Genomic DNA, 144179 nt, shown 5'->3' on the forward strand with positions numbered 1-144179 from the left:
AAAGACAGTTCAATAGCTAAAGCAAAAGCCAAATGTGCAAGCAAAGCAAAACAAGGAATTCATTCCCCACTTCCCATGGGCAGGCAGGTGTTCAGCCATCTCCAGGAAAGCAGGGCTCCATTGCGCGTAACAGTTACTTGGAAAGACAAACGCCATCACTCTGAACATCCCCTCCTTCCTTCCTCTTTCCCCAGCTTTATATGCTGAGCATGACGTCATATGGTATGGAATATCCCTCTGGTCAGTTGGCGTCAGCTGTCCCGGCTGTGTCCCCTCCCAACTCCTTGTGCACCCCCAGCCTACTCGCTGGTGGGGTGGTGTGAGGTGCAGAAAAGGCCTTGGCTCTGTGTAAGCACTGCTCAGCAGTCACTAAAACATCCCTGGGTTATCAACACTGTTTGCAGCACCAATCCAAAACACAGCCCCATACCAGCTACTATGAAGAAAATTAACTCTGTCCCAGCCAAAACCAGCACACCTCTCTTATCAGATTGCCAAGTTAAAAAAAAAAAAAAAGAAAAAAGAAAAAAGAGAGAGAGAAAAAAGAAACATGAGAACTTCTCTTCCAGTTGTCAAGGCAATGGGACAGCTCAGTGGGAAAATCAGCATTAGGGATGGAGTCAGAATAGGAACCAGCTCTCTGGAGTGAAATTTGCTCTAAGACTTTTCTTTGAGCAGCACCTTCTGCAGCCTATCTTAGAAGGTCACTGAGAAGCAAATTACATTCTCTGCCTTGCCTGTTTTTGGCACAATCTGTGTTTTCTGAATTTCTTTCCCACAGGATGCAAGGCTGAGAACTCTGAAAAGAAATGCCGCAGAAGAGTGAAGGCTACTCCTCCAGTCCTAGATTTGCAAAAGGTTTAATTTCATTTCTCTACTTAAATAGGCAACCGCTTGAATGGCCTGTACTGCCTCTGCCCTCTTATCAATATTGATATATATTGAATACAGCAGGACTTGCCAGTTCAAAACCAGCCCTAGCAATACTCTGCTGTCTTACATTCATTCTTGAGATGGACATATTGGTGGAATACAGGACTTCTAGATTTAAATGAGCTGTTTCTGCCATGCTCCCAGGTTCTGCACCTTTCAGAGCCCTTCCCGGGTCCTCCCTCTGCCTCCTCAGCCTCTCACTGGGCTTTCTGTATGACTTCAGGAGAAGAAGGTCTTTCTGGTCCATCCTTCCTTCAATATAGCCAGAGCTGTTTGTTTCTCCACCAGGAACAGCCCATCACCTTCACATCATCTCAGACTTTGCAGAGGAGCAGGTTTAAAAAAGAGCAGAACAGGACTCCCAATGCTTATTGCAGTATTCAAACACCTCTTTGGTATTTTGCAATAGAAGGAACAGGGATTCTCCTTCCCTCCTCACATCTTCCCCAGGCTTTTCTTGGGTAAGCCAACTCTTTGTGGCCTGGCTGCTCTTTCCTTGCCTGTGTGGTCTTCCTGTTCCTCAGTTTCCTGGGGGAGGTGCTCTTTGATGATTTTTTCCTTGCTCTGAAGGTTTTGTAGGTCTGCCCAGTCGTTCCTGAGGACCTGAGCTGCTGCCTGCTGCACAGTAGGATGCTTGTCTTCCTGCAGTAAGTGGAGGGCTGAAATGACATGGGAAGATGCATCAATGACTGTAAAAACCCAGGTCAGAACGGTCATGCCTTCCCTGGCTTCACAAGCAGAGCAACACTTGAGAATGCTTGAAAGCCTTCCCCAGGTTCGGTCTCATACCCAGGCTGAGGTTTGGGACAGAGCGCCAGAGAGAAGAGGCAGCGTACGACAGCAGAAAGTGGTGACATCCTTCCCCAGTCAAGGAGACAATGTAAAGGAGGACGGGCAATTTTAACCTACATATCCTCAGAAGACCCATACCCTGCTCTGTCAGCTGGGACATCTGGCCCTTGATACTCTTCTTTGTGAAGAAGGACGCCCATCAAAGCCACCATAGCCCTGATGACAGCCTGGTTGAGCTGAAGTTTGCTCCAACTGAACTTCGCTGAACTCAGCATCCCCCAGACACAAGCTGCCTCTTCCCAAAGAGAATGAATTCCCTTCTTCCTCTGGAGAAAAAGGGCTTGCTTGAGAGGAGAGGGAATATTTCTCTCCTTTAGTGCCTGCAACCCTTCTGACTGAAAGGCCACTGGGAATCAGCTGTTTCTCAGCAGGCGTTCTCCAGGCCCAGCTCATGGGAGAGGTAGAAAGCTGGAATCCACACACACAGCATTCCCATACTCTTTAGCAGCACCTACCTTCCAGCTCCAGACATTTTCGTAGACAAGATGCTTCTTTCCAAAGCACTTCTGACATGCCATCTTAACACAGAAAGGCAGGTGAACTCCAGCATTGCAGCTACTGCTGAAGGACCAACAGAAGCAGCAACTCGCACCGCTTCTTCACAGTCCAGCCAGTTTCTGACAACATTTCTGACAACATAGCAGAACAAAGAGTAAATTTTGTCACAAAACTCGGCTTACTCCATTCGAGGGAAGGAGCGTTTTTCCCAGTCTTGGAAGTCAAGATTTACAACTTTTGACTATATTTTCACAACTGCATCAAAAGAAGAAGGGAAAAGGTCCCTAAGTAAAGTATGTACCAGTGAGAGTATCTGGTGCTACTACCCATTTTATGGAGCAGATCTTCCCTGGCACCCGTGTTCAAGCTTGTTAACAGAGAGTTAAAGAAGAGCTGAAAGCACTGCCTGATCCTGGCAAACACTGTTAACCTGCAAAATAGGGACTCAAACTCATCATAATATTTTCTCTTTCTGGATGTAAGACAAGACTTTCTAAAAGATGTATTGTCTGCCCATACAAATAGAAAAAGGCAAAGGTTGCCCACAGTCAAGTTTAAGCAGTGTTACTTTTTGGCATAGTGGGATTTAAATATGTCCAAGTTAAAGATCTTGTGCTACAAAGTACGAAGGTCAAGGCTGTGTTTATCTTTGCCAGGTGACTCAAGATTCTGTTCTTTCTTTTTCCCTGCCTTCTATTCAAAGCCTAGCCTACGTGTCAGCTGGCTACCGTGCCCTAATAGCATCATTCAATCCACAAGATAGGAGAAGGAAATTAAAAGTCATTAGTGTTTTATGATTTGGGTTTTTTTGTTTGCTTCTTTTTTTGCTTTCTCGTCTGAACAGTTCTGTGGGGTCACTGAATGAACATAAACAGCATCTTCCTACTGTCTTTAATATAGATGCATTGCAAATTATGGTCTCTGCCTATAGGACTAAAAGTGTTTTGTCCTTGCTTTAATGAATATGCCTTAATTACAGAGACTGCTGTACTATGTCAAACAGGACTTGTCACAGGATAACGTAAGCTCCCACAGGACTGGCCAAAAAATCTGAACAAAGTAGGTAAATGTGAATTTCACCCAAGAATGAGGACAAAGGCATTTCTTAAGTGATTCACAATTTATGTTTGTGCTAGACTATGGTTCCCAGGGTTACGTGGCTCAGGCACTAATGTCCTGTGAAGGAGGACGATGTACAGAGCAATGGAGGTCCACTGGCCAGCAACAGAGAAGAGGAAGCAGTTTGGGATCAGCCTCCAGCCGTCCTTTCCATCTTCTTGCACCTTGTCCCCACTGCTGGGGCATAGCTTTTTGCACAATGCTGGTGTATGGGGCAAAGGAGGTTACAGGCAGCAGTGTATGGCTGCCTATTACTAGGGTGGAGGAGCTCGCTCCAGCTCTGGGCCTTGGACAGCTGAGGGAGCTTGTCCTGAGAAAGCAGCTCTGCAGCCATGGTTGACCCAGCTCACATTTGGTGTGGAACTGCAGCTACTATTGTGGCATTGGAAATGCTTTTTTTTCTTGAAGATAGCAGCAATTTTACTTCACGCTGTTAAGCCTGCCGCTATAGGTATCCATTTGTCTGAAACTCTGGCAGGCCCATGACCTTTGCCACACGGAAATCCCTCTCAGCTCTTAAATTATCCTCGCGCTGCTGTTTACATTTGCATTTCTCATTTCCTAAGGAGGGGTGCCAGTACAGGAATCACAAAGCAAATAACCCGTCAGTGCACCTGTCAGTGTCTCGCCTTACCCCGCAGCGATGGCTTCCTCCCCCGCGGTGCGGGGCCCTGCCCGCCGAGGGAGGGCCGAGCACTTTGCGCGGGCTTTTCCCCGGCGGTAGCTCCCACGCTCCGCCGCCAGGGGGCGCCGCCGCCCCTCAGAACGCGCCGAGAGGCGGGGAGGGGCGGGGGCTCCCGTTGCCTTGGCGACCGGCGGCCGTTGGCGTCGCGGTGGCGCCGCGGCGGGTGGGGTGCGCGGTAGGCTCCGACTGACTGACTGACTGACTGACTGACTGACCGACCGACCGCCGCCCGCAGCCGAGCCGGGGGTGGCGGGTCCTCCGGGGCAGGGCCGGGTTTGGGGTGGCTGATGCGGAGCACAAACAATGTGTGGGTGCTGCACGGTACGGGTGGTGACTGGGTGCCGGCGGCGGGGGATTGCGGTGGTGACCGTTTAGGCCTTGAGGGCACGGGGTGGGGGCGCAGGTGCCCAGGGCCATGAGGGGGACTTGCACGTGGGTGGTGGCAGGGCGAGGGGAGATACTTCAAAGCTTGTTTTTGGGAACTCTTTGGTGGTGGATGCTCAGAGGTGGCGGGGGACAGTATGGAGTGGCCTAGGCACAGAGTGACAGTACCGGTGGGGTCTAGTGGCTGCAGACAGGGAGGCCATGGTCACTGTGAAGGGTGGCCCAGCTTTGTCCACTGAGGTGCCCAGTGATGAAGAGGGTAGTGGGGAGTACATGCAAGGGACATGCAGGAAGGGATTGAGGGCAGAGGGAACTGTTAGCCTGCTTCGGAGATCGGGAAGAGGTTATGGTGTGGCTGCAGAGTGCTGAGGTAATTATTGATAGGGGAGCGGAGGCTACTGATAATGCAGGTGCTTGAGGGACAGGGGTAACAGTGTGCATGCAAGTGCTGGTGTGGGTATGGTGGCACTGATGAAGTGATTGAGCTCATGTGAGCGGTGAGCTGCCATACAGGTGGTTCCTGTGATGAGTGTCTGGACAGTCACAGTAGTTGGGTCACAGTGTCTTGGACCTGCGTGCTTCTTCACCCGGGGCTGGAGTTCCAAAAAAAAATCCAAACCCCAAACCCAACAAACCCAAACCTTTTCAAAATACTGCTGCTCAAAATTTTTCAGTTTGTATCCAGTTTTAAGCAAGGGGATTTGATTATCCATTTAATGGAAGGGACAGGAATAATTAAAAAAAAAAAAAAGTTAGAGATTGCTGCAGTGATCTTCTATTTCTGAGGAAAATCAGTAAAATAAATGCTCAAGTGAAAGTGGAATCAATACCACCTCAGTTAATTCTGCAGTAGAGAAAGATGACAGATTCTTTTTTATACTTAAAAAATGTATTGTGCGTGTGGGCTGAAAATTTCAAAGGGGTCTAGGGGAGCAAAGTACCTAACTTCCTGTCTCAGTGAGATTTTTTTTCTTAATTCACTTGGTCTTTTTTTTTTTTTTAAATCTCAATCTTCCGAAAGTCATGTGTTTAGGATTTTTAAAAGTTTCGTGAGAAATATTGTGTTGCATTGGCATCTGCAAAGGTTGTGTGTGAATATTAAGGACTTAATATGGCTTCGGGCTCAAGTGGATGCTCAGGTACAAAAGGATTTTTTCTTGGATGGTAAATGTCAGTAAGGTTTTACGGCAGTCATGTGATGATACTGTGACACAGGCATGATTGTATCGAAGTTCCACAGTAGAATATTTTACTAATGTGTAGTAACTGTTAAATGACTAAAAAAAAAAAACAAAACAAAAAACCCCAAAACCAAACCCAACACTTTGATCTGGGACACTTCAGAAGTCCAAGATATTGCTGATGGGAGTCAGAATTTTGCAGATTTCTGTGAGTGAGATTAGCTGTATCTGTGACTTAAGTAATCAGGTAGTGCAAAGACGGTGATTGACAGCTCTAGCCAATTGTCCCTGTGAGTGTTAACTTTTCTTCAGCAGCAAATAGACAAAATCTGCACAAACAGGTTTCCAACACTGGGAGTAAAAATCTTCTGGATAAGACATTATGAAAAAGATATTCCAAGGTCTAAGGAGCTGCGTGGTGACATAGACTCCAAGGTATGTTTACCCTTTCTTTCACTTACCTTGTAGAGCTGCCACACAGTGAGCATTCCTTTTACATGCCTTTCTGCAATACGCGGCACACTGCCTGCCCTCAGCACCCTCACTTGTTTCATCAGCAGGCATCAACTACTCATTTAGGGTAGAAAGTTATTTTGTATACAGAAAGCTGACATTGTCTTGCTTCAGGGTATGGTGAGTGCAGCGAGAAGGCATGCACCAGCATATGGATTAGAGTGCATCTGTCAATAGTTGGTTTAACTTCATTCCCTTGATTTTACATCGATTTGGCAGGCTTGCTATGCGGCTTTCCACTGATTTATTTTTTTTTCCCCATTTCCTTGTGCTCGTTTTAATAGGAAAAGTATCCAGCCTTCTGTATTTAGTCACAGAACAAGTTGTTATCAATTTTAGCTCTTAGCTAGAGTGATAATTGTTAGAATTCAGAACTTAAATTCAGAAAAGCGGTTTAATATGAAAACAGGTTATATACAATGTTTCTACTCATGCAGTAATAAAAACTCCCTATGTTATATGAACTAATCTGGCCTTGGCATTGGATTATGTGACTGCTAAAAGTGAGGAATCTTCATAAGTGCCCTTTTTTGTGACTTTTTTTTATTTTATATAATACGTGCTACCAGTTCCATTACAGAACTATTCATTGTCAGTTGAATTCTGAGGTTGGTAGTTGTGACAGCACGCCCAGGGAATACTGTTGACATGCATATCCCTTCAGAGAGTGGTTTTGTTCCAGCTCTGACAATGAAAACTGGTATCAGAGTTGCAGTGAAAGAGAAATATTCATAGTGCTAGGAGAACAGAAGGCGAGGGAGAGAGATGCATATTAACAAGTGGACTTGATAAAACAAGCCTGATAAAGAAACAAAGGACTGGAAAAGGAACAACTGCTTGTTTGATTTGCATGAATGTAAAATACAGCCTGCAACAAGGGATGCAATAAGTAACTAGTGATAGAGGTCACTGTTCAGGAATGTATCCTTACTCAGGACAACACTTCAGGATGTCCCAAAAATGTCCCAAAACCATGGACCTGACTGCTGCCCTGGGCAGGATTACTGTTGTCAACAAAACACCTTGTTTTGTGTATTTCAGAACTGTTAAGAACTTGTCACAAGTGACAAAGGCTGGTGAACATACAACATTTTGTAAATCATTCCTTTCTCTCCCCCCCGCCCTTCTTTTCTGCTTGCCATTTCCTACCTCTAGATCTAACTTCTAGCACAAGTACAACAAAAAGCATGGAAGGAAAGAAGAAAGAGGAGAAACCAGAAGAGCAACTTACAGATCCTGAATCAGCTTTCCTAGAAGCCTTACTAGAATTTCAGTAGGTTTAATATACTTAGCTTTTTACTCATATAGAATGCGTGAATGGATAAAGCAGATAACAAAGACAACCAATTCAGACCCTCAGCTGATTGACTGTGGCAATTGTGTACTGTTCTTTTGTGTTCTTGTCTGGGTTTTCAAGGCTATTTTGGAAATACACACTTTTTAAACTATAAGAAAGCATTTAAGTGGGTCAGAAATAATTTTATGCAGTTAGGTTATAACTTGGGAAAAGGAGTTTTATTAAAAACAAAAAACCCACGCTTTTGTCTGTTAGTAGCAAGCTTTTGATCAGTGTACTCTAAAGCAGCAAGATCACATTTGACTGTATTTTTTAGGATTCCTTGATGTGCACAGAGGTATGTAGTCACCAGCCAGAACTTCAAGACCTACAGTATGCTCCCTTGGTGCAGCTGAGAGTGGAGCACAGAGGAGAGTGTTTTATTTTGAAAATAATGGAAGGATAACTTAAAGGTCTCTTAAAATCAAGCAGCAAAAAATAAGAGCTAAGGGGGGAATATCTGAAGTAGTTACCAATTTATTTGATCTCCAATCTCTTGACTAGATGATGGAAAGGAGAAAAATTAAGCTCTGTGACTTTTATCAAAGAGACAGAGATAGAAAGGGAAAAACCTGAAGAGCATCCAATATCCAACAATTATCAGCACTTAGGGAGCAAGGACTACTGCCTTGGTATAGAAATGAACAGCAGGGTAAGCAAACTGAAGAGCAGCCACATATAGTTCTGGTGACATCTATAGGAGTTTACAGGACTTATGTGGGATTTTCTGTTTCATTTTACAAAGAACAGAGTACTAAGTTTCCGTAGTAAACCAGACCAGATTTAGCTGAATCATATCACAAATAAATACGATCCAAAAAGTCAACGAACCAGCCTATTTATTAGGCTAAGAAGAAATAAGCAAACTCTATTACTAAACTGAGGAAAAAAAACAACCCAGCGCTTTCTGACAAAATTATTGTTATGTATATTTAAATATCCAAGGAAATGACTGACTGAAGAGTCTTCCTCTGAAATGTGTGCTGTACTAACACAAGATATTTAGTTTCTACAGCAACAGTAGGGGGAAAAGGGAAGAAAAGTATTTTTCTTTCTGTCTTTATGTTTCTACCTCTCCTCTCTTTCCCTCTTGCTCTCTCTTTCCCTCCCTCTCTTCACTTCTGTAATCTATAACTTCTCTGTACCACTTGAGTGAACAAAGCAGCAAATCGTACAAGTGAGTATCTGTCACATTCTGGTTTAGGATTTATCAAGCATGTAATATTTATTTAACTTCCATGCCTGCTTTTTCTTCTGTACATTGAAGAATGGTAACTGTTCATAGCGAGTTTGTTATTTTGCATTTTCAGTACAGTTTTCTGTTTCAGGATTGGTTGGGAACAACAATCCATGCCATTAATTACTTGCCCTAGTAACATCCTATAGATGACTGATAAAACTGTCATGGTACTGGAGAAGAGTGTTGTTTCTAGATGATTAAATCATCTAGATGAAACCTAGTATGCAGAGCTGAGAAAAATTGTACCAAAAGAATCATCAATCTAGCTGTTTTATAGCTTCTTGAATCTGACAAATACCACAGAAAAATAATCTAAAGAGGAAAGTTCAAAAATATAGGAAATATTTATTCTACTCATATAATATTTTTTTTTACATTAATGAAGTGATGGATATAAACTGCCACTTCATGGAAAACCTTAAAGTAGCAGAAATCAAGACCATCATCAGTATTCAACATACAGATATGGGTTAAAATGGCAGGTAATTTAGGAGGTCACACTGTGTGGCCAAGCTGTCACCTCTGTCTAGTAAGTGATATATTTTTTGCTGTAGCTATCACCACCATACCCCCGCATCTCTGGTCTAGTCTCTCTAACTGATGTCCTTGTACTTAGTGGAAAACCTGAAGAATACTTTGGAGCACACGGACACCAGAGGATGCAAACCGAGTAACCTGTAGTTTGCATGACTGAGTGATCCAAACTTAGCCAGGAAAAATTATCTTCTTTTAAAACAACTTAATACAATAGGGAGGGGCAAAAAAAACCTCAAAAGAAAACTGAAGGAACAAAAGCTGTTGAAACAGTAAAAGACATTGTGATAATTGTAATACTTGCCTCTATTGTGTCATATGGTGAATGAATTCTGGGAACAGAGGGAAAAATTACAGACAATTTTGCAAATAGACACCATTTGCAATCCAATGTTTCTCATTCTAGAAGAGAGAACGGCAGAAAAAAAATACTTATTTTACAGCTGTGGCAAAGTAGTCTATGAAAATTGTCAAAGAAGTGAGCTAGTTCTTTGACAAAAATGTCTAAACATACTTAGAGGATACTGCTCGGACTGCAGTCCCTATTCCTTTAGTGCTTCTTAAAGGCTAACAAGTTCTTGGTGTACAAATGCAGTTTATGAAGCTCAACAAACCACATTTTCAGATGAATCAAATCCCATTTAATTCTCCAGTTTGGGATTCATCTGACCTATGTCTGAGTTGCCTAGGCTTCCTTATAATGAGTGGTGAGTAATAAATATTTCTGGAGCACAAATAATCTTGTCCTAAAAGAGGCCTGTGCAATAGCGAGTGGTGAGTAATAAATATTTCTGGAGCACAAATAATCTTGTCCTAAAAGAGGCCTGTGCAATAGGTCAGCTAAACCACATCCAGAAAGAATAAACCAGCTTAATCTTCTTTAGTGGTTACAAAGGAACAGTATAATCAGGGGGTCTTTCTCAGTAGGAGTATGAGACCCAAACTAACATGAAGGTCCATATGTATATGGGAAATAATTTCTGTATATGTAGTAAGCAGACAGTAGTATCTGCCTAAATTAGTCAAGCAGGATACAAAACTAAACATTTCAGTACATTTCCAATCAGCTTAAATAACATCTCTCTCTCTTCTGTTTTTGTAAGAATGTCTCTTTCTTTGCTCTTTCTCCACAGAATTGAGACAAAAGAAGCAGCAATTGATCGGGTTTTGTTTGATCTGAAACAAGTGGAAAAGAAGAACAAAGAATATCATGAAAGAGTGAGTGACTATGCATCCTTCTCTCAACACGTTTTATATGTGGTATTTTAACTCACAGATTCAAGTTTGTTCTTTTAATCTTACTACTACATTCACTACAACTAGTAATTGCAGTGAAATTCTTACAGTCAATGAAACTAGAGTTGGTGAGTCACTTTATATGCTTAAAAGTTAGTGTTAACTGAATTAAACGTGACATAAAGCATAAATGTCCTAAATATAGCCACGCAAAAAAGGAGCTGCAGGAGTAGAACATAGCAGAATAGGACACAGCAGTAAGGTAAAGTGAGTTCAGCAAAGGTGTTTTCCAATGCACACAAGATCCTCATTAACCACGTGAGTATTTAATCTTACTCCGCAGCAAACATAGGACAGTGAGCCCCCTTTCAGTAGGTAACTTTACTGCAGTATATTCAGATGTGCCTTTTCAAACAACCCTGCAAATATTCCTCAATATTTCAGAGCACAAAGAATAAACAGTATTAACTTCATTTTTGTCAGTAGTACTAGCAGATCTGACCAAGTATTCAGATTTGCTGACCTTTGATTCACTTCTGAGGTAATGGCATTGCACAGGTTTCTATGAGAGTTTAGTTATTCTTACAAACTTTGTTACAATGAAAAGTGAACAAAGAAGAAAGAACATCATACAATTGTCTAGGTGCAATTTTTAGCACTACTCGATGAAGGCTCACTTTCTTGCGGATTAAGAGTTGTGTTGGGTCATTTTTAGAACAAGGTCATGTAACTACTGATCGCACCTGAGTGACACTTTAAAGAACCATACGTATGAACTGTATATAAAGAATTGTATATAAAGAACCGTAATATGACATCTGATAACTGAGAGCAGAGCAGTAAACTTTGAAAGCGTGTATATATATATAGTTACCTAATAAAATGAATTCAAATCGCTCAAAAATCCTTAAAGTAGATCATGTTATTAAACAATGTTGCAGCCTGCACTTCCTATAGCATTGAAACAATGTCTCTGTGTCCTTCCCATGCCCAATACTTGCCCTGCTTTTGTAAGTATCCATCTGTTTAGCTTTCCTTGGTGTTCTTTCAGTCTTGAAGCCTGGATTATGTTTCATTTGTGGTCTTAACTATCAGTGGAAGTGGCATGTTGGCTCTTCTCTCTGCAGACATCTGAAGTCTCTTACGGTTATTCCCCTAGTTTGCTGCTGGTCTCTCAGGGACTCCTTTGTATTTTAGACTGTGCAAGGTACTTCAGGGCATGCTTGAAGTGCAGTTTGTTCAATTTAGCAATTTTTTGACAGTTCTTTGGGCTCCCTTCTTTGTTTCCTGCTTAACATTTCTGAGTGGTTTAGATCCTTTTAGAAATGAGAGATGTTTGAGACTTTCTCTATCGCATAGTTACTGTTACAGTTTGGCTGATATGGTTATTTGCTCCCTTATGGTATCCTTTGGGAGCAAACATACACAATCAGTAATTTCAAATAATTTGAGTGTCACTTGAGAGGGTCAGGGCAAGGGGATATAATCACAGTTGTGGAATCAGTAGGTATAATTAATTCCAGCTCTGACAAGAATCTTTTTTTGTGGTTACATGCAAGTGACCTGATTGTCTGACATTTCTACCTGAAGGTGGTAAATTGTCATGAAGAATCTTGAAGCAAAGTAAATAACTCCTACAAATAAATATTATTAAATCAACCAACAGGAACTTTCTTTCCAGGCAACAGAGGACTATTCATGTGCTGCACCAATAAGGTATAGCAGACGTTTGTCTTTCATTTCCTTGTTATGGTCTTGAAGTTACTGAGAAACTTCTGAGATACAAACTCTCCCTTCTGCTCCATCCTTTTCGAATATGAAAAATAGCTGTTTAGCTGAGTGGTTTTGCAGTGCATCCTGGTACTAAGTCAGATTTTACTTTTCTTCAATACTTAGGTTTGTAACTTTGAAAACTAATTTAAATATGTTTTAATACATGCCTTTTCTTCTGTTGTTCTTTCATAGAATGACCTTCTGAAGGAAGAACAGCAGGCACGCATCAGGCAGATACTAAGACAAATAGAAGAAGAGGAGAAAGAACAAGATAAAAAGGAGGTTGTAACTAGGGATGATGTGGAAGAGTCACTGAAAGCAATATGGCAGTATGTTAAGGACAAAGAACAACTTCTGAAAGGTACATTGTGAGTTGTGGAAGTGTGGTTTGCAGTTTACACAGTTAGGATTGAGTACTTTTTTGTGCATTTTAAATAGAGATTCAACTTCCTTGTTGCATAAAAAGCATAAAGCTTTTCCTCCCCAAAGTTAAGCTCTCTAAACGTGGTATGAGATTGTGGAGGGCTTATAAGTAAATCCGTTAATTAAGTTGAGTTAAAATTCACAACAAATGAGTCTTCTATAGAAACAGACCCCATATATTAGAATCTGTTTTGTTCCTTCCAAGCGATGTATATTACTGTGCAAGTACAGAGACTTCATATTTTCCATTAAGTTGAAACTCATGAAAGCTCTATGCACTGGTTCCACTGGAAGACAAAAAAAATTATTGATGGCAGTAATAATGAGCGGTTTTGATTGTTGAAAGTTCTGGCTGCCATCCCTGCGATTCTCAGTAGGAGTGAAGTCACGTGTGTCTTTGGTTACAAGATTTCAGTGAGAACTGTTGTGTCTCCTTGGCAGAGTAAGATCAAGCTGTTTTCAGCAATGATGGTGGCCCTTGACACTACATAAGGCCATCATGTTGTATTGTAGTGTAGAAGAATCGCCCTTCTTTCTCCAATCCCAGTGAAAGTGCCTTTATTAAAGAATATGATGAAGTTGTAAGAAATATGAACTATCACTTCAAGAAATTGGTAATGAACTTGTCTTCTGACATTCTTACTTTAATAGATCTGCACTCCCAGATCGAAGAAACTGAGCAAAGACTTTCAGTAAAGCAGAGTGAGAGGGATTATTGGTTAGAGTACAAAAATGTAGGAAGTAAAGCACAGGCCAAGAGGATTATGAATCTGGAAAAAGAGATCAAGGAAGTCAAAGATGACCTTCAAACGGCTACAGGTCAGTTTACAGCTCATGTAATGCATGTCTTATAAACTCTTTCTGTATTAGTTCTTGGAATTAATTAAATTATGAATTTAGTTTGTCAAGTTATAGTAACTTATATCAACTTTTGCAAGACAGTGCACCTAGAGTGCATAATCCTATAAAATGGAAGAACTCTCTATCTCCATAAAAGTCCCTTTATTAAATCATTTTATGAAGTTGCAGAAATTATGAACACTCAAAGAAACTGACAACCTGTCTTCCGATGATTTTCTCATAAAATATAGGCAACTCATATTTTAAAAATGTTATTGTGAAGCACAGCGATTTTCTAAAAATAAGTCTATGTGTATTTAGGTCACCTACACTCCCTTAGGAGTCATACTTGAAAATGTTGACTCCGCTCTTGTTGCTTCTTATCATGCTACAAGCACTTCACATGTTGAAGACTCCTTTGACAGGAAAGTAGTATGAGCTCATTCTTGGAACAGTCTCTTGAATTTATCGTACTGGTTTAAATGCAGAACTAGAGGGAGCTGTTCAGCCAGTGGTCTGAACTTTGCCTCCTAGTTACATAGCCTCGTGTACGAGGCCCTGCAAAATTGCCAGTACAGACACAAACAAATACTGGGAACTGTTTCAATACTGACACAACAGTAGAATTAATCTGAGAGCTTATGTATTGTGGTGCTGAGTGCTTTACAAAGATTTCTTTACTACTGCATTATTTTAAAATCATTTAAATATTTTGCTCTTACATAACCCATGCTTCTGATGGGAGAAGGATGTCCTGGTTTTCTTCCTTTATGTCCCTCTCAGTATGCATGACCACAGCCGAGCAGCTGGTAGTAACAGGCAGTGACACTGCTCTAAGGATCTCTGTATATTCTGTGCCAACCATTACCAGGCATCAACTACTGTGGATAAGAGCCAGCCAGCTATCTTTTTGTCTCTTGAAACATATTTTATCTTGATTAAGATCTGCACTATGCTTTCTACATTGCCACATAGCTTATCAGATATCGATCTCTATATTCTGGAGAGGTTGATATTTTTCATTATGTGTTTTCCATATTCTTAGTCAATTTAAAACTTTGCTATACAGCTGCTGAAATATGAAATATAAAAGCCCATTCTCTTTTTCATAGAATGGCAGAATGAGCCAGTAGGAACGTGCAGTCTGTCCTCCTGCATGTCACAGGGTACAGAGCCAAAAATTTGTGATCGAACAGAAGTGTATTTTATAAAAAGATTGTTACAGAGGTACATGTAACAGTTGCCTGATTAACATACTGCAAAATGATGCTGCCACTACTGGATATTAGGATACTATTTTACTCAACTTCCTAAAATCTAACTTATAAAGTGGCTGGGGATTACAGTCTTCTAGCTTACAAAAACAAAGAATCCAAACCAAAAACCAGAACTAACAAGCTTCCAGAGTGATGTGGCAGCAAATTGGGCTTGTTCAGTCCTTGAACGTATAACAGGCTTAGGGAATAAGCATAGGTGAAGAGATTTCTGTCTCTGTAGGTACCACTGAAGGGCTCGACATTGGCACAGTTCATGTGGTCTGGAGATGACATTTTAAACAAAATTGCTGGAAGGGAGAGGAAACAAAAGAGAACTATACACTTACGAGAAGTGTAGGGAAAACAGTGTTGTAGTGAGAGAGTTAGGGAAAATAGCCTCCTTAGAAACAGTAAATATGTCTGAAAAGTTCCTCCTTTTCTTCATTCTCCCAGTACAACTCAGGTTGTTTAGCTGTCTGAAAGAATGAAAAGATTAATTAATTATAGTATATAAGTACTTCCATTTCATTCTGCCAAGACTAGATGGTGGATTGATTAAGGCAGGCCAGCTCCCACAGTGTTAAGAACTACTGCACAACTAATGGACCTTTCATATTTGCCTACCTTTGACTTCACAGTGGGTCCATGACTAGATACTCATTTACAGCCAGATCAGCAGTAGGCTGTCTGCAACACAAGTGCAGAACTAGGCTGAATTTCAAGCCTCTGGAACAAGTATGAAGTGCCTTCCTTCAAAGAAAATTACTACAATCTCATTCATTCCTTCAAAAGGAGGAAATACCAGGCAGCAGTGGGCTATTTAGAATAGCACAAAAACAACTGAAAGAAACGATTAAATGATTAAATAGTAAATGATGAGAACTTGAAGCCAAACAAATTCAGTTTGACGTAAGACACACTTTCTAAATAATGACCACAAGTAACAATGAAAGCAAATCATTGAGGCAATTGCCATGTTCTTCTTTTTGCCCTGTTGTCAAATTGGAACCCCCTGGAAGGCTTAGATAAGACAGAAAATTTATTAGGCTTTGTATAATAACTGTCTGAAAAAAATACCATGTGCATAAGATGATCTAGTATGCTTCTATGCCTAAAAATAAGTTTCCCAAGCAAATCTCTCACATAACTCCAGGAGCTCTGCTATTGGTAGAGACAAAATTTAGTGTTAAGATACCAATATTTTAGCAGAGAATTGCTCAGTTCACTGCTCAGTTAGCAGAGAATTGCTCAGCTGTTGCAGTTGCCACCAGAAATGTGTAAGCCACTTCAGATTTCTAGTTCTGTAGTTAATGCTACTGTCCTTTGGGTTTCGGAGGACAATTTCTATGAGGAAGAATGTTTGAATCCTTTTCTGTGAAGCATCTGTGCATGTGATGCTGGCTGATAAGTTCCAGTTTAGGAACAACATACCAATTATCTATTTGTTGTCAGGAGAAATTGATGTCAAATACTGATTTCTGATTTTCTTTTTTTTGTTTTGAAGAATATTACAGAAATGCTTTGAAAGCATTGAAAGAAGACAATGACAGACTGGTTGAGAGGCATATGGAGTTAAGTAAGGAACAGGCCCCTGAGGTATTCCGTCTGCCTTTTTAAAAAGTGCTAACTGCATCATGGTTAGGATTCATGTACTCTGCATTAATAATTATTTTAACTAGAATTAAGACATGGAAATTTTCTAACAAATTGAGAGTAAATCCTCTTACTAAACATGGTATTGGTTATTGTTATACACACATGTACTTTTTTTTTTTTACCATCAGATTAACAATGAGTAGATGTGAGGGCATTTTACAAATGAAGTATGGGAAACTGGGGCACCACACACTGATATGACTGGTTCAAGAACATGTCACTTTTGCTATGACATTGCATAGACTTCAAAAAACAATAACACACTAAGAGATTGTCTGCATGGAAATATGCATCAATTGGGAAAAAAAAAGTTTTGTACTTGTAAAGTACAACATTTTTAAAATGTCAAAATAGTGCAGCCTACAGTAAAATTTAGGCTTATTGATATACAGAATTTTTGTCATCTCTGCCAGCTCTAATTTGCAAACATGATTTACAAAGTATTTATGGTGATGACTTTTTACACTCACAAAATGCAAAGCATACTTCAGTACAAACCACTGGTTGGGCCCAGTAGGTATTTAAACTCCTTACCTTCAGTGCTGGGATTTTCAGTCATGTGAAAACATAATCCAAAGGACTGTTTTTATTGTGATCTACACAGTCATCTTTCCTCCCAGTTGTTCCTTTCAACTTACTGACATCAATAATTACATTGTAGCCTTGGCTCATTAGCATAGACCTCTACATGTTTAAGTCACTTGTCATAGATCAGTACTGCCTCATTTGTAATATTGCCTGGATTTTTTAATAATTAAAGGTTTGATTTCCTGAAAACAGGAAGATTTGAGCAGTAGTGGGAACATAGCAGAACTTGTTAGACAAAAATGTTGTAATTTAATATGGGAATTTACAAAATACTGGTAAATTGCTTGACATATAAACTGCACTAGGCTGGATGATGGAGAAGAAACAGCTGGCCTTGTGGACTAAATCCCCGTGTAATCCCTCAAGGAATGCTACAGTCTGTTGTGTGGATGTTTCTTAATTATTTCCCGCTAAACAGCAGAAGGTTCTTCTTTATAGTGTGCAGCGCTGTCAAAGTCCTGCTTTGAGATGAGATGATCTTAAATTGTGTTTTCTCAGAAAGCTGTAAGATACTTAGACAAAAGCAGTCGCAGAGAAATTCAAGAGAATGAATGGCTAAAAGAAGAGGTAAGAGGATCACTTGCGTGCAGTTTATCATGGCAGTTCAGGTTTGAAATACAATGGCCTACAGACGTAACTGTTTCCAATGATGGGCATCTGAAGACTTTCATAGGAAAAGGAGAGTGATTGTCCTGTAATTAACATGTAATCCTGAGTAGCAAACAGTGTATGTGATGAATAAAGGTGAATATCTACTTTCACAAATGAAGGACCCATTTTCCTGCCCGAGCACTTATGTGGATGAATACAACATTCCATACAATTAAGTATTTATATCTTGTGAGATCGGGATACTAAATAATGCAAAAGTTCAACCATGTAAGTATCTGAATAGTGTAGTTTGGATTTGTGTTAAAATTCTAGTGCTGCCATATTGAAAGAAAATGGATATGGATATTGGAAACATTTTTGGAGAAAGGGCTTGAGACAGCTTTAAATGGGAGATAATAAAGAAACCCTGGAGATTAGTACACTGAAGAGAGGAAAATCAAAATCGTATATAGCTGTAATTGATTACTTGATAGCTTTTATACTGTTCTTTAATGGCAATATAGAGCTATATATTAGATAGTTGTAGCTTTTGTCAAGAAAAAACTTTTGTGAGCCAAATTTGGGAAACTGATTTTTCTATGGTTAAAGTTTGATTGTATCTGTTCCAATCAATACAGATTCTTTGTTGTGATCAAATCTAAGCAAGAGATTTGGAGGGAGGAAGTATCCTTCCCACCTTTACAACCTCACAGTTTAGAACTGAGGAACACCCTTTGGGAAATTAATAAATGAACTTATTATTTTTTCACTGCCAAATCAACAAATCTGGCAGAGGTTTCTCCGGTTTACTTACTAGTTTAAGATACTTGCCAGTATGCAGGGATACAGCTTTCCTTCTTCCCCTTAATGAGCTCTGAGCTTACATCTTTAACTTTCCAGGGAGGGTGTCCAAACCACAGCTTCTGAGGCAATGAGATAGGGGTCAACAGAAGGGAATTAATGTTTTAATCTATATAGAAACCAGGAGCTCAAATCTATACATCCTATCACTGAATGAATATGAATTCACTTCCCTTCTCCCTGAACACTTAATGAATTTTATACACGTTAGGCAGTGTCAACAGGAGAGATCCAATTTGGAGTACTCTTATGTCCTGACAGACCCTCTCCTGAGAGTTGAGGGATGTGGGTTTCTTTCCTCTCAACTAGAAGTTTCCTATGTTATGAATTAGTTTCCTATGTTACTAGTTTCCTATGTTATGAATTAGTGCTTTGAATTATTGTGGAAAACAAAATTATTATCACTAACTTCTCCAGTCCTCTGAATTCACCCATTCATTTTCTCTGCTTTTCTTATACAGATGAAATATTTTCTTACAGGCTTGTGTTTACATGTAGCTGACAGACTCTTCCAGTATTTTCTTGTGGGGAGATAAACCAAAAATATCACTTTTGTCCCAGTTCAGAACTAATCATTTTTTTCCAGTTTGGCCACTGAACTGAAAAATGACTTACCAAATCAGCCCTCAACTAGTTACCTCCAAATTTGAACAGATTTAGAGACTCCAGTCACATTTTTCCATGGTTACTGTGTCACACTGAGATGGTGCAAAGCTGCGTCACTTCATTGTGCCAAGCCACATCCTGTTACTGGTTAATGTCCTGTCATTTTCACCTTTTTTTAATCCCTGGGAGAAATGGGAACTAGATTTTAACTGCAAATTTGGATGATTATGGCTGGATTAATTTGGCTTTGGTGAGAACAGATGCATTCAGATCACAGGTACTGTTTTTAAAGGTGTGCATATGACTAAGATTTCTGGGAAGGTATCCATCCCACAGCATGTTCCACTTCCCAGTGAAGGGGTAAGAACTTGCTTGTACTTCAGGACAAGTGAGAGGAATTGTGGGACCTGAATAACTGGTGTCCTTTGGTTAATAGAACTTCATGGAGATATGGGGCAATTACCAGACCAAAAGAAAGTAGAACCTGGGATTTAGCCAATGTCATGGCTCACTTGGACTGAAAGCTTCACTAATTCTGGGTAAGAAGGGTTTGTGTGTAGGCAGGAATTGGAAAAGCAACACTTGCTGAGCAAGAGTCTGAATTTAACTCTACAAAGAAGGTTTTTCCCTCTCAAAGCTCTGATGTGAAAGCAAAAAAAGAAAAATCCAGAGCTTCTGTCTCCCAGACCTGTTTGGCTACATGAGAAGGTTCTGCTATCAGGGTTGCATAGCCCAAATGTGTGGCTGTGATTGACAGAGTTGTGCCAGTAAAGGGTTCTAAAAAAGGTGTGAAAGAACCAGTGAGACCTTCCCTTTGCCTGAAAATGTGTCACTAGGTTTCTCCACCAAATGTGCAGTCTGGTTGATAGAGCTGCATTCTTTCTAGGTGTGTGCTATTAAGATAGTTACTATTAAAGCTTTCCAAAATGAGTATATTCTTTTTTATTATTATTATTTTATTTAATTGTCAAAAGGTTCAGGTATATCAAAAGGAAGTAAGTGATTTGAAAGCCTCTATTCAGCTTCTGGAAGAAGAAAATATTGGTTTAGTGACAAAACTGATTGATGGCAGACTTCAGAATCTGAGAGTGCCCAGGTAAAATGATGCCTTTACAGACTCAAAAGTGATTTAATTTTTTTAAAAAGATAATGCCTTTTCCTGCCTCTAGAGCTATTTGGGCTCTTCCACAGCAAAGCCAAGGTAGTTTCCCAGTTGAGGGGAGGCAGGATTTGACTAAGTATGTGTGGGACTTGTGTCTCTGAAGGATAACGGTGACACTGTAACCCTCTAAATACCAAAACTCAGGGAAGAAACTGGGTTCTTTAATAATCTATTAAGACCTAGCAACACTCACTTTCTTTTAGTGGGCATACCACTGGGGCTTGGAAATAGTTTCTTTCTCTTGTAATTGTCTCAGACCCAGCTTCTCAGACCAAGTGCTGAGTAATAGATTTTTCCTTTACTGTTGGCAAAACGTTTAAGGATGTGAAGATTAATATGCAAATATATGGCGTTTTGCAATCTCAAGTGAAACAGATGACCTGGTACTGAGTAAGGAAGAGGCCTTGGGATAGGTCTGTCTATAGAGGTGTCTGTTTCTTTTATTTTGAAATTATTTAACTTGTTCCCTAGAGAAAGATTAATTTAGCTGCAAAATGTCAACACTAATGGTATTAAAAGCACAATGTAACAATGGGAATGATTCATCTTCCTTTCCCAGTCCTGGCTTAGTGATTTCAGCCATATTGCATAAAAAAGTTCCAAGTCTTAAGAAGTGACCATTTTTCTCTCCTCTCCAAACTTTGGACTGCTTTTAAGAGAGAGCTGCCAGCTGTGGTTTAAGTCTCGGACCGACTGGAGACTATAACATTTGTTTTCTTTTAGTCTCATGGACATAGCTGAATTTAGGCACTAAGAATAAAAATGAACAACGTATTAGCCACTAAGCTACCTGGCTGCCTCCATTGCATTTTTAAAACATTGCACTATTCTGCATTTGTGGTTAGGCAGTAAATGGCTTTCAGAAAGGGTGCCCTCCCTCCCACACCCCACACAGGACAATTGCACAGGACAATTCAGAGAGAAAATTCAGATCTCTAATATGAGGTTTTTTTTTTTAATTTCATAGGCATTTGTTTCTTACCCAGAGAGCTGGCTTGCAAGATGAATTTCCTAAGGATGAAATGAAAGAAGTAGAATATAGAGAGTACCCAGGTAATGCACAGGCCAGCAGCTTATAAGAACTGATAAGTCACTGAATATTTAAATACTTTTTATTTCTTAAGTTTTTTATCAAACCGCCTGTTTTACATGGTGAATACTTAATTTCCCACTTAATTGCAGCCACCACAGCAATGATAGACTGTAGTTTGCATTAAGAAGATAAAACCACAATCTGCCTGTAATACAGTTTTAAAATTGATATTGGTGTTTAGATTGAATGTATTTACTCATATAGAGCTAGCCTGGAATGTGGTTAATAGGCTCGGCCATCTTTCATAAAGATATGATTCATATCTTAATCAGTTCTTTACTGATCCATATCATCATAATTTCATTCTGTCTTGTCCCTGAGAGGACACTCTTCAACTGTACACTGGCTTTCACCTGAAGTTTACAATCATTCAGCTCAGAGAGATACACTGGAGTTAAATTGTAAATAAATCCCTAGCAAGAGCCGATGAAGCTGCATGGAGCTGAGCCTGAACGGAAAATCTTGGTAAGCAGTACTGAAGTTTGGGCTGAATCTCCATCTGTTCTGGTAGGTGTGTCCAGGAAGTGGATATACCATTAGGCAAGAAGGACTGTATGAGTGTGCTTATCCATTCAGTGTGGTTTGTATGGATTCCTTAGTATCACATGTTGCATTCATTCACTTTACATGAGTAGAAGAAAGAGGGGAAAAAAAGGACAAAACTAAATCGAAGAGGTAAGTTCCAAAAATGGAAGCCATACAGTTACGAATGCTTGAACAAGTCTGTTGAAGTTCCGATCAGTTCCAGCCATAGGTTGGCCTTTCTGGAACCTTCAGGCAACAGCAAACATGTTGACTAAGACTTCTGAATTAGAAATATGTGTACTTTGAACAGTTCAGCTCTATTACCTTTGCTAGACCTTTGCAATAATTACTGGGATGAGTAGGGTTTTTTTTCAATAAGCTGAGGTCAAGTCACTGTCCCAGGCAAACATATAATTAGGCAGTCCATGTCCAGAATTGTCTATCATCCTGAGAATTAGTCAACTGCAAATGTGAGCTCTTCAGAGGAGTTATAAGTAGACTAGCTGTGTTTTAGGAACTTGTATGTATGTACACATAGAGATACACACATCGATACAGAAAAAGTTTATACTTGTTTTTGCTGCCTTTCCTTTTTTTTTTTTTTTTAACTATTCAGGGCTATATAGGATTTCAGTTGAACTGATAAAAGCTTATTTTTTTTCCCTTGCCCCATCCCACAGGGATTACTTCTAACTTCCAATCTATTTCTGTTCCTGTTCTTGATCAGAAATTGTGAGCAGAAATAAACATAAAAATATCAGGGAGCAAAATCAACATTTGGCTTGGATTGCCAATTAAAAATCCTCCCAAGCTGTTCTTTACATCTCACTGGCCAACCCACATTAAAGACTGCAGGCAATGCATGTACCAAGGACTAATTCTGATCTTCATAAAGCTTAACAATTACATACACATCATTGTTCTTCTCTTTAAAAAGCACATACAGATGGAGATGAAAGCCTCAGAAGTGCCACAGTCCCCTGCCAGAAAAAAACCACCTTTTGGAAGATTCAGTCTAAAACAGAGAACGAGAAGCCTCAAGACAGTGATGAGGAGCTGTGGGAAAAGTTATTCACTCCAACTCTTGATAGCTTGTTGCATGAAGATGAAAAAGATTTCCAGGTATGAGTTAAAGTAATCGGGTCTTTCACTGACACAAACATATTTCAGTATGGAACATGAGCTACTGCCAGGAGCGTTCTATTCCCGGTGGTATTACAGCAGAAAAAACTCCAATGTCTTTTACCTAGTGTACAATTCAGATGTTTAATTGTAGCCATCTGGTGCTATTTGAGATGGTTAGGACACTCCCTGTCCTTCAGATGCTGGGCCAAAAGAGCAGAGGTTCTGTGTCATGGAGGCCAGCCTCATGTGGATGTTTTGGATGCCTTAGGGCATTTCTGATAGCACAAGACACATTGTTTTGGCAATTGAATGGTATCCTAGGAATCAGCATATGTGAGTGTCAGGATGAAACTCCCCCTACAAAGAATTCTGAGTGTCACCTAGTGACAGTTTTCTATGGTATTGCACAGGCTCATTTGCTTAGACGCTGGTCCTTTAGAATTTATGTTGCGTAGTAGAATTAAACGATCAACAAGTAATTTATTCCTTCAACAGAAGGCCAGGCTGAAGGTGTTCCTGGGTCCAAAATACGGGGTTTGAGAAGAAAATAAAAAGGTACAGGTTATATGTAAACAGGCAGAGTGTGTGTGGTTCTCAAAAGAAGTGGTGGTGTCTGCTTCAGGAGATCCTCGATCCTAGGTTGCAAAAAGATGTTTCCTGGGTGCCTTTGATAATACATCCTTGAGTTATGAAAACTTAAATACATTTCTAAATAAACTAATTACTCTCAGACAATACATTACATCATCGATTTCTACGGCAAATTAAAGATGATATCAATGTGGTGCAGACTGCAGGGCTTGCTGTGTGAAGATAGTTCTCCATGTTTCTTTACTCTTGAGTATTGTATTCAAACATACTCAGTAATGAGTTTAAAAAAACCCAGACAAACCCAGTAACTCCTCTTTCTCTAGAAATTTGGCATTAGTTTGATACACTGAAACTTGTGATCAGAGAAATCATCTTGTTGCCTTGATCAGAGCCCACTCCATGAAAGGACATAGGTGCTGCTGACATCTTGTACTTTATAACAACGAAGGTTTAATTGCAAACAGTGCATTGGCAACTATTATGAAAGCATTTATTAAATAGAGATGATACAAGAACTTGCGCTGTCGGATTCTTTCTTCCCTCTCCCTGGCCTTGGCTTTATGGTCCTGTTCCTGCCCTTAGGGAACCCATAGTGCACATCGGCCTTTTCTGTAACCAGTTCACTCACTAACCCAGCAGAAAAGCTTGCCTTTTTTTCTCCTCCTGAATTAGTTTTCTGTTGGATTAGTCAACCGAATTGACTCAGAGGTTTGGAGAAGACCAGAGCCAGCACAGACGTGGTGGAAGCGCATGGCTGGACTTGGACCTTTCTCTTTTGGCAGTAGTGAGCTGTTGGATTAGTTTAATTCTTCTCACAGAACTGAACTTAGGAGCAGAATTTGGTTTTGCAGAGAAAGTGTTGTTGGTGAAAACACACAGGAAAAGAGGGCAGCAGGGCTGCAGGTCCTAAGATGAGCTGGCTTGTAAACCAAGCCCATTAACACTGACATTACCAAACATAGCAATCCCAGGGCAGCATCTTTACAGTTGCTTTTAAAAGGAAAGTTGCTGGGGTTTTTTTGAAGAACGGCTGCTTTTCTATGTAATCGAAGAAAAATAATATTCTTTCTTCTTAAGGAATACTTAAAACTGGGTCCTCTGGAGACAAAGCTAATGTGTGTGGTTGGAAGAGCCATGCCTATTCATAAAGAACCAAAAGAAATGCCAAGCAGGAGCCACAAAGAAGATGGCATGATTGGTAAATCAGATGGGCACATCACAGCTCAGATGATCAAGGCCTTATCTAAAGAAAAGGTTGGTTAAAAATAGGCAAGCTGTGCTGTTAACATAGAAATGTAACATTCTCAGTTCGTTAAATATTTGCTCTGTTCTTCAAGGAGCATGTGGCACTGGGCTTTGTGGAAACTGTTTTTGAGTGCATGAGTCGTGATTTACACATACGAGTTTAATGAGAGGTATATGTGCGTGCAGATGGCTAATTGAAAGGTTCCTTTCCTCACCACTGTGAGAACTCTTGTGCGCTTTTTGGGCTTCTCAGTCCGCGTAGCTGCACATATATCTAATAAAGGATCCAAGTTAATATTTAGTTTTTGTGGTTCCCACTTGCAGACTATCAAATGTGGAATTCCCTCTTGATCAGACACTGAATGGGTAGATGCAGGCTGCTATAAAATGTAGAACTGTTACAAAATACTTATTACTTTCCTAAAGCAGAACCTAATTTATCCAAGCATAATTCAACTACTGCTAGAAATTCAATGTTTGAATGCATTTTATCTGTCTCCATAAACCCCAACTTAAATGTATTGAAATAACCAAACATTAATTGAAAAAATTAAAAAAAAATAGAGCATAAAAATCATCAAAGTCTTAATTTTTTTTTTTTTTTTTTTTTTAAGAATTGTCCAAATATGTTGTGTAACCCTGTATCTTTGGTTTGTGGCTAGTGTCGGTGAACGTGTATCTTAGTGCATTGGTTCAGTGGGGGGGGGGTTTTCCACTCTCATTGCCCATCCTGGACACCCTGCCAGGAGCACACAATGCAGTTATTCCCCACAGGCACAAGTGGGCTTCTGACCTATGCATTTCCTGTTTAGAAACTTGTGAAAGATTTGAATAATCTGATTTAAACCCTTTATGGGTTCATCAGGTGTTTGGAAAAAAACTTCAAACATTTTAAACAACCTGTATCTATGCAGTGTCTCATCTTATCCTGTACTTCAGCACAAAAAATTTTCATTTTTTCAAGCAAGCTCAGATATTCCTGCACAGCAGGTGTCTCCTCGAGTTGCAGGTGCATTGAACTGTTCTCTGGGCTCCACTTACTACAGCTCCTCAGAAACTGGGCTCACAAGGAGACATGTAAAGGTAGGAGCCTTAATCTCAGAGTAAATCTCACTTGTGTTGCCATGTAGTAAAGTTACATGAGTTTGGATGTGTCCCTGTTATAACCCAGCTGAGTTATGGCAAAGACTGAGGTGACTCTGAGCGGTAAGAGAATGGGGATCTGTACTTGCGAGGCGGTAATGTTTTCAGCACAACAGAAGCCTCCTCTTGGCTACACTGGCTTTCTTTGAGTGAACTGCGCTTCCCATGGTATGGCTTACATGAGAGAGAGATTAGTTCTGCTCAGTGATTAGCTTTTCGTTTAGTCGCAGAATTAGAATATGGCTTATGCTGAACAGCTTTTCAGTTAAAGAAAGGCCTCTCCCCACTGCTCCCCAAAGGGCATTTACATTTCCTAGCAATGTAAATGTAGGGCCCACCTCTCAGCTTCTCTTTGCTCATGCCCATAACGCGTACCAACATGTGTACGATACGTGGCAGGACAACATCAACTTGTACCTTGGAAAAAAGAAACTTTGCCTTTTTGAGTCACTGTTTAGCCTTTTACCAGAACTGCCTGTGTGGGTGAGAGGGAGTTAAAAAGAAATCTGAAACATGCTAATTACGGTTCAAGCCACAGGCAGCCTGCACAAGCCAGAAGCAACAGCCTGTAGTGAAACATATTTAGTGAAGTGTCCCAAATGCCCTTGATTTCTATAGGATTAGTATTAAGGCCAGCATGAGGCTTTTGTACTGAAAAGGCTAGGTTTTTGGCAAATGAGGCATCTGGATTTGACAATTTTGTTACTGGCAAAACCTCTCAGAAACGAGCAACATGTTGTAAGATAGAGGGCTGGTCTGTCTGCTTTCTGGTAGTAAGGCCAATGCCTCCAACTCCTCCTTAAACAACAGGAGTCAGGATTCACTACTCCAGTTAGGACAAAATTTACAGGAGTCACCCTTAAATTCCCAGCATTATGAAATACCTTTTCTTTACTGTGCTTCTGTTGCACAAGACGATAGGACACTAGTTAGGCTACAAGATGCAGAAAAACGGCCACATGTCCCCACAACTATAATGCAAGCAAAGTCTCGGTTGAGCTACAGTTAGGTATTTAACTGTCACACAACTCCTAAGAAACTTGACATTTCAGAGGAAAAAAGCCTCACAAGCGGTCACTGGAAATTCAAAGTTAAAGAAATACAAACATCACCCAAGTTGCGTGTAATTGTGTGGTAATAAAAGCCATTTTAATAGAACTGAAGTCCATGTGCTAGAACTGAGAAACATCAAATGTATAAAAATCACCATGGAGTGGGGTGGGCTGTACTGCTGGCCTGCACCAAGCGATCAAAGGAGCTGCTTACCTCAGCACACTGCTGTTAGAACCCTCGCTCAGCAATTCCCCTGTAGCATCGAGCGACTGGATTATATTGCTCTATAGTCTGGCTGTGCAAGTATGATCTCTCCCCAGCCTCAGCTGCAGGGGAACATAGGTTACTTAACTTTTGGTCTGGTTTTCAAGAGGTTTGCAGCCTCTGATCCAGCTCAGTTATATAACAAGGCAATGTTTTCACAGGTCCAGACCTGCATGTTTCGGGTAAATGAGGGTAGGAGACTTGTTCTGCAGCATTTGTTCTTGTTTGGCTGCTTTCTGAGGGAGAAGTTATTAAACGTTCTGCTTCTGTGGGTTAAAATGAGTTTGCCAGAATAAGGTCAAGGCAGAAGCTAATGGACTGAAAAGTTACACTGCAGTGACAAGGAATGAAGAACCTCATGGCATTAGAGTCTTAAGCCACTGATGTTTTGCAGCTGGATGTTCCTCTGAAAAAGACCTTCCCTCGGATTTTGAGTCCAGGGTAGGAGAAAAGATGTTTCTCTGTAATATGACACTTCAGAACTCATGTTCTGCAGACTACTGCAGACACGATGTTAGTTTAGGACAAGACGTGGAACTGAGATGCCAACAACTGTTCCCATGTGTGACCCATAGAACATCTCCACTGAGCCATGGAAACCGGATTTGACATGGTGCTGGATCTTTTCCTCACTTTTAGTGATTAAAGTGCAGCAAGAGGCTAAAATTGTATCAAATAATGCTTTTCTAGACAAATAATACTTAGACAATTGCTGTAGCTGGCGTGGGGAAGTTCAGCAGAGATCTATGCTATAAAAATAAACCCCAGACCTTAGCTCTCCTTGTATACTGCTGCTGCTGGATACCCAGAGCAATACGCTTGCATCCAGCACCTTTCAGTGGCATTATCGGCTCACACAACAGAACTTTTAAGGAAGTTGGCTGTTTGTTTCAAGGCTCTTTGATCTTTGCCTCGGGAAATTTCATCAGCAGAGAAGCAAGAAAAGAAATATGTTTTACTCAACTCATAGACTGATTTGTTATCTTGGGCAAGTCACTTCCCAGAAGTGAAATGGATATAGTATTTACTCAACCTTCAGATACGGAAGGGTGCCAAGTAGGTGGCAGCGATGTTACACCTTCAGGAGGACTGGCTCAGGGTTCTCTCCTCCTCCTCACTCATTCTCCTGCTCCAGCCAGGACACAGCGTACTGATTGGCCAAGTCCCTTCAGCCTGGAGCTGGAACACGGGAAATATCAGTAACTCACCGATTTTGCTTGTTGGGCAAATTCAGCAAAAGATGTCAAGGCTGTTTCTGCTTGCCCCTGCAGTGGGAGCCACAAAGGTCAAGTCAAAAGCTTGCCAGCAGGCCAAGGAGAAAGCTCTTAGTTTATGTACGCTCCCATTCACATTGCTTTTTCTTTTGTACTCAGCACATTTCTTCACAACCCCTTGTATTATCTTCTCAATCTTCTGCTCCCATCAGCCTTTCCTATCTTTCCCAGTATTTTTGCTACCTAATTGTCCTTTTTCTACCACAATCTTTATCTCAGTTATGTCACAGCCTTCAAGTTGCAATTCACTTATGTCGCTACAAAATCTATACCCAGCTCTGAAATCAGGCACGTTGTGTGTAATGAAAGCCTCAGGTTTCACCCTGTCCCTTCTTCTTGCCAAAGGGCTGTCTGGCAGCTGGGAGAGCCTGTAACTTACTCCAGCAGCTGGTTGAATGGACCATCTGATGTCACATAAAACCTGTGTTTAAACACTTCTTTCCCGAGGTACTGTCAGTGTTCATTGATTGCATATCACAGTTCAGTTCAGTTCATGACTTTGCAACAAAGAACAGAAACAGCAAAAGAATTTAGATTTGTCTTTGGATGAAGCTTCTACTTTTGGGCTCTTAGAAAACACATAAAGTTACTAGCTGTTCAGGGTCTTGTTCTGGCAGGAGTAATTGTCTCAAGAGGTAAATCCAGTTGTTTTAAATCCTCCCATGAATAACAGGTCAAGGGAGGTGATTCTTCCCCTCCACTCTGCTCTTGTAAGACCCCACCTGCTCTGGGGTCCCCAGGACAAGAAGGACATGGAGCTGTTGGAGCAAATCCAGAGGAGACCACAAAGAAGATGAGAGGGCTGGAGCACCTCTGCTATGAAGACAGGCTGAGAGAGTTGGGGTTGTTCAGCCTGGAGAAGAGAAGGGAGACCTTACAGCAGCCTTCCAGTACCTGAAGGGGCCTACAGGAAAGCTGGAGAGGGACTGTTTACAAGGGCATGGAGTGACAGGACAAGGGGGAATGGCCTTAAGCTGAAGGAGGGGAGATTTAGATTAGATCTGAGGAAGCAATTCTTCCCTGTGAGGGTGGTGAGGCACTGGAACAGGTTCCCCAGAGAAGCTGTGGATGCCCCATCCCTGGAAGTGTTCAAGGCCAGGTTGGATGGGGCTTTGGGCAACGTGGTCTAGTGGAGGGTGTCCCTGCCCATGGCAGGGGGGTTGGAACTAGATGGGCTTTGAGGTCCCTTCCAATCCAAACCATTCTATGAATTACGGAATTCGCTCATTAAAAGAAAATTAAAAAACATTGTGATGACTCTGACCCACCAGTTTCCTTCACAAAGCTCTAAAAGGAACAGCAGTTCTCTAACAAAGCACTACATCCTCAACTGCTCACAGGAGCAGGCAGCTTTCCTAGACAGAATTCACTCTTCTAGATTAAATGACCTTTGAACTCAATTTTGAGGAGAACCAGGTTTTCACAATCCCCCATTATTGAAAATGGCCAGTAATTCAAAAGAAACATGTCTATGAGCTGTGCTTTTTAAATTAAGCTCCGAGTGTTATTCCAGCAATACAGAAAGCAAACGTATGTATTAGAAACAAAGTAAATGGGAAAATAGTCCTCAGGAGAATTCTCAAGCCCATTTGAAGACTAAACCAAAAGCAAGGTTTATTAGCAAGGCAGAACCTGCACAGAGGTTGTATTAAAGAACATGGAGTAAGTGTGAGTGAGCACCACAGACCTGAAGAGACGACAAGGCGAGTGGCTGGTTTTATCACAGCCCAGCACACTGGACAATGCAGGAGGAGGAGGAGGAAAGGCTGCCTTCATTTTTCACACAAGATACAGCTTGTGTTTCAGAATAACTTGTATCACAGTAGTTACCGATTTAGCCAACAGGCCACAACTGTGCATCTTTTTTCCAGCTGACCCCAACAATTCACATTTTTGATGTTCTGAGTGCAAGCAGAAACTAAAAAGAAGTTGTTCTCTGGTGGCACAGCGCCCCATTGGAATTCTCAGTTGTAAAAAGGTAAAGATTTAAGTAAACTGTATATGAAACTCCCCAGACCTGGGCATGTGCATTATATGCACTGAAAGTAACGAGTTCAGGGGTTTTTTTTATTCATGCTTTTAGAAAGGAATTTTAAATGTACTGATCTGTACTCATCATTTCATGATATAACATCCTTCAGTACGAGCCTCAGGTAGCTGAGAAGAGGAAAGTTCCACTTCTATCCAATCTCCCTGATGAAAACTAGTGTCTAATTACAGATGATGTTCAAAGCTTCTCTGGTATTACCTTCTGCTGGAAGATGGGGGAAGATACCCAAATCATTTCTCTGGGGCATATTTATGCTTCTGGCTCAGTTATAAACAGTACAAGTTCGTTGCAACAAATATTTTGAAAAACTAGAAGATTGTGAACTATCATATTAAGTAAGGAATTCGGCTCTTCATCAGCCAACTCATCACAGCGGACCTAAGGCTGCCTACTGCAGCAGCACCGGGAAGATGATGTATAGATCACCTCATTCATGGACACGTGGTGCTGCACCTCCTGTAATACAATATGCACGTATGAAATACATTTGGTATTTTATTAAGTAAACAAAGCAATTACCAGTGCACATTTTAAGCAGCAAAAAGAAAAGAAGCACCTCAGACTTTCATACCGTAACAAAAGTTCTGTGGAAGCTGCATTTTATTTGAAAATCCACCCATTTTTGCGAACATACATTTTAATATTTTAAACAAAAATAGAATCTGCAGAGACAATGCAGCAAGTATGCTTAATTCATGTACAGAATTGCTTTCATATCATTGACTATCCTTCCAAAGGCCCCACTCCACCCAAAAGTTATGATGTATTTACACAAAGCACCGATCAACAGTGCTACTTTAATTCTTCGTTAACTAAATACCCACTAGACATATGCAAGGAAACTACTTCCCCTTTTTTACTTTTAAAAGGTACGTGATCATAAACATGGCACTAGCCAAATGAAAAGGCTTCCCCCCCAGCACACATCACCTCGATTTTATTTTTTATTTTTATTTTTTTTTTTACAGAAAAGAAGGAAAGTCTTAAAGTGAAAGCAATTCCTCACATTCATTTTGGAAAGGCCTTATAATGTCAAATGTAAAAATAATGACATGCCAAGCACAAAGCAATAAAGTTCCTTCCCATCGCACTAATGCTGAATTAAAAATGTAGTGCTTCTTCTAGTCAGTTAACTGTTCCCTTGCAAAATCCTAGGCACAGAATTGACTATAAGGATTAATGCATTTTACAGCTCTTCCCTAATTCCCATATATACTGAGAATTCATTAGATTCAGACCTTTAAAATATTTAGTGCTCTGTATGTCAGCTGAAAAGCATTCTGAATCAGATTCATTCTTTGTGGATAAAAATCAGACATACTGTATACATCCATACTCATTTTCATAAGGAGTGTTTTTTGATACAATATTAATGTTAAATTGATAATCATAAATAAATACAAACAATAATACATAAGGAATGTCTACTGCAAACTGAATATATCATTTTTTTTAAAAAAAAAGTTAATTTCCATTACTGCTGTGCCTACATTTGTGAGGACTGAAGAAAAGGTAACTGCAGAATTAAGAGTTAGGACTTGACCCTCCCCTGCCCGAAGTCTTGTTTCGAGTTACAGTAAAGGACTCGTCTCCATTCCGGACAGCATTTCCAAACACCAATCTCTATTTCCAGAATAAAGGCTTCTCTTCGTGTGTTACCGATTATGGATATTATTAGAAGCTGAAAGTATTGACATGTTAGTCACCAGGACAAAAAAAAAAAATAGATCTTAAGTCTTAATTCATGGCAATTCTTGGCTTTGTATTGTATATTGATGTTTTCTTATGGAGATGTCCCAGGTTCCTTCATTGGTCTTCATCATTTCACTGCATCATTTAATGGAAGAGGAGAGTTTGAGAAACTGAAGTTCATTTTTTCCTGGAAGTGGGGGTTTACTGGTGAGCACATCTTTTTGGAAACGTTCCTTTCTCTTCCATCTAACACAGTTACATAAACTGAATCTGGAAAGATTAAAAACCCTTGTGTTAACATCCAACAGAAATAGGACTTCACTATAAACCTGCGTCGTCTTCAAATATTTCCATTCTTCAAATGCCCAACCTACCCCAACATCTGAAATTTTGAACAGAAACAAAAATTTTACAAAATCGGGGCCAGAAAACAACCAAACGCCATCCGGATGTTTTTCCGACTACAGCAGCCTTTGGAACATCCCTTTGCATTAAGCTGGTCTAACCAACAATAAACCCCTCCTTATCCCTGCTATAGTGTCACCAGCAGCAGCATAACACAGACCAACATCACGAGGAAGAGAACTCAACGTCACTTTTCTCGCTGAACCAGAGGAAGCGCACAAAGGAAAGCAGAAGCCGTGTGCAATAAAGCCTACTCTTTCTTTACGCCACGTATGCTTCAATTTTTTCATGTCTTCACTCAGTGTAGTATTTAATTCCCATCTGCCCCGATTGATAAAAAGGAACAGAAGAACGTCAGCGCACGTCTGTACCAAAATTTCACCCTCACACACATGAAACCAAGTATCTCCTCCTGCATCAAGTGACCTCTTGGGCCAAGCATTCTGGTGAAGCGTGGGAGCAGACTGCCAGCAGCAGTCAGGTGTCTGCCGATAACCACGAACCCCAAACCGGTAAATACCGGGTAGCACCGGTTCCTTCTCCCCGGCTGCAGCAAAGTACCACATGTGCTGGCTCCTGCAGTTCTGCAAGGAACTATCAAACTTGATTTCCAATGGACTGAAGCAAAATGACTTCATTGGGCCTTTAAACTGCTGCAGTTAAGTATACCAAGTTTCCACGTCACTTCCACAATGCTTCCAACTCAACATGACTTGTTTCTATTTTCTTCAGAAACACTTCTAGTCACGTTAATAAAACTTGAATTAGAACTTTAATTTTGTTCTATATCACAAAAAAACCAGCATCTCCCCAGAATAATGGACAATACCTAAGTTGTTCTACAAGAAATCCTGGAGAGAGAGCTCTGCAAAGGGATCCTTTCCTGAGGCTCTGTGAGGACTCTGACTGGAAGGGCTGGATGCTGCAGACAGCTAGTAGGAAAGACGACAGAGAAAGGGAAAGAAAAAGAAAAAAGGTCTCAGAATGACAGAATATGAAAGCTGAACGTGTAATGAAAGGACAAGGGGAGGTTAAGAGGCAAACTTGGCAGAAATCAACTATTAGAGCAAGGTGTTTGGTCACATGGAAAACAGAAAGCCTCTTCAATGGTTGGTGTAATGCAGAAACAAGCTGGACACGACCCTCCAGAAAGGGAACTGTAGCTGGCATTTGCCGAATAAGCAGACAACCTCACACTGTCACAGCGGCGTTCTTCAGAAGAAGATACAAACCACGAAGCCTGACACTCCTGTGAGCAGGTTAGCGCTCTCCCTGCTTTACTGGCAAAACTATGTACTGGCAGGGAGAGACAAGGCTGGGGGTCTGGCCAAGCGTGGCAGCTCTCCAGATGCCTTCTCCAGAAGAAATAGCTCTCAGCATCTTTTCCCTCTCAAAATAGGATGTGTATAAAAAGAAGCTGGAGAGCAGACAATGAATAATTGTCAATTTGGGGCCTAGAAGGAGAACATGGGACATATTCTGGAGCTAGGAAAAAAAAAATAGATGAGAGTTTATCAGTTGCTGCCATTTTAGGTGAGAACTGAAGGCCGAGACTGATAGTCTATACTATCTATACTAACAAAAATCATCTTATAGCCACGTATTTAAAGCACCACACTACAAATTCAGCCATATAAAGCATACAATTTACAAGTAGGTAATATTGGCATTCCGGCTGCTATTGCTGGAAGAGACCAATAATCTGCTGGCTGTAACTGCAGGATTATCTGCTATTTGTCAATTTATTTATTTTTTAGCCCTTTTCCTTCTTTGTTGGTGCTTTCCCAGTTCTAAATGGTGCTTTATTCAACTCTGCCCTCCTCCCTCATAGAGCTTGCATGGTTTTGCAGTTACAAATAAAACAGTCAACATTCTCCATTTCAGATTCCATCACTGTACCAATTTACTCCTAATCGAGTCACTAATCACCAGTGCATACTTGCACTTCACACCCATCGCAAAAAACATCGTACAAAGATGTATTTCCTTTGGAAACACTGAATGCCTGCACACCTATGCATGACAGGGAACATGCTTATGGGAACTGCTTGCACAAGTGCCCAGAATGTAAATATTGCCATTGCAAATTTAAGTTTTTCACATTAATGTTTATCTCAGAAACCAGGTGGGGAGGAAGAATTCTTTTAGGATCAATACTGGGTTAGAATCTTTCTCTCTCCCCCAAAACCCCACTCCCAGTGTGGCACTCAGATCCAGTCCCCATAAACAGATCATGGAAGAGTCATGAGACAGAATGGGAAGTGCTTGAGAAGCAGTTTCAGGATGTCAGAATTCCCCTTTTAAACTCAGTTCTTCCCTTTGGAAAGCCGCAGCTCACACATCCCACCACTCTCCAGGATTTGAGCCAGACTAATGACAAAGTCCAACAGAGTCCTGACTGCAGGAAGGCACACCTGCTGCAACATGGTTTCATGAGACATTCCCCCTCTCCATGGTCAAATGGCTCAAAGTCACATATTTAAAGTCCCATTCAATTGAGCTAGTGAATCTCCAATTGGTATCAAGTCCAAAGCAATGTCCCAGTTTGAAAGCAGTGTGGAAGACCCGTAGGTTTAGAGCTCTGTCATTTGTGCATCATCAGCACGTAACCAGAAACAGACATAAAATTTCAGGAAGCCTGTTCAGGTTAAATACCAGGGGAAAAAAAACCAAAACTTGACAATGCTACTTCCTAGATACCACAGCCAAATTCAGACAAGACACAGTATCTTACAGTAAGAGAGCTATTTTAACAAGATTCCTCTAATTATTAAAAAGGAGGCCTGTAAAAAATGTGGAAAATATGGTTAGACAGTTTCCTACACAGCATCTATGCAGAATACTGTTTATATCTGAAAACCAGAGCCTACCGTAGCAGTTTCTAAGAAGCATTTAAAGCAACAGCAGCGGCCATCAGTTTTTCTTGTGCTAATGCATATTGAACCATGGATTTAGCCTCCTGACTGCCCAGCGCTCGTGTGATCTGAAATGCAATGTACCATGCTGGATCAGACCCGAAGCTTAGTCTCACCCCAACAGCAGTCGTCACTTCTTGCTGCTTCCAGAGACAAAACCTCCCCGGCGTCACAGTAAGACAGAACAACTCACCCACAAGTGAGTGCTGTGCCGATTCCCATCATTACCTAGATACTGGTTTCTCATTAAACAAGTCTGTCAAGCTGGTTTAGCATATATTTTAGGATTAATGTGCCAAAAGGAGCACCTGTATAATCCACCTTCTGGCATAAGGCTGTCCTGAACTTCATAGCCTGTTCTTCCACAGTTTCAAATAAAAAAAACTCAAACAAACCCCAAAACCAAACCACCCCCTCCACCCCCCTGAACCAACATACTACTTTGTACATTTACTTATTCTTCATCATCACCAGGCCATCGCTCCTACTACTTTTTCTGTACAGTTCAGTGCCGTTAACAACTGCAGTGGTACAATGCCAGCAATAGGCAGAGTAATTTATTCTATTTTAAATCTTCAAATTTTTACTACCTAGCTGCTTCCTCTCCTACGGCTACGTCCTTTTGGGGGCAATCAGACCAGAATATGTAACACAAAGGCACGCCATGGATTTGTCAGTATTGTACCATTTTGTATTAGCCAAAAAGATAATGGTTTTGGTGGCGGTGAACATTCAAGCACTGCTGCTGCGCATGACGACACTCAGGTCTTACAATGGGGTAGTTACTGTAGAGCATTCAGATCTGGCTTGTCTGAAGTGTTTTGCGTTTGCTGTATTGCATCGCTCTGCTACTCTTTAACCTCATCTGGACCACTGATTCAGCCCATCCCTTCCTCACACACACACACTCTCCTTCCCGACAGCTAAAATGTAATTGCACAATTCTGACCATTCTCACTGTTATGATACATACTGTTTTGCAGTGAGGAAAGCCTGCTATTTTATCATGATGAAAACTATTCTTTTCCTTTCTCAAGCGGGAAATACTGACCCTAATGCAAGATAAGAGATTTCAAAGAAAAAAGGTACACACGAGTTTCTTTTAAAACTATGAAAAATTTCTGCACCTAGAATTTCAAAGAAGCATCTGCTCTAGTTTCACTCTCGATTGTTGCAAATTACTTTGCCATTAAAAAAAACCCCAAACTACCCTTGCTTTTGATAGCAACAATTAGAAATAAAATTGCATGCATGTAAACAGAACACTTGAAAGAAGCAAAACAGGTATGTCTAGAGGTAGGAAAAGTATATTTATAAAGACAAATCCTTAAGAGTATCAAGTTAGGAACACCAGTTTAAATTATAAAGAAACCGGACAACATTGGGATGCCTACTGTACCAGCCTGTACACAAAGCAGGAGTTCCCAACATGCTACAACTCCACAATATAATTTTTTGGCAACACCTTCTTATCTGACATTATGCTTTTAAGTACCTTCAAGTTTCTTTGCCGTAGACAGCCACCAAACTCTATCAGGAGACTTGAGGTAAGTGATATAACCTGATACTTTAAACATAAATATTAAGAACAGTTTACTGTTTGGCAGTGATGACATCATAGACAAAAGTTGTGTTAGAATAATGGTATTGAGTGATCCACATGGGATGTAGGCACTTTGAATTGCATGCCTTTCAGACAATCGTTATTCATTCTTTAAGATTTGTTTACTTACCCCAAGAACACACATTTTTATTTCTTTATTTCCATTTCTGGCACAACAGGAGTATGAACTAAATCTAAACAGACAAATACGCCCTCAGAAGAACCTCAAGACTAGGCATACGGTAAATTTAGTGTAGTAATACTGTAATTGCCCTCCGTGGCTGTAAGTTAAATGCCATCTCCACTGCACACAGGGAAGAAGCTCTCGCATGCAGGCTTTGTTTCATTTCAGTTACTTTATTGATGTCAGAGGCCTAAAAACTCAAACACCTGCAAGCAACGCAGACTGTGTGTCTCAGGGAGAACCCTTCCTGGTCACACAGCAAATGCTGACTCAAAGAGTGTGTTTTCTATCAAATTAATTCTCACAGGAGCCAAACTTGTGAGATAAGCACAACAAACAGAGCTCTCCACACCTCACTTGTGACTAATTCCTCTTTCTCCTGTTACGACAGCAGCTGGGATTCTACCTAGACCAAGCCCTGCAATGTCAAATGGAGCAGAAAGTCTCACCTAGCTATTCAGACCTACCTACATCTGTTTATAACTGAATTAGGCAGGCAGGTGGATTTATTATTTTTTTAAAAGGAAAATTCAAAATAGATATTTTGGGAATTGCAGAAAAAAACCCCTCCTTAAGAATCCTTTAACTTGTTCTGTATTTAAGAAGTGTCATAAACACATTTTTTTCCCTTGAAATAGCATCAAACCCATGTGAAAGATACCGAATCACTTGTCTTAAATGACAGTGAATGTCCAAAAGCAGCTCTCAGAAGTCCAGGAGAAAGTAAATTGAAAACTGCATTTCTAGCTAAAGAAATCTAACAGCGTCCTTTCAGATAAAGTCTTTAAAAAAAAAAAAAAATCTGTTTTAGCAAAGAGAGTGGACATACCACTTGCTAGCAGCACGCAACACAGCCTCTCCTGTTAAAGCATCAGATTCAGGCATTGGAGAAAGCTTTAAAGCTCTTTTCCTTTCCAAGCTACTACTGAATTCTTTTCCCTCCACACTCCAGTCCCAAAAACACACTTACACCAACACATCCTTAAATGAATTTATACATCTGTGTTTTTAAACAGTCACCTATAAAGACTGTTTATACTCTTTACAGTAAGCTCAAAATACAGTCCTAATATATGATATTTTTCTAATAAAGTCACAACGTATAGTGTAAACTTTGACAAAGAAACATTTGACTACTAAGTAAAACCACGCTGTTAACACTGGAGTCCCAATCTGCCGGCTGAACTTGGCTCTGCCTCTACGTACAGTTTGCAAACTCAAAGTCTTAATGATCTCAATATTTTCTGAAAATCTTATGGAGGTGTTCAAGGTTGTCCATCCCCGCTCCTCCCTTTTTTTTTTTTAAATGTTTTTCCTACTGCAAAAAACTCTTTTCAGATGGCTATTGGGTTAAAAGAGTGAGTTCAGATAAAAATTTCCCAGTGACAGAATTTTGCAAAACAAACAATAATAGTCAAGTATTTAACTCCACTATTGACAAAGTCAGTTCTTCTCAATGTTCAGAGTAACCCTTCAGCGCACTCTTTTATTCTGGTACATTAGGTAACGAATCTATACGCGATATATCACGAGAAGCAGAAAAGCAGGTGATTTAAGGAACACTCCATTTAACATAACACCTTCCTTAACAGGGAAAGGCCAGTGAGATTTCTATAGCTACGGAGTATCTTCACCATGCTGTAAATATCATCTGCCGCAAAAACTTGGAGGAACGCAAAGACCTTTGGAGAACGCGACAGTTAGAACTAGGTGAACGCGCCGTGTGGCTCCTGCAGAGCGGACAGTACTAACAACCAGGTGTTGGGTTGAAGTTTCACCAAGCTTCATACCAAGTTCTTTTCAAACTCATCTGTGACCGTCACAGACTTAGAGGGTTAAACACCCTGTTTGTCCCCTGCTACATGCTGTCATCTAAGCACACAGCTTGCACTTAGAAGAGTTTACAGCTACTGCCAGGCTTGGTTACTTTATAATCTAACACTTAAGTGTAACGGGTCATAGTACAGTGCCACATGTAGCCGTAACAGTGCAATCTCACACAGCCACACTTGAAGGTAAAGCAGCAGAGAAAGTGAACTTTGGGGAAGCAGCCTGTCTTCAGCAAACAGCACAGATATTAACTATTCCCATCCTTTCCCTGAAGCATTGAGGATAACCTCAGTCATATTCCCAGAAAATCAATGCCTTAAAACGCTCTCCTCTGCTTCTGTAAAACAAACCTGTTGCTGCCAGCCTGGATATAAGAAGCCAGGAAGAAGCAATCCTCACATGAACTACCGGGCTTGTGCAATACATTTGTCCAACACAAGGAAATATTAAAATACTTTTACAGAAACCAAGCCAGCTGTAATTTGTTCCTAGCACCAATTATTCTGAATGTACCCACCTGTGCTCCCGGTACAGGGCCAAAAGGGTTTGGTGGCCTCATGACTGGCTGACTGTATATTAAAGTTGGCTGTGTCATTACTGGTATGCCTCCCATCTGTGATGGCTGAAAAAAACCAGACAACATCAAATCACACACAGCATTACTTCACTGCATATATTTAAATAAATTAAATTAGTAAATTTTGGTCATATTTGGTATATGCAATCATGTAAGTTCTTTCTACAGTTTTCTCAAAGGTTATGAGAAAAGAACGTTAAAGCCTTTTTGAGGAATACTCTAGATAACAACTGAGCTCATTTAATCTCTTGCTGCAGAGATCAGAAACACTTAGATACTTGTTTAAGCACAACCATTTGTGCTGGTCCTCTGGCACCCAAAACTGAGGTCTGACAGTATTTCCCTGTCTGCCCTCACAAGCATGAGAGCAGTTTTACAGATATCAACGCAGAGCCGACAGTTCGAGAAAAACTGAAAACTGAGAACTATACGTACAGTTAATGTTAAGTCATTATGCAATCAAAGTCTAGAGTGGTTAAGCCAAGTTAAGAGTTTAACATATATTGATGGTCTTAAAAGTCAGGTTTTATTTATTTTACGTAGACGCCCATCTCTGGCGCTGCTTTTGGCACTCCCCTCAGGCTTGGGTTGACACCCAGCAGCAGTCCTGCTGAAGCAATCTCCATTCCAAGCAGCTTTTCCCTGACTAATCCTGGTGGTACTCCTATCATACCAACCAGCTGGTTGGGCAATCGCACAGCAAACCCGTTCAAGAAACCGACCCTGATAAAAACACTCTACAAAAAAGTTAAAAATAACTGCTGGTGCAATGAAGCAGCCAAGGAATGCTGAGGTACTCACGAAATTGCAAGTCCCAGTATCTATAGCACCTACTACAGCTTTACTAAAGGTAGTTTAACCACAACAACTTTGCACAGAACATACTACAGGAGTTCATGGATAGGTAATGGGAAACATGATACTCTCCCAAAAGACCCTCAGGAACACAGTTGGTCTATCTGCAGTTCACTTATTGAGCATATACAAATTATAAACCATTACTCTAATTTGATCATATGAGGATACATTTAGCTTATTTTTGTTATACTAATCTGTGAGCCATTTAACAGAATAATTGTTCCCTCTCCTTTTATTCACCCAGCAAAGCTGTGCTACATCAAAACCATATTAATAAAGAAGAGTTAAGCCATATCATTTCAGAAATATTTTAAACTTTAAGATAGAAACAAAAATTTGAACAACTTTTCAGAGCAACGAGCAGCAAGGTCAAGTTTCTGTCAAAAGCCTTCCAGTACTGGTGTGTCACTAAGAGATTCAATTCTCAACCAACACTGCAACACATGGCATCGACCATTACAGATACCTTTTGCTGAGGCTGGGAGCAAGTATTTAAAGGAAGGTTTCTCTCCACCAGTAAAACATTCCTGTGGTGAATGTACTTGCATGACACTTATTTCTACACCAATAAAGCCCACTGAGAATTAACAGTCTTAATTTTAAAAAGTTTATGAAAAACTAAGTCAGGTAAGAAAGGGCAGACTTAATTCCAGACAAAAACTAGTCAAGTAGTTCAGAAAACCAGGACTTAATGATCTGGTGAAAAATAACCCAATAGAAGCTGAAATTCAGTCTTCAGTAAAATAGGTCAGAAAACAACTGCTACCAAACTATAAGTAATCAAATGGTATACGGCATCTGACTTCCGAGTTGCAGGAGTTCCACTCACCATCCCATAGCCCATCATTCCCGTTGGCGTCGTGGCAGGATACGCCATTACAGGTGGTGCCTGGTGCGAAAAACAGGAGTGAACTGAGAGGAGAAGAGATCAGCTGCACACTGGTAAGACATTGCCTTCTAAGGGTCAACTGCAGCATTTCGCTTATTATGAATGTAGCAAAGAATAAATAGGACTTGCAGTCTTGTGTTAAGAGTGTATCCAAATTATTTCAGATGGAATACAATACCTAGGCTGAAGGTTCTAGGCGATCTTGGCAAATCTGTAATTATGTATTTGCTTTTAACCTGTTAGGATTCTGGCTGACTAAACTAAACTGCAAATATCATTCTCTCAGCATCCTGTTTAAAGAAGAGAGTAGGAGACACAGAGAAGTGAGAGAGAACATTCAGGAAGCAGAAGCATTTTTTTTAATCTTGTGAAGAATGTACTTGTATTTCAAAATCAGAAGTAAGGGTACACAAGGATTCTTAAGAGAGAATTTTAATGACTGAAAGACCAAATTACCATTGCTTCTGCTGATATTACCGGAATTCTCTTCTCTTTAGCCAGGATGTACACACTATGGGGATTCTCCTACCATGCTTCAATCCAAATTCAACTCTAACATGAATATCCAACTTGCATTCCCTCTCACTCATCCCCTCAGTACAGTGAATTTGAACAGGCTAAAAGTCCTCTTAGTACTTTTCAGATACATTTATATTACCCTTAACCTAAGTTAACTTTTATGAAGTTCCAGTAAGAGTGCTGTCAACAGACAAAACCTGGGGTGAAGCTATGTTTTGTAAAAAACTTGGCAACACGTACATAGAAAAACAGCTGATAACTCTTAGAAAGAAGAGTATTTTAAAGAGAGTTCTTCATATCCCTACCGTATTCTTTGTTCTACATTTTCATTATGCACTTCCTAATTTAGTATTAACTCTTACAAGGATAAAAAAAGGGATTTTTTTTTCAGACTATAAATCGGTGCTTATAAATATTTAGATAACTTGCTGTCTATCCACTCCACCTCCTATTAGTCTCTCCTTTAAGAAAAAAGTCCAAGTTTCATGCTGTTGCTGTGGGGATTACTATTCACGACAAGACAAAGACCATATGCATTTCTTGGTACACAGAGATAATTGATACAGAAAAAGAGGGAAGTGACAAAATATTAATACTGGATTAATTAAAGGAGATAAATTGTAACATCAAGAATAGGACAGCTGCAAAGCTGCTTTTGAATTCAGTTCTAAGGTATCAGCTGCCTTTTCATAGGTAGTAGCCAGTGTCAGTGGCATTTCAATTGCCATCAGATCAGATTTCCCTGGTCAAGCATTATCTAGACTGTGTGCTGTTCACAAAACCGGCAAAACTATCCTGAAAATAACTTTTTTTTTGTTTTGCTTGTGTATTCACACCTACACACACAAACATGCTGACTAAATTTATTTTTGAGTGCTCAAGTATGGACCTACCATCCTTTAGTTAGAGTTATCCTGCAATAGAAACAGAATACAGGGAAAGACCAATATCACTGTTGACATAAAGGAAAAAATCCTTTGAAATGAAAGTCTGCATTCCTCAGACAGCAAGCGCAGGTTACTGCTTGCCCTTTGTAAACTGTCAGCATGGATTTTCTTTTTCCATATGAGTATTAATGACATATTGGTCTCTACCCACTAAAAAAAAAAAGTTTAAAAAAAAAATCAAGATCTACCATAAACGTGGATAAAGTGCCAAGTATCACAGAAGCCCGTGAGGTTTCATGCAGTTATTCAAACACAAACATTTTTATCTTCATTCAAAATTCACCAAGTGCATTAAAGGCAGCACAGACACACACCCCAGCTCTCTGGCAGCAAATGGTACAGTTTAAAGCAAGGAAAAATAATCTTGGTATTTCCCATGCCATCATTCGAGTCAAGAGCCTGCAGACCACCTATGAAGTTCATATATGCTAGGAAAAGCTCAATTTTTGGCACACCAAAGATTTTAAAATGAGAAATGTGTAAATAGCAAGAAGGTTATGAGATTCTGCAACAGCAGTGGTTAATATCAGCATGCCAGTCGATTGCAAAAAGGCTGTGGGTTGTTTCACTTACGTATTGTGGAAAATGCATGCCATTCTGTATTTCCCAGGGAGAACAATTACATAATGCAATAACACTGGATTAGAAGCAAATACTTACACAACAGAATATACACAGATAGCATTTTAGTTCACAAATACGTTAAATGTTTCCCCCAACACATTCTTGTAATTCAAGTCATTTACTGAGACAACATACACCTGCGATACTGTCATCATTGTGAGGTTTGTAATTGTTTTGCATAGTCCATTTATTTGGTATATGCCTTTTTTCCAAAGACAAGAAAGCCTTATTTTCAAAGGCATATTTATTTAGCAAGCAGCAGCAACAATAAATAGACCAGCAGAGGAAAACAAACTCCCGCCCCCACCCCCGATTATTTCCGTTTCAAGGTTTTCGTGTTAATAGAACAGTTTCACAGGAGGAGAAGCATCTCAACAGTTTCTCTAAGTAATAAAAGCTGTTAAATGTAATGACTTATCACAAGAAGATGTATATACAAGATATGAGTTATTAAACAGATTCAAGCACACAAGTAAACTCAAACCACCAGTCATTAAAGCAGGTGAGTAGTTACAGTTTCCTCAATATCTACACACCCTCCAGAAAGGTCCAGAAACATTTCTCCCTACGTAAATGTAATGAGTTTCTAAGGGACATGCAGCAGGGAAGAGGTGGGGGATCCAGGGAGACAAGCTGTCTCTTTCCGAATCCACAACATTGTATTATTACTCTGTGGATTCAACCTCCTCCTGTCAGTTACAGAGTCAGATGCAATAAATCCTCCAGGCGGTTTGTTACCTGATCTCTCCACGTACAGTTCGCCAGGTCATTGGTAAAAGGGTGAGTAGGATTCACATGCAAAAGTGTTCTGTTAGCATGGTGAAAGCTACTCATGTAAAGTCTTAACTTTTTTTTTTTTTGACCTGTAATTAAGGGCCCTCGCTCTACACGCTGCCCCAAAATCCTTGCCAATACTACCTGCTACAGTAGACACTATGAAGTTGATCACCAAAACTGACACGTATTAAAAACAATTGCACACATCAGGGCAGGAAAGCAATAGTTACGTACATTAAGAAACCTATAGCCCACATCACTGCACAGACACCTCTGCAAGCATCAAGAGGATTAATCTCTCGGCCCGTTCTTGCCCCCTGAACATGCTGAGTTGAAATGTACACATACGTGACGTATCAGTGCACCTGAAGAACATACTTCTCACACTTCTACTTTTCTAGATTGCAAAGTGCCCCCCCCCTTACCACTGGAATTCAGAGTTTCATGTCAGTTGAGTAAACCATGAAGGCTGCTGACTTGCCATGAGAGAGGCTGGTCAAACACTACTGACCTGGCTTATGCTAAACCTGCACGGGTCACATCACAAACTATTTACTAGAGCCACACAGCTAAGGAAAACAAATACAAGCAGTACACATCTCAAACTAACCACTTCTTCAGTTCTCTCCTACCCTTTTACTGCAACTATAGCTCACTTTCAAATTTCTCCATTATACATCAGCCTGCATCTCTTATGTTTCAGGGAACTCACTATTTTAAAATGAGTGTTTGCTTACCAACGTCGGAGCATTCCATGCAGTTGTAGGTGCAATCTTGGGTTGCCAGTTGGAACCACCTGTCAGTTTCTTTTCACCTGGCTGAGTCCAGTTTACATCACTTCAAATAAATTTTTTTAAGAGTTGTTAGAAAACATTGGGGTTTGTTTTTTTTTTGGTTTTTTTTTACAAAACTCCCTCAGGTAAACAATGTTTCCTCTTGGAAATGTGGCTTCTTTTGTTAGTGAAGAAGCTCATTTAGCAAAGGAGTTGATAAAAGGTCTCTGACAGCTTGTTTTGGCTAGGCAAAGTAAGGTAAGATGTTCCACATGAGCCACCTCACTTTATCTAATCTCAGTCAAGTTCCCCAGTATAGGTAAGTTAGTCCAGCTGACTTTCCTTGGGTCAAGATAGTTTAGTTAGGATAACTGCATACTAGATTTCTGAATGATTTCAGAGTTGGCACAGATCGTCCCGGTAAGCCTGAAATTTGCTAATCGCATTCTCAGTTTTGCTGCTATTCTAGAACACGCCCTGCTTTAAAATTCACTTCTCTAAAGGTCAACCACAAGTCAGAGGTGGTAGTTTCACAATTTTTAATACAGCCCTGCACACACTCAGATCACACAAAGTATTTATGAAGTGTGCTAAGATCACCTACAAAGAAACATTTTGATGAACTCATTTCCTAAAAATACACAAAGCCTGAAAGGAATCAGAGACAGGAGGACATCTTGCCTGCTCTTATCACTGTCACTACCACTCAGTCTACAGCCACCTTCCAACAGCTCTCAACAACCTTGTATGAGAAACAATGTACAATCCAAACACACTCTGAAGGTTAACATTGTGTTGGTACACACAGGTTAGAACCTGTACTTTCATAAAAATTCACTATCAAGAAAATCAAAACGCTCAACGTTTGATTAAGCGTACTTACTTTTTAGTAGTGCCATTTCCAATGCCCAAATCTGTCACAGAGTAAAAAAAGGTATTATTGACTTTCTAGTAATTTAAAAGAATTAAGTAAGTGTTTATATGTTAGTGGTTCAATACTTACTGCCTACGAGGTTGGCTAAAGATGAATCCAGATCATCTGATACTAATTTGTTAGGTGGTACTTTGGCAACTGGAAGACTCTGGTTTTGAGAGGCCACTGTTGGTTTCAGGAGACCACCTAGCTCATCAAAGCCTTGGAATGATAAACACAAAAGTAGTGATTTGAATCACGGGCCTCCCATGAGTGTTGTGACATTCAATTAAACAAACAGCAAGTTCAACACTACGGTTAAAATACAAAATTTAACCTAGTGATGCTACACTATACAAGAAGGATAAAACTTACCATGCCTCTTAATAAAGGAGATAGTTACCACACAAAGGAGGTTTCACTTTACTAGTTTAACCTACGTGGCATCCATTTTACATGGAACAGATTCGCAATGACAGCAAAGCAATGAAATTGTAAAACAAAATAAAGAAGAAATACCTAAAGTATTTCAGTCTTATAAAAACACTTATGTATTTGCTTTTAGCGAATTACTGCTTTGCCCAAAAAGAATCCGATGTCAAGAGTTCAATATCAAAAGAACAGAAAGTATTTAACTTTCCAGATGCTGAAAAGAAGAGTAGTAGCTATGACTACAATCCAAATTAACTGTGTACGTTTTGATAATTTATCATTTTTTGAAATAACTTTAACATCAAAAGAGTAACATGTAGGCAAAGTAGTGCCAAAAATGAGTTGCAGAGATATATAAAATTAAGATGCAGTTTATCTCTTCTGACCATACTCTACAAATACAGACTTAATCTCAGTTGACAGCATGTAAAAGTAAAGGCTGTTCACTGTGTGAAGATTCAATGCACAAAATATTTAAAGTGAAGGAAATCAATGTAAACATTTCAGCAGGGTGCACAAAGAAACAGTATGTAAGGAAAAATTATCTGCTTAATAAAGAAAATCTGGATTACGAACGCCGTTATTGACCTTTTAAAGTCAGCTTTCTTTTCTTCAGCTGGAACACTATCACAGCAGTACAAGTAAATACAGATTATGAAATTTATACCTCAAGAAGTTAAAAGGACATATGTCATCTATTTTAGTAAGTGTCTTACCACCAGAATCTAGGACAACATTAGAAGATTTGTTTCCAAACACAGACTCAAAGTCAACATTAAGGCCAGCTGATGGCTGTGGTTGAGCAACAGGAGACGGAGTGAACCCTGTGGGGAAAAAGAAAGAAGTTGAATGTTTCCATACAGCATTTCCCATGAATCCACCTTCTTTATGCAAGACAAGCCAAATAAATATGTAGATTATTTAAGTACTTGCAGAAAGACTAGGAATACCTCAAAGGTCCATGTTACACCCTGACACTGGAAAAACATGTAAGAGAAACAGCTGGAAACAGTTTATTTGAAATTTATTTGGAGTTACTCCTCCAAAGAGAGGTTTCATCTCAAAAACTGGACAGACAGGCCATAAAAGACACTCCTGCCCCCAGCTGCTAAATCTCTGGACTACCCATTCACATCTTCCTTATTCTGTTACCAAATACTTACAATAAAATTATTGAAGAAATAATCCCCACGCTTCTCCAGGAAAAGAAGCTGGTTGGGTACAGAATCTGTTGCCAGATTGCCTGCCTGAAGATTATTCCCTCCATGTTTTATATTAGTTGAGCAGTTCTCTTAGATACAACTAGAATAAGAACCAAACTATCCCAAGGTGCCTGACTGGTAACGCCTTTGATTAGACTTTTAATACCAATAATTTTTATAGTGCTTGCTTAGTTATTTTTGAACACACATTTTGCAGGTGACCATGTTTTGCAGGTACATTTCTAGTAATTACGGCAAGATACGGGGAGTTAAAGCCATGTTTCAACTCCTATTCCTGTCTGAACTTACTCCATTTGTCTCCTATGTATCTGTAAAGCAGTGTTCTCCAAACACACAATTTTTTTTTCAATACTGTGAAAATTTATTGTAGTACAAAGCATTGCATATGATGTTCGGCAGTATTGATAGTTCAGTAATATGGAAGCGAATACTGATTTGTTTCTAAAATTGTGTTTTACATATGATCACACACACAAGCGTGCATGCACATCTTGATATTCAGGCAATTACAGAAGTAATTATCACTTTATATGAAAAGCACCAAAAAAATGCAATGCCATCTTGAAAACTAGCTCTTCTGGTTTCTAAGAGAAATTTTGATGATACAGAGAAATAAAAGAAAAGGATCAGAAATACTTCAGCACTAAAACATTGCAATGAGCGGAAATAACTGATGAAGAATACTTCTTGGATTTCATTTAGCACCTCATTTCAATCTTACTGTTTTCTTGAAGTCAGTCATATTTCACCTAAAAAATTAATAACTACAGGATGCTATCCTTGAAAATAAACTCCACAGAAAAAACAAATTTGGATTACTTGTTCCTTCCTATTTGTCTTAAAAGGAACATACAACTCATAACTCAAAAGCATCCATCACTAAGAATTCAAACAATGTACTTTTCATTAAAAATTAACCAAAGAAAACAGCATACAGCAAAACATGGGAAGCAGTAATGTGTGAAAAGATAAGGAGTAAATAATCAACAAAACAAAATGAGTATCTTTATGACAAGTATACCGTCAAGTTGTAACAAGCCATTTCAGAGACTCTGAACTGCAGATAGGAATTCCTTTGATGGGATGTCCTGCAACTCTTAAAACGGTGCCTGTACTAATAGAACACTTGACTTACAATAGCTCATGTTTTTCTTTGGAAAAAGGCCTTAACTGAAACAAGCTGAGTTTCCTGCCCTCATATTCTAAGGAAGTTTCAGGCTTTATGAAGCTAACAAGATGAGATGAGCCAGAAGACAAAACAATACATAGGACTCCTTTGAGTCAGCCTCTGAAAAAGATCAAATCCTACTCCTAATATCAACCACCAGCCCACGGCATTTTGTCTAACATGGATGTTTTGAAAGGTGCAAAGGTCGGTATTTTTAATGGGGTTCCTTTGAGAGAATAAACCAACAAGACTTGACAGAAACTAATCATCCTGCTTTTTGGATATGGAGCAAAGGGAAAGAGTCATACGTAGTGTTTAACCTTGCATTAAATGACTCCAGCTAATTTCTGTTCAAAGACACTAAACCAAAATGTGACTTCATGGTGCTTTTAAGAACTAACTCTTCCACAAACCATTTATTGAATGTATTCCTAAACCTTGCATAGCAAGAATGTTAACACTCCCTGTTCAATCTGGTTTAGACAGATTATCATCTGTCACAGTCCACAGCCTGTCCAGCAACTGTCAGGATGGTATTCTAGAGTCAGCATCAGTACTGGGTTACTATACAGGTGTTACACAGCTGCACATATGATTAGCTAGTAGCTTAATGCAGCTGATACCTCTTTCTCACATTCTGTTGCAAAGCTTTGTACTAGTTTAGTGCACTGTTTAAGAGTAACATATCGACAAAAATGCCATAAGCAGCAAGAACATCCCAATCCCTTTATCTTAAAAGCAATGAGGTAGAGTAAGATGAGAAGACACTTAGAACATGCCAGTCTTGTGTGTGGCATGCAGCAACATGTGAACTACAAGAGATCCTGAAATGGGGAGATACTCATTTCATGTTTAGACTAAACAAGCCTTAGTTTAGCACAAACTGAAAAATATGTACCATTTGTGACAACACACCTAGCACAAGCACATGAATAAAAGTTGGAGCCACTATAATAATGCACTTCTGTAGCCAATATACCTACTAGTTCTAGGCACACAACACATTCAAATTCCGTGTTTGTGGTAAGGCTGTATCCCATTACCTACCTCCAAATAGACCAGCTACAGAAGAAGGCTCATTGCGGAAATGAGAAGCATTAAGGTAAGCTTGAGGACCACAAAAAGAATCTGATAAAGCATATTACACAAGAGAGAAAACCAGGAAAGGAGAAGAGGAAGAGTTACAGAAAGAGAACCAAGATATACTGTTTATCTGCTATTCAAAAATTTAATTTCAGGTCAGTCTATAAACCCATGTATACTCTAACAACATAGAACCAATGGAATGAAATCAATACACATCAGACATACAGTAAGAAACAAGTTTACATGATCTATAAACACAAAAGGGGAAAAGCATGGGTTCAAAGTTACAACTATATTAGGATAAACACTCTTATTATTTCAAGCAAATGCCATGTTTTACACCCTTAAAAGAAATGAGTGTAAAAGCTTCAAGGCATTTTTCTTATACCTGAAGTATAAGGATACAGCCCAATAGTGGATTCATATTTGGTTGCCACAAAGGGATTTAGTGCAGTAAATGGATTGTAATGATCTAAAGAACCAGAAAGAGTTATTTTACATCCACATTATCGTAGCACCTTGTTTGTGCTACAGCTAAAACTGCATTTACATTTCAAGTATCAATCTGTCAGGTGGTCACACTTTGGTTCTAGATATATCTTTAGAGAAGGAGACGTCAGAAAGGAATGCAATGTATCAATGCCACCTACTCCAGCGACTTCAGGGCTGTCGAGTGGTGAATACCAGCACAAACCAGTCGGTGCCACAAAAACCCACCAGGCTCATTATTCATGCCCTGCACTGCCGCAACTTTTTCATGACTGCAGAACAAATTATACAGAGGAAACCAATCTGATTGAATAATAATCCTACTTAAAAAAAAGCCGTGTTTCAAATAATCATTCTACATTCACATGAACCATACAAATTTTATTGGAAGCATGGGAAAGACTGTTTAGAAGCACAGGCCAGATTATTACGCAGTAGTACCAGCTTAAAGTATTTGTATACTACTGCCTCAGCCAACTAATCCTCCCTGGGAATTACTGAGAGAAGTTAACAGCAAGAGTTCTTGTACTTGATCTTGCTTGTTTTTTTCTTTCCACTAATCAAAGACAAGCTATGAAATCAGTTAACTAAGGGGACAAAGTGCAGGAGGTATTAATATCTCTAAAGAGATTCCTTCATTTTATCTCTGGTAACAAGTATCAGACATATCAAAGATTTCTTATAAAAGAGACTGGATTATTCTGTGATCAGTTCTAGCGGGGTTCAACCTGCAAAAAGGAAACCAGTGGTGCAGTGCAATTGTCTTTAAACCTAGATTTGCACAAGAACAGAACTGACATGTAATTAATTGATTTTTAGTCTATGAAAGCTAACTTAAATCTTCATATTGAAAAGTAATCAAATTACGATGTAGCTGCATCAACAGGAATGTCAAAGGGATTTCTAATGACAGCCACGCTGAATCACCTCCAAAATAAGATTTCAACAGGTTTAAAAAGGTGACTCATTAGTTTATTGCCTAGTAGGTAAACAGCATGAGTAGATCACACACCAGAACATGCATGGCTTTATCAGTTTGGTTAATGCCCACATGATTGGGGGAAAAACATGCACGATCAAAAAATTAGATTAAGCTTCTGTGTTTAAAAAGAACACTTAAACCTAAGGAACAATAAAGTATCATTTTGTTTTCATTCTCAGGCATATGTAGTATTTTACCCTAAAATTCCCAAACATAACAGACTTTGTGTAAAACTGCACTCAAGCAACTGCTTTAACTGTAAGTAAATTCCTTTACATCAGGTAGAATCCCACCTACATAGCCAAGCAAGGATTTTAACACCATTTTCATGGCACAATTACTAAATCGGTTCTAACATAGCACTAAATCAGCCCCAAATGACCAGCTTTTAGTTTTTGAAAGGCCCCACAAATACACTTTAGAAACTGAAATAATGTTAAAATTTTTAGGAAATAGGAAATGAGTTGAAAATGGTACTTTACCAACAAACATTTCATGTGTGGGTGTCCTACTGGTGAAAGTAGATACATCAGAAGACACAGACAGATGAGCAGCATCATTAGTTTTTGTTAGGAAAGGATTTAGGTTTGGAATGGCATCATCAACACTATCAACAGTAGCAGAAAAAGGATCTGTTCAATTCCAGAGAGCAAGAGAAAGAAGAAAAGGGAGATGGATTTAGTTACATGCTGCTTCCTAGGTATAGAAGAGTAAGAGTTAAGAGGAGTCCAGGAAGTTTAGTTTTCTCCTGATGTCTCTAAACTTGGATGACCTAGCTAACTGTTTAATTTTCAAATTGTCCAGAATTATCCGTTCTCTGCTCAAGAAAAATACTACAGATACTAGCTACACATTTACTATTTTTTTTTAACTTAATACCATCTTGATCTTATAAAGTGTGCTTCTTCCATAGTGTGTTTTATACTGAAAATTAGTGTGTTATTCCTCTTTAAAGACGATCACTTTTTGCTTCACTCCGTCACGGTCCTGACACTTGCAACAAATTCTCTGGCATGGAGACTGCCTCTTAGCATAACAGAGCCCCAGATGCTAAGTGAGGATTTGATGCAACACCATCCTGAGGACAGCTTTAAAACCTGAACAAACAAAAACAATGGAGCTGTAATTTTCCTTCTTCGTTAAACTGTGCTTATGGGCGGGGAGGGGGTGTGTGTGTGTGTTTGTTTTTGTTTTTTTTTTTTTCCTGGGCATCATGAAATTTTCAAGAGCTATGAATACATTGAGGACAAAAGCACTTTCCTTACTACCTAGGGCATCAGGAGCAACAAGCTTGTTGTGGATATGCTGTTAGCTGCAAGCAAGCATATCTTCCTCTGCTTTGAGGGGCAACAGCCAGTGAGCAGTGACGAAGAAAGCGTTCCTTATTAAAAAACAGACCATACTGGGGAATGAAGGAAACATGGATCTACGTGAGTGCCTTCCTGAGGCATATAGGAGAGTGTTGAGGTTTCCGGAGGATAGATACAATTGCCAAGCTGAAATACTCCTGTACTCCAGGATCCAACAGATAAACAGGAGAGGAAAGGCAGCTACAATACTTGCTGACAGAAGGAGCTGTGGTTTAGCTGTCTGGCTTCAAAGCACACTAGTCCTTGATGGAAAACTCAAGAACTCACTAGTGAGAGCAGCAACAGTTGCATCTAGCTCTATTTGTTTTATCACAGTGCCTAGAACCACAACTTACTCTTCTAGGCAAAACCACTACAGAGAAATGTCTTAATAATAATTATAGGAGAGATTTCTTGAGCACTTCAGTTTTGGCTTTTCTTTTTTTTTTGTTTGTGTGTGGTTGTGTTTGTTTTTTGGGGTTTTTTTTGTTAAACCTGGTTAGATTACCGATTTATCCACAACTCTTGTAAATACTACCGTGCAGCAGTTTAAAGTGTAAGTTATTTTCTCTCCCTGAATCTGACCTCCTGATTGTTAGCTCTAAATCCCACACAGCTTGATAACAGGTAGATTTCAGTCACATGCAAGTCCTAAAGAAAATGAAATTTTAAAGCCATAACTGCATTATTCTTTGCAGGCTTAATACATGCTTTGATTTCCTGCAAGGTCAAGACATCTTATTCAGTAAGACCTGATTTCTCTCCCAAATTGCTTGCCTACATTACAAGAATGAGTTAAGTATCTTAAAAAGCCTTTTTCTAAATCATTCGGTCAGCAAAATGACAGCATCAAACACTGAATAAAGGATAAGCAGAATAAACTAATACAGTATTTGCAATACGCAACAGCAACACAAAACTTTGTGTTGTCTTACATATGGTTTAGATAGTAATATTGCCACCTAATGTACTTGTGGACATGCCAATCAGCCAGTCACCTGAAAACGAGTCCTTGCTTTCAGGTACTGCTTAAAACTGTTGCCTGCTTCAAATGCTATTCTAGAAGCTGTAGAACAAACAGATCTGGCAATAAAACAGGGCAGATTATCCCTTAATCAGCTCCTGCTTGCTTTTTCTGTTGCTGCTTCACATTCTTCTGATTCTATTGGTTCTCCTTGTAATTGGAAGAAGTCCAAACAGATAGGCCAAACTGATTATTCTCACACCAATACATTTGTTTGGCTCCTGAAGTTTAGGTACAAATTGATAGCTGGCAAATGTACCAGACACAGCTGGTACAATCCCAATAAACAGCTCAGATAAAACAATATGAAAGAAGCTAAAAAGGATAAAAAGTTTTTAACTATATTTGTTTGAAACTACTCTCCACCGGAATTACTTTACAAATGTACTTAACAGAAAAATGACTATATACTGCTTTCTGTTCCCAAATCCCAAGGTTGCATATGGAGTTTCAGGTGTTTTGACTAGTGAAACAATACAATAGAACTTTAGATTATCAAGATTTTCTCGGAAATGTCATCTGTTCTCAGACTCCTCACTGGTCTGCCTCATTCTAATTCTAGCCAGTGTGTTCAATCTTGTCCAAGTCTCAAAACTTGCCAATGCTAGCGACAGAAGTAACTGAAAATTAATTGGGTTTAGGCAATTTATATCCTTGCATATTCAGAGTTTTAAAATTGCTGTCTCTCCTGCCAGCAACATCTCAATGTTTGTAAAGCCCAATTTCATCCTAGAATACACATGGCATCTGTTTGTGTCAATGGAATCACTGCACCTTCAGGCTATCATTAGGCATTAATGATTCAGGTGCATTTAAAAGAGTAATTTGAACTTTGCAAACTTCTACCTTAAAATACTTCCAGTTGGGTAACTTAATCTGAGAGAACAGTGACAAAGGTTTTTCAGTGGCATCTCTTACAGTTTGAAAAAAGTAAACTGAAAACAGACAATTGCAGAACCCATTCTCCAGGAGTTTTTAACCTCATTAGTTTTAACATTTTTGGAAGCACGAGACAAAAGGCAGCAACCCAAATATAATGCCTTTGAAACAACTTATCCTTTTATTACATACCTAAGAGTTGCTGTATAAAATTTTTAACCAGTAACTGATTTTAGTCCATTGCTATCTGTAGCTGGTTCGATACTCTTCTCAAAGTCACCATATACACCAACTACAAAGATCATCATGTCAGAAAATTACCTAAGGGAGGGATGCTGTGCAGTGGTTAGAGCACAGGACTGGAAATAGTTCAGGTTCCATTCTTGGCTCTGCCACTGACTTGCCATATGACTTCAGACAAGTCAGTTAATTGCTCAGATTTCCCCATCTGCAAAATGTGGAAAGCACTTCTTATCTACCTCACCTACGTGAAGTTAGTGTCCATGTCTGTAAAGCTGAAGAGATTTTTTTTTTTGATGAAAGGTAACACAAAAAATGGTGATCCCAGAATTTTAGCCTAAAATTGTAGCAGACAATCCAAAAATCTTCACAGTTAATTAAATCTTAGAAGTATTTAGAAATGTGTCAATAGTAAGCAGATATATCGATGACTGTTACTGAAGACTCTTACCACGAGTAACACGACATTGAACAAACACAGAGTTGCAGGTTAATAAAGAAATGCTAGATTGTGATATGAGCTTCAAGGGGAAGATAATCCCCCCACTTCTACGACAAGCTGAAACAGAAGATATTTTCCAGAAAGCAAACAAGATGAGCCAAAACATTTTTCTCCATTTCTAAACTCTAAGCCTATTAAACATTGAAATCTGTATGCATAACTCGATACACTCCTCACTGCATCTTTGTCAAAAGATGCTCTGCTCAGCAAAACTAAAGGACAAGTAAACTACTTTTATTTATTTTTGAAGCTACATATATTAGTATTGTCCCATCACTCAAAACTGTGTGATACTTCCCTACAAACAAATGCAAGAAGATACACAAAACACAAAGTATACAGTAAAAATTAAATAGGAAATTAAAATACATACACTGCTTATTATGATGATGTTAGATAACTGGAAAGATGCTTAGGAAAAGCTATAGCTCATAAAAAGAAATAGTGAACTAAAGTTTCAGAACAAGATTATTTTGATGTCTACAAGACTTTCTGAAGCAGCAACTCCCAATTTTTCACACATCATAAAAGAAAGCATTTTTGCAAACACCTGATTTATAAAAAAATAATCTGGAAACAGCCACATAGTTCAGGAGTTTATCATTTTATTAACTGTGATTTATGCAGAAAAATGAAAAGAAACATCTTTATAAGAGATTTTTAATCCTCCACCAGTACAACCAATGGTGCAAGCAGGCAATGTGTCACCTGTATCAGAAGTATTCTGGAACACCGCAAAGTAGCAAAGAGAAAACTGGCTTTGAACAAATGACTAGATGCTTTATCGCTCAAACTAACCTTGAAGTAACACTCATGACTTTCTGGAATGCTCTTGCTTGCCTCCTTGGTTTAAGGACTTGTCTGTATCAATAAGATAATCTAACATCTCATTCAGTCCATCCTAGCAACTGGGCAGAATGACAATTTGGATGTTCTGAAGTCAGATGGAAGAGTTCCTTATAAATGTTGTCACTTACAGAGATCCAACCACAGCTTTTTGCTAATTTGCCTTTAATTAAATGAAATACAACAGAGAATTTGTAAAGAGGTGCCTTATTGTTTTCAGTAACTAACTTAGGATTTTCTTGCTTTCTATGCATTTGTCACAACTGCCTCCGTTCAGGTCTCATACAAGTTTTTCTCTATTATCACCTGCAAATGTGATTTAACATTAGACAAAATCTTAAATGTATATAAAAAAACCCCAAACCAACTGTATTCAAGTTCCATGTATGCAACGTGGGCTATCTGGCAGATATCTTCACAGAACTGACTTCTCACAGCGAAGTTTCCGTGGCTTGCTACGTGACTCTTGAAGACAGCAGTTATGAGGCTGACAGAACTGGTCAACAATTAAAGTAACTTTGCTACTAAAACATCTCCTATCAAAATTCTTTGTACATTATTTTAATTCATACCCAGATTTGACTTTTTCTGCTCTCTTGCACTTGTAGCTTGTCTTTGCAAGATTTCTGTTTTTAAGGAAGAAACAGCCCAGAGACTAGGGAAATCATTTACAGGAACATGGCCATAGCAATTAGAACCTTAATTCAATTCAGAGTTCTTACCTCCCCAGGTACTTCCTACTTGTGGGGCAGCAGATATAGGATGTACAGACGGATGAAAAGTTGGCTGCAAATCAAGCAGATCATTTGGCAGCTTTGAAGTGCTACAAAGACAAATTAACACAACTGTTTGAACTACATCACAGTTTTCAATACAAGGTGAATGCTAGTGACTGTCAACAGTAAAGAAAGCTTTGTTACAAATTGGTTGTTACAAAATGGATAGAACTAAGGCAAAAATCAGAAAGTCGAAAAGTGTTAATTTAGCAAGCTGAGTTCTATGTTATGCTAAGTGACTTTTGTCACAGCTAAGACAGCAGTCTTGCCATCTTCCTCACAGTCCACCAACTGGGCTACAGCATATTACGTTCAGCAATCTTCAGCTACGTTTTAAAAAAAGCCATACAAAAGCCCTACAGTATGACAAAAGCAGACTGACAGGATGAACTCTAAGGGGTTGCACCACCAAAATGTGACATCTTAATTCCGCAACTCGTATCTTTCCACTACCAACCACTGCTGAGGAACTGGCTTACCTCTATGAGCTACTGAAGAACTCTGGGGAAAGCAAAATGTAAGAAGCTTTGAAACACTTTGTCACACATTAGTCGTGTGAATGAAAACTCATTTAAATGCACATTTTAGAGTATTCAAAACCAAATTGAAACCTAAGAACATCACATGGAAATGAAGAATAAAGTCGTAAAGTCTTCGTGAGGCACTGGAACAGGTTGCCCACAGAGGTTGTGGAGGCCCCATCCCTGGAAGTGTTCAAGGCCAGGTTGGATGGGGCTTTGGGCAAGCTGGGCTAGTGGAGGGTGTCCCTGCCCATGGCAGGGGGGTTGGAACTAGATGGTCTTTGAGGTCCCTTCCAACCGAAACCATTCTATGATTCTATGAAATACAACTGCTGCAATAATTTCAAGAGTTAAACAGGAACAGTTAAATTCATCCTCTTGCAGAATTAATTTCACACTTTAAATTAGTCCTGAAAAAAACTGGAGTATTGGTGCTCACCCAGAACTGTCTAGCACACAAAATGAACCAAAATTTGCATGTATGGTCACTACTACAGACAGAAGCTAAGCCACTGCGGCACCCAAGCATCTTTCAATCTGAGACAAGTACAAGAGTTTAAAGGCTAATAGCGACATCCTAGATCTCTGTATATTCTCTTGCTGACCCAATCACTTGCATCATTCAATTTTTACTATTTCATTTCAACAGTGATTGAAATCATGTTTTGCCACTACTGGTCCTATTAAAAAGCAGCATGGTCTAGCACAGCCCTGTAATGTGAGCAGCAGAACCAAGATAATTTTCAAGGTAAAGCTTGTTCAAGTTAATGACAGGGATTAATCAGACATTGCATCTAGTGGCCAGCAACTGAACTTATGACCCAACATATGCCTTCATGGAAGCTCCTGAGTTCGTTGCTCATAGCAGTCATACTGCCAGCAACTGAATTTAAACATGAAGACAAACTACCATTTGGGCTTTTTTTTAGAAAAAAAATGTTCTTGTCTTCACTATGTAGCATTTCTGGCAGCTTGAAAAAGCTTTATCAGATGTTTCTATGTTTCAGACCTCTTGAGAAGCAAGATCAGATATTCAAACTTACTAGTTCAAAGCAGACGCCCATTTCAAATATTTTGGCCTCTAAAAAGCAATTTGAAAGAAAATCCTTTTTCAAAGAAGTCTTGCAGTTACTTACACTGACAGATTCTCTAGCTCCTTAGAGGTGATTCAGCTATTTTCCACGTATTCAGTGTCAAACACTTTCCTACAATAGCCTTCTAATAGGGAAAGAAGGCTGTCAAAGTGCTGACTACTTTCAAACAACAGCAAAAAGCTGAAGGAGACAAGTAGCTCTGACAGAACAACTAAGCAATCCCTTTAGGTTCAGGATCACACCCAAAGCAAAAATAAGCCTTCAGAGAGCTATTTCCTTCTATACTGATAAAAGCACTGTATCTACTGCTTGATTTGACAGGTATTTCACAGAACGAAGACCACACACTTATACCAACAGTTCTTGCTAGTCAAAGATCAGGATTAGCATGCAGTGAGTACTCTTGCACTATCTTTGCAAGTCCTTGCAGACAGAGATGTTCCAGATACAACTCAAGACTGCAAAACTTGCCTCACTTCTTTCAAACCCTGTTTCAGGCTTTCTTTTTTCTCAGAATCTACCAAGAACATTTCATACCACTCTACTTTTAAAGATCTAGAAATACAACATTAAATTCAGTATTATCTTTATGACCTCCCAAGCTGAATTTTTATTTTACTTTTCCCAAATCAACTTGTGAGGTTCTCTGGGGACAAAGCACGTGTATTTTACAGTTCCAACCACCTGGCTCACCAACTAAGAACAGCTACAAGTGCTGTCAGCAGTTGGTTCTTATCAGAAACCATTCTGCAAGTGGATGATGAAAACACACTTTTTACATTCTTTACGGCAATAGGTTATTTTCCCATCAACTTTACCCATAATATCGTTTCTTATCACATCACTAATGTGCTCTACTCCCAACCAACCTTTTGCAATGTGTACTCCGCAGCAGAAATTTAGAGGAAACTCTAGTTGCATCGCATCTCACAGTGAAGCAACACCATTAAGCATACCTGTTTGAAGAGCTAGGAGTAGAAAAAATATCAATGGCTGGTGTAGTCATTATGCTTCCTGCTGCAGTCGACACGGGAGAAGCTGCAGTTGTTAAAGAGGTATGAGGTTTCTTTGCAAGTTCTTTTAGACGTTGCTCCTGTTGGGAAAGTGAGCTGGCATAAGAAATCCAGAAACAACATTTGTGTATATGACTTTGGAAGTAAAGCAAAGCAGAACTTAAAAAATTTGTTTTATTTATTCCACACACTAGTGTCAGCTACTTATAATTACAAGAGTCTGTGGTACCACAAATCCTTCAGAAACTATTCTAACAAATTCTTCACAAGTTGCACGGTATACATACATAAGATTCTGCTTCCAGTGCTCTGCCAACAGTACACGTGCAGTATTAATAATTGTTTTTTCCCTTTGCTCCTTTAAGAACCTTAATAAGCTATCAATAAAAACATAGGAAGAGTGATTTCAAGTAAAAATTCTGTATGCCTACCTTTAAAGCTTTTAGGCGAGCCTGCTCTTCCTCTAACGCAGCTTGTTTTTCCCTTTCATCAACTTTCGTGAGGGACAGGCCGGTGCTTGCAAGGGAAGAGACTGCATTGGAAAGGGTGGTAGCTCTAAAGTAATTGGACAGAAGAAAAGCTGGCTGTTAACAGGTGACGTGATAGGAACATCTAAAGAACACTTTCCTTGTATCCACCCAGTCTCCTTCTGAACTCTTTATAACATTGGTGATATCTTCCACTGTACAAGACAAAGTGGTAAGTTTAAATAAGAGATACTGTATGAACTGCAAAATGAAAACGCCTAGAAAATATGCCATCTACTCTCATACACTGGGTTTTAGATTTTCTCCCTTAAATGTTTCCCCTCCAAACTGGATCACAGAATTCATGTTTGAAGCCTTTGCTCTTTTCCTGTTTGCCTAAGATGGCATTATTTGTAGACACACGAGAATGTCTGGTAATCTGGGCTCCAATTCAAATTGTTGCTAGTTTAACAAGCTTAGTTAAGAAACTATCAATGCAACTAGTATATCCCAGAGAAAAAATTTGTAATTTATTATCATATTTAAGAGTGTACAAAAAGATTTAAAAGAAACAGTTAAGTTTTAAAACAAACTAAAGTGATCTTACAAACGAAAGCAAATATTCAGAAAATAAGACCTAATATTGTCACTACCATAAAAAAAGAACACAAAATATTACTGCCTTATTTTTTAAACATGCAATAAAGAAATGCTATTTAATTTCGCAAGTCTTCCCCCCAATATTAAGCTTTTTAAAATTTAGTTAGTTGCCTAGAAGACTCCTCTAGATTGCATTTAGCGTTTTAGCAAGCACTTAAAATCAGGGACTGCCTTTCACTTTATACAGTATGGCTTTAATCCCTGATTACTTTAAAAATCTATTCTTAATTTAAGGACTTCTGGAAGCATTTTCTTGCCTTTGACAAAAAACAGATTAGAGATATAAGAATCTAAGGACATTAATAAATAAATGTCGCATACCTTACAGAAGTCTGATTATTAACATTAAATGAACATTTACAGGCACTAAGTGAAAAAAACCTAGTTTCCTTTCAGAAGTTCAAGATGAAATGCTAAAAGTATATAACTATTACACGAGGGATTCTACAACAAGTGCTTGCAGCTCCTTAGATTCCAGTTCTGTTAACCTGGAAGAAGCTATCTTAAGTACTTAGCAAAAGATATGGTAACTTGCTATTCTATCATTGCTATTATAATACAGTCTTTATCTTCAACATAGCCTACGCTAACCTGAGTTTATAATGAAATAAAAAAAATAATGGATTTAACATTTGATTCAACAAATTTAAAAGTTTAAAAGGACAAGGGCATAAGCACCTGCTTGCAGCTGTGGAATCTTTGATTTTCTTCCCTTCTAGAGAAGCTAAATGTTGCTCCAAAGCATCAAGAAGGCTACTCGGTGCCTGCAAAAAGAGAATGCAACTGTAGGGCAACTGGTAAAACAGCTCAGAATACTTATATCGCATCTTGGCGTCCTGTACGTATTTAATGACTTAAAATACCAGGTGATGTACTTTCCTCGCTACATTACTCTGTCATAATGACTCACCAGTAAGTACTGAAATATGTCAAGAGATGTTAAAATTAACAGCTAAGAAACAGCAAGCAGGCAGTCGGAAGGAGTCAGTATTTCAAGAGACACTAAGGAGGAAATTGTACCTAAAGTCATTTCTATGTGTATGCTCTGCAAGCCCTCACAATGATTTAAATGGGCATATAGCCAAAAGCAAGTTTGCTAAAAACCACAGCTTCATAATATCATGTAAAAGTTTCGTTATGTGAACTCACAGATACAAATTGTATCTTCAAGCATGACAGAAATCAGGTTGTCTTAAAACTCAATTAGAGTACGACAGAAACATCTGTAATGTTTTACAATAGGATCACTGCGTATAAAAGCCAGGCTCTGACAGAGGTTGGATTTAATCACAAACTTGGAAATAACTTGGTGACAACATACGCAAGAAAGCATAAGTGAATGCCATAATGCCAAGGTTTTCTGATTATGCAACCCCAAAGCAGACATGTACTGGCAAACATATAATAGGTTTATCTACCTGTGAGAGATCTGGTATGTCTCCTCTGTCAATTCCAACTTGCTGTAATAAAACAAATGAGCTTTAGAACTTGTTTGCATTTGTTCAAGGCAGAGATGCTCAAAAAGCAAACAACATTAAGATAAAGTCATGTAAAAAGCGCAAACCTGTCCATGTACATTTTAAATCTCCACAATCCAAACTTTATGACGGTTGGAAATAATAAATTCTACTGTTAAATCTATATACATTTGAAGTAGGCATGCAGACATACTTTAACAGATACAACCTTAGAATCCACTGTTTCAGAATTTTAAGGCTAGAGAAGTCTGCATATTCCACAATTTATGTGGTAAATTCTCAGACCCACTTTTATAGACCATATTTTTGCTAAAACAAAGCACCTTCAAAGTTTTGTAAAGAAATTGTTTTCTAAAATGCATATGAAACTCAAGGTGTTCTGCAGCAGGATATATGTTGTTAGAATAGAAAGATTAATACTCTCTCCTTCAGTTGATAGTGTTATCAGCTGAACATAGCTGCAGGTAGTACCTCTGATAGATTATTCTGCCAGGACAGACAGCGAGCCAAGCTTCAGGGCTTAATTTTTTGTTAAGAAAGTTATGAATAACGAAGGAAAGCAAAACAAGAACAGGAGCATATCTCAATTGAGGAATTCCATAATACTAGGACATCAATTCAGCAATGCTTCAGAAACAAAAATGCAACAGACTAAATACAATGAAAAACCGCCAAACAACCCACAAACAATACATTTTGCAGAATAACTGCTTTTTCCTCTATAAACACACCTATAGCCAAGACATCTTTAAAAAAATAATCACGTGTTCATCTACTTGTCTCAATTTCTTATTTGTGACGCTGTTATTTCATTTAAAACTTGTATCAGAATTGTGGGTTTCAAACTAGAATACAGCTAGAACCATAGAAAGCAGATCACCATGAAGTTACTTTGTTTAAAGCAAGCTCACAATTATTATGTAACCAAAGAAATTTTAAATGCATATTTATACACCCTCCTTAAGTAAAAGAAAAACCAGTAAGTATTTTGTAGTCAGGTTTTTCAATACAGTCCTCCAATGAACGAATCGCCAGGGTAGAGACTGACAAGGTGACCCTTGATATAACTGCAATAGGCTGGCAGGAAGAAGTATCTGCTTTATGAGAAAACAAGCTCTTTATAAGCTGTTTCAAATAAAGGGCTACATTTGGCTGACTAAAGTTTACCTCTGCAACTTTAAGGAACTCAGAGATCCGTGTCATTCTAGTGAGGAACTTCTTATATATATCAAGGCCTTCTTTGCATTGGTTCTTTTTCATATCAAAGTATTTTTCTATAAACAGTAAGAATATTTGCATTAAATAAGAAATCAAGCATCTGGCAAAGGATATGCAAAGTAAAAGCATATAAATCAAGACAAACAGAAAATGCCTGCAGATCTATTTTATTATGTTAACTGCAGAAGTGACTATGCCTAACTTGCACCAAAAGACAAAAGCTCCGTTGAATGTGAGCTAATGATCACATGCATGCAATTACACCTTACCTTGCAGGTACTAGATCTCACAAAAGCATAACCACCCTGAAGAGGACAATCAAGTTTAAGAATAGGTCACCTAAAGAAATGTAAATTCATCCTCTTGGGGGCGGGGGGATGGGGGGGGGGAGTAATTTTACAATCTGGCAGTCAAACATCTACTCCATCCCAGTGGCCACATGTAAGGTAAGATTTTGATATTGTCTGCCGGACTGATGCCTTTTGTTATGGTGTGGTCCACAATGAGGTGCAACTGACTGCAAAACACCAGTGACGACAGCTAGAGGGTCTGACACTCAAACAGCCTTTCAAGGCCTGTTTCTATATTAAGCTTCACACAAAACATGAGTGAAGGAAACTGCACGCTAGTTGCTCTTACTGAGGGAAAAGAAGTAGACAGGTGCTTCAGACTGGAAGCATGACTGTCCTTTACTAATTCTGGATTTTGCTTTCCATTTTGCAAGCATTAGGTAATAATAGCACTTGGGTAGCTTCATCCAATCGCAGAATACAACCAAACTAAGCAAATGAGATTACTTTCAACTTAATTATTTTCCAAATTTAGGCTCCTCTGCATCTCCAGTGTGTGGAAGTGAAAGGGCCTGAAGTCCGAATTTGTAATTCCCCTTAAAGTACCAGATATGCTCTAGAAACATAAGCCAACCAATCATTAAAACCAACCAACATTAAAGTTTTGATAGCCAAGCAATCACAGATGCTGTGACTGCAAATTTGTAACTGACCACAACTTACTCCACGTAAAAAGAAACAAAATCTGATCTTGTTTCTTAAAGAAAAAAGCATCTTTATCATGCTTCGGGTTTGCCATGTAGTTCAATGAGGGGATTAAAAAAACCCAACACAAAAATTTTTTCTTTCAGTGTTTGTTGAGGTTTAAGTGAAGAAAATCTTGAATTGGTTTTGCTTTCAGAAATTTACCCACCCCTATATACAATGCAATGGAAAATGTAATTGGACAGAAAAACCTTGCAAATTATTCTGACTTGGAAATAACAGTCATATTTTGATGTTTTACAGTAAGCCAATTTCAACTTCTCAAAAAAAAAAAAAAAAAGCAGCTATTTGCAATTGTTTACTGAGCTCCCTCCCCAAAGATTAACATTGCAGAAAACAGTTATATTTACCCAAGAGGTTAATAATCCCTTCATTATATGCCGCAAACAGTCTAATGGCATCTTTGAAGAGGAGCATGAAGGCAGCATTAATTACACCATTTGTAAGTTCATTGCTATTGACCTAGGAAGACCAGAAAAAAGTTAATTTAACTGAATTGATAACTTATTGGGAAACTGCTAGTTGAACTCCAGCACTCTGTCCCAAGGCATGCTTTCCAATCATCTCACTGGCTATTAATGGAAAGTAGCAGCACAGCAAGTCAACCCAGGATCGCTCAGCACAGAATTAAATCAAATCATCTCAGCATACATTTCTGTTAAGTTAGTTACAGTAGTTAACATTAAAAGAAAGAGGACAAAAATAATAAACTTTTAAACAAACAAACAATTCCTACACAACATACACAACAAAACATTAATTTAGCGCAATACATTCTCTCCAGTGAGCATCATATTTTTTTCTGATTTCTCGGGGGTATATCAATGAACAAAATGATTTGTGCTCTTTAAGCTGTGCAGATAACATGGAACCAAGTTCAAGACTTAATCTTAACCTATTTTACAAGCTTGTGCAGGTTCGTACAACAAAGTCGATAGTATGTTAGACATGTACATGCTGCTAAACTTACATTGAAGTCAAGAAGTGCATCCATTTGATTTTGTATAATTGGTACAGTTTTTAAAAGTTTTTCTGTGCTCATTGTTCTCATCACTCCATCAGCCCTGTTGTGCAAAACAAAAGAAAATTCTTCACCTGAATTTTGAAGGCAATTGTTAGTAAGAAACAACGTAGAAAATAAAATAGGTCAGAGAAAAAACATTTAAATCATTGCCATCCAAAGCAGGCATTTTGATGTTTAGGAATGCTGTCTAGCCAATATAACTGTAATAACTGCAGTGTACAAAAGCAACAACTTTTATTTGGCCAAAATGTGAATCCAAGATGATTTTTTATTCAGAGGAAATGAAACTGATAGTGCTCAGAAATATAGCAGAGCTATGATGCATCGGGTAACAAAAAAAAAATGCTCTGAAGGTTATTTCTGAAGGAAATTTTTACGTACGCTTTTTCCAATCAGCTGATTATTATTTCATGTCAGTTTGGATGATTTTCTTTTCAAGTAAAAGCAGTAAGAAAGAATAAACAAATGTGACATTTTTTCAAGCTTTTTCAGAAAGATTATACACTACACGACATTTCCTTTTAATCGTTGACTCCCAATATTTGGTTGTTTTTTTGTTGTCCAGATTAAATAGACTAAGATGAAAAATATCCAAGAAAAGCAACAACAAAGGAAGAGACTAAATCACCTCAGTGATGAGAAATAACTTTCTGTAATGTAAGACAAGTCAGACAGCCTTGCAGTTGCATCAGCATGCACACAGAAAACCAAATGTTTCCTGCAAGTGCAAATCTCAGCGTGTCTGCACAGAAAAGGTTGTGGCTGTTCTCCAGGCTGGAAAGTGATGGGGAGCACACTTGCTTCCAGCTTTCTACTTGTGCCATATACTCCCTCCTAACAACAGACAGCAACTACAATAAACCTAACATCGCAGGGCACAGGAGTGGAGCCCCTGAGAAAAAAGAAAAAAAAAAAAAAAAAGATGTGGAAAAGGTAGATTGCTGCCACCAGAAGAGGTATCACTGCTGGCTCACAGAAGGACCTCCAGGCACATGCTGTGGGCTAAATAATTCACCTCATTAGGTCTAAAACATCTGATTATAAAGCAACTGTGTAACTCTGTAGTGTATCTGCAGCCACCTGACCACACACATATCCTATATGCGGAAAAGGCTAAGTGGTTTATGTTGTTGGGACTCCAATCATCTCTAAAGGCAGAAACAGTGAAAGACGACCATGATTTCCCTTTTACATTTCCATTACATTTCAAAACAAAATTAACTGTACAGTATTAGCAAGGAGGTATAAGGGATTTGGACAGTCTTCTCAGGCCAATTTCAAATGGCTTTGTAACACTAATGCAAGATATCATTAGGCAGCCCACTACTGCAGTTAACTCATTTAACAGTTTTAGGCTGAGATTTTTGTGGGTTAATTAAGAATTAACTTTCAAGCATCAATATAAATTATCCTGTGTATGGATGATAAAGGATACCCAAATGTAAAACCAAAATTATTGTTTTTAAAATTTAAGAAGCCCTGCATACAGAGATAATGGACAAAGATGGAAAGACTTTGAACCATGACCAGCATATCCTCTCCAGCCTTACCTGTGAAGGAGATCTCCAGATTAATTCCATCGTTCACTATAACATGCAATTTACACAATTACTGGTGCTCTGCACTGTGTTACTTTACCTGTAAACAGGTACCTAGTCTCACACAACTGATTTCTTTTAAAGGAGCTCACTTTCCAGGGAAAATTTTAATTCCTGCACACAAACTCTTCTGAGTAGCATCTACTACAATGTTCTGTTAAAAGTATGAATTGCGCTACCTTTACAAAGGTAGTAAACTTCATACAGATGTTCTGGGACAAGAATAGAGAGACACTAGGAAGGACTTCAAGGTGTTTCACAGAACACCTGCCATTTAAACATTCCAGAGCTAGAAACACAAGTAAATTGCATAGTCCCCTATACTACACACAAGACAAAGTAACTTTGTGCTCTATCATGGAAGATTTGTCTAAACTTCCACTTTTTTGATATATACTTTGATGCATACCATTTTTCATTTCTTTATATTAAACTGTTAATGTTTAAAGAAACAAAATTTTAATAACTGAAGTAAAATATTTTTGCAATATGCGTAACTGGGCAGTTGAGCCTTTGTGTGTCCTGGCAGATACACAATTGAGAGAAGCAGACATTACTGTCTCTGCTAAGTAGGAGCCAACACTGGCATTTTCCACTTGAATTACAGGACATAAGACAAAACTTCAAGATAAACAAAACAAAATACAGTCCTTACCCTCTTTTTACTTTTGTGAAGTCAAAAGCCACTTGTCTATAGGAAACTGCCTTTTCATTCAGATACCTACTATACCGTCTGATAAACGTTGACATGTCATAACCTAAAAAACAAGGTTCAGAAGCTTATTACTTACTTAATCAATTACAGATCAAGAACCTTACTCTAAAGAAAGTGCAAGATATTAACACAAGAGAGCTTCACTATATTTTTGCCTGATATTGTATAGTTAATCTGTGTTATGAAGAACTGTGTATATCATCATAGTCACCATGTAAATCAAACAGACAATACTGCAAATATCTAGATGACCTGAACTATGTAGAAGCTTACACTTCACCTCCACTTCTAAAAGCAAAACAAAGTGTTTTTATGCAAGTTATCTCATAGTATGATAGAAATTATTACCAAGAAGATTACATTATGCATTCACGAAGATGTTCATGAAAAATTAGAAGCAGCTACATAAAAAGTAATAGATAAAGAAAGAAACCTCCCGAGGAGAAAAAAAAAATGTATGATCAGAACTGCACTGAACTGCAGCGTTAACAGTTTGCAAGGGTTTTTCTTTCTGGTTCAGATTTTTCAACTGAAACTCATTTGCCCATAGAATTAGTCTCAAAGTCAGATGGACTTGTTGTTTGGTGGTTTTTTTTTTTTGACACAGACTTTGTCTCACTGACATACTGTATCTGATGTACATGTGTATTTTTTGAAATTTAACTTACTAACCAAAATATGCTTCTCCAAATGGAGAAATTCTTCAGAAATAAGAGGATTTAAATCAGATCTGTTTAGCTAGGAAAGTTAGAAGCATTTATAAGTAAGCCTCTCCTAAAAGATGCAATAAATTCCTCCAGCAGACAACTTCCGTCATGCCACAATAGCATTTTAAATTAAGAAATGCAGCCTGGGATAAAACAGACAGAAAAATTACTTCTTAAATGACACAGTCCATTAGAGTTACTAAGTTGTATTCACTGTCCCACAGCACACTACTAACTTTTGATTAAAAGGTGCCTTACCTTGCAATCCACTTTTGTCTAGGAAATTGCTCAAATTAAACAATGTGTTTCTGGACGCCAGATACTGGATAAAACGCTAGATGAAAGGAAAAATTTGAATGCTTTTACTATATTACCAATGAGCTGGAACTGAGGTAACAGAGTAACAGAAACTCTTTTTATCCAGGTTATGAAATTCAGCTTTTATTCTTTAAGACTGATTTCAAATCTGGAAACTATTACAAAAACTGAGATAAATTTTCAAATTAAGCTAGTTATTTTTTATGTAAAAATCTGTGAACAAATCAGTCACGTAGATATTGCATGAAGCCTTCTGACTGAAATACTTTATTTTAAGCCAGAATATGGAACTGAAAATTTCTGAATAAGTCCCCCCGAATACTTTCTCATTTTACAGGCTCACAACTGTTTCACTAATTTCAATTTTATAACAGTTGATTTCATTTTAGCAATTAGCCAAGGCATCTTTGCTCAGCATACAATTGTAACAGTACTTACCTTAAATATGAAAAAAGTTGATATCAAGATGAGTTTGCTTATAAATTAAATGTTAAACAAATACAAGAATCCATATAAAACATTAACACAGTATGACACTTAGTACATCTCATTCGTTACACATAATTCCAAATTACGTTTCACAAAGTGAATGATGCTATTTTCATCTTATAAAGATACATTTCAGGTCACTGGCACCACATCTTAATGCAGCAGGAAAAATAATTTTGTCTTATGAACCATTGTATAGAGAGCTGCTACAAAAGTAAACCAATCATTCACTTCCAATAGCATTTTGACACGAGGAAAAAAGTAGTTCTGATTAGTGTAACATGTACTATTGAATTATTTGCATTAGTATAAATATATAGGTTACACAGAAAAAAAGACTAGAGAAAAGTACAGGCACTCAGTACTTAGCTATAACTGAATTAAGCAAAAGCTGGAGGACCAAACACTTTTCAGGTTTTTACTAAGGGATTTACAGATTCTCTATGTACTTCTAGACATTTTCATCAACACTTGATTTCCATGTTCAAGTACTATTTCTAGTGAAAAGTTTAATCCTAGGCAGCAATCTTACCCTCATTACTTCTCTAATACATTTGGCAAGTAAAATTTGTTTGACAGTTTTATTCTTAAAATGGAAAGCATTTTAGACAGTGGTCCCATAAAATACCTTTAATTACTATGAAGTGTATTGGTATCAGTTTAAAATTTATACGACTCAAAGTGCAAGCACAGCAAAAGTATACAGACTCTATTCTGGAAAGCATCAATTACGCCAGCAATAATGCTTAAAGTCAACATGAGAAGTTTGCCCTCTTGTGGCTTACTTAGCTTAAAAGACCAGAAATACACTGCAGCTAACCTGCAACAGAAACCAGTATACATATATGTATTTAAAAAACAAAACAAGCTTAAAACCCCTCACAACCCAGCCAGAAGAAGCAGTTACACAACCTAGAAGACTAAGAACACTGAACGCAACTTGAAAGGAAGTTTTGGTCCTCTCTACAAAATCCTACTTCTAATTTTCTAAAACTATCCCTCTTAATTCCAAAATCCATACAGCTTACATTATATTGATGGTTTGCAGTAAAAAAGGCATGTTTACACTTTCTAAGAAAGCCTTCAAAGTATAGTTTTGGGGGTTTTAATGCAGAAAATTCAAGTTCCTGCTATGCTTGGCTTGGTATTTCAAAAAATAAGGCCCTGTAGGAATTCAAGTTGTGGAAAAAACCCAAGCTTATTCCTTTTTGTGTAAACTGCAGGTTTGTTTAGTTGTTCTACAGTATGTGGTGTAATTTAGATGTTCACACTCAAAGCCCGCGCACAGGCACACATTTGTCTTCACTGCAAAAGGTTGGGGGTGATGGTGGAAATCAGTTCAGAACTGAGTAATCTGGGAGAAAAGGCCACCTGGATTAGCCAGAGCATGAACCTAAAAAAGTTTCCATTTTGAGCTTTCAGAATCCCATTCAAGTGACTTTGTTAATTTTGTTTGCTTGGTTTATTATTAGAATAAAACCACAAAAAAAGGTACCTCCAGCATTCAGGACAATTCTAGAATTACAAACTTTAAAGCAGAAACAAATTAAGTAGACAAACATATAATGAGACCTGTGCTTATGCAGAGTTAGACACAAAAAGGTAAAAATAAATATTTTCTTACGAAGATAATTAGTGGGAGCATTTAGCTGACATTTATAGGAATGAAGTGCTGTAACTGTTCTGAGACATATCATTTTTTATATTACCTCATTTCCATACACCATTAGATGATGGGTTGTGATGAGAGATTTGAAGACCACCACCCAGCTACTGTTGGTAGTTCTTTCAAACAAACTGTCTGCCAGTTGTGGGATGTTCACATTCATCTCATTTGTGCATTGGATTAAATCTGCAACACAGAAATTTTTTTATTGAGTTCTGTGAAGGAAGATCAATAACACACAAAAAAAATCAGTACACTCATTTTATATAGTAATGTTTTCTACGAAAATTGAGGGGCTTTCCAGTAAAATAAATTTCTTTAAAAGCACTGTGGCACTGGTCTACCAGAACCTCGTAATATAAAACTCCACTCTGCTCACTGCCAAGATTCCTGGTCCTCAATTGCTTTTGCAGTTTCCTTAGAAGGTCCTGAAACAGAAGTACCATAATGACTTACACTGTCTCTGACTAACAACTCCCAGCTTTCAAACATCTAAAGCATTAGTAGCAAAATAATTCTTACATGCTACCATTTAATCAACTTTTACTGGAAGATTATGACTAGAATTAATTGTAAACCTCATATTTCTGGCCTCTTTAATGGCTAGTAAACCCTTCTAGACATTGTGAGTAATAAAAGATTCAAATACTGCTTAGTCTTGGCACAATGCAATCAATATCTTCAAAAGGGCAGAGGAAACGTTACATGAAAAAATAAGCCTCTATCTACAGAAGTTGACAGATGAATTTAGTTACAACAAAGTAGGTGATTAACTGAAAAGATGGTTAGGAGCATACCAAAACCCGAGGTTGCGTAGCTATAACAAAGCTATCCAATTTTTACTCAACCTGGACTTCCAGTAGACAAGATCTAGTGACCCTTCAAATAGCTGTAAAAAGAAAAGTTACCTTGTCTGTCTTCTAGATTTGCTACTGTTACAACTGCATAACCAGGAAGAGCCATACTGTCCTGGTTTCAGGTGAGATTGAGTTAATTTTCTTTCTAGTAGCCTGTATAGTGCTGTGTTTTGGATTTAGTACGAAAATAATGCTGATAACACACTGATGCTTTTAGTTGTCATGTCTACACTAATTCCAGGACTTTTCAGCTTCTCATGGCCTGCCAGGTACACAAGGAGCTGTGAGAGCACAGCCAGGACAGCTGACCCAGACTAGCCATATAGCCATATACCATATAACATCGTGCTCTGGATATAACTGGGCAAGCTAGCTGGGATGCAGATTCACTGCTTGGAAACAGACTGGGCAACAGGTTGTTTTTTTCCCCTTCTACATGGTCAGCAATTTAATTTGTGCATCACTTGTTTTATATACATTATAATTGTTATTATTATTATTATTATTCTCTTCCTTTGTTATCCTATTAAACTGTCTTTATCTCAACTCATGAGTTTGTTTTTTTCCTCATTCTCCTCCACATCCCCTTGGGGGGGGGCGGGAGGGAAGGAGTGAGCGAGCAGCTGCATGGTGCTCAGTTACTGACTGGGGTTAAAGCATGACACATACTTATAATACAACCAATATAATATGTAGTAATCCAGTAACTTATTTCCAAATGCCCATGAAGGAAGCAATGACTTAAGATCATGACAATGACAAATATAACAGAAGCAACTGTAACACCTAAATGTCATATAACACAGCTTGCTAGCATTTAATACGAAGCTTAATGCAACATAGTACTGATGACATTTTACTATTACCACCCCAAAAATAAAACAGTAATTTTCACTCAAACTTTGAAGACAGCTTGATATCCTGCTATGAACAATCATTCATCAAGAAGTGCTCCTGAAAGAGAAGACCCTCATCCAGCCACAGAAGCAGGTAAGCATGGCTACCATAAACTCAGAACTAGTACAGTCAGAACTGAAAAACCTGCTATTTACAAGTTTAAGTATTAAAGGAAGCAAACAGGAAATGATTTTCACATTCAAAATCTAATGAGATGGAGAGATTAGCCATTCCTTTATCTACAAGTAAAACTGTGATGACTACAGGCATTCATGACCTCATTTATAAGTCACGGTTATCTATTATTGGATGATGATTTGGGGTTGTTAAGACAATGCTAGGATATTACTCAGCAAGAGACATGCTCTGAACTGGATCATTAAAATCAAGCCCTGCAGCTTCTTGATCATCAGGTCTTCCCACCTAAGTAATAACAGAAGCAGTTTTATGCAAGGCTATCTGGCAGGAACACACATCAAATACAAAAGTATGACATCCTGTGATGCGTAACTCATACATTTTGGCATGAGAGGCACAAATGCATGTTAGAAAGTGAGAACCTCTATTCTTAAATGCAACATTTGCCAACTAATCAACAGTAACAAAGAAAGAGGTGCCACTTGAAAATCCACTATCTAAAATTATAAAAAATTATATCCATTCTAGCTGATATTTTGTGCTGGAAGAAATGTTTTCTAAAACATTTTGGCCTTTCAAATCATGTTTTGGTATCTGTTGCAGTGTGGAAAAGAAAACAGGCTCTGTAACCCAGCAGAAAATCATCCCTCACAAGAACTGATGAGAGTTTATGTGAAAAGCATATGAATGAACTTTGGGGGGGGAGGGGCAGGGGGAGAGAGGGCAGGCACATTAGGAAGAAGAACTAGTAGCCAACTGGGAGAGAACATAGGCAAGAACAGAAGTACACAGGCAAGCCTAGCCTTGAATGGAAGGAAGTAAATTTGCAAATGCAAACAAGGGATAAGAGTCACTGTGATACCAGTTACTACAAACTTAAGTTTAGCAAAACATGAAGTTTCTTTCACTACAAAATGCAGGTTGATCAACACAGATGCTTACTAATCTGGTATGTCCTGATACTCCAAAGTGCCTACATCATACATTTCAGAAAAGTTACATCTATCTAAAAGCTTCTTCAAAAGTATTCACATTAGCAATGCTAATTAGGTAAAGAAATATTTGTACAGTTAAATCCAAATTAGATCAGCAGTTTTTTTGCTAACCATAAGCAGCATAGTGCAGACACAGCAGAAGAGAAGACCGTACCCTGCATCCCACACTGCTGCACTGCCTGTTCAGGAAGACTGTCACATACAGTGTTCTTGCCTGTTTATCCTATTCCTACAGACACCTTTCATTAAGGGAGAGGAATAAATATATAATTATTTTCACATCCTACACTTTACGCAACTCATCTCACACCCACCTATGAAAATACTAGCTATGTATTTTGGAACCTAAGTGCCCAAAGCAACATATCTCAAGACTGCTAGTTACTGGGTATGGTATGAGCCACACAACAGGCAGGTATATAACCAAAGGGCAAGGCACTAAGGGGAATAGCTTTAACCTTAGAAAAGAATAAAAAAGTAACAAAAATATCAAGCAAACAAAACCAGATAATCCTTGGTGAAAGCGTGATGATTGTTTCATCTTTGAACTTCTTGTCATAGGAGAGAAGGAGGAGGATTGAATACTTACCCCCATCAATACTACAGAAAGGAAAGTCTCTCCCTGTTGACCTTCTGCATTAGTGCCCACAACACCTCACAGCTGAAAAACTCTCCTGGGAAGTACAAACCACCTTCCCAACTCTAAGAGCTGCTACAACTTCCATAGCATAAGACACATGGCATACAGATATTAAATAATAAACATTGATCATTGTTTCAAAGAAGGCAACAGTTAGCAACAAGAACTGCAAGTTAAGCTTGCAGCTGGCTGGAAGAGTTGTATGAGGGAAGCTTAGACAGCAGTGAATGCAGAGTCATGCCCACGGATGTAGCTGAAGACAGCCCAAGGAAAGGCCATCAGGACAGCCAGGGCTTAGAGAACATGATGCACAAGAAGCAGCTGAAGCAGGTGGGTTTATTCCATCTGCAGAACAGAACACTAAAAGCAGGGAGGGGGAATGTAAATGCTATCTTCACAGTCAGATGTTTCTTAGAAGTTCACAGCAAAAGGATGAGAGGCAGCAGACATGCTGCAACAAGGGAAATTCTTATCAGATAAATAAATTAAAAGTCTTCACAATGAAAGCAGTCAGGAACTAAAGCCCACAAGCAACCAGACCTTTTTTAATTTGCCATGGTTTAAACTGCGGCATGACTAGAGGACCTTCTGAGGTCCCTTCCAATCTAAAGTAATTTACAGGTTTATGTACTGTCCTTGGAAAGAGAAAGAAAAAAAAAACCAACCAGAGAATTGACTTACAAAGTAAGTTAAAGTCCAAAAGAGTAGTCCAACAGGAGCATATTTCTAAAGATTTCAAAACCTTAGACCTATTTAAGTGATTGATAAGACTTATGTTTTGAAGAACTCCATTTACCTACCTACATTAAATCGTACACCAAATTTCAGCAGAGATATCAAAACTAGATTTTCATAGAATCACAGAATGGTTTGGGTTGGAAGGGACCTCAAAGACCATCCAGTTCCAACCCCCTGCCATGGGCAGGGACACCCTCCACTAGACCAGGTTGCCCAAAGCCCCATCCAACCTGGCCTTGAACACTTCCAGGGAGGAGACAGCCACAGCTTCTCTCAGCAACCTGCTCCAGTGCCTCACCACCCTCACAGGGAAGAATTTTTTCCTTATATCTAATCTAAATCTACCCTTTTTTAGCTTAAACCCATTACCCCTTGTCCTATCACTACACTCCCTGATAACAAGTCCCTCCCCATCTTTCCTGCAGGCCCCAAGGAAACAAACAATTCTAGTTTGTTTTTAAATAAACTAAACCATATTTTTGTTTTAACAGTTAAGTTTTTTTACCACTAAATGACTTTCACATAATTCAGTTCTTTTTGGGTTTATGGCTTTTTTCCAACAAGGCAAACATTTTGCAAGGAATCATAACGAAGATCTGGTGTGCAAACATTTCAGTAATATTGAAGATCTGCAATTCCACCTGTACCAAAGCAATTGCATTGCCTAACCCTGTGTGCTGGTTTTGGCTGGGATAGAGTTAACTTTCTTCATAGTAGCTGGTATGGGGCTGTGTTTTGGAATTGTGCTCAAGTTGATAACACAGGGATGTTTCAGTGACTGCTGAGCAGTGCTTACACAGAGCCAAGGCCTTTTCTGCTCCTCACACCACTCCACCAGTGAGCAGGGAACGGACACAAGAAGTGGCACAAGGAATTGGGAGGGGACACAGCTGGGACAGCTGATCCCAGTGACGAATGGGATATTCCATTCCAGATGATGTCATGCTCAGCATGTAAAGCTGGGGAAAGGAGGAGGAAGGGGGGGACATTCGGAGTGATGGCATTTGTCTTCCCAAGTAACCATTACACATGATGGAGCCCTGCTTTCCTGGAGATGGCTGAACACCTGCCTGTGATGGGAAGTGGGGAATGAATTCCTTGTTTTGCTTTGCTTGCATGCGCGGCTTTTGCTTTAGCTATTAAACTCTTTGTTTCAACCCATGAGTTTTCTCGCTTTCACTCTTCTGATTCTCTCCCCCATCCTGACATGGGGGGAGTGAGCGAGCAGCTGGGCAGCGCTTAGCTGCCGACTGGGGCAAAACCATGACATCCTGAAGTCAACTAGTACAAAACATGCAGTAAAACACTGTATAATACTCTAGGAAAGAAAAAGAATGTATTTGCACTCGTGACCAAGATATCTATAGTCTTTACAGCTGTCCAGGCTTCATTGCAAGAAAAAAAACCCAAATTATTTATTGCTGAACAGAATTGAGTTGTTCCATCAGAGAAGTATAAAGGTGAAGTAGTACAGTAAAAGTACAGTAAGACTGAAGATTCACACCCAAGAAATTATCATCTACACACAGCAGCTACTACAAGTCTAAGATGTTGAAGTACAGCATCTACTGCACACTAGGCATGTAGATGTGGATTAGCAAACTCATGGTAAGTGATCATATGATTCTTGACCCATGGCAAACACGAGGCAGTCAGGCTAGAGAGCAATACAAAGGCATCAGCCACAAATTATCCTAGAGAACGTGTGTGCTTTCAATATGTTCCTGTGACCTAACTGCTTGTGCAGAACCTCAGTCTGCACTAAGCAGCCTCCTAAGACAAAGCTATGAAAAACTAGTTTACTTCTCCACAAAAAGAGCCATCAGGTAAGCTGAGCACGTTTTTACGCATTTCTTTCCAGAATCTTACCCATATTAATTTGCAGGAAGATTATAAAAATTTGGCTTGAAAATAGGCTTTGCTAATTCAGACTGTATCATCTGCAGTAACTTGAATAGCAAACTTAACATAAGCTAGAATTACGTACTTCATGTACTGAATATTTCCAATGGTTCAGCTATACCTCTCATTTTGAACAATGTTTCTATTCATAAGTATCAACCTGAAAATATTTACAAGAACCAGATCTTCCAGGCCAGAAAGTGTGGTCCACACCTCTAGTTACTCCAAAATACGTCAAGCAACTGTGACAGATTTCCATCTTGCTAGCTATTGCTTTTTAATCTATTATACCAAAGATGCTATCTAAAGTGAGCGCATAATTGATAACGTTCTCTACACAACACGCTGACAGTTGTGGTTTGGGTTTTTTTTTTTTTTTTATAATGCAAGAGAACATATCCGTCCAGTAAGCAGGCAACTGAAATATTGAAATATTGATCTTTCAACATTAGTAGGCACACACAGTGCCAAAAGTTAAACACATTACATTCTTCAGTAAAAAAACAAACACACACCAAAACTATAAAGGGAGAGTAAGGTAAATGACATTCCAGTTAGTTAATTCTTTATTTACATATTCCCTCAGATACAGATGAAATTCAGATTAAATCAACCCCTTATATAATAAGTTTAGGCCAAACACCAAAAATTTTGAAAATGCTGAACTGCTTTGCCCAGTAAGTCACCTGCCCATTTTCTACATCTCATTGAATCTGAATTCACATTTGCTAAAGTAACTGAAGACATAAGACAATTCTAGTGCAAGACTCAGTAGCTGAGCTTCCCCAAGACAAACTGCTGCAAAACACACTTATATGGAAATTACTTGGGAACAGAAATTATTCTAGACTACATACTGCCTTCATAAATTGGGAAGCTACAGCAGAATGACTGATCTATGGAACAGCATCTCCAAGTAACAGTTGCAGTGAAGGAGCTCATTACCCCAGTGTTGATGAAAAAAAAAAGTGAAAACATTGTAATATATAGTTCATCCAGATTGGTTAAATTTAGTCTAAAACAGAACCCCCCAAAAATAATCTTCAAAATAAGAGCACTTTGCTCTTCCTTCACATCTGTTTGTGGATATTACAGTTTTATGAAGTTGACTGGAAAATGATTAGGACACAAGTAGTGCAATCCTGGGAAGCAGCTCATACACAATATTCAGACTAACTACAACTAGAAAATAAAATAAGTCACAGGCCCTGCCAGAAACTTAAGAAGTTTGCACTGTAAGAATTAGCCCAATTTATCTATTTTTAAAAAAAGATATTAAAAAAACCAGAGCTTAAAAAGAAGAGCTCCACAAGACAAGCAGACCAATTTACTACTGCTCCTGTTTAAAGGATCCAGTTTTCACACTGAAGCCACCCAATATGTGAGTGGCTTCACTCGGATGACATGTTTTCTTTTGATTCCTGTTATAAGAACTCATGTCCCCCAAAACAGCTTCTTACAAGAGTCAGGCCTGTGTTTGACATCCACCCACAGTCACAGAAATTTGGGTCACAAATGCAGCACTGCAATCTAGTGCAAGATTCAATATAGAAATGGCCATCTGAACTACAAAAGGGGTAAAATTTGCCTTAATGCATATTTTAACATCAGAAACTAATAAAACACTAGAAGCACAAGGCATGATTAAAGACAGGCACATATTCCTTCACCACATTAAACAAATATTTGATTTCCCCCAAGTCAACACCAAATCAACATAAAGATACTATGGATGATTAATCAAGTAAACCACATGGTAACAGCCTGAGCTTATATATTCAGAATATGCACATACTTAGCTCCAGGTCCAACAGGAGTCTCCAATTTATTCTGTGATTTTCCACAAACACACATTTACATAGCTATGCCCAGTAACAACTCCTATATATGAATAGTTCTTTGATTACTTTTTAAAATATTATTAAAGTACCACCCTATTAAATTAAACAAATAGCTAATTTCTTTGTACCATCACCTTTGGGCATATGTGCATGTTACGTATCTCTGCCCTACCACAAGGTACTGTCAAAGCTTAAAGGTCATTTCAAATCAAACTACAGACTTTTCAGATAGCATATGCTGCTTTAGTTCAGATAAACTCAATGCCCAGACAAGAAAAATACTATGATAAAAGGGATACATATATAATCACACACAAATTAAAACTTTCACAAAAAATTCTTAATACTCTACTCTTCCAGAATAGTCAAAATCTAAATACTCTAAAATACTCTAAACTACTAGAAGTTCAGCATCCCAGGAGAAGTTACTCAACCAACTCTATGAACTTGTCAGGAAGCTCTATTGTGCTTCAACACTTCATCTTTTCTTAACTGGATGAAAGCCAAAATTTATTATTAGAATTTAAATACATATTGATGGATCCAAAGTATAAGATAAGTATGCATCAGATCAAGCCCAAACACATAGCAAAGCCATTTCTTTAACTATAAAATAAAATAGAAAACATTTCTTGAATGAGTTGAGCAATTATTCTTATGAAATTATGTCCACATAGAGGAGTTCGGTAGAACACAATTCATTTAGCATAGGGATTAGCTTTCAAACTGAAGAGATAGCATACTAGTGACTGACATTCCCACTTGCACAAGGGAACACTTGTGGCTAATCATTAATGGTGGAAAAACAAAAAACCAACAATCAAAAAGCCCCCATACAGGCATCTGCTCTGCTAAGACTCAAGTTCAATTCCCTTCTCTAGCTGACTAGATTTCAATTTGTATCATATAACTCCCAAGTCATACCACTTTCCACTATATTAGGGTCTCATTTTCTTGTGTTAATACTTCTCTCTCTAGACAAATATTTGATCACTAGAACAAAGTAACAAGTGTGAAGTGTTCCCTCTTTTGGTTAGCAATCTCAACTGAAGTGCAAATGCTGAATATAAACATCTGTTACACAGTTCCAAAGGTAAGGCATTACCAAGGTGGGGATGAGAATGTCAGCAGAGACATGACTGTTTCCCACAAAGACACACGATGTAGCTGCAGCTAACGCTGTCAATTTCTTTAAGAATTTGGTGAAAAATTTCAAAGATCAGAAGTCAGCAAATTTGCACCAAATTGGTTAACACTCTGAAGCGATGGGGTTTATGCCAATAGGAAGTCTGCCACTAGACAAAAAAAATCCCTCCTTTGATTTTGCGTTAGGAGTACAGTTACAGCAAGCACTCGTGGTGGTATAATTTACTGTTTCCAAAGAACTTTCATGGGCAATTTTTTTTTTTTTTTTTTTTTTTCCAAACCACACAGGCATGCTACATCTTTCCTTTCCGGGAGGACATGGAAAAATATCATGCAATAGGGAAAAATAGGTGTTATTGAGGAAAAAAAAACAAACGAGCAAACAAACAGACACTCTAGTTAAGTTAGTGGAACATTTGACAGCAAATCTCAAATGAAGCAGAAACTGAACTTAGGCACACACTGCAGTGGCTGCAAAGTTTTCCATGGTCAGTTTTTATTCTGTCATTTGCTGAACTAAAAATGTCTTTTTAGCCTAGGTGGTCTGTGTGAAGTTTAATATGAAAGAGTAGAATTATCTAATCTGTCTATATTAGATATTTTTTCTAGTTGCATTGTTTTCTTCACATTTTGATAACAGAACATCTTCCTACCTTGAACAGAAGGCAAGTTAAGATAGCTCCTTGTTTTCAAATGTCCAATATAAAGTATCCAGGAGAAGACTTTTTCAAATGTCTGCTGCTGACGACAAGTATTTTGGATTACGGTGGTTATTTTTTCCATTCAATTTGACAAGCTGATTATGAAGGTAACAAGCATTTAAGGTATTTCTTATCCTAATTTCATCCAGTTTCAAGGAAATATTTAAAAAAAAAAAAGCACCTTGAAATTACTTCACAAATACATACCAGTTTTATTTGAAAAGTTTATGAACTCTAGCAAAATTCCTTGAAAATATTTATGGAACATTTAACATGTACTCTTCTTCAATATTTAAACACTAGAGGATTGAGCTGTGCCATGAACAGATTTTGGACACTTGTAAAAAACACAAGAAATGAAAAATATTAAAATAAGAACAAAATACAGAGGTTGGCTGTAAAATCTATTATTAAAATCTACTTCTACAGATTAACAGTTCTGATGACAGTGAACCCTGACACATTCAAATCTTATTTTACACATTCCAACTGACATTTTAAATCCAGATAACTTAATGTATGCATATAGTAAATTTCTAAATAATTTCCCACCTCTTCCATAGGTGTTGTTCTTATTTAAATATGGAAAATAGGATTAGAAAGTTCCTGGATGTAAATAAGTAATTTTCATTAGAGAACCAAACAATCTGTCTAAAAACAATAATCAAAGTAGTTTTGAACATTAATTCAAGCATGCAGAATTGAGGAAGGTATCAATTTTAGAAAATTGTTGAAGAGATGCGTTTGGTAACTAAAACTGAAGCCTGTGCTAAAACAAAGAAACCTCAAATGGCACACTTAAGCGATCAAGCTAAAAAAAGGGAGTGATGTTAAATTTCAGTCTGAGACAGTAAATGACATTTAATATGACGGAAGAATATTATATAACCAGCATGTATTTGAAAATTGAGTGACACTTAAATGTTTTCACAATTACTAGAAAATACCTACATTTGCAGTTTAAAACAAAATATGCCATAAACAATATTTGTTCTAAATTTAGTTTTGTTTCTCTTCTGAATAAACCCAGTTGTACCAAACTGCTTTACTAGAAGGAGTTTTCTACAGCAGACTTCCCAGTGGCTTCGCCCAAGTTGCCTTGAGAGGGGGGACAAGGAAATCTGGACCATACATTTCTTATAATTAACAATAAAAAAAAATCCAGTTGAAAATTCTTCCTCTGCATATAATGTTATTCTAAGAGTTAGATACGCTGACTGAGGAAATAATTTATGGAAGAGTTAAAGAAATTTGAGAAGACCCACTCTGTTCAGGGCTTTCCATGTTTAAAAAGGAATGCGATTTAATCTTATTTATTTTAGATAAGCAGGATAAAAAAGGCAGAAGGCAGTTTTAATATAATGTAGAATAACTTGTTCTACAGCCAACAACTTAGTCTTATTTGAATTGGAAGAAAAAGACAAGATGCAACTTGATGAAATGAAAGTATATCATGCTCTCTCTCCTACCTAAACTGGCAATTTCTAATTGCAATTCTTAGAATCTACTTTAAATCTCTATCAGTAACCCTGTGAACTCAGCATTATTGCCTCAGGTATCTTCAATTGTCAAGATTTACTCTTACGGCAACTCTTTGACTAACCTTTACTACTTACGTTTGAGAACTGTAAAAAGTGATTAAGATACTTTGTGAAAAATAGAGTAAAAATGGGTTCAGCTGGACAACTGCTTCAACAAAGACTTCTCTGAGTAACATTAGGGTTGTCTAGCAAAACTCATCAGCAAACAAAGCATCAATAAATTTAACTTTTAAGTCAAAAATAAGGGAAGCACAACTCAAAAACCAATAGGTAAGTCACACTGACAAACAATACTCTTTTTTTAAAAAAAAAATTTTTTTTTACTCTTAATTCCCACATGCAGGTAGGTGCCAAATCACCATTTTGATCCACCATTCATAATGGTTATTCAAAGTTCTCCACAGTTACAAATACTATGGAAATGACAAGTCTGGCTAAGCTACCTTTACAGAACCAATTTCTCAAGACATAGCAGGACATTGCTTCCCAAACTTGCTCAGTACCCATCACACTTTAAAGGCTAACATTAACCTAGCTAAATTTTGTCTCAACAGCCACATACTGTAAATACAATACTCTAATTTCAACTATATTTGTCTCATTAATCCAGAAACAGTCACAGGCACAAGCATAAGCATACAATGACAGCACGTAAACAAGTTAGAGCAGTTTAAAAACAATATACCAACACCACAATCCTTCCTCTTATCTGCTCACCTAATCAGATACGTTTCTCCTTGGAAAAAATGACAGTTTTAAGCTGTTCCATTCATCCTGTCGCTTTCTGACAAGAGAAGTTGCTGGTATTCTGTTAAACTCAATTTAAGAAAATAACCTGCCAGATTGTCATAGCAGAATAAGTTATATATACTTAGGATCACCGAGTTATAAAATAATTCATGTCGGAAAGAACTTTCAGAGGTCATATACTCTAATCTCACATCTGAAACGGATCCATTTAGACCCAACTAGGTTTGCTAAGCTCCACTCAGCTACTGCAGAGTCTTGACTAAACTTACAGGTTGTTGGAGCCTGGATCCCTCCGAGGAACGAGCTCTCAAAGACAGCCGATTGTGGAACCAGTATCAGTGACAACTAGTTTTGTTCAGTTTTGTGACTCTTTCTCTCCCTTTTTATATAAGGAAAAGGTTATCAAGCTCACAACGGAACAGATTTGGAGCTAATGGATCTGGTTTATGTGGCCACTGCTACAAGGCAACTCATTCCTTCATTCCCCCAATGTTGCTCCTCTTCAAGTTGAATACAAACCGTAGCTTAACTCACCTAGATCTTGATGCAAGTTTAGTATATCACGTAAGTTAGCTTTTAAGACCAAGACAGATTCATAAGAATAGGTCAGGATGGCTACACAAACAGTTAGTCTAGGAGAATCATCAGTGGGGAAGCAAGAGTGAGCCTTAAATTACACTTTCCTTCCAACTCCCTTAACTAACTACCTTTTATATTATTTCAAACACCAGATACTTTATCTTCAGAGTCCCTCATAACTTAGGTTCAGCCTATCACATCTCAATTGCTATCAAATCACAGAAATCAATAAGTTTGGAAAGGACCTCAGTTAACATGTAATCCCTATTTCATCTTAGACATAATTACACATAGGATGTGTTTTCATGACAACTCACTGACCCAAAACAGAGTGGTCCCAATCCTGTCTCCACCTGTTAAGTGTCACACACTTCCATTGCTTACATTATGCCAGCACTGGGGTACTCCTCTCTCAATCATATTAATTTCTCAGAAAAGAAAAAAAAAACCCTAAGTGGCGGCAGGTGGGATGATGGGGAACAACACACGGGGGGACACAACCCTGCATAGTTTTTCAGTTGTCCTACAAGATTAAAAAATGGATCACAAAAGACCAAAACTGGCAAAAGCCACTACAGAAGAGATGATGACATGCAAAAGTAAGACAACGAAAAAGGGTAGGAGACAAGTCCTCCCACTTTCAGCAACAATGAGCTACTATATTACTCAACCATCCAACTACCATCATCTGCTGTTCTCAAAAAATGTCTGCCTTGGCCTGCAGTCGTTACTCCACATCTCCATAATTCCAAGTTTCCTTAGACCTATCTTATATCCCAAAAGCCCAATGTTCTTGTACAGATTAAAAAAGGAACTTCCTCCTGTCCTTCTCAGTGGAGACAGAATATCCACCCTCTGCATAAAAACCATCAACACAATGGAAAACCATTATTCTCTGTTACCTACTTACTTAATAAAAATAAATATTTTTCTTGCAATGTTTCCTAACTTTCCAATCATCTTAATTCAGCTGCTCTCCTCTGGATTCTCTACAGTTTCACTATTTTTATTTTTTTTTTTAATATGGTGCCCCAAGCTGGCTACTGAAGCTCCCCAACACCAAATATAATGGAAACAACCTTCTGTCTCGTAATATGTTCCTCTATAGACATACGGAAGGATGCCCATCTTTCCTGCCGCCTGAAACAAGCCAAAGCCTCCTGTAGTGCTCTCGCACTTTCAGATAATCCTTTTATACTCAACTTTGACACCTTCCTTACCCATTTAGAACTTTGTACTTGCAAGCATGCTTGCAGTACTACTCCAATTTATCAGCGTAACTGTTCTAATCTTGGTCTGAAGAGCAGCTGCAAACATTTCCAGTACGATGCTATTCTCCATTAACACATGGTGTATTCCAACACAGTGGTTATTAATGAAAAGCATCATTAGAACCAGATACAGACATATTCTCCATTTTAAATATCCTCCAATTTCATGGCAAAGTGATGTAAGCAGCCTGTACTGAAGCAGTTCTCCCATGCACTACTTAGAGTCATGCAGGAAAAAACTGCCAAAAAACCCATCCTTGTTAGCTGCACCTACCAATATCAGTTGTTGTAATAGGAGAGAATTATCTTTGTTAAAATCTTAAAATATTAATCAATGCAAAAGTATCTAAAAGATATTAGTTATCTTCCTAGACATAGCTGCCAAAAAAATTAAGAGATTCTTTAAGCTACAATTAGAAATTTCATTTCAGATGATATTTGCCCGGTCCAGCCAATTTGAATCAACTAACATAAGTAAATAGCCCTTAGCATAATTTTTTTTTTTTTGGGGGGGGGGGGGGAGGGAGGGGAGAGAAGGAAAAAAGCATTCCTTTCCTCTTGTAAGAATAACTGTACGACGTATCTGGTCACAATGATCTCTCCATTTTCTCCCCTTTTAGACAGGCATGTTTTTAAGTTTATTATGAACTTAAAGGTTATGGATCTCTAGAGTGGAAGCAGCATGGAAGGAAGCAAAAAAATATTTAAATTAATTACCATTAGTGATTCCATGTATTTCTGCAAAAGAACTGTTTTGACACAATGAGCTACAGCTCTACTAGGGATTTTTCCTGGTATTGGGGTTTTTTATCACAGCTTTCTTAGTATGACATTTTAAAGACTGAGTTATAAGCTTTTTTTCCGTACAAAAATACTCATTTTTATTACAAATCCAACACAGAGAGATAGGTTTTAAGCACACATATATAGTGATGTTGTTTATATATGGTGAAGTCATGCTCAATAAATACAAGCTAAGAAGTCCAAAGAAAAGGGGTCCACAGCTGTAGTGGGCACAAATTCTGAACAGCGATTCCCAACTAATGTTCACATCAGTGGAGGTCTCTGTCAGCTCAGCCTACACCAAAGAATCCATGGCTCACTCGAACGGTCTTGGCTGAGGATGTGAAAGCCTGACTTTGAATCCCTTCATACTTTGAAGTGATAACGTTGCTCTCCTTCTACATACCATGACAGCAGCTTGAAAGACCTCTCAAAAACTACAATTATTTAACTGAAATGTATACAAGTGTAACAAATTTAAACTAGGGGGAGACCTATCAGCATGAATGATCCAGGTCACAAAGATAAAAAATTTTCTGCCAAACACTGTTGTCAAATTTTTACTTTTATTCCTGCATACCATGTATACATTGTTTGCAATTTTCAAAAAATTTGTGAACTTCTAATTGCCTGTGTTTCATAAAAAGAAGATATGGATGTATAACATTATTTATACAGGTAAGATTTTTCTCCCCCTCTAACTTAAGTAACACTTCTTATGACAGCTTTTCAGATATCCAAGTACTTTTCTTCTGCTAAAGTATTATCCTTGCAAAGTTCTAAGTTTTATCAATATTGCATTACTCTTAAGACCTTAAATTCTTCCTCTAAACAAGACAACTACTGCTTCAGCACCCTACGGCTGAGAAACATGCAAGACATGCTAAAACTGCTGAACACTTTTGCTCTACATTTAATTCCTACAGTACCTTTTAAAAGCATTTTATCATGAAATCTAGTCCAAAATAAGTATTAGCTCCCACACATACACTAGCACATTATTCCTACTGAAAAGTATCCGTAAACTTAGAACCTTGATCCTATCTTTACAAACATGCTTAATAATGAGCCTATGAATCATGTTCTAAAGGTGATTCTTGATTAAAAGATGAAAAATGCCTGTATCTGCCAACAAACATGACAATTCTTGCATAAGCAGTACATTCCATGTGAGTATTTAACCCACTCACCTATTTAAACCAGGGAGAAACAAATATTCTTTTCCACTGATCATATGCTAGTTTTAATGCATTCATGAATAAAATTATGAATAGTTATTTGTTTAACATTAAGTCAGTATTTTCAGAGCATATAACTGCAAACACTTCAGGATGAATCCACTTTGTTAGGTTCTGACAAGCTGGAAAGCAGGTACATACCTTAAGGGGTCTGTATGAGCAGCGCTGTTTGAGAATGCATTAGGACAGATGGCTGGGCAGCCTTTGATTTTGAATGACAGCCATATGATTAAATATTGAAATAAATATTTAATATATTCGAGTGTAATATTAAAATACTACAGTAAATATTATAATAAATCCAATATAATATTTATCGTATGGATAGTCATACACAGTGGATGGAAGCACAACAAATTGCATCAGGTAGAACATTTCTATTTTGATGAAGACTCATTACTTTGAAAATTGTATAGCTTTAACACTACTTTTATCTCCTACTGCAAACACAGAGCTATTTCAAGCAGTCTGCATACATGTGAGTTTATCCTGTGATTTTACCTTAAAGTGCATAGAGAAGGCACATAACATGGTTTATAGATAGTTGAGAGAGATCAGCATGTGATGCCACAGTATTAACCCTCAGGTCTCTTCATCAGCACGTACACATTAAATATGTTACCATGCTGTCCTCTATCTTTCTCTCTGACAAGAACAGTGCCCAAGCCATCTGACTTTGCATACTGTAAATTTTTGGTTATAGCATGCACTTATAGCCCTTTCCTTCTGCTCCAGAGGAACTTATTCTGTAAATATTCCATAGCTGTTACACTTCCATACAATAAAAAGAAGTTGTGGTAATGGGCATGTGTTAAAAACAAGATTTGTGAAACACATGTACAAGCCGTTGTACTGCCAATAGTATGCAACCAATCCTTGCAGATTACTCTGGAATACCTCCTAGACTCACATAAAGTACTAACAAATGCCCTTACCTGGCAGCTTGCTAGCAGTGGTACAGTAACATTATTGTAGCCCAGCCTACTGGAACAGAGAAACCATTTTGTCAACAGCAGACACTGCAGAACAAAAAAAAAATCCTCAATCCCCTACAGTTGCTTGGCAGCAAGACAACATTTATTTTTTCCAAGAAGGTGGGTCTTTAACATAACTAGAGTTGACTTCAGTATCTAACCCTCCTCAATCCTGCAAAGAACTCCTGATCTCAACTTGCAGGAGTAAGTCCCATAGTTGTCAATGCCACCATTTGTGATAAAGCTAAATGGCCTGACTTCAAAGCTTCCAGTCCCAGAGCTCATCTGGTTCATGTGGGATTCAGATCAAACCTATTAAAAAGTATACCCAAAGTCAGCCAAAGTACCTATGACGCCTTCCGACATCTGTGACTTCCTTAATACTGCATTACAGAAAAACAGAGAAAACATGCCTGACTGTGCACAGCACATTTTGTCAGTAAACACCTCTAGCACAGTTTCTAAATCTAAATATATGTATCTTCTGAATACACGAAGTATTCGCACAAGTGTAATTTAGGTGTTTCTTAGATGCTTAACTTCCACACCACTTTATTCTAAAAGGTGCATCATAAAATAATTTTGTAGTAGTGGTGTACCATCGCTCTACAGCATAGCGAAACTAAAATCATCGTTGAGCATTAACGCCAGCCTGACCTCTTGCCATCACATCTCACTAAACAGATTTTCAAGCTAGAAAATTCTCCCGATCTTCACTGTTTTGTAACTAATCACACACATGTAATTCACATTTTTTCCTTTGAATGGCAGTGCTGCATCTTTAATTAGACAGTTTAACAGACAAAACCAAAGATAAATAATCAGCACCATCTCATCTGAGGTTTTCCTACTTCAATACCTGTCTCATTTCCCTAGCTCAAAAATCTTACTCACTCTACCAAAGTTGTTTGGGATATCTGTTATTCTCTCCCATTTTAAAAATACTTTGGAAATTAGATTTCCTTCTAAACAGAATCTAATTCAGAGCAAGAATAGCACATTTTTCCTAAAAGCCTTTGGGAGCTGTCAGGAAACATGTATTTGAGTTAAAGCACTTATGCATCTGTATTTGCCTCCCTCCATCAGCACTGAAACTGCAGATGAAGAAGTGTATATCCACCTCTGTGCAGCAAGATTTTCTGGTCAGACTATGACCGTCTCTACATCAAAAGTTTTCTGGCTTCTGGAAAGCACTCATGCCAAAACACGTCTTCTACTATGCAGCCTCCTAGACTGTAATGCCTGCAGCACACTAAGTGTCCTGGTGTCCTCAGCAAAATGGACATTGTATAGGACAATAAATGCAATGTAATTGTAAAAATATTTAAATGTGTAGTAGGACGTATTTCTTGGCAGACACCATCCTCTACAGCTTCACCTAACCTTCTGGTTAACTATAGGCAAAAAAAAATCCAGACATACAATTTTGTGGAAATATGCCTTCTTTTGTCAAGAGCTCATGCTAGTTTGTTGTACAAATAAGCTGTCCTGTCAAGAGATGCTAATGGTGCAACAGTACCTGTTATAGATCCTGTTGCCCCTGCAGTATATTGGCTAAAAAACGACACTCCACATTTAACTGCTTTCCATATACTTACAGAGAATAAAAAATTGGGAGTTTAACCTGATAAAGGGAAAAATCTGGGGAACTTTTGCACCTAACAACAAAGAAGTTTAAGCCATATCCTAAATTGGTATGATTATTAAATTATGCTCTTCCAACATTATAAAGATGGAAAAATGACTTTAAGTAATTTGGGTTCATTTTAATACAGGAAGTGTCAAAAGCCCAGTACATAAACTTACTGAAAGTGGTGCATTTTCTGGCATGTAAGAAACAGAAGCAAGTCCAATCTATTTAGACTTTTTCTAAAATTAGTACTATTTCCTACATGACAGTGCTACAGGCTTTTCCTTATAAGTAGCACAATGCCCACCTATTGGAGCAAAACTCCTCAGATAGTAGGCGTCAGCCCAGATTCTCACTATGAAGAAGCTTTACATACATCATGCTACAATCCAGACATACAATGTTTCCTATTTTGTGTGGAAAATCTGTATATCTTTTCTGTTGATCCCTCGGGAAATATGCACAGCATGCCTCCACAGCACCCTGTCAGATGATCACTTACTGGTTTAGCTGACTAAACAGACCTTAACAGGTCATAAGGAAAACTAGCTCTGATTTAAGATCATTTATAAACCAAGACATAAGAATTAGCCTAACAAAAGTAGAAAAAGGAGAAAAGTGGGGAAAATAAGGCAAAGTCAAGAAAAATCACACTGCCACAAAACAAAACATGCATTTCATGAGGGAGTTTTGCTGAGGAATCATTTTTTTTTTCTCTGTAGTTTCTATAAAAGAAGCTAGTCAACCCCAAACTAGTAACCTGTAAGATTTTACCATAAGAGTTCTCTCTCCACTGACAATGCAGGGGTAATTACCAAATCTCAATTAACATACCAAGGAGGAAAGCAATGTAAATTATTTGCCTATTATATCATAAAATGGATTTTCTTAAAGAAAAGAAAAATCCTGACAAATTATTTGAATGTGCAAAGCAGCAAATCATCAAACTTCAAATATTTATCATTCAATGAAAATCAAACACTAACCTTCTACAAAGTGACTGGCAGAAAAATCACACAAGACAGCACACATTTACACAGTTGGGTACTTGGGCTAGTATCTCAGAGATCAGGCAGGCCAAGTTTTGTACTCCCTGATGTCATACAAAACAGTTTAAATACCAGTTTTGCAGAACATGTCTGAGATTTTTTGTTTCTCTATGCTGAAAAACTGAAAGAAAAATAGTCAGCTTCATAACAAAGCATGGGGACTGAGATGATAGTACAAAGTCTGAGATGAATTCTAGACGTGAAATTGTGTTGCTTTCTTTCTATTCCTTGCTTTTTTCCCTAAATCTCACAAGTGATTTCTTCACATGAAAGGCCATAAACATACCAGCCATCTCTATATGACTTCTGTCTACTCCTAAGTGGAACTAATTTTCATTCTTCCCAGCAGGAATAGGAGAAAGAAGCATAACAAAAACCATGAAGCTGCTCGTTCCACGCTAACATATTTGGTGACATGCAAAATTCAAGTAATTTTGGTTAAAAAAGTGGCACTACTTTCTAAATTAGCCTTTTTTAAAGTAACTAAAATTCAAAATAACTAGATCTAGAGTACTTCTTGTAGCCATTTTAAATGCAAGTTCCATCAATTCCATACCATCTATTTTACATTTTGCACTTACAGTAGGTGAAACTCATTAAAGGAGACTTGTCACTGCCACTTTCGTACCTTTTGGCCAATACAGAATCAGCTTTTGACATGAACTGTTAGCAAACTGGATAAAAAAAAAAAAAGAGTACTGGAGCCCAAAGAAAAAAAAAATTAAAAATCACCTCTCCCCCCTGGCCCCCCCATCAAAACACAGGTATCTTCACAAAACTCTCTCAACTGACACTCATGTAAGCATACAGCTCTCCCATGAAGGGAGGCAGTGAAGTAAAGGAACAGCTAAAATCCTCCATGCTATTAATAGAAATGTTGGAAATGCCTGCCTAATTTAGCTTTTACTTCCTTCAACTTAGACTAACATCTCCCATGAGACATTTGGAGCTCCCTGAGCAAACAAAACTCATCCTGGCTCATCCCAAGGACAGCTTCAATGCACATTTGAATAGCACCCTTTGACAACGGCACAAGAGTTTAAGGATCAAAACCATCCTTTACAGCCCATGTCAAATCTGCTCAGAGTAAAGTTTTAAAATATACTGTGATACAGGTTAGGGTGGAGCAGGAATGGTCTTCATTGAATGTGGATCGTGAAAATGAACTTGCATTTTTCCAGCACCGTACATTAAGCTTTACCGATTTTCAGTAGATAAAACAAAGGACCTTACAAAGGGGAACCCACCCTCTTACAACAATGCTGTTATGTCTGAGTTTCATAAATCCAGATGAGCTCCTCCCTTCATCCCACAGTTTTAGAGATCATTTGTGAGCACTTTATTAGAGACCATGCAGTTATCAAGTATCACAAAGTTTTACAGCAAACACAGAGCTTCCAGAGCTTCCAAACCCTTAAGTTTGAAACTGGACTGGTAAGGGAAGTTGTACACAGAAAGAACTCCTCTGTATCCCACAGCTTTCGGACAGGAATTTCTCTATTTACCATGCACAGTGACATGTCCCTATCACAAACAGCCTCTAAGATAAACTAAAGCCAAGAGCAGAAGTAAATAACATCTGCCTTTTGGTCCCCAGTAAAAAGAAAGATGACTTCAGCCAGATTCTATCTTTAACATGAAATTGTTTCAAAAAGAAAAGCTCTAACAATGCAAAACATAGCTATTCCATTTGTTTCAAAGTAAGATTTGTTCACTGGTTAAAACCTCAGAGAGCTAAAAAGAATACGGAGCTATAGTAAAACTAGGTGTTATAACAACTTGTGTCAGCCCTACTACATACCAAGAGGCTGACCACATTCCTGTCTACAAAGGCTCCTCATTAACAGTTTAAAAGAAGGACAAAAGTATCTCCTCTAATGCACTGTATTTTACTTACAGATAATTAAATCTGAACAAAGTCGCCTCATAAAATAACTGTGTGTAAACAAAAAGAAAAACACCACAACAGAACAAAACAGAAAATCAGCCCCATGAAATGTAAGAGTTTCAAATTCATAACAATGTAATTCCAAACATCAGAGGTTGAACTAACTGTGCTGTTCCCTGGTATTTGAGAACTAGCACAAAAGAGTCTCTGTATTTCCATCCACTTACACACCAAATTCAGCACTGAAATAAACTTCACATATTCCATATTATTAATGCAAAGTAATTTACTAGGGAATTTACTTAATTTATGTTTTAGCTTCAACTATCATAGAATGGTTTGGAAGGGACCTCAAAGCCCATCTAGTTCCAACCCCCCTGCCACGGGCAGGGACAACCTCCACTAGACCAGGTTGCCCAAAGCCCCATCCAACCTGGCCTTGAACACTGCCAGGGAGCCAGGGGCAGCCACAGCTTCTCTGGGAAACCTGGTCCGGTGCCTCACCACCCTCACAGGGAAGAATTTCTTTCTAACATCTAATCTAAATCTATGCTCTTTCACTTGTCCTATGACTCCATGCCCTTGTAAACAGTCTCTCTCCAGCTTTCCCGTAGGCCCCTTCAGGTACTGGAAGGCTGCTGTAAGGTCTCCCTTCTCTTCTCCAGGCTGAACAACCCCAACTCTCTCAGCCTGTCTTCATAGCAGAGGTGCTCCAGCCCTCTGATCATCAAGGGCTTAAAGACATTTGATAAGCTTAACGATGCTATTGTGGTGGCAAAGCATTCCAACTGAACAGATCTTGAAAAAAGTTTGAGGTAGCTTCCTATTAACTTCTAAGAACTTAAAAATACAAGTCTGTATCCAGAACATCATTTTCCACCAAAGCACAACATAGTGCACTAGTCCCTGTGTTTCAAACAGTTTACAGCTAGGAGTTGTGCATCTTGAGCTCTTCCATCAGGCAGCTAATCAAATGCAGCAACTTACTATGCATTTCCTATCCTTGTTATAAATAACTGTGCAAAAGTGTTTATATTTGGTTTCCATTGACTTTTCTTTCATTCCTACAATTAAAAACCACTTCACGTATATTTTTGATACTTAAATTTTATTCTGCAATGCTATACTGTGACACTCATGACTGAAATGCAAGCACTCCAGGGAAAAATAACTCCTATTGAATTTAAGGCAGGTTATTAATACATTACAGAAGAATTTATTACAAGGATAATAAATCCTGATTTAGTAATTTGAATAAAAACCAGCTAATTAGAGCACGTCTATACCAATGAAAGCAAAGTGATATGGACTTTCACCCTAATAATTAATTCAAAATTAAAATCTACCTGAGGATTCCAGTATATTTCTAAATAGTAAACAAATTTGGTTTGTCAAGAGGAAAACTGGAACAAAATGAAAGGAAAAAATAACACATGGATATTGTTCAGAAAAGTATTTTTTCCTGTTTAACTGCAACTATGATTTGAACAGTACTAGTTGTAGCTCATGATGAATAAAAAATAATTGCAAGTAAACCACCTGAATTTCACCCCTAAAACTTACAAACAGACACAATCACTTATATAAATATTAAACTTAAGTATCTCTTGTAAGACAGAAGAAAAGGATGAAGGCATTTCATGAATAAGCTAGCTTTACATCAACACAGAAATGAAGAATTGCTTTGTGAACTACAACTGTATGTAACTGCGATATGTAATGAAGTATATATTCCTAACAGACTGATTTTTAAATTAAAGTTATTTTTAATCTCTTCATAACAGTATATTTGCTGAATTACTAACACCAATGGTTTCTCGCAAATAGAAAAAGGGACAGACAATTAAATCCAGTCGAATTACACGACCATTCTCAATATGGTGGCTTAACCACCACAATAGTTTAAACAACTTTTAACATTTCACATAAAAAAAAGTCAGGTCAAGAATACATAGAATTGTGGATGAGAAAAATTCATAAAGTTTGAAATAGGTTGGAATGATGCCTATAACTATTACAGCAATATTGGGGAGTGAGGTGAAAGGGATAAATCAAATTCAAATGTGACCCAATTTCCAATTAAACATCGACCAATTTGTCAGTAAGAATGGAGATATAAGCCAAATAAAACAAGTGCAACTGCAAACAAATGTAGGTAAAATGCTGATGTGATTTCTGAACACATAGGGAGAAGAGGGAAAAAAGAGGGACACAACGCTACATAACAAAACTAAAGCCAAACCAAAAAGCACACATCTGAAAAGCAAGAGACAGGTACAGAAACATTACCATATCACATTACAGCTCATTATCCACCCCAGAAGAATCCAAACATAGCCAACAGCAAAGTGAGTTACAAGCAGCCCTTAAGAACACCAAGGAACACGAAGACACCTACTTCTACTGTTTGATAGCCAAGACACTCAACCTTTTGATTTAGCAGAGAAAGCAGTAAGTCACAGACAAAGCTGCTCTGAGCGGTTTCACGGAAATCGAAAAATCTGAAAAATAAATAGATTTAAAAACATGTTTGCTTCTGTTTGTAACCTGAGTTTAAAGCTTGGTATATTATCCAGTTTGGGTCTTGAAATCCAGTTTACTATTGGAACTTTAGGAACTTGCTGTGCAGTAGAAAACCAGTGGGTTGTTTCTGTTAGGGCCTTGGGAGGAAACACGGGGGGAGGGATGTGTGTTTTGTTTTTTAACAAAACTAATTGAGGAATGATATGAATTTCATTATCATCTTTTTCAACAGGATAAGACTCCCAGTTTTTACAAGTCATTAATGTGGAAAAACTTTTTTAATACACTATTTGACTAAGAAATAGTGTTATTAAAGATTCACAATTTGTGCTTTAAATCATATTAACTACTAAAAATCAACAAAGGTTACAAACAAGAGAGATACTTTGTTCATGTCATAACATACAGCTTGCAACTGGAATAGCTACTGCAAGTACCACATTTAGAGTAAATATGTGAAACACCAGAGTGCAGCTTCAAACCATGCAAACTTATCACTTCCTACATAAGCAAAAGAATCTCTGCTGCTAGAATGGCATCGCTGCTACAGCGTACGGATGTTGTGACTGAAGGACTGCTTGCTTGGGAGGAAGCAATAAGGAACATGAGGATTTCCCTCTGTGCCACCACTCTTTACTCCAGTAAGGGGGTTTTTTTATGCTTCGTGCTAGGAATTTACACTCTGAAGTTAAGTTTCAGCATAGATCTTGTTATTTTACACCATCTCTTTCAAGTTAAAACTTTAAAAAGCCTCATTTACTCATGTTTAATATTGCAAATGATCCAGATAAGCATTACTTTAATAAAGCTCCTTTAGCAAAATAGCATAGGGTTGTTTAGTCAGAAAATCCAGAGTATTTGTTAATTCTTTATGAAATGCTTAACTTCATTGAGTTATTTTCACACAGTTAAATACAGCTTAGTTCCCTAATTTCTCAAATCTCAATGCCCAATTTGTCATGTATTGCTCATAACTTGGATTTGATTAGTAGACTTGAGAGTACCACACGCTGGCACTGAATTTACTAACATTATTTTCAGATTTAGAAACTACCAGCTAATTGATAAAGCTCTGATGTAAAGCTACAGGTGAAACACAAAGTGCAACAGTATTTCTACTTCCTTTGAGTTTAGAAGGATACATAGTTAATAAAAGTTCATACCCTGCCTGCTCAGATCACATTTCACAAAGGAGAGAACTGCTAGAATAGCAAGAAAAATATCAAAACCAACAATTTTATACCAACATCAATTTCTTTCCTTTCCACTTAGTTGCAGCTTTTTGGCCAGTTATTTCTCATTTACTTGTAATCTGGTGCAGACGTAATCAGTAATGAAATCTCTCTCCTACCTAAGCCTTTGGAAGATAACATTCAGCTCCAAATTACAACTACTTCTAGCATTAAGACTTCAACCAGCAGGAAATCTTAATAGTTAAATTCACATACTGATGGACAAGAAAAAAAAAAAAAAAAACAACAAAAACCCCAACCAAACAGTTCTTTAACACAAAGCAAAGTTTTGATTGCTGCAGCAGCAGAGTTTGCTAAGATACTCAGAAGTAAGAACACATACTTGAGATTATTGCTTTAAACTTGCATTATCAACTATTTGGAAATGTTTAATAACTGTCCCACTACAGGACTTCAAGATTTTATAAACAAGTCATTTTCAATACTTACCTGACTTCTTCTAAAATGCTTGAGGAACAGCTCCTGCACAGTTTACAGAAAATATAAGAACGTGCATATATGACCAGTGGTAGACCAGTAGGCTATTTTTTTTAAGAAGTAATTGATGTTTGAGAATTAATGAATTGAAAAGATTATAGATATTGAGAAACTTAAATTTAAGAAGGCTGTTAAAAGAATTAAGTTTTCAAATACAAAAGGTGTCTCTGCTCCAGAAAATGTATTGCATTTTCCAGGGAGAGCAAGAAGTCAGTAACATTTTACAAGTGAACCTTCCCAGCATTCTACCAGCATCACTTGCTACTGTGGCGTACTGATCATGTACTTTAAATAACGCAACATTCACCAAGCAAAAAAGAAAAGCTTTAAATTCCATGTTGGATAAGTCATCCCTTCTGTATTATTATGTAAACTAGTGTTACTTTGTGAGCCAAGTCACTAGGAACAACTTAAAACTTTCACATCTACGGATCAAATACTGATCTTCAGATTAGGAACTAAAGACTGAAATAGATCATTAGGTCACAGGCTGAATTGCAAAAAAATGCCTCTTTCAAGCATCACCTTTAGAAGATATGAGATGACTGAACCATAAAAAAAAATAAATCACAACTAGAGCTACAGCCCAAAGTTACATGACACCTGAATAACCTCGGCTGATGGGAAACAATGGCAGTATGAAGAGTCACAGTAAGCTGATTGCAGGTGTCCTACAGCTTCTCCTCCTTAGTTCCTGCCTCTTACTTCATCCGAAGTAGAATACTGCTTCGGGCTAAGTAAAATAAAACAACAGCTGCAGAACTAAATGGCTATTCTTTCCGCAAATGAGCAGCTGTGGTAGAAAATCGGCCCTCTGGCAGTCTAGAGGAGTATGACAGTTCTCGTACTCTACTAAAAGGCACAAATATTCCAAAGGAGTTCTAGTAAAAAGTTAGGAAAAGTTGTGTAAGGAAGAAATGATAAAAGAATCATGGAAGAACTCAGAGAGGAAAAAGGAATACTTCAAAAGAAAGTTGTAATACTGCAATTGTCTGTATTTGAAATAATTACAGTTACACAGAACAGTTCTAAGCAAAAACAACAATGGATTGCCTCCAGAAATTTAAGTGAACTACAAAATGGGAAGCAAAGCCATGAAAAGCTTCAGGTAATCTTGCCAAAACCAGAAAGAAAATATGAATTTTGTGAAGTACTACGATACCATAAATGGAACGTGGATAATCTATTTCTCCTGGAGAACACAGTAGTATCCACAGACACTAGGAGTTAACTCACCACATCACTGAAATAACCCAGTTACGCTTCAGTACGTAAAGGCAGGCAAGCACTTAACACACTTTTTTTCCCAGCTTTACCACACATCTCTTGTGAGATATGCGGAAAAGCAATAATCCTCGTCCCTCGGTTCTGCAAGATACCCTCTGCATACCGTCTCATTTGGAAGTGGAAGCTATTCCCAGCACAGACATAAAGGGAGTCTTTAGCTGGACTTTTATTTGTACTAGTAGTAGCCTCTAGACAAAACCAAAACAGCTGACACTAGGGACTTGAGACATAAGTTCTCAACAAGCTCAGTTAAGTTTACTTTCACTTGCACAGCTTTTCACAAACATCTACCCAACACAGGGCACGGTTCTGGCTTACTGCCTTCCTTAAAAATACAGATTTTTCTTCACAATAAGAAGTCAAGGAAGTTACACTCTGGCATAACTATAGAGAGATTTCCTGTTAAGAATGGATAATTACAGCATTGCAACTTCCTTCCAAGCCATCCATCCACATTCTCCTTTAAAGAGCACTACTCCATTAGCTACAAGCAGATAGGGTTACTACACCATTCAAGAACCCAACCCTAAATATGTCTCACATCAAAACTTTTTTTAACTCTACTCCACAACATGCACACGTACACAAACATTTTTATGCTCCTGAGATATAGCACTGCTACAGCTGTTTCACTGAACTGACCTAGCAAAACGTTCTACTTGGTAGTAACTATATATTTTCTCGTTTCCCTAATATTAATTATCCACCACACATACATATGCAAGCACACACGCCTCCATTAGAATCATGTAAAAAAGAGTGAAACCTGGCAACAAGTTATCCAGCATCATTTACATTCAAACAACCTAAAGCATTTGTTCTTAGCATCACTATACAGTACTGAACACAGCAACAAAAAGCTAAACACGAAAGAAAGGGGTATATAAATCTCAGTGTACAAGTTAAACCCACAAACCAGTTTTGAGTTATCACTGCTCAGAGAGGTGTGAAAACTAGGACAAAGTCCTCATGAAACTAGGTTTTCTGTAAAAGAAATTTCATTAACTATGCTTTGAGGGTTTCAAGACTATTAAACCTGTCTGATTACTGTAAAACAACTAACCCATCATTACAAAAGCAGCACCTACATTACAAAATAGAATCCTTATCCCAGCTATAAGACTGGGCCTCCAAAACAGGAGAAAAAGCTGAGAAATATCCTGAGTGTAAGTATATGACCATAAGATTGTTGCTACCTATCATAAGCCGTGTCCACTTGTAAATTAGAATTGTAATTCTTTCTCCCTCAAACCAAACAAACAAGTAAGCTTTGTAACGGGAGAGAAAGAACGTTCTTTGGAGTAGATTATATTTTTATCACTATGGGCTAAGAATGCCTTTTTACATTCTTTGATTATCGAGGTAATGGTCACTGAGGGAAATAGAGATGGAATATACAAACCTAGGATGGGGAGCACTTCAGCTTTGGAACACCATAGACAGTGAAGAGCACGATAAATAAGGATAGGAATAATCACATGCACAGATACCTATGTTGGATTTCCCCCCATTTGTATGATTTAATGTGAGGCTGAACTACTTAAATGTGTTTGTGATAGCCCAAGCTTAATAAAGAATTTCAGAAATGGGACAGTCAGAGATTTTGAAATCTGTACAAGTAATACATTCTTGTTAATGTGGTATTTGTACGTCATGGTCACAGAAAATGCGACAAAACTAAGACTTCATTCCAGGACAGTATTAGAAAACTCAGCTTATGAACGCATCCAGGACACAACCATTAACAAAGTAAGTTTTAAGTGTCATTATCACAATAAACACTAACTAGAAAACTATTTAAGAAGCACGCCACCTATGAAGACTGGTATATTAATTGCCATTCACAGTGAGATGTCAGTTCATAGAACTTATCTAGTAGTTAAACTGTTTGTTGTAAAAGAAAGATATGTGCAAATAATTCAGAAGTGGGGCTTGAGTCACAGCTTGTGCAAAACACATTCATTTTTAAACATACAACCATAAACGGTATGAACAAAGAAAATTTCCAAAATATGAAACTATGTGTCATTTCCTGATGCCAGGAACAGAGACTCCCAACAAACTTCTCGGGGCAGCATACAAAACTTATCTACCTATTATCTATTTTAAGCACTAAAATAAGTGACTAGTAGTAAAACAAATTAAAAAAAAAAAGTAAGTTTACTTTGCTCCAATAAAATAATTCCCTGAGAAAGAGGCAGGAACTGGGACTTTTGACAGGGAAATACAGAAATGGGCTTCTCACCCAGCAACTACCAGACTGCTTTCTAAGCAAGTTCAAACACCCTCTTCAGCAGCACCCTATAGGTCTCAATTAGGATGTCCCCTAGCAACCGTGTTCAGAACACCACCACTGTATATACACCCTTGCATACACACGCCAATCTGAAGAGCAGTTGTCTGGTCAGTTTGATGGTTTTTTCATAAAGCTTATACCATGAAATAATTCAGCTGCTAAATGCCCTATTACTGAAAGTGTACTTTTAGCACTTTTCCAGGCTGATATAGTTTTTTCTCCAGAAAGCCTCCCTTCTGTTGTGTGAAATCCAGTAACACCATGACTTCATACATAAGCCATACGACAAGGTGTTTTCTCTACCTGAAACTAAGTTACTTAGAGCCCAAAGATTTCCTCAACCTTCTGACACCCTGGGCTGACCATAAATAACAAAACCACTCAGTTACTACTCGGTCTTCAGGCAAGAGATGAAATGGAAGAAGGAATACCAGAAAGAAACTGAGACAGATGTTCTGGGGCTACCCTAAAACAATGGATCACATCCCTCTTTGGTACTCGCAGAACAAGTATTTCTTAAACCTTTAAGTCAGACGCATTTTGGTGGAAAGAAAAAATAATGACAGTACAACTAATCTTAGTACAATCATCTGGTCTTCTCATCTGGATATAGAGCAACTCAGAAGGCACAAATTCAAGACGCATGAAGACCCAACCTTCTCCTCACAGACGTGAGTGGGAGGAAAGGAGAAAGCATGCATACAGAAGGCATAGCCACACATCTCTCTCCAGTATCTTTCCTTACGTATCAGGGGAAGTGAAAAGGGGAGCAGGGGGGAGAGAATGGTTCTTAAAAGGCCTAGACTAAACAGATGCAAGATAATCAGGTATTCAAGCCAGGAACACGCTCAGTCCTGTGACTTTACAGCTTAGTGGAAGACATACTAATATGAACTTCAGTGCTCATCATTTTTTTCATAATCACCTGGATGGAACACAGTTGATAGAAAGCCTTTTAAGCCTTCCCACTTTGGATCTATTTTTAATAGAAGCTGAAAAATGGCCAGTCCCTGTATGAGATGTTAGGCTCAGGTACTGAGGGTCTAAAGAAGTCCTCTTAGGCCCATCTTCCCAAGTGAAGGAGACAGACTAGAAAGGATAAAACTAAGAACACCACCTTTACTGACAGGGATTAGCTCCTCAAGTACTCATTTCACATTATTCTATGTGGAAGAGTTACAAGAATCATAGAGAAGCTTTTTTTTTTTTTTTCTAATAGACTATCTGGGAAAGAAGATAACTGATTAGCTATTCCTTCTTGAAACTCTGGCACCTCCTCTACACAATGGGGGAGTGCTGCCCTAGCAAAGCACAAATGAGATCAATTAGTAAAGAAATTGCAGCCCATTCCTCTGCTTGGCTTCCATAGTTCTCTCTCTCCAAGGAAGGGGTATAGGGCAAGCCCTGTCCTTCAGAAGCTCACATTCTCCAGGGCCCTGTGCATAGGGAAGAGCTAATAAGGCCCCTTCTGGACAGCAGACACACTGAACAGCCTCTCCCGAGCTCTCCATCGCCACGTCCCCGATCCTACCTCCCCCCCCAAGGAGAATGCCCTACGCTGAAACACACAGAGCTCCTCTCCGCCTGACGAGACTTCACGTCCCCGCGAGGCCGGTGGGAAAGGAGGCAGTCCCACCGCGGGTACTCCGCTCCACAGGACCCCAGGGCAGGGGGGAGCCCGGCGGGACGCGCGGGGAAAGCCCTTCGGCCGCCATCCCTCCCGGTACTCACAGTCCAGGTGCTTCTTCTTGGGCCCCATGACCTCGTGGGTCGTGGCCTTGCAGACGGTTTTCGAGACCGCCGAGCCGGTCACACTGTGCTGCGCCGCCGTGATGCGGTCGGTGAGGCTTTGGCCGGACATGGCGGGTTGCTGGCGGCGCTGGAACCGAGAGCGGCTCCGCTCCCTCCTCAGGGGCCGGGACGGGAGGACTAGCCGGAGGATGGAGCTGCACGGACTCCTCACCCCGCCGTGCCGCAGGCGGCCCCCCGCTCCGCCCTCAGGGACGGACCTGTCACCCGAGCAGGGACCCCTCCTCCTCCCACCCCCCTCCCCCAGCCACCGTCCCCTCCCCCTGCGCGCCTTCCGCTCGGCCGGGGACAGGGGACACACACTGAGCTCCGCAGGAAAATGGCGGCGGCGGAGCTCCTCCTCGGATCTTTCCGGGCCGCCCGCATCACGTGATTCCCCGGGCGCCCCGCCCACGTGACACGCACCTCCACTCTTCGCCGCCTGCGCCCCGCGCGAACCTTCTCAGGGTGGGTGGGGGGTGTGTGTCACGTGGGGCCGCGCGCGCCCCCCGCGCGGGTGTGGCGGGCGGGGGCCGTTGGGCGGGCGGGGGCCGGGCGGGGCCCGTTCCTCTCAGCGCCCAGGGGGCGTAGGGCAGGAGGTCGGGCTGAGCCCCCCGAAGCTGGGCCATGCCTGAGGGGGGCCGGTATCCCTTCCCCTTGGGCAGGCAACGGGCGCGGGAGCATCGGCGGGCCCCTGTTTGGGTAAAAACGTGTAAAAAAAGCATGCGGGGTGTCTCCGCCCTGAAGGGATTCTTTTGTGTCTCTCAGCTTGGAAAGTTTTGTGGGAACTCCTTCAGTGTCACCTTAGACAATGAAAGTGTAGAGGGAAAATCTGTTCACAGACAAGGAGGAGTTTGGGACTGTGTGGTTGCTGCGATCGCTCAGTTATTTTTATTTGAAAGCTTGCCAAAAATTTCTCAAACGTACATCACGGCAAGCATAAAAAATCAGTGGTTTTCAGGTCTTTCATGATCAGCCTCCCACTGTTTTGCTACTCAGCTAACGCTTCTCAGGGCTCTTGGACTTAGCTGGTGGCTCTGTCCTTGGTTTGTTGGGATTTTGTACAAAGTTACTTTATGTTTCTGTTCATAAAAGTTAACGAACTGTTCCTTAAGGTGCCTTCTGTAAGCCTGGTACCTATATGACCCAGACGCAGTGGCGGACAATGAGGAAAAGCTACTGGAGTCTGCCTCCTACTATGCATCACCCAAGTGCAGTCACAGCCTCCCAGCTACCTGCAACTTTCATTACTTGTTACAACAGGGCTCTTCTCCTCCCCGAACGCAGAGTAGCAAATAATACAGCAAAACCACAGGATTCCAGCAGCCAAATGTTCTTCCTCTCCCAGAAGTGCCTCCTGATGAGTCATCTTGGAACTGTCCCTCATCCATGAAGCCACTGAAATATTTTTTAGGCAACTTAAACAGAAGCAGTATACAAATGATACTCGTCTCTGTCTGCTCGACAGGATATATAAGTAGGATTATCTGTTTATAATACGTAAGGAAAATCGGTGTCAGAGGAAGGACATCTGGCGAAAGCTGAACCCAAATAATGCCATTGCTGTGTGTGTGGAATGAGCGCTTGCACATGTAGAACTTGCTTCCTTCATAATGCCAGGCTCTTTGAAGATACTGTTGTGTTTGTATTTCTTGGCTCCTTCTGAACTGCTTCTGGAGTCCCAAAGATCCATGCTGGAGAAATAAATCACTGATGTATACAGCAGCGCACTCTGAGATAAGACAGCTTTAGCATAAAGCTTCGCACCATGAAAATACTGAGACTGCTATAGCCTATTGATACAGCAACACGTATCACTGTGAATACATCTTTTTTTTTTTGTATTGTTTACAAATTATACTGTAAATCATGAATATAAATAATTTTGACACTGCTGGTATTTTTTACGCTAACTTCAGCTAGGAGCAGGATTTCAACACCCCACTTCAAGTCGCTATTTGGAGAACTTCCGTGGAATTGGCCTAAGTAATTCAGGTTCCCTCAGTTCTTCTTATGCCCGTTGCTTTCTCCAGGAAGAGCAAAACTATCCAAACAGAGGAAGCTTGCAACTCTAGGAGTTACTGAGACCAGATTTGGACAAAATATCTCATTCCTAAGGGGACAAAAAGTGACCTCGGTCTTAGAGGTCCTAAACCAGAAATAAATTTAGCCTTTTTACAGCTCTTCATACGCACAGAAACCTCACAGTTTTACCCCACTCAGTTAAAAAGTCTGCTCGTTATTTTTGTCCATAAGCAGAAATGGGAGACAGAAGTGATGGGAGAACTTATTTTTGTAATTGTTTGTTGCTTTTTAATTGCTTGGGAGCCACTTGATACCATTACTGAGAGGAGCTTGAAGCACTGTGATAGATAATATCTGAGCACCTCCCAAAGATTTGGAAATTGAAATCAAAATATTATCTCTTTTCCTCTCCAACCTGAAGAAAACAAGTTTGATTAGTTTATAACTCATTTGTTTTTGTTTGTGTGCCTGGGTGTACTTGAGAATGAAAGGAGAAAGGAGTATGTATCTGAAGAGAAACTAATGCAAAGATAGGAGTCCTATATTTAGCAAAGTGGCAAACCTAAACAACATTCTTTTCTCTTGTGAAAAGTTCTTCCAGAGTCTGGATCCAGCTCCTGCAAAAACGCTGTATCTTGCTTTCACAAGCCTCCGAAAGTGTCAGTGTTCTGCTGGCATCCAGCTATCCTGGAAGGACAGACGAGCTGACAGGGCTGTTTCTCCCCATGGGTATTGTATAGCGCTGAAAACCTCGCCTCAGCGTGACCTCTGTAATTTACTATGTATATCACTTTCTTACAACAGTGTCATTTCTACTCTGTGCGGTGCCTGCCGCACTGTAACGCCTGCAATCCCACTGGGTGCTTTGGTGTTCACAGTGCTGCTGGCATCCGTGACTTCCTCCACGCTTTGTACTATTGCAAACAATTAGGAAAGCTTTGGGTTGGGGGACACTTTGAATCGAATGCAGCTTCAGATTTAAAACAGGTGTTTCAGCTGAATTTCAGGTCTATCAGAAATCAGTCCTTCTGGGGCATAAAAATGGTGAGGCGCAAAGCTGAGCACATGCTCGTTACCAAGGACTTGAGAGCATATCTGGAAACAGCAACCATAATCTGGGAAGTGAAGAGAGCTGATAAAAAAAGTTGCAGAGGTGCAAAAAATTTGAAATAGGGCTGGGAACTGCTGAAGGGAATGGTCAGAGAGACAGTGATGGGGCAGGGAGACAATGGGAAGGAAAGCCAGAGGCAGTGAAGCCACCTGAGTAAGGTTGGGAAACACTTTTTCAGTGTTACAGAAATTATTTAGAAACATGCTACAATCCAGATATTTCCCATGACCGGTTTCAAGGATCACCGTAGTTTCATTTGCTGTTAAGGGTAATATTTTCCCCAACTTTTAAGGAAAGGTGAACGTGATGTCAGGCCCAGGGATTTAGCATCTGTTTGAGTTAGAGACATGAGATAAAGAAAAGAATATGCTGTAGGAAACAGAAAACACCAGCTCTTTGGCTTCCTGAATGCAGCTTGTTACGACATACGCCCGTGTCCATGGTCTTTCAGGACTATATGGTTCATTTCTTGTGCACCTCTGGCAACGCAGAACTCCAGAGCAGCTGCATGGCTAGAACCAGGCCACTCATGGACTGTACAGAGTAATCTAAGGTTATTGATGCAGCTCTGAGTAGCCTCATTTTGCCCAGCCTGGTAGAACTCTGCCCGTTTAACTGGAAAAGAATAATTTCAAAACCATTTTCAAAGAGTTTGGCAAAGATTTATCCAATATTGCTTTTCTATGAAAGACATTTAGAGTCATACTCCAGCTTGACTATAATAATTCAATATAATTTGCATCGCCATAGCAACTTCATAAAATAATTTTATGGGCAATAATTAATTTCTTCTTGTAGCACCTCAAAGAAGATAAACATGAAGAAACTGGGACATAGAAAAGTTATGGTCAAAGTGACACTTGTTAGTGGCACAGTGAAATAAAGTAGCCCAGGCACGTGGTTCTCATTACCCACGCTGCCGACACAACCAGGCAGCCAGCAGAGGTATACGCAGACTGGCCAGACTAGATGTGAGGGGAGGAAGCAGCATGACCATTGAGGACTGCGAGAATATCGCAAAATAGCCACAGCACACAACGGAGTTGGGCTACCAGCAGGTCGAGGGAGGTACTCTCTACTCTGCTCTTTTGAGACCCCACCTGGAGTACTGCGTCCACCTCTGAGGTCCCCAGTACAAGAAGGACATGGAGCTGTTGGAGCAAGTCCAGAGGAGGCCATGAAGATGATCAGAGGGCTGGAGCACCTCTCCTATGAGGACAGGCTGAGAGAGTTGGGGTTGTTCAGCCTGGAGAAGAGAAGGGAGACCTTACAGCAGCCTTCCAGTACCTGAAGGGGCCTACAGGAAAGCTGGAGAGGGACTGTTTATGAAGGAGTGGAGTGTAGTGATAGGTCAAGGGATAACGATTTTAAACTAAAAGAGGGTAGATTTAGATTAGATATAAGGAAGAAATTCTTCCCTGCGAGGGTGGTGAGGCACTGGAACAGGTTCCCCAGAGCGGTTGTAGAGGCCCCCTCCCTGGAAGTGTTCAAGGCCAGGTTGGATGAGGCTTTGGACAACGTGGTCTAGTGGAGGTTGTCCCTGCCCATGGCAGGGGGGTTGGAACTAGATGGTCTTTGAGGTCCCTTCCAACCTCAACCATTCTATGATTCTATGATTCTACTGTTTTAATTCATAGCCCTTTCCACTACTCCAGATGTGCTCATTTACACCTCCAACATTCCTCTTGCCCACACATAACATAATGACCCAACAGGTTTTACTTTTGCTTCTCTTGTATCCAATTTGTATGAAATTGTGTTTCTAATCCTTCAGACTTTAAGTACTCAGCTCCTTTCTTTCCTAATGATCATTATTCCATGCTCAGTCCATTCCTGCTTCAAATACATCAACACTTTCCATCTAAATACCCACCTTGAGCCTATCCAGAATGTTCCTGCTGAAATCACCTGTTGCTCTGCGTTCCTCTCACAGCACCTGTTTTTCTTCTAGCTCCTCTCTGTCCTCACATCCTGTCCAAACCTCTTGTCCTTGCAGACATCTCTTTTTTAATTCTCTTCCCTCTTTCTGGAAATGGTGCCAGCTTTGATGTTTCTTTTGTTCCTCTCTCATTTCCTCTCTTGTGCCTCTCTCTATGAGACCAATATCCACCATCCTTCCTCATACGTAGCATTTTGCTTGTGTCACCTTCTCGTGCAGCTCCAGTTCACTAGTAGTCGATGTCCCTTGCTGTTCTGTTCCCCAAAAGGAAGTGGACTTTGTCAAGGAAGAAAGTAGCTGCCCAAGAGCTAACATAACTTTGACATGAGAAAAGCAGGTAGGAAGGGAGAAGAGTCAGTACTGTTTCATGGGAGGGCAGCAATCAGAACTAATTTTATTAGTGGTAGGGTATCTGGGTAGGAGCTCCTGTGCCATATGAGAAGATCTAAGTAGAGGTGGAAAACAGATATGATGCTTCTGAATTCTGTTGTGGGTTATAACACCTTTCTCTCTTTGCCCTGACATGAAACTTGCACATTGCAAAATTGATCGTGTCATTAATGCTATAAGCAAATGCCTTCAAAACCTGGATTGCTACCTGGCAGACAAATGCGTGTAACAAATGCCTTTTGGAGTGTGAGATAGAAAGGAAACATGCTCCCCTACATTTTGTTCACACTTTCCAGTGGATGTGTCAAACACTGACACCTCTGATGAGCAAGAGGTATTCCGTCCCCTGTGTCTGCTACGCATTGCCCATCAGCAAGCATTCCTAATGCACTCCTGCTGCTCTTTCCTAAGGACTTTTTTTTACACATCCTTTCTCGGCAGCAGGCACTCTCACAGTAACTCGCTCAGAGGCTCCAAGAGGAAAAACAAACCTTGCAACACAGCCTTACCAGCCTAAGTGCACCGATGTACTTCCCCAAAATTTTTGGAGACCGTCTTTCATACAGGAAAAACAAGTGGCCCGGTCCCAGCTAGTGACACTGTCTCCATCCCTTCCCCCTAGTTTCATCTTGAAAACCTAGAGCCTTGCTGCCAAATACTTCTCCCCATCATTCCAAGCTGGCAGTGTTTGTGAGACTTGGCAGGAGATAGCGTTTGATAAGAATCCTTCTCCAGGCGCTTCTGAGAGGGCACTGTCATTCCTTTCACTCCCCTGCCAGTTCACAAACACCAAGCCAGCGGGGCGAGTGCAGGAGGAACTGCATTCCTTTTGGGCTCCTGTAACTCAGAAGCAGCTCCTATAATTTTCTTCAGTCACCTTTGAGCTAAAAGCAAGTATAACATGCTTCAGCCCCAAAGGAATATTTTTACGGAAAGTTATAAGCAAATGAAAATGCAGGGTATGAATGGAACAGCCACTTCAGCCTGCTGCCAAGCTATAATTGGTACTTCTGCTCACACTCTTGCACACACATACGTGCAGCAGAGCTTAATAGATTCCCTCATTAATGTTGAGGCTCATGTGCTCATGCTCTATGTCTGGGAAAGCTTTACACCCACATGAATTTTGATGTGGAGCTGAAACAAAAATGTTGATGCTGGCAATGCCAACTATAGAGACTAAATAGCTGGGTCCAGTCCTGCCAATGCTGACGTGAATGGGGCTTCTCACCCAGAAGAAAACCTATGTGTGAAAAGTATTCTCACGATCTGGTCTCTGCAGCAAAAGTAAATCCTGCTTCCCTTCCTCAAATGAATAAATCCATTTAAGCCAATGAGTTGTTTTCAAGCCCTGTATAGGTAGGTCCCACTCCCTGGTCTTTATGGGAGATCTGAATCTTGCCCGCTGGAGTGAGTCAGGCTATCAGTGTTTGGCTCTGTGCTTCGGGGGTCAGTGACTGCATTTACATGTGGGCAGACTTCATGCTGATTAAATCAAACTGCTGTACTGAAAAGGACATTAACTAAATGCCTCCCAACATTTTGATGGTGTATAAGCTATTCTGAATCTTAAAATCAATAGAGGATTTGTCCTAATTCATTCCACTATGCACAAGTACATAAAGGAAGGTGCTTTCCATCCAGCGGAATGGAAGAAATGCATAAAAGAAGAAATGAACTGGATATTTAAAATTACTTTGTTTTTCACAAGCTGAGAAGCAAAGAATTACAAGTAATATTGGAGTGACTGTTCTCGCCTTCTCTGTCATTCTGTGTTTCCTGGTTTTATTTCTTTGAGCTCTAACAGTAATACTTTCAGAGCAGCAGTGGTGCAGGCTTGTCTTGATAATGTGCTTCAGCCACGACCCCTGTCTAGAAGCGATTGGATTATATGTTCTGCTTGTTTCCTCCACTGAGGCCAGGGACAGATGCAGGCCAGATGTGACACAGCACTTCCTTCACAACCATATGTCAGGCACCCACCTTTCTGCCAGCTCCTTGGCCTTGGGGAGATCCCACAGTGGAGGGCCAAATGCAGGAGAATACATAGTTAGAGCTCTTCCTCAGGTTGTGCCTTCTCCCTGACTCCCCCCGCTGCTTGCAGGTGGAGTTGAGGTACCAGAGAGAGGATGAGGTGATACGCTGGGAACAAATGAATTGACAGCACTACAGAAGAGGAGTGGGAGAGGGGCTACAAAAAGGCTAAAATTCCTTTGGTAGCCTCCTGGTAAATCCATATCGGTTTAAAGCTACAAGTGAATCTGGCAACAAACTTCTGTGACTTCAGTCCAGAAGACGCCTACTGTGTTGGAAGTTGCGTGATGAGGACCTTCCCGCTGGCAACTGGCTGCAGGCCAACAAATTCACTTTCTATGGATCACAAAATCACCGGAATTTTTACTGGTCATTTTTATGTGAATGCAGGACCAAAGAGTGGTAGAGGATCTGTATCTCATTTTTATGCGTCCACCTATCCAATTCTTCTCTTTGGACCACTTCTGTGTGCTTTCACTAATCAATTAAGCCCTCTCTTGCCTTTTTATACAGTGTCCCTTTTCATTGGAAAGCCAGACGTGTTGGCAGTGCTTGCTACCGGAGGAATAAAGAAGGAATAATGATCCAAAAGAAAGGATTATACTCTCTCAAATTGCACTGGGATATTCTCAAGTCAAACACTCACCCTGCATGTGTTGGTATTCACTTTTAACATTCTCCAAGAGCCTGTTCATTGCTGAAGACTTTGTGCATTGCAACAGCAGCTGAAACCTAGGAAGAACTACAAAAGCAAGGTGCTGATGAACATTCTGTGCACCTGTGGTTTTTAGCCCTCACAACCTAAAAACCAGCGAAATATAAAGGGCAAAAATGAATATCAGATGCATTGAACTGATTCAGATTACATAACCCGGTTGGAGGAAATAGGAGAAGATAAGTAGTTTGTGCAACAGCTTGTTGACCTGAAATATCAGATGCCTAAAAGAACATTTAACTAAGAACAGCTGTAAAGAAAGCAGTAGTGTAGGCAGGTAAAACCACAGATCAAATACTTTGTAGGTCCATATTTCATCACACGCAGCATGCTTTCTGATGCCAAATTCTGTTCCTATTGAATCTATGGCAAAATGCCCACCGACTTCAAACAGAATAGGTTTTGTCCCTGCAAGCTAAGAGTACAGCCAGCAATACCAATGCAGTATAGAAATGAATTTTGTAGGTGAGGAGGAGGGAGTTCATACTGCAAATTTAGTGCCTGCCTGATCTTAATGCTTTTATTTTCAAATTAACAAAACTCTTTTGCTCTTGGGACATTATATCAATCATTATTTTCTAAGGTCCACAATATTTTAAAGTCTGTTGGCTGGAGTGCTCAATGCTACTAAACATTATTTAGTAAATATTTTTAAAATAGTTAAACAAAGTATTCAGAAACATTAGAAACATTCTTTGCAAAACAGAACATTTTGGTATTGCAGCAAGTTTTGTTCAGTAAAGGTCTTTAAACCTTGGTATTGCTATTCTCTTTCTCTTACCTCCTCCTCTGTCCCATGACATTCTGTTTACTGAAGTTTATTCGAACTTATATTCTTAAGCCTTATCCTGAAAGTGGATTTGATAAATCTTTGTAATTGTTTGACATCTCTTAGCATTATGGCATGTACCTGAGCATGGGTCTGTGAATGGATGTGAAAATGAAGAGCAGAAAACAAACTACTAAACTTTTTGTGCAATTAACTGATTTTGCATCAAAATAAGTAAAATTGCCAGCAGTATATCTGTAGTATTTTAAAATCAGATAAAAATAGGATTGCTGTATTCTTTAATTAGCATAGCTGAAAGTTAGCCAAATCGGCTTCGGACACAGCAGGAGACGTACAGTTTGTCCTGATTTTGTGGGGAATGAAAAAATGTAATACTTGGCACATGAACTAACTATGCTAACCGAAAATGTTATTAAAACATATTCAACTAAATCAAATATGGTGGTTTACCAGAGATTAGTCCATATATTTTAACAGAACAGAAGAGCACAGTTTTAAAGTTTTGGACTACTGAAAGAAACAAAATCTAGAGAGAGTGATTATCAGTGACATGAAATTTTTGAGGAAAACTACTTAATATTGAAATCAGTAAGCAGAGTAACATCAGTAACATCATCCCCTACAAACAGTTTTGTTGATTTGGGAATCCAGTCTTTTATTGCAACTGAAATTGCAAGGTGTTTCAACTTGAGTGAACATTTTCAAATGTTAAGATGTTAAAAGCCACCACTTAATTTCTATGTGCCCAGTTGCATGAGATGGGTTTCGACGAGGTTAGAGGTATAATATTAACATGGGATAAATTGTTTATTAAACAGGAACAAACATCAACTGAGTAAACATCTTACTAGTGCTTACAACGTCTAGCCTAGATGTAATCCCTTCCCGTGCACGATGGAACTGCAGTCTTACTGGCAGATACTTTCTTGTGCAAATTTCAGGGCAGAATTCTAATGGTTGGACTTGATCTTAAAGGTCTTTTCCAACCAAAACAATTCTATGATTCTATGCTTCTCAAACGCACATCCTTAAGCAAAGATACTCTCAAGAGAAGGTCTTCAAACCAATCCTGTTACAAAAAGGTAAAACTGATTCTTCCTGAAGCAGTGAGGACTGAATCCAGAGAAATTCCTTGAGAAGGGGTATTGCTACCCTCCCTGCAAAGTTTTACTGCTTTAAATTGGAATTTGAATTCCTGCCAGTAAGGTTATGAAGAGCAAGGAAGCTGGTGAAGGGTCTAGAGCACAAGTCTGATGAGGAGCAGCTGAGGGAACTGGGGTTGTTTAGCCAGGAGAAAAGGAGGCCGAGGTGAGACCTTCTTGCTCTCTACAACTACCTGAAAGGAGGTTGTAGCCAGCTGGGTGTTGGTCTCTTCTCCCAAGTAACAAGCAATAGGACAAGAGGAAATGGCCTCAGGTTGTGCCAGGGGAGGTTTAGATTGGATATTTGGAAAAAAATCTTCACTGAAAGGGTTGTCAAGCATTGGAACAGGCTGCCCAGGGAAGTAGTTGAGTCACCATCCCTGGAGGTGTTTGAAAGACATGTAGGTCTGGCACTTAGGGACGTGGTTCAGTGGTGGACTTGGCAGTGCTAGGTTAACGGTTGGACTTGATGATCTTAAAGGTCTTTTCCAACTTAAACAATTCTATGAAGGATATTCAATAAATTAGTGCATGTGGCAGCTCTCTCACCATTCACTTCTCTGTAGACAGCCCAACTCAGTTTGGGAGCATCACTGTCCCCTATACTACAGGGCTATGTGCAGACAGCTAACAAATTTACACTTACTGGCCTCTTCTGTCTTTAGAAATGCTTACTTTTTTATTTTTTTTTTCCCCCAAGAACTTAATTATGAGGATTGCCTCATTCCTAGTTGTGGCATTTCACAGCTTTAGAAGAAACACTTACCTGAAGAAGTTTTCCAAATTGCATCACAGAACATATCTCTTGGTATTTCTCTAATCCAGATCATTTTGTTTCCTAGAAAGGACAGCTCATTGTTTCATAGGACTGACTTCCCCCTGCACAGATGGTTTGCCTGTTAAAAAACTATCCTTCAGAAACCACAGTAGAACATGAGCACTCTTAGGAAATAGTTCCCAAATTTGGGTTTCTGACCCTTCATGAAGTTGTAGCAGTCCTAAGTAAGGTTGTGTCCGTAAGATGTATCTGATAGTCACACTGGGTGAAGATTATCATAGCCCATCCGTTTTACAGACAATAAACACCAAGACAGGAGGCACAAAGACAAGAAAGACCCCAAAGACTTGAGGTGAGGGAGAAATCTTGCCTTTCCTCAGGTCAGAGCCACTGATTCACTTTACAACACACTCCACAGAGCTGTGACCTCTTTAGGTGAAAGACATTTGTTGGGCATCCTTCCTCAAAGATCCTCAGATCTCTTTTCCACCCCAACCCCATATCCCATTGGTGGGGGCAGGTGGGATGGCACAGTGAGCCCACAGGGTCTCAATTACTTCTCCCTGATACATACTCTCAACAAAAGCAGAATGCATCCAGGTTCTTTCATAAACAAAGGGGCGTGTGGGAGCATTTGTCCCCTTAGAGACATGCTAAACATCTCATGGGTAGATGGAGCATAGCTGAAAACAAAGACCTAATTCCAGGGCTCTTGCAGAAACTTCTGGCCAGCACTGTCTCTTAAAAAAACAGACTGGGGGAATGTAAACATGTGTTTGGCCAGTAAAGGAGTCGTTATATAAATGTTAATTATGAAGAGAATTTCCCATGAGTACAGGACTTCTGACACAACTTTGATCCCATGCAAGACACAAGTCTTAGGAGTCACATGCTCTGTCTTAGAACTGTGCTGACACTCCGAGCCCTAAAAAGCTGCAAGGGCATTTGCTGTAGCACAGGAACAGAAGAAGCTTTGATGATTGAAACTGAAGCTTGCACAGCATCATGCTGAAGCAACCCTCTGTTTAATTAAAAAGTTCCATTGGTCAGAACATGTGAGTATCTGACTATGATCCCTGGGTGGCCCATGCATGAAAAAATACAGGAAAAAAATTTCTAACAAGCTTCCCAAACTCTCTCCTGTTCCCCATAATCTAGCTGAAACCAGCCGTAAAATCCATGTATCTCATCCGCTCAGCCAGCTGTTATCTTCTCTCCAGGTTTCAGTGCCTTCCTTTGGTCTCCCTTCACCTCCTGCATCTTCCCAGAGGTCTTCATTTTTCTTTGCAAGGCTACACCTACAGAGTACACTATAGCAGCCTACTGAGCAGGTAGGTGTAGTAATGAGATGGATTGCTGAGCTAGAATACCTACAGTGTGTACTGCAACCCAGCTAGTTCATTCATTGTATGGAGTAAATGTACCCTTAGGTCTTCTCCGTCTCCTTCCTGACATTTTTTCCTTGCTTCCCATGCTCTTCTCTTGCTTCTCTCTCCCCCCTTACCTTCCTCCTTCAGTCTTCTCGTGCTCCTAATCCAGACATACGCTCTGCTACTCTCCTCTTGGGACACACTTTTTTAAGTAGGATGAATTGAAAGCTGCTTTTCCCTTAATGAACAGCAAACAAAATAGCTAATAAAAAAGAATTACATAAAGGACATACATTTGGCATAGGGTGGGCTATGGAGTTGTTACATTTTTGTCGTTATGGGTGTGAGATTCTTCTCTTTGCTCTCAGCTTTTTGAGCTGTTAGGAGCTGACTTTCATGCTTTTTTCCTCCACAGCCAGGAGGGATTCAAGTCAAACTGAACTTTCCAAAGGAATGCTGAGATTCTCACAGGGGTAACATGACTCCGGGCTCCCACAAAAATCATAAGAATGGGGGACAACCTTAGGCTTTCTTTGCTGTGAATAGTGCCATTTAGTGAAGGGAATGACTCACCATGTCCAAAGTGAAGCCTGTCAGACCATCGGGGTGAAGGCACCAGAGGACTAGTTTAATAATCAGCCTGTCGGCATTGCTGGTGGCTTAAGCACACACTGTGACAGTCCTCTCCTCCTCCCACTATGACCATCCCTTCCTCATGTGCTGCCCTTGCGCATGCAGCATTTGTGCTGCTGGGTGATGAATCCAAGCAGGGAACTTATCTGACCGAAAAATAACGCTGGCCTTTTTTTGTGGGGTTACTTTTCCAGTCAAATCAGAGTTCCCTGATCCAATATGTGATGTGGCTCCAAAGCGTGTGAGCACAGAGTAAAGGTGATGAGAGGTGGGACTGTGCGGGCAAGAGTGGGAGTTTAGGGAGGTAAAGATTGTTCAAGTGGTCTTTGGCAGTCCGGTGACTGAATATTGAACCATGCTTTGGGACCAAAACCTTCTGTCTGCCTTGCCTGTTAAACTCTTATTGCATGTGTTGCTCTATAAATAATGTCTTTTGAAACTATTGTGAGGATATTTTAAAAGAGAAATACAGTTACTGAATTTTCAGTGTGATTTATCTTCCAGCCCTCCTCCCTCCCCAGTCCCCTGTGGCTGATCATCTCATTTATGTATTTAACAAATGCGAAACAGAATACTCCACTGCTTTTCTCCCCGTTCTTAAAAAAAATGGTGAGAATTCAGCCTTTCAAAATGACAAAGCAAGGCAACAGGACTTCTGCCCAGGAAGAAAGACAGAGATCTTAATTTGAGGCTTTAGAGGTTTTCACATAGCAAGAAACAGTTGAAGCATTTAAAAACCAGAATTCTTAAGCAACCTTTTAATTGAAGGAGTGTTTTATATATCAGAATATCTGCCCATATCCAAGGGGCTGTATAGGAGTTCTGTGCATGCATTGGAGGGAATATGTAGTCACAGTTCTGAAGATGACAGAATTTGAAGCATATTTATTTGCAGTAAAAATCTGCCTCTGAAGGAGGAGATAATGGTTTGTTGATAATATTGATTCTGAAATAAAGAAACTCAATGGTGTCAGAGGGCCAGCTTTTCCAAGAAGAAGATTCTGTGAGTGCCATCAGTACCCGCAGAGCAGGCAACAAATTATGCATCCTGATCTGTGGCTTCTAGCCACGTTACTTTTTCTTCTAGTGATGTAATAACAAGCTCCAAAAGGGAGTCAAAGCCTCAGCTGTATTTAATATTGACTCACAAGCTTTTGTCACAGGCGAGCATGATTTCCTGATGTCTTTGACACTCAGGAAAGAAGGATGACTGAGAGACCTATAAATCTCGAAGTCTCGTTTTAGACATAACAGAGCAAAGGAGAGAGAATTATGACAACGTAGCATTTACATGGTCAAAGTACTACAGTTGTAATAACAGCCCCAATACCCTTGTAAAGCTAAGGAGTAAACACTATTATCTCCATACAGAAGGTTGCCAAAGGTGATATGCCCTGGAATTTATTTTAAGTAAGATTGAACTCTTCAGTTCCTCTCTGGAAACTAATAAGCAGTTGCAAAGCAAGCCTGTAGCAGAGGTAAGAATAGATCCTGGGACTTGCTGGGTTTCAAGCCCACGCCACCTCACAACCATCAAAATTTCCTGTACAAGAGGTAGCTGAAAGCTATAGTAGAAGCTGGTGTTTATTGTGTTGTTGCTGCAGAGTGGACCAGTCGTCTGGAATTTGGCTCCTGCAAATTATCCTTCATTTGGCGTGTCCCTGAAAAGAAGTAATCCTTGTTTCCACTTCTGATGCTAAACCACAAGTTAAACCAAGCAGATTTCTTTTTTTCTTGAATGCCAACCGGTTATTATTATACAATTTGTTATCAGATCAAAGCAAACATGACCTTAGCCCTCGGACAGTGCATCACAGCGCCATACCTTTCATATCGAAAGGAGGAGGAAGGGGGAGGAGAATACATATCCTGCTTTGCTCTCCAGATGTGACTGCAGGTATTTTAAAACATAATTATGGAACCGGCTAAGCGCTTTGGCTTTCAGACTGATTGGGTGTTTCGCCTCCTTGGTCTATTTCTGGGTGCTGTAAATATTGCTGTTCATGTAGCAGGAAAGCAACTGAGCCACAGCCTTGCTGGCTAATGACTCAAAAATGTGAGGACAGATAGAAGCCATACCTATTTCTAAAGTCACTTGCTCAGCAAATCAGTGCAAATCTGTGCAGCCTTTATACCTTAGCAATAACCCTCACTGCATAGAGGTGATTTTACATGTGAGGGATCACTCGTGACAAGGGTCCTTCCCTCAACCTGCCCCTTTCTGTGCGTTACAAGCAGCAGACAGACCAAAGCCCAAACTTGCCGCCCGTAGGAAGCCTTTGCCAAGAACAGAGGATACTTCGCCAAGCTGTTAGCTCTGCTGTTGACATTTATAATTCTTTGCATTTTACATTAAAGCCCAGCTTCTGGAATTGAGTGGTTATGTGAGAAATTCAACTTTTGTTTATTTCTTTGGAAGGTTTCTAGTGTTCAGGTTTGCAAAGAAAGGACTGATGAATTCAGGGCTCAGAAGTTAGAAGGAAGGGGAATCCTCCTCCACAATTGATCCCTATAGGAAATGTAGAGATTTTAAAGCAAATTTCATGGTAATGAAATCTGACATATGATGTTTTAAGATCTGGTCTGCTGATAGTGCTTCTTTTAATGTCCTTTGCATAGGCCCACAGACTCCTTCACATCTGGTCATGGACCAAGCGCACGGTTTGTGCTGTGTAATAGCCGTACAACAGGTTCCCTGATACCTGCTTACGTCTCAGAAGTCATGTCAGGTAGGCAGTGCTTGCACCTCCACAACTAGTTATTTTTCTTCTGAGCAAAGGAAGAGCTGTAGGCCAACATGGATGGCACTGCCCCTAGGAGGTGGCTTTCCCCGACTTTCCTTAAAAAAATGTTTTCATCAGCATTAAGAGTGAGCTCAGCATACAGCGCTGCTGTTCTTAAAATGGCTCTTCCTGTAAGGCTTCAGCTCAGCATCACTTGGGCTCTGAATGCGATCCCTTTTTCACATGCTGCTCACACTTTTCATTACAACATTTTGAGCAATTACGGAACGCTTTACAGGCATTAACGAATTTATCCTTCACAACACCCCTCAGAGGTGTGCAAATGTGTTTTATTATCCTTCTTTTACTGATGGGAAAAGCAAGACATGGAGATTAAAGGTGATATTCTCTCATTTGTTTCCATTCTTGGAAAAGAGCCAAATTTATCAAATCCTGGCTGAAGTAGGGGGAGGAAAGTCAGGATGTGGGGGCAGGTCTGGGGCAAACTCCTACTGTTCCTTGGAGCCTGTTAAAAGCAGCTCTGCCACAACCTTTGGAGGTCAGGTCTCTGTGAGGTCCTGGGGATGACAAAAGGAGGTAAGAATGAGTTTTCTGACGGTATAAATTTTCCATCAGTCTGAGCTGAAGGTTGCAGTTTGTCACTGCAGAGACAGGATGCAGCCAGTGAGCGACACAGGGTTTATGAGGAGCCTGTATTTACAAGGGCAGTGAGGTGGCTACGAGAAGTGACAGAGCTTCTCGCAAAGTTCACTGAATTGAAGTGGACCTTGAGAGAAGCAGCTGCTGGTAAAGGAGCGAGGAACAAACACCGTGAACAGCAGGATGGTGGAAGGTTTGCTGTGACACCAGTGAACCCTCCCTGCTCTCGCTGCAGCTGAAGTCTTCTTGGCTCACAGAAGGAAAGGGCAATCCATTAGGAAAGAGAAATTTACGCCGATTAAATCAAGCAGAATTTGGAATGCATTTGCAAAGACCATAACTCCCAGTAAACAAGATATGTAATCTAAGTACAGGCGGCCAAAACAGGGCCTCTAACTGAACACTATATCCTAGTGGGTGAATGTCAGTGATAGATCCTTATCTTCCCTCACCCTTAGGAGAAGGCTTTCCTCATGGGAGCTGGGTTGGATTCCCTGAGCAAATTATGAATTCTACGTAAGATCAAGCAACTCCTATACTTAAAAACCATCTGAATGAGTCTCTGAAACAACTGGTACCTGGCAAAAAAAATCTGTGTTCTTGCACTAAAATTTATGCCACAAACCAGTCTTTCTCCATCCAGCTGTCTGTCTCAGTAATGACTCCATTTTCTGGAAAAGGAAGAAGAAGCCTCTATCCATCATCTGTTTAAGACTCAGTTCACCTAACACTGTCATTCTAGAGGAACAAAAAGAAATATGTGGTTCCTCTGAACTCTAGGACATTCTGTAATTTTGTTTGGGGTTTAGAAAACAAGGTGATAGATGTCTTCTAAATGTCAGACATAAGACAGATAGGTATTCCCTCCTCAACCTATAATTTTCTTTTAAAGTCTCCCTATCTGTTTATTGTCTGGCAGCTCTGTGGCCAGGATCCCCGACTTCTCAGCACTCCCAAAACTGTACTGGTAACAGCACCAAGCTCTGTTGGAAACACAGGCAAAGAGAATCCAGTCATCATTTGCATATCTCCGTGCCTTCACGTCCTATATCCAGGGGAATCATTAGCCAAGATGTTCTGTCCTGACAGTGAGATTTCTTCTTCTCTTTGTGTTTTCTGGTTCACTGATCTTAGTTAGCCTGGTATCCAATCTTCCTGTTTATATTCTGATCTAATCCCTCTGATGATTATGGACATAAAATGGAAAATTCCCACTCAAGCAGTGATTTTTTTTACAGTGAGGGTGGTGAGGCACTGGAACGGGTTGCCCAGAGAAGTTGTGGATGCCCCATCCCTGGAAGTGTTCAAGGCCAGGTTGGATGAGGCTTTGGGCAACCTGGTCTAGTGGAGGGTGTCCCCGCCCATGGCAGTGGGTGGACTAGAGGTTCTTTAAAGCCCTCTTCCTACTCAAACCATTTTATGATTCTATGGTTCTGTGACACAAATACGTTCATGGAGCAGCTCAAGATGTTTCTTGACTTATGCCTTTTTTGCAAGGTGAAACCTAGCACACATTTAGATCAAGATTGCCAGGCTGCATTCCCTCTTTCTGCTCCCCCAGAATCTCTTCCTGAGGCTGCATTTTTTTCCTCACCTTTTTATTTTCACTTGTCCCAACTAAGACCCCACCCCCCTGTGGGACCTTCTACCTCCTTCTGGCCTTGGCCAAGCCAGGCAATTGTGTTAGCAGGAGAATTAAGCTTGACTGATCCCCAAAACTGTGAGGCTTGTTTCCGCTCGTTCTTCTGCTCCTGGACAGAATAGCACTGCTGTTTCAGCAGCGTACCAGAGTGGTGGTGCTGTTGGGAGTCCTTTGCTCTTTGTTCCCCTCCAGTTCCTTACTTTTAAATTTTTAAACCTTTTTGCCATCTCTTTCTTTCTTTTCAGTCACTGTTTCCTGTAGTCATTTGGCTTCTCCTTTTCTCTGCCTTCTCTCTTTCTTCAGCTCTCCTTAGTTTCTGAAGGAGGGCTTTGAAGTTGTTTCAGAGTTGGGCTAATGCCTATCCCTAAAACACATAGACAAAAGGGACAGTGGCCAACCTGTTGAATGAAAAGCCATCTCCTTTTGTTTGTACCACACATGGCCTCTCCTAGCTTCACCTGATGGCCCCATGCTCTTGCTCTGGAAGAGACAGCAAAGAGTGGCCTAAAGAGCTTGTCTGTTCAGTGTTACGTAGAAACTAGGAAGGCTTTGAGGAGCTCTCAGCCCTTGTGTGATTTAGGCTGGATATTCAGTGTATGACAGTTCTCTTGCTGAGAGCACAACAATACAAAGTTTTTGTGGATTGCAGGAAGGGGGATAAATAAAATGTAGACATTTTCTTTGTCTCTGCACTCCATTCTCAGCTTCATCCTTCTTTCCTCTACCTCTCTCCCCACCAAGGCCAGACTGTCTGTCCAGTGCAGTGGAACTCTCCTGCTGACACAGATGGAACAGTGGTGTTATAGTGATAGTGGAGTTTCAAACCCCTTACACAACTCTATGTCAGATGTTTTCTCTGCAAGTTTAAATGCACAGCTCTTAAACCAACCTACAGTCTGTCTTCGCATCCCTTACACATACATGTGTACCCTCTTTTTCTGAGCCAGATTTACCAGCACGTTCTTGCTACCTTGTGCTGTTTATATCACAACGGGCATCCCAGTAGATTTGTGGCTGCTGTGCATCACTGGAATAGGACAGCCAACATGCACTGGGGTATCCGTGCAGCTGAAAGAAAGAGAACTTACTTTTCTAGGTTTACTTTATGGAGGACTAGGGAAAGTATAGACCCTCTCTGGAAGGGATCAGGAGACCTGGTTACCTGGGATATGGAGAAGGCTGAGGTACTCAATGACTTTTTTGCCTCAGTCTTCATGGCAAGTGCTTGAGCCACACCGCCCGTCACAGAAGGCAAAGGCAAGGACTGGGAGAATGAAGAACCACCCGCTGTAGGAGAAGATCAGGTTTGAGACCATCTAAGGAATCTGAAGGTGCACAAGTCGTAGAATCATAGAATGCTTTGGGCTGGCAGGGACCTTAAAGGTCATCTAGTTCCAGCCCCCCTGCCATGAGCATGGACACTCTACTAGACCGGGTTGCCCAAAGCCCCATCCAACCTGGCCTTGAACACTGCCAGGGAGGGGGCATCCACAACCTCTCTGGGCAACTTGTTCCAGTGTCTCACCACTCTCACAGTAAAGAATTTCTTCCTCATATCTAATCTAAATCTATGCTCTTTCAGTTTAAAGCCATTACCCCTTGTCCTATCACTCCATGCCCTTGTAAACAGTCCCTCACCAGCTTTCCTGTAGGCTCCTTCAGGTACTGGAAGGCTGCTATCAGGTCTCCCCGGAGCCTTCTCTTCTCCAGGCTGAACAACCCCAACTCTCAGCTTGCCCAATAAGTCCACGGGACCTGATGAGATGCATCCACGGGTCTTGAGGGAACTGGCAGATGAAGTGGCTAAGCTACTCTCCATCATATTTGAGAAGCTGTGGCAGTCTGGTGAAGTTCCCACTGACTGGAAAAGGGGAAACATAACCTCCATTTTGAAAAAGGGAAAAAAGGAAGACCTGGGGAACTACAGACCAGTCAGTGTCACCTCTGTGCTCGGCAAGATCATGGAGCAGATCCTCCTAGAAACTATGCTCAGGCATATGGAAAATAAGGAGATGATCAGTGACAGCCAACATGGCTTCACTAAGGGCAAATCATGTCTGACAAATTTGGTGGCCTTCTACGATGGAGTCACAGCATTAGTGGATAAGGGAAGAGCAACTGAAATCTACCTGGACTTGTGCAAAGTATTTGACACTGTTCCGCATGACATCCTTGTCTCTAAATTGGAGAGACATGGATTTGATGGATCAGCCACTGGGTGGATAAAGAATTGGCTGGATGGTCGCACTCAAAGAGTTGTAATCAATGGCTTGATGTCCAAGTGGAGTCAGGTTGGATGGGGCTTTGGGCAACCTGGTCTGGTGGAGGGTGTCCCTGCCCATGGCGGGGGGTTGGAACTAGATGGGCTTTGAGGTCCCTTCCAACCCAAACCATTTTATGATTCTGTGATTATTTGTATATGCAGTACTTCATATGAAATAGCTACATATTTGTAACAGGCCAGTCTTATGCCATTTAAACAGCTGTTTCAACAAAAGCCCTCTAACCTAAACCCACTTAATTCTGGCTGCTATTACATTTGTTCTCCACCTTCAGTCACCGTTGGAAACCTATCGCTTTTACGGTGACTGCTAATGACTGATGAGGTGCCCAAGATGAGCTATTTCCCGGGTCATATAACCCCCACACTGCTACTGATCTTGTTAACATAAGATATTGGCGAGCGGAGTTGCGTGTGCTGCCTTGAGATCTCCAAGATGCGGTTTTTAACAAATGCTAATGCTGAGCTACCAAAAAACCCCATAGGTACAGGAAAGGCAGATCATGTTCTGCAAATCGTACACTGGGATCTAGCCAAGTACAAAAGAAACTAAACAAAAGCCACAGCCAGGCCTTTGAAAGTAAAACTGTGTGAAATATTTGTTTCTGTTAAAAATACTCCAACTGCTTTTTTGTGTTAATCTTCCTGCAAAATCATTTGCCTCTATGGCCTTTTTTTTGCCCAAATTCGGACACAAAATGCACACCCTGGATGGCTGCCAAAATGGTGAGGTAGCTTCTCCTAGGTCGCTTAAAGAGGACATCTGAGCATTGTTGGTTGGATTTTGTCACACAGTGATGGGAATATAAGATTTTTTGCTTCCTTAACAGTACAGCCTCTTGCAATACTTCGAGCAAAATGTGTTTTCATTGCTTTTCTCAGAAGGGGCTGCATTGTGAGCTAGCCAGAAGAGTAAAGCCAAACTGGTTATCTCACACAGCTTGCAACATTATTAAGAAGCTGGTTCCCTTGTGGGTAAGATTTTCCAAAGATACTGATGATTTGAATGCACTAACATCTTTAATATCCAAGTGGCCTCCTTGAAATATCTCAGAAAACATGTTTTTGGAAAAACTGTGCTCCTCAGCTGTGAAATTGAGCCCTTTTCAGTTGTCAAAATGTAAATGGGTAGTACCAAAAATCACAGACACTTCTAAAAATCTTGGCAAAGTTAATCTTTGCCCTTATAGTTACGATATATATTTTTAAAAGACCCTGCAAGCTTGTTTGTATTATTAGAATCCACTTGCATTAATCCTGCACCCTCCTCGGGCCTGTCTTACTTAGATATGAATTTAAGTAAGCAAATAAGAGCCCATTTGATACAGAAGATGGGAGTACTTCAGCAGAATTATCAGTGCTGGCCTGAGCCTATTTTCTGGGGTAGACATGAGTAGTATCTTCCCTCTCCCATTAACTTCCTAGCTCCTCAGTAAAACACTAGAGAATTAGATTCTTCTCCGTTGCCAATTTGAACAAGAAACATTTAGTGCTGGTGCCTAATAAGTATTTCCCATATGCAAATTTGCTTACTTGCTGCCCCTAACTTCATGTTAAGGGAAGGGGTCATTTGTTTTACTTAAATCTTTCCCTGGGAGCTATTCAAATTAACAAGATGCTAAGTGCTTTACTGTGGAGGGTCTTTAATTTCCTCAGCTGGTGCAGCTGGAAAATCCACATTTATTTATTCTGTGCTTAGAGAATACTGGGACAGAGACGTATATTTGCTATGTAAAATATATTGCATGTATCATCGTGCTGGGTCAGTGTTAAGAAGGTTAATGAAATGTCTAAAGTGAATTTTCACATAGCATTTTTTTAGTATTGTAATGGATAAACCACAAAGCCAAGAGTATGTTTATGTAGGATATCTAATCAGTTGTTTTCCTTCTGTATAATGCATATTATTGAGATGTTCTTACACCACTTGGACAAGATTATGCTCTTTATAAATACTCTTTCAAAGGCAAATTTGAAATTTCCTTGTAATGTTGTATTGCTGGAGTAATGAGTAGTAGAGTTGATGTCTCTCTGAGTTTGCTTTAATTTATGCTAGAGGCCGGACTGGCTTTAGATGCTCTTAGGATCGAGAGTTTTAGAGGAGGCACACCTATGTCACCTCTGTTGGTCCAAAAGTCAGTGGAGCTCAAGGCATCTGAGTCCATCACGTATAATAAAGACAGTATTTCTGGCTAGCTTCCCTGGTCCAAGACATCCAGACCAAGGCATACGTAATGGTGATTTTGTCTCCTAGTATTTCTTTGCAGAACTCCTTGAGCAATGGAATTTCTTGAATGTCATCAAAAGAAGTCAAACTCAGATGTGAACTGTTCCTGCTGGAGATGTCAGAACTGGAAAAAGCCTTCTGTAGCTTCCCATGCTGCAGCAAGAGAAGGATTAAAAACTAAGTTATTTGAACATCATTAAATTACCCCCAAATGGAGCAGTGGATATGTTCACAAGGAATTTTTGCAAATAAACAAATAAAAATGTCACCACTTTCACATAGTGAGGCTTGAAAGGAACATGCCAAGATCAAATAGCAGCTGTACCCGCTGGAGCTGGAACTGAAACAATCTGATCCACTTCATTTGGTACTTAACAAACAAGAAGCTTGATTGATAAAAATGCTCTTAAGTCTTTCTAGCTCCATGGTGGATGCAAGATCCCTCTGAAGTGGCTTTACAGGAGCAGGCTGTACTGGCAGAACATGGGGACCGTTTGACTTTTACTAAGCAGTGGGTTTGGCACCTGCTGAACAGATCATAGAATCATAGAATGGTTTGGGTTGAAGGAAACCTTTAAGGATCATCTAGTCCAACCTCCCCGCCATAGCCAGGGACATCTTTCACTAGATCAGGTTGCTCAGAGCTCCATCCAACCTGACCTTGAATGCTTCCATGGATGGGCATCTACCATTTCTCTGGGCAACCTGTTCCAGGGTTTCACCACCCTAATCATAATAAAATTTCTTATTTATATCTAATCTAAATCTCCCCTCCTTCAGCTTAAGGCCATTACCCCTTGTCCTGTCACTCCATGCCCTTGTAAACAGTCCCTCTCCAGCTTTCCTGTAGGCCCCTTCAGGTACTGGAAGGCTGCTATCAGGTCTCCCTGGAGCCTTCTCTTCTCCAGGCTGAACAACCCCAACTCTCTCAGCCTGTCCTCATAGGAGAGGTGCTCCAGCCCTCTGATCATCTTTGTGGCCTCCTCTGGATTTGCTCCAACAGCTCCATGTCCTTCTTGTCCTGGGGACCCCAGAGCAGTACTCCAGGTGGGGTCTCACTGGAGTGGGATACAGACATGAGGACCAGTACTACAAGCCAAACACATAGTCCAAAAAAACCTTGGGAGGCTAGATTTGGGGTTTTATTTCCATCCTGCACTTAGAAGCAGAAGCTGCCATCTTCAATAAACTTGCCATTAGCACGGATGAGAATGATACGGGGCAAGTCTCTGACCCAGTTTCTGCTACTGTAAAGCTAAAACAATTCTGACTGTAGGGGTGCTTTTCCATGGGTGAGCACTTTTAAGCATTTAACTGTATATTTAGTCTCTTCAGTAGAATCATTGATGTCAACAGCAGCCAAGCAGGGCCCCGGTCGGCCAGTTATTAGATAAAGGAGACAAGATTGCAGTTTCAGGGGAATTTGACACACACAGCACCACTGTCTTTCTCACAGCGGTGCAGTGTAGAAAGATAAACTGCCCTGGTTTTAACAATGTAAGAACCAGGCATCTGAGACAGAGATGGTTTAACTTGTGTATTTTTAGTGGCATCACAATCTATTTGTGTGGGAATTTCTTTGATTGTTTTTTATCTTTTAAAAATCTGGATATCAGCTTTGTCCTTTGTTTCAGCAGAGAATTTTTCAGCAGTTTCGGCTAAATAAATATAAGGCATGGGATCTTGAACAGATATGGTTTTCTTCAGGGTGTGTGCCAGAAATTGGAGTTAATGGGTAGCAACAACAGAAATAAATGAAAATTCTACACTTTAAGCAGTGGACAAAATTCTTTGTCCTGTTAAGACTCATTTTTTGGTTATTTTTATATAAGACTTTTGCAAGTTCTCCAATCACTTTTCCAGGATAAATGTAAAACAGACAGACACAAACTCTTTTTATACCTTCTGCGGTCATCAAAGCAAAAAAGAATGACATCAGCCTGAAAAATATCTGGGTGACCTAGATTATTACCTGAGAAACATGTTGCTAGGACCAAAAATTTGGCAATTTGGCAAATTTGAAAATTCTGGTAATTCATAATAGCAAATAACCCAGCCACGATGGTCAGAGCACTCAATAATTTTTGACATTATAACTGGATATGCACAACAAGTCGGTGTGTGCCTTAGCAAAACTGGACGACAGGAATCCAACAGCTTAAAAGGAGGCTTGCATTACGCACGAAGGGGAAAAACCTGTTCAAGTAAACGGTTTCATTTGTATCTCACAGCAAATTAGATTCCTTCAAAATCTCCTCAAGGGAGTGTGGCATCCCGAAGCCTTTCATCAGGGGCCCCAGACTGGGCTCTGCTTCAAACTTCTTCAGAAGAACAGAACAAACATCCTCCTTCCACTGAGCCGGATGTTTTCTGAAGGTGGAACAAGGTATCCACTGTAACTCAAAGGGAGGAAGGATCACATAACACCAGGCATAAATGTGGAGTTACCAGTTTTCACAGGCTTTTTTATTATTATTATTACTTTTTTAAACCAGGAAGCTTTTCCACGTCCCTGTTACAGCTATGAAGTTCGTTGGGTTTCCTCTGCTTTGGATCTACTGACATTCAAATCCCAGGCTCTCAAACGCAGTCATTGTGTGCCAGGTACCTTAGCAGAGAGAGCGGCTGGTAGAACATTTCACTCTCATAACAGCCGTATGACAAGTACAGAAATGGTGTACGTGGAAAAATATTTATCAGGAAGCATTTGATGTATTTTTAGGTTCTCCTTTAAAGCAATTTAGTGGCTGGAAAGCAAGTTCCCCACACACTGCCAGCAACTTCTCTGTAGACTTCAGCTTTGGAACCTGGTGCTGACCAGCTACGCCTAAACTTCTTGAGGGTTGTCAGCAATTCAGATCAGGGTTGAAGCACCTTATGGCACCATGCAGGCAGTGGTTCCTGCTGTTTTCTTCCCTTAACAAAACGTCCTGTTGTTAGGCAATAGAGCAAAAGTTGTTTCTATGAACTTCTTCCAACTTTGATCACTCTCCAGAATTAAGTAAGTTTGTATTCCTGTTGTAAAGTTCTCCAGGATGATGGAACAAATGATGGGAAGGGTCTTTTTCTCTGGAAAACTGAGTAAGTTTCAAGTAGGAGCCTCTATGACATTCGGTCACTTTAAAATAGCTCACATTCCTCCGGACTTTTCTGTCGTTGATTTAATGGTTTTGCATGTTTTGCCTGCATATGCAAAAATACTTAGATGGAGATGTTGTTTTAAGCATTCTGGAAAATTAATTATTTCATTCATGCCCAAGAGAGGAAAGGTCCTGATCAGCTCAAGGGATTAGTAAAAAGAGATTTGAAGTTTTTCACCTCCTGGTGACTCACTTTTAGACTGCAAGTTGTAATGACTTCAAGACTGGCCAGCAGCACACTGAAAAATGTTACGCACTTGCAGTCCCGTTTCCCTACATGGGACTGTCTGTCAGAAACCTCGTACTGTCTGGCATTTCCAAGCTAATAGACTAAAAAATAAATGGTGGGGAGATGACTTACCTCTTTACACGTAGAAGGTATGGCTCAAGGACAGAAGAAAGTCATTCTATAGTCCTTTGTGGTGGATTTATTATGTTGGTAATGAAAGTTGTTTTCTCTTTTACACCGTCAGGTTGCCCCTGTGATAAACTCTTGCTGACAGAATAATGTGTCTTTCTGGACTTGATTAAAAAAGAACAACTGCATAAACAGCAGCAATGGAAGGTTTAACATCTCTTCCATCCACATGTTCCAGTCTATCTGGAGGGACAATCTTTCAGAAAGAGAAGATAATTGCATTAATACCCTGGTTGAATATTGGCTTCTCTGTTGAGATGCTAGTGTGTCCTGGAACAATGATAATGTTACCTATCTGCTAGGAATGAGACACAATTCTCTTTGTAGAAGCTGAAAAAGCTAATTATTTTTTTTTTTAAGTGCCTACTTAGCACTGTGAATTACATTCCCAGAGGTAAGCACTTATCTCTTAAGCTCTGATGAGGATCATAACTTGAAAATGTCTTTCTAGACCTAGACCATAACCCAGAGACACTGAAGTCAATATGAATCTCTCCATTGACTTCAGTGGGTGTTAGACTAGAACAAAATTGTGAAGTCCAGCACTTTGACTTTGGAAGAACAACAAGGTGGAATGGTAGATGGGTGAAAGGAAAGATAGAGAAAGGAAGAATAATCAATAATAACTGAGATTATTAGCAGTCAGTTAAGAGCTTGAGTAATTTTTTCAGAAGATGGTGATCAAGGTTCCTACATGTGCACAAGACACAGGCTGCAGCAACAAAATGAAGCTACAGAAAAATGAGAAGTGATGTCCTGAACCAAATCAGAGCAGTTTCCCAAGCAGTCCCAATCATTAGCTTGACGTGTTGTATGGAACTGGTATGAAAAGGAGAGAACAGACCAAGAAGCACTGATAAAGAACAGACTCTTGGCTCAGCCAGCTTCAGAAGATAATCACAAGCTTTCTGGAAGCCAATTTAAGTACCATGCCAGAGCACAGTCTAATTTCTCAGTTAAGCCCTTTGCCAGGAAATAAACCATTTCATTCAAGAGGTTATTGCATTAAGCAGAAATAACTAAGGCTGAGATTCCAAGTACCAGCTCAATGCTGAATGTCACCTCACTTGACAAGCAGACCTTAAATAACAAGAAAGGCATTCAAAAAGTGAGCTTTTAATTCACAGTTATATTTTTAGCTGGGTCTCCTGCTTACCTCTAGATATCTTGTTTCTTATCAGAATGAGTTAAAGCTTCATGGAGCATAAGATGGAGGAAAGCTGAGCTGCTGTGGTGCATGACTTTATTTACCCAGTAGGATCAAATGGGTGAGAAACTGGTGATGCTGGATGGGAGGCAGCATTCCCTTCTCTGCACAGAGCAATGCCCAAGTGTGGTAGTAAGCAGAATCTATTGAAAAATACAAAATACCAAATGTATTCAGAAATACATTAATGAGTTTGTTTTACTCTGACTTCTGCAATCAGAATAATTTGCAAATAGTTGGATGACAACCAGGTTTGTTTTTTTTTTCAGAAGAATGCTATTTCATTGTTCTGCTTTAAAAATTTCCGTCATTCAATTAGGGAGCTGAAACAATGTCTTGGACAAAAATGACATGTTCGCTGCAAAGCAAACAAAAACCAAACACAAGCCCAGTGGTTTTTTTCCATTAAAATAGCTGTCTTTCTCCAGCTGGCTATCCCGGTATAAATCCTAATGGAAGCAAGGCACAGTGGTTTCTATATCTGTAAACTCAAGGAAAAATGCAGCTGGGGAGGGCAAAGCCGATCTGGCCCAGGTACCTCCAAGTGAAGAATAAATCCCTTTTGCAGTGAAGACAAAGCCTTAAGCAATCAGCCACACGACATGAGTAATGGATAGTAAAGTACGCAAACAAATGATTCACAAATAAGCCATAGGCTGAGAATTATTAATTGATTTACTCACTTGGTTCTGACACATACCACATTTTTAAAGATTTCCTAACCAACAAAAAAAAAAAGGTATCCTATTTGTTGCACTTTTTACCCAGAACTTCGGTGTGCCTAGAAAGAACTGCATTGCTTTGAATTTTGATTTTTTTTTTAAATGGAAATCGAATTGAAAAACCTTCCCTTGAATGAAACATGAGGCCTTGACCACTTTTTTATCATTACGATTACAGCACTTTTCACAGAAGTAGGGTGTCAACCTCTGAGACGTGGCTACGTTCCAACTCAGATGTTTTTCTATCTTCCTGAATTTTCTCTGTAGTTTCAGTTGGGTGACGTATTCCTCACTTCCCTTCCTTTGTGTAATCCTAGTGGCACAGAATGGGAAAGGCTGCTGTGTTTCCCACCACAGAGATTGCCTGCTACTGAAACGCAACTGGAGAGGGGTATCTGTACAAAGCAAACCACGTTCGTACTCTTCAAGGCATTTAAGAGAAGCTGTATATCTAAGAGTCAGATTTTGCCCACAGTTAATTAAGCATCCTGCTATCCTCTTTAGATAACAGCAGTGCAGAAATGGGGAGCGGTGTTATCCTGAGGGTTGATAGTTGTCCGTTCTTCATCTGGAAAACAAGGGTTCTTTTCATCATGCCTAGAAAGTGACAGAGAGGACCACAATTAGCTGATGAGCTAACTCCAAATTAAAAAAAAAAAAAAAGGCAATTCTGCAGCATAATAAAGGACAAGAACTCCAGAGGAACTAACAACTTGTAGATGGTCCATCTTTATGATATATGAAAGAATCCTCAAAGAATTAAAAAGGAGGCCACTCTGGTGTCCACTCCTCTCTTTTACATTAAATCTTCTGCTGATGCCTAAGTGTGAAAATCTTTAACAGCTTTCCCTGCAATGATGTCTTCTCAGTATGTGGTGCCTTTTGCAAGCAAAGACATAGTTCTCACATATTCCTTCAGTACTGTTCTAAGGTGGGAGACTACTTCTCTTTTTTATAGGCAGGAATCTGAGGCACAGGCAAGTTAAAGGCCTTTCTAAAAGGTCCCTGAAAGGTCTGGGCTGGCGTTTTTCCACTGCACCACAATTTCCCTCCTAACTCAGCTACATATCTGGGCCTGGAATGAGCTGGGTTGTTATTTTGGAAGCCCTCAACTTAGAAGCAAAGGATGAAGAAGCACTCAAGATACTTTTCAGAGCCTAAGAAGCCATTCAATAAAACCAGGGCAAAGTCAGTCTTGATATTGCTAATATTTCACAGAAAATCCACCTCATCCCAAGATCTTATTTTTATAACCTTTCAGGATTTCTTTGTATACTATAAAGAGAGACTCAGCCATCATTCCTTGAGGATAACTTCTAAATCTGCTTCAAAGACGTACCAGGCCAATAACCCAGGATCTACATGCTTCAAACTTTTGAACAACTCCGATCCAACATTTGCGGCTTAGGCCCATCTCTGCTCTGAAGGTTAGAAAGCTATTCCCATCCCACTGGTGTGATTTTAATTTTAAAAGCAGTTCTCCTGGCAGGCTGCTCTGCCCTCAGCCGATTACGTAAGGTAAACTATTGACATATGCAGACCAGTTGAGGCCATTTTCTCTGTTAAATTCAAACCTTGTTTTAAAAGTGCAGTTTTAACATGTTGTTCTTTCTGAAATATTCCACAATATGTGCTTTCACGTTTGGTTATATAACATTACATTCTTTTACAATAATAAAGTCGAGTGTATTTTGGAATTCTTCACAGACTGAAGCAGTTTAGCAAATGGGACACATCCAGATGTGAAAACGTTCTGTGGGTTGGCTAGACATGTTACTAAACCTTTGACTCAGACATCCAAATGATGCTCAGGATGAATTTAAATTTCCCTTCTGAAAGGGACCTAGCGCTTTCCTAGTATGCACAGGGGGAACCGGGGGTTCCTGTTTCTGATGTCGGGGTCCTGCAGTTTACCACAATTTAGCATAAACTTTAACAAATGTCAATTCGGTAAGACCTTAAAATTGTTCATGAGCTTCATTTAGGTATTTATATAGTTTCCTAATGGCCTTGATACAGGAGAATGCATCATTAAATAATAATGTTGTATTGAACCCAATGTCTTCAAGCTTCAGACTAGAGGGAGACATGACTGGTGATAATGTGGAAAGAAAACCTTGTTTGGTAGGTTTTCCTGTATGGGCAAATTGCTATGACTTTTCCAAATTCATAGGTGGGTACTAAAACATAAGCAACAAGGGAATCTGCTATTCTAACAGAACACATGAAATCATTTGTAAGTACGTGGGGCTTTTCTGTTTCAAGGATCTCACGAAGGGACATGACATAGGCAGGGATATCGCTATACAGCACCCTCTTGGGTGGAGATGGACAGCCAATGTCCTGCAATAGGAGAGTTTTCCGGGGGACACATCTTTCCTATGAAGACATTTTCATGACCCTGTGGAACAGAAGGCAACTCAGGCCAAAGCTGTGGTCTGCATCTCAGAACAGACATTTGAGTGTACTTACATAGCTCTGCCAAGAGTGTGACATCATCGACATGAGTCTTGGCACAGAGGATCTCTTGCTCAGCTACCATCATAGAATCATAGATTCATAGAATGGTTTGGGTTGGAAGGGACCTCAAAGCCCATCTAGTTCCAACCCCCCTGCCATGGGCAGGGACACCCTCCACTAGACCAGGTTGCCCGAAGCCCCATCCAACCTGGCCTTGAACACTTCCAGGGAAGGGGCATCCATAACTTCTCTGGGAAACCTGGTCCAGTGCCTCGTCACCCCCACAGGGAAGAATTTCTTTCTAACATCTAATCTAAATCTCCCCTCCTTCAGCTTAAACCCCTTACCCCTTGTCCTGTCACTACACTCCCTGATAAACAGTCCCTCACCATCTTTCCTGTAGGCCCCTTCAGGTACTGGAAGGCTGCTGTAAGGTCTCCCTGGAGCCTTCTCTTCTCTGGGCTGAACAACCCCAACTCTCTCAGCCTGTCCTCATAGGAGAGGTGCTCCAGCCCTCTGATCATCTTCGTGGCCTCCTCTGGACTAGCTCCAACAGCTCCATGTCCTTCTTGTCCTGGGGACCCCAGAGCTGGACGCAGTACTCCAGGTGGGGTCTCAGGAGAGCGGAGTAGAGGGGCAGGATCACCTCCCTTAACCTGCTGGTCACGCTGCTTTTGATGCAGCCCAGGACACGGTTGGCTTTCTGGGCTGCAAGCGCACACTGCTGGCTCATGTTGAGCTTTTCATCAACCAACACACCCAAGTCCTTCTCCTCAGGGCTGCTTTCAAGTCATTCCCCACCCAGCCTGTAGTTGTGCTTGGATTGCCCTGACCCACATGCAGGACCTTGCACTTGGCCTGGTTGAACTTCATGCGATTCACACGAGCCCACCTCTCCAGCCTGTCCAGGTCCCTCTGGATGGCATCCCTTCCCTCCAGCGTGTCGACCACACCACACAGCTTGGTGTCGTCGGCAAACTTGCTGAGGGTGCACTCGATCCCACTGTCCATGTCGCCGACAAAGATGTTGAACAGTGCCAGTCCCAGTACTGACCCCTGGGGAATGCCACTCGTCACTGATCTCCACTTGGACACTGAGCCATCATCTCCTTCTACATTTTCATATGTTGCCGTCCCTGGTGCACCTACATGACCCGCCCATTTGATGCTATAGCATACTGCCTCACCCTGGCTCTGTACTGTCTCCACGCATATTTAGGCTTATGATCCCACAAGACTTACGTATATTGGTCCTGTATTGTCTCTGCACAAGGAGAAATTCGATGGACTTCAGGAATTTCATTACAGCCTCCGTGTGACACTTATTGCTCTTGTCCTTCACCGTATTGGCTGCCTGACACTTGATTTCTCTACAGCCTGGAGAAGTTAGAGGACTAAAAGGTCTCCACTAGGATCAAATAATCTGCTTCGCTTGGCTTATTCCAATCTCAGATTCTGGTCTGAATCAGTCAGGACCTGTCCCGTTAACTCAACAGCATTTCCGCTGGTTTGAAACAATGGGTCTATGTCAACGGCATGCTGCTCTGGCTTTACATCACACTGAAATCAAAGCAGTCATCATGTCATCAGCCTGTAGAAACACAGTGGTGAGTTCATCCACAATAATTATTTTAAATCTGCCTTTTTTTTTTCTTTTTTTCTGAGCTGACTTTGATGGAAAGCTCTGGGCTGACTGCCTTCGAGTTTGCTATTTTATGTTGTTTGTTGTTCTGCTTCCTGGTTATTATTGATATCCCATCATTATCCAAATACTTTCTAACCACAGGAATTAGTGCAGCTACAAATTCTCTTTTTTTTTTTATTTCTCCCCTTTTCTCATAACTTATGAATCTTTATTTATTTGTAGAGGCCAGAAGGCACGAAGTGTTTTCCTCCTTTCCCTGCATATAGGCACAATACAATGATTTACCAAAGACTTTAGATTTATTACCTCACAGCATTTATTATTTTATTTATTCACACAATTCTTATTTATCCATTCAAAGGATTCATCCTGGCACAATTCAGTTTCTTGCGGTGGCAAGATTCTAATTCAACTGTTGAGCTCTGGCTTTCTTTATCCAAGTTACTATTTTAAAAATATGCTTATCATCTCCAAATATCCTTCATTCACAGCTGCGAGATATCTGGGTGGGAATGAGAGACAACTTCAAACAGCATGCCAGATCTGCTTTATTTACAGATGTGCCATGTTCACGGAACGGCCATGTGTCCTTGCCAGGAGTAAGAGACGTATATTAATGTCTGCACTCAGCTTTGCAACGACGAAAGCTTTCTTTTCAAGGAAAAAACTCTGGACGTTTCATGCACTTATATGGTATTTTCTAGCCGTAGTACTTTAGAGCCAAAGGAAATGTACATGTCCAAGAGAGTTTGCTGGATACACAGACAGTATTCTTGGAACTGGGCTTAACTGTAATCATCAGGGAAATCACTTTGTTGCTTTCCTTACGCTAGTATAGCCAACGTGCAATGCAGAGCGAGCCTCCATCCAGACAGGAACTTTTCCATTCTTTCTGAAAATAACAATTTCATGCACGATAGATCAACGAGCAGCACATATAGACACAAACACACAGACTTCTGTTCTCTTTGCACTTTAGCTCTAGGAGGTCTCACGCTCACATGTATATTAATCTACCAGGTCTATTCTGGAGACTTCCAGTGCTGCTCCAGATCTGCCTCAAGGGTTGAGTGTCATCTCACCTAACATTAGGCACCTGTAGCATAGGTGTCTACAGCTAAACTTGGCATCTGAATTGCCTTTTGTAGTCAGTGGAGAGAAACAGGTGTTTTCAGGGACCAAGGTTAGGGACCTTTCTATTCAGAAGTGGTTTCTGTTAGATATTTAACCCAGATGAAATGGATTTTGCTCTCAAATCCACTGACTAGATCTCCACTGTCTATAAAGGGAGTTTGGGTGACTGGCTCAGATGTAGACATATATGTTACAGTGATATCTGAGCCCTATCCCTTCTGTCCAAAGTGAAACCTCATCCAGATTTGACATCTTTGGTGGATGTGTAGTGGGTTTATAGTCCCTCTAACTAAAGAAAGTGTTTCAGCCTTCACTACCAAAACCTGTTTATCTCTTTCTCAGCCACCATGTACTGTACCACGATCTTGCTTGTCAGTCAGACCCATATGCTGGGTATCAGTTCTGGCTTCTTTGACCTCTTTTGATTTCATTTAAATACAGACTGTCTCAATTGTTTAGGTTCCTCGAGGATAAAGCCTTTCCTGTGCATCGCACAGACAAAAATTCTGTGTAAACTTTAGTTTTCTTTTTCATGAGCAAGCTGCAGAAATTGTCTAGAATCAAACTACTTAAAAGTGTGAAACTCATGGATGACTTTACTCAGAATATGGATAACTCTATGCAGTAATTACGTACAATCTATACATTATATGCACAGCCACATCTATACTATTTTACTTCCCCATGGCTTCCCCCTCTGTTCATCAAACCTCAGCTGTATCTCTTCACCTTCACTGAGGTCCACAGCTTTTCCTTCCTATGTCTTCCTATCATCCATATTAAGAAAGCAGCTCCTGCTTCTGCCTCATATTTGCCACGTTTTCAGAAAAAAAACCTGTTCCCATTAAATATGCATCAGCCCCGTTCATTGTTCTCCTTCAGATTCCTCCTCGTAGCTCTCCTTGGCCCTGATGCCTAGAAAATACTTGGCAATGCATACTGTCTTGCTGACTAATGCAGTTGCATCGTTTCCTCACTCTCCATATAGGTCTATTGTCTTTTTTCTTGGATTCAGGTCGCAAAGCTGTTTGTCTGTGTGTATACAGTGCTGAGCTCAACTTCTCCTGAGCCACCACAGTACAATCAGTAAATAACAACACTGAGATAAACAAATTTTGAAAAATCCCGGGTAAATAACTTTTTTTTTCCGGTGGAGATTTCCACCGTCCTCTTTCATAAACACTAGCACTGTGCTTCCTTTGTTATAAATTCTTCATTCTTCTGGTTTTGATTCTTTCATGCTTCTAGTTGAAAAATTTCAGCTGGGTTCTGAAGCCAACACACTGTTGCAAGCATGCTCTTGGTTGGCAAAATTCTTTTATTTAGTTTGTGTCTGTAAATTACCACAGTTTAGGATAAAAGGTCACCACCTTTTCTGCCCAAGTGAGGCAGAAAACTTCCATGCTGTAGCAGGTTTCTACCGTCTGTTGCTCAGACAGAAAGGGTTACACTTCAAGTGGGCATTGATGAGACAAGGTTTATTGGTAGTCTTTTGTTAGACCAGCTGGTATAGCTTGAAAAATTAGACAATTTTCCAAAATATAAGCCCTTCATATGTCCCAAATATGTAAAAAATATAATGTATATAAAATGGTCTAACATATGCCGTAGAAACAAGAAACAGATAACACACACCAGGAAAGGTGTAATATACAGCCAAGCCCTGAGATACCACTACATTTGGTCTAGAAAGAACACAGTCAATGCTACATTGATAATCTAAGGATTATTTTTACCAAAGGATGTTATTCTACTTCAGTAGATGGAGTTTTTGAAAACAGGTATTCAGACACCTCATAAGGAATTACTTCAGAACCAAAAGAAAACCTCCACTAATTTTATGGAGTGGCTAACAAGTGCCGTCCTAGCCTGGAACCCGGATGGAGCAGTTATGGCTGTGGTTACAGTCATCTGACGTAAATATCCTACTTCGAAAAAGTCCTCCTAGAGCTCCTATTCTACCCTGAAACAACCCTCACTTTTGAAACTAGGATGTCATTTACAGAGATGCAGTTTCTTCAGGTCTTTTGTTTTGTGTCGTGTCTCATTTCTGGTTTATCTCCAGTGAAATCTAGATTAGGACATAAGTGGTGGATAAGGTGGAAGAATGAAACTACCACATGGCAGTAATTAATAATGCAAATATCTTTGAGAGGTGAGAACTATGAACTTGTTTTTCCCAAATGTATGAAAAGTGAGCACTGTCAGGAGGCACAAAGAGTTGATGAGGAGCCTGTCAGCATTAAACATCTGCCTCTGCCTGCTGGAGGGTTAAAGCATCTGTCAATGCAGACTGTGGCTGAATGGAGCTGCTCAGAAATGCAGATAGATGGCTATAGGGGTTTCATCAGGAATAGAAATCCGTACAAGCTCCATCCCGGAGCAATCAGTCAGCGTTCCCTCTGAACTCTGCCAAACCTTTTGTAGGCACCTCCACAGCTTTGCCGTCTCTTGTGTGTCCTGTTCCTCTGGATAGCTGTATGGTGCTCTATGCTACACATGCTTTATGTGTTGGGAAATGCTGTTGATCTGGCAAGATGCCTGAAAGCTTTTGTAGATGGGCAGGAATGTTTTATTCTGATAAAGAAAGGGCTCCAGATGCAAGAATATCAATTCTTAAGATAAAGGGAGGAAAATACCCGGTGGAATGGAAATAACCCTCCTTTTCTCAAGGACAAGGGATGTGTTTAATAGTATTTCTAGCTCTCTTTTGTGCTCAGCAGCAGCACCTTGTGCTCTCCCCAGTATTTTTTCTGTGGAGGAGGACCTGATCTTTGGCTTGGTGTTTTATCATCTGTACAAGTAACTTTTAGGAGAGGCGGTGAACTTATCTCATGGTAGTCATTTGACTGCTGCTTCAAATCTGTTGATCCTGACGTTCTGCTAACATCCGCACATGACTTTCTCTATTACAGTTCCAGGCGCTGTGACTTTCCTTCTCTTCACCAACGTCTTGATCTGATGCGATGTCTGTGAAATTAGTCACCTTTATGTAACACAGCACTGTTCCAAAAATCAAATCTTTTTCAGTTTATAATTGAAAATTTCAGATCTTATTTAATAGGATCCGCTCAACAGGAGCCTATTTACATCAGGTATAAATGTGGTCTGAGAGGAACTAAAGACTGTAATATTAAGCCTTGAGGTAATCTATTCTTTTTTTCTTTTTCAATTGCAAGGTTAATAGTCTTGGATTGCATTGCATCCCTTTACTACACTCTTATCAAGACACATAGGACAGACATCACCCCATCCTAAAGTACATATCTAAATTGCCTGAAAATCCCTGCAAATACTTGAGTAACTGTGTTCCAGCACAGAGTATGTATGGTGACAGTTGCTATGGGACAATTACCTATTTGTACTGCCAATGAGTACACTTTGTCCCTACAGCTCATGCAGCCTGAGCAGTCAAGCAGATGGGTCAAGATTCACGACGGTTCTACATGTGCAATATTTCTTTCTTCATCCCTAAAAACCTAAGGAATAAGGGTACTAGTTGTTCAGCTATAGCACATATGTTAGGATTACATCTTTATTTACATAATCACATGCTATTTTGTCCCACGGAACAGGGTACAGAATGATTTCACAGGAAGAAGGAATTAGGACAACCTTCCATCTGGCATCTGCTTAGCTTTCCAACCTATATGCATGACGTTTTGCATAGGATATATAGGAAATGTAATGGTAAGATGCCTGTGAATCCTTTTCATGGTGCAGTCAGGGAGTGAGGGGAATGGTAAAGGATGAGAAGACAGTGGAGAGAAATTACATTATTTTTTAGCAATGGTTTTCTTCACAAAGCATGCTGAGAAATAGCAGAGAATGGGAGAAAAAATCAGATTATTAGCATAGACTAAGGAAGTAAGTTATAGGAGTGTAGAATAAATGGTAGCATGACTCAAAAACTGTGGATACTCATTGTAGAGCTTTGAAGAAGTTTAAGAATCAATGAGATGCTAATACAGCTATACAACATGCTTGTGAATGCTCATCCAATGTTTTAGTGTTGAGAGGACAGGGGAATTCATGTTTATTTTGTGTCTGGAAACTCCAATATTGATCTCTGAAAAGGAGCACCAGCAATATCTGCTTCATTTAGTCTTTCACTTTACACTTTAGGTGTAAAACAAAGGCACTGTCAGCCCCATGGTTGCTCTAGTAGCACGTCCTTGCTGGACTTAGATCAACCTCCTCTAGCTCAACTCCCCTCTGAATGTTTGTCTGTATTGTGCGGACGAGCACAGTGTAGAGCATCCTCTAGTAAGTGCTGATCCATACTTGCAAATCCATATAGTAGAGATGTTCCTGTTCTTAACCACTGCCATTTTTCTGGAGAAGATGCCCTGCAAAAAGCCGAAGTAGAAAAAGGCATCCCATATGAAAGGCATATCGGTCGACCAGCTACTAGGTTTAAATCCAAAGTGTGATGTTTTATGTTCTTTCCAAAAACCTATTTTGACCTTGCCAATGGTAAGTCTGGATAGCCTTGGAATGCGTGTACATGTCTAATTTTTCATAGAATCATCTTTAAGTATTGGTCAAAGTCATGTACTGTGGCTGTAAGTGTTCTACCCAGCAATGTGCAAAGTTAGAAAGCACTTATTTTGCCTAGTTGCGAAAGTTCCTCAAGGCTACCTCCTCCCAGCTGAGAACTGAGAGTCCCTGTGCTGATCAGTAACACAAATTCACTGTCACCTCTAGATCATTCCTGTGTAAGAATGAAAGGAAAAGCTCTTCAAGGGCTAAAAGTTTCTGAAACTTTTCAGTTGCAGCACCCTCCAAGTACTAACCTTTACCTAGCAGCTAACTCCCTTGTATGTATTTCAAGATAAGTATCTGGCAGGTACATATGAGCCACTGCCCTTGAGACCTGTACGTCTACCTTTAAGTCTCCACCCCGGGTCTCCCGGGGTTTCTTCTCTCAGTCCCAGCCACATATGTTACTGTCTTAGGCTCCATATGCCAACAGCCCATCCGCCAGACAGTCTTTAGACAGATGTTCTCTTCCAGAGCCAGCTGTTGGTGGAAGAAGTGACCACTTCTGCCTGTGTCATGGTGTCTCCCCACCAGGTTTGCTATTCTTTTTTCCCTTTTAAAATATCAACTCCATGAGTTTCTTCTGGTGAAGCAGTAGGAATGCTTCCTAACCCATTTGAGTGAAAAACAGCCAACTTGGCTTAGAAAGTTTAAATAATTTTCACAATATCTAGGTCACTTTGCCAGAGATGGGTTTAGAAGTATTTACATGAACAACTCAGCTGACAAATATGAGGGGTCAGTAACCCATGGAAGAGAGGCAGCAAAGAACATTTGGGAGTGATAACTTCTTCCTGTGTCACAGCTGACTCTAGAGGAAGGTATGGGGTCACAGACTAAAACTATTCAGAAAGAACACGGGCAGCTGATGTACACAGCTAGTAGCAAAGCCATGCTTCGGTGCCTGGGATACCGGTTAAGCTACAATTCAAAATGGAATTATAAACTAGAAAGATGATCGATATATAACAGATCCTTACACATCTTCTGAAAATGAAATTTATGTCTCACCCTTACATTATAGTAGTCTGACTCCATCAATAAAATAAGAAGAGAAGAATCAGGTGACAGAGATTTGGACTTGAATGAGTAAAGAACTTTGAATAAGTTCTTTTCAAGGAATAACTAAGCTATTTGAGAGAAGTAAAAAACCATCACAGGCCAGAGATGGGAGAAATCAGTACTTACTCCACCCATGTTCATCATGGCCAAGAGTTAACACTGAGTAGCCAAAAGTTTGTAGTAGAAGCCACAGTACTCAGCACGGCTTTGCCACGCTGCCAAATGGCAGGGGACATCCCGGTCTTCACAGCTTGGTGTCCTACTGCAGTGCTTGCACTTGTGCTGTAATAACATGTTATACAGACCCGGGAGCGATGGCGGGGACGGTGTCACCTACGCTGTCATAAATGCCAGAAGCAATGCTGTCCCCAGAGCTGTTCTGGTGAGAAGGATTCAATGACAGAACAAATGCTCTTTCTACTTGCCATGACTCTCCCAAAGGAAGAGGATCATAAAACAGACATCAGTAAAGCATTTTATACCCGAACTCAACTCTTGCTTATGTAATAAGAAAAACAGCTTGTATTATTATCTGTAAAATTGCCATCTCGGCGCTGCTCATATTCTATTCCTTGTATGGAGTGGTGTCCATGGATTTATTTATGAACGTTCATTGCTGAGCTGGAAAAGAGGTGAGAAGTAGGGAGGTAAGACTTGCAGACTAGTCAGTATTATTTAAGGAAAGAGAGACCTGGAGACAGAGCAAAGAGTTTCTGAAGGGATATTCTGGAATAATGTGCTCAGCTTGGCCACTGTGTCTAATAAAGAATATAGCTGAAAGAAAAAGGTTGAGAGATGGGCAGTAAAAATCACATAAGAATGGAAAACCATGGGTATTAAAGGAAAAATGGTGAAACTTAATTTTAGAAACTGGACGACGAGGGCAGACTATGATGAAGTGCATGAAATGAACACTTGAAAGTGGCACACTGGGATTCTTCCATTCATGTGCTTTTCACAAGTCGCCATTCATTGAAACAGGATAGCGGTGAGTGAGAAAGGAAGGAGGGAAATATTATTTCAAACACTATACAACCTCCATTGACTTACAAGGCATTAGGGTGAGAGATTAGCTGGGCTGAAGAAAGGATTTTCTGAATTTTTCATGAGTATTTTCAGAGTGTTTTCATGAAAAATGCAAACATCCCCACTTAAAGGAATAGAAATCAAACTGTACTATGGAAGAGAGAGAAACCCTAAAATTCCATGGCATGAATGTAGCCAAACTGTAAGTGATACCGTTAGGGAGAAACCACTAACTGCAAGTTTTCATGTTCCTGGTTTTATAGGATCTGGCCATTACCAAGGATAGGATACTTAAATAAATAGATCAAAATTCAGATCAAATATGATAATTCCTGTGCAAGCACCAACACTGTGGTGGGCATCCTGATTACAGATGATGTCAGAAAAATGTAGACATCTATACTGAATCACCTTGTTTGGCGTTGAGGGCTGACAGCTTGAGATAGTGGAATCTGCTTAATCTTGATATGGTGTTCCTCATTTTTTTGTAAAAGACCTTCAGATCCTCCCTCTCACTACAGTGACACCTGAAGCGTCTCATACTGCACGTATTACATGGGAAAATGCGTGTAATAAAATCTTTGGCCTCAGATGGCTCTGAAATGCTACACTCTCGATATGAAAAAAGGCAGAATTTACTGGGGGGTTTCCATTTCCTTCTTTTAGCCTTTTTGTCTTTGCAAACCGGAACACACTGAAGTCCCAGTTCGGCACAGTGTTAAACTCTTTGATAGAACTACAGCATGTAATTACAGCTGAGAAGGTGCAGAAATGCTGTGTGTATCTGTGTAAATCTGGTTTTAATACTGGACACACTTCTTCAACCTAGAAACAAGGTAGATAACTCTGGTTGGATTGCTTGTGGCAGCTGGCTATATTCCAACATCTATTTAAAAAATAAAGCCATGCCAATATGAGCCATAGGGCCACAAAGATGATCAGGAGGCTGGAGCACCTCTCCTATGAGGACAGGCTGAGAGAGTTGGGGTTGTTCAGCCCAGAGAAGAGAAGGCTCCAAGGAGACCTGATAGCAGCCTTCCAGTACCTGAAGGGGCCTACAGGAAAGATGGAGAGGGACTGTTTACAAGGGCATGGAGTGACAGGACAAGGGGGAATGGGTTTAAACTGTAGGAAGGTCGATTTAGATTATACATTAGGAAGAAATTATTTACTATGAAGATCATGAAACACTGAAACAGGTTGCCCAGAGAAGCTGTGGAGGCCCCATCCCTGGAAGTGTTCAAGGCCAGGCTGGATGGGGCTTTGGGCAAGCTGGTCTAGTGGAGGGTGTCCCTGCCCATGGCAGGGGGGTTGGAACTAGATGGGCTTTGAGGTCCCTTCCAACCCAAACCATTCTGTGATGATAATTCCTGGGATTATATTAGAAAACAGATACATGTGCAATTATTTTCTTTACTCAAAAGCTTTTGAGACTTCTCCTTCTGGAGGATGTGTCATCAATTTTTAGTAGGAATTTATTCCTTTACAAATCGCTATGAATCAGAAGTATCGTGCATATGAAATAAACATGTAGAAGGGGAAGCCAGACGATCGTGACCAGCAGCCTGATGGCCTGGTGAGAACGCTTAACTGCTGCGAGAATCTGTGTATGAGTGTGAGAATGATTAAGATATTACATCTTTTTTAACTGTGAAGTGCCATTCCCTGGGTAAAACAAAACAAAGGCTAGAGTAGGTGATCTCCACTGTTACAAATCTTAAACCAAAACAAGGCAGTCTTTCTTTTCTTTTCCAGTATTTAAATATCTCATTGTTGAGCCAAGAGTAAAATACTGCTGTTCTGCAGAACATTATCTTGATGTGCAGCAGCTGAAGATTTAGTCAAGGTTGCTAACTGGGACCTTCTCCCTAAACCTCTGGCCTCCAGTTCAGGTCTTTAGCTAAGTGGCTGCATTCCAGTGGGTATCTTCAGGGACCTCAAAAATATGCAGATCTAGAGTTTTCTTTGTAGTCTGTAGTCCAAGATGTAGGCAGGGCTCCCCCAGCAACAATTTGAAAATACTGTC

The 144179-nt window shown here is 39.8% G+C and overlaps 2 protein-coding genes across 8 annotated transcripts; one reads left to right on the forward strand and one right to left on the reverse strand.

Annotated features, from left to right (window-relative positions):
• Window positions 1-4223: 4223 nt before the first annotated feature.
• On the forward strand, window positions 4224-25374 carry CCDC83 (coiled-coil domain containing 83). Of its 3 annotated transcripts, none has more exons than XM_054818967.1 (12): window positions 4224-4262; window positions 5994-6087; window positions 7321-7438; window positions 10409-10493; window positions 12477-12645; window positions 13359-13526; window positions 16308-16399; window positions 17546-17614; window positions 20080-20201; window positions 21235-21320; window positions 22823-23007; window positions 24679-25374. In XM_054818967.1, the coding sequence occupies exons 3-12, from the start codon at window positions 7353-7355 to the stop codon at window positions 24862-24864; spliced, it is 1248 nt and encodes a 415-aa protein (XP_054674942.1). In that variant the 5' UTR covers window positions 4224-4262; window positions 5994-6087; window positions 7321-7352; the 3' UTR covers window positions 24865-25374. The 3 variants fall into 3 exon arrangements, with proteins under 3 accessions (XP_054674942.1, XP_054674932.1, XP_054674924.1); XM_054818957.1 differs by having other exon boundaries at window positions 4259-4394; window positions 24679-25368; XM_054818949.1 differs by lacking the exon at window positions 4224-4262 and adding an exon at window positions 4287-4408 and having other exon boundaries at window positions 24679-25368.
• A 5819-nt stretch (window positions 25375-31193) lies between these two features.
• On the reverse strand, window positions 31194-102676 carry PICALM (phosphatidylinositol binding clathrin assembly protein). 5 transcript variants are annotated; one of them, XM_054818934.1, is made up of 24 exons: window positions 102281-102676; window positions 71199-71341; window positions 68941-69016; window positions 67916-68018; window positions 65609-65702; window positions 64989-65100; window positions 63533-63639; window positions 62306-62347; window positions 61566-61651; window positions 60192-60315; window positions 59704-59840; window positions 57079-57179; window positions 51999-52148; window positions 50434-50517; window positions 50007-50087; window positions 47285-47392; window positions 46227-46358; window positions 46107-46137; window positions 45188-45287; window positions 43623-43646; window positions 41524-41583; window positions 39777-39881; window positions 33557-33659; window positions 31194-32592 (listed from the first exon to the last, which is right to left on the reverse strand). In XM_054818934.1, exons 1-23 carry the CDS (start codon window positions 102408-102410, stop codon window positions 33567-33569), a joined length of 2223 nt encoding a protein of 740 aa, XP_054674909.1. In that variant the 5' UTR covers window positions 102411-102676; the 3' UTR covers window positions 31194-32592; window positions 33557-33566. The 5 variants fall into 5 exon arrangements, with proteins under 5 accessions (XP_054674909.1, XP_054674878.1, XP_054674889.1 ...); XM_054818903.1 differs by lacking the exons at window positions 50007-50087; window positions 50434-50517; window positions 51999-52148; XM_054818914.1 differs by lacking the exons at window positions 33557-33659; window positions 50007-50087; window positions 50434-50517; window positions 51999-52148.
• Window positions 102677-144179: the final 41503 nt, after the last annotated feature.

The sequence above is a fragment of the Grus americana genome, chromosome 1 (assembly GCF_028858705.1).
Source record: "Grus americana isolate bGruAme1 chromosome 1, bGruAme1.mat, whole genome shotgun sequence".
In the NCBI taxonomy this organism is placed as follows: domain Eukaryota; kingdom Metazoa; phylum Chordata; class Aves; order Gruiformes; family Gruidae; genus Grus; species Grus americana.

Coding starts and splice junctions, on each gene's coding strand:
- CCDC83 (XM_054818967.1), top strand. CDS start 7,353: ATGGAAGGAAAGAAGAAAGAGGAGAAACCAGAAGAGCAACTTACAGAT. Junction 10,494..12,476: donor ACAAAGAATATCATGAAAGA/GTGAGTGACTAT, acceptor GTTCTTTCATAG/AATGACCTTCTGAAGGAAGA. Junction 17,615..20,079: donor ATGAATGGCTAAAAGAAGAG/GTAAGAGGATCA, acceptor AATTGTCAAAAG/GTTCAGGTATATCAAAAGGA.
- PICALM (XM_054818934.1), bottom strand. CDS start 102,410: ATGTCCGGCCAAAGCCTCACCGACCGCATCACGGCGGCGCAGCACAGT. Junction 65,703..67,915: donor TTCACAAAAGTAAAAAGAGG/GTAAGGACTGTA, acceptor TTTGCACAACAG/GGCTGATGGAGTGATGAGAA. Junction 43,647..45,187: donor CATGGAATGCTCCGACGTTG/GTAAGCAAACAC, acceptor TGGGAAATACAG/AATGGCATGCATTTTCCACA.